This window comes from Anoplopoma fimbria, chromosome 16 (assembly GCF_027596085.1).
Source record: "Anoplopoma fimbria isolate UVic2021 breed Golden Eagle Sablefish chromosome 16, Afim_UVic_2022, whole genome shotgun sequence".
NCBI classification, from domain to species: domain Eukaryota; kingdom Metazoa; phylum Chordata; class Actinopteri; order Perciformes; family Anoplopomatidae; genus Anoplopoma; species Anoplopoma fimbria.
In genome coordinates this window covers 11,081,763-11,225,941 of record NC_072464.1, presented here as the reverse complement: position 1 = coordinate 11,225,941, position 144,179 = coordinate 11,081,763, and the positions used below count along the sequence as shown (strand labels likewise).

Here is a 144,179-nt window from a genome sequence, read left to right as displayed (position 1 = left end):
TATGACTATTTTTATGACTTTTTTCGACATGCTATAGTATGACTATTTTTATGACTTTTTTCGACATGCTATAGTATGACTTTTTTCGACATGCTATAGTATGACTTTATTCAACATGCTGTACTATAACTTTTTTCATGACTTTTTCGACATGCTATAGTATGACTTTCCTGACTTTTTTCGACATGCTATAGTATGACGTTTTTCATGACTTTTTTCGACATGCTATAGTATGACTTTTTTATGACTTTTTCGACATGCTATAGTATGACTTTTTTCGACATGCTATAGTATGACTTTTTTCGACATGCTATAGTATGACATGCTATAGTTTTTTTATGACTTTTTTCGACATGCTATAGTATGACTTTTTTCGACATGCTATAGTATGACTTTTTTCGACATGCTATAGTATGACTTTATTCAACATGCTATACTATAACTTTTTTCCTGACTTTTTCGACATGCTATAGTATGACTTTTTTCGACATGCTATAGTATGTCTTTTTTCCTGACTTTTTCGACATGATATGGTATGACTTTTTTCGACATGCCATAGTATGGCTTTTTTAATGACTTTTTTCGACATGCTATACTATGACTTTTTCCTGACACATTTCGACTATAGCTATGACTATGAATTTTTTCATGACTTTATTCAACATGCTTTTTCATTTCGTATGACTATTTTTTTCATGACTTTTTCGACATGCCATAGTATGACTTTTTGCCATAGTATGGCTTTTTTTAATGACTTTTTTCGACATGCTATAGTATGACTTCATTCAACATGCTATACTATAACTTTTTTCATGACTTTTTCGACATGCAATAGTATGACTTTTTTCGACATGCTATAGTATGTCTTTTTTCGACATGCTATAGTATGACTATTTTTATGACTTTTTTCGACATGCTATAGTATGACTTTTTTCGACATGCTATACTATGACTATTTTCCTGACACATTTCGACATGCTATACAATGACATTTTTCATGACTTTTTTCAACATGCTATAGGATGACTTCTTTCGACATGCTATAGTATGACTTTATTCAACATGCTATACTATAACTTTTTTTCATGACTTTTTCGACATGCAATAGTATGACTTTTTTCGACATGCTATAGTATGACTTTTTTCGACATGCTATAGTATGACTATTTTTATGACTTTTTTCGACATGCTATAGGATGACTTTTTTCGACATGATATACTATGACTTTTTTCATGACTTTTTTTGACATGCTATAGTATGACTTTTTCATGACTTTTTTCGACATGCTATAGTATGACTTTTTTCATTTCTCCTGATGCAGGTTCAAAAATAAACTACAGGAATGCACAACTGTTTTGTTTCTCATGTATTTCTTGTGTTGCAAATGAGTTACAACTGGATTTCCTTGTACAGCCGTTTGTTGCACAATGACAATAAAGTATCCTTCAATTCTTATATTCTTGAATGGCTGTTTTGTTTTTATATTTGATATTCTATACCATGACTTTTTGCAAAATGATTTATGAATTACAACACAATGACTTTTACGACACAATTTAATAATATGTATTTTATTACATTGTATTTATTTTTTACGATATACTTTACTATTACCTATTCATGACAGTATTTAAAACATACTATACAATCACTCATTTAATTAATTTTTCTTTTAGAAACTATTATGTCACTTTTTAGGATATATCATACCATGACATTTCTGAAATACTGTTCTATGACTTTTTTGACATGGTATACTTTGACTATTTTCCTGACTTCTTTCGACATGTTATACTATGACTTTTTTCATGACTTTTTTCGACATGCTATAGTATGAATTTTTTCATGACTTTTTCGACATGCTATAGTATGACTTTTTATTGATTTTTTTGATGCTATAGTATGACTATTTTTATGACTTTTTTCGACATGCTATAGTATGACTTTTTTCGACATGCTATAGTATGACTTTTTTCGACATGCTATAGTATGACTTTATTCAACATGCTATACTATAACTTTTTTCATGACTTTTTCGACATGCTATAGTATGACTTTTCATGTTTTTTCGACATGCTATAGTATGACTATTTTTATGACTTTTTTCGACATGCTATAGTATGACTATTTTTATGACTTTTTTCGACATGCTATAGTATGACTTTATTCAACATGCTATAGAGTGACTTTTTTCATGACTTATTTCTGCTATAGTATGACTTTTTTCGACATGCTATAGTATGACTTTTTCATGATTTTCTACAAAGTAAGCAGGCTCCAACAACGGCAGCCGCACATGTGACAGCAACCTGGCCAGTGAAGGATAGCGTTCATCCTGCCGGGCTCTAACCCAGCACATGAGTGCTTCAAAAACACACTCCTCGCACTTCACATCGAGGTCGTCCCTCTGAAGGATAGCCTCCAGCGAATCCGCCGGCAGCTCCAAAAAGTCCTGCTGCTCGACCACCTGGGAGAACTGAGTGGTGATGTAGTCTTGGGCCCCGGTCTTCAATGCCGGCAGTGCGTGGCTTTCAGCAAGAGTCAGGATCCCAATGCAGCTCTCTAGGTGCAGAGACTTGCTCAGAAAGCTAGCACATGCATCCACCACACGCAGGAACTACAAGAGACAAGGCCAGCACAGGCAGTGATGTCATGATGAGCACTGAGAAGGCAGTCGGATGTACACATACTGGATTTCTTAATATCGTACTTCATAAGCAGATAAGGTTACATGAAATTTGTCTGAGAAAAACAGAAGATGCCATCGGCCATACAAAGCTTCCTCGCCCTAACCCTTAACAATAACCAACATTACATGTTTTGTATGTTACTCGTTGTTTTACTGTTTTATTTTGTATTCCAATTATTTACTTTATATACTTTACTGGGTTTGTTTAAGCACTTTGTAATTCTAGTTAGTAAAGTGCTATATATCAAATCGTACCCTATATATTAATCTACAATTCTAATCTCAGTCCTAACACTAAACTAACCTGTTAAAGAAGTGAGTACAGACAAAAATGCTTTAACTTCTTTTTAATAATTAAAAAACAACTGCCTCCCCCCTTGTGTGGCACAGCTGTGTGGTTAATTTAAGCCTGTATGGAAAACTGATCCTAAGTGTAAACAACTGGGCAACTTTCACTTCCCTCTTTCAATCACAAGATACTCAGTACGTTGTTTGTTCCGCTGAACAGGGGAAAAGTTTCTCAAGTGAGAAGATCAGAAACAATTTGAAGTTTTTAATGCAGTTCTAAACTCCAGCAGGGTCACAGTGCTGACCTGTCTTTCTGAATGTATATAAAAATGCTTCTTGTACCATAGTGTCTCTTGCCATGTCTTTGATAAACCATGTGCCCCAAATGATTTAATGAGAATTAATTAAAATTATTAAAAAAAAAATTAAAAGGTAAGCTGTTGCAGTCGTATAGAACATCATGACTCTAATTCCGGTAGTTTATGTTTTAACTGCTACTGAAGAACCACATTTTCATGGATGTGTTCACACTGTAGACTGGGAAGGAGTATCTCATCTGATAAAACACTTTCACACCCAATTGGGTCAAGTAAAAAAAATGTGACAAGCTAAAAAAGAAAAACGTTTTTACATTTTGAGGATTTGTTTATGATCTTATAAAATGTTTTGGTTTTGATAAGGTTTTTGAATTCAACGACTCAACGTAAAAGGCATGTTGACATGAAGTCAAAAATATGCTTCTTTGACTTAACAGTTCCCTTTTTGTGGAACTCTTTGCTTTTACTGGCAATCACTTTGTCAAGCTAAATAATGTGATTGCTGCAGATAGGAATTAAGATAAGATAAGACAAGATAAGATAAAAGCTCAAGATTTAGATTGAACTCTCTGAATCAGAAGAAGAATCCAGTATCTTCTTTAATTTTTATTGTAAGTGATTGTCATTTTACCTGAAATTGACTGGCAGCCTCTAGTATTCTCTGTACATTTGAGTTTGTAACGAGGGCACGGCTGGTGTAGGTATACTCAAGGAGAGAGTGCATCGTCCCACTGTCCAACCCTTTTATTTCCACATGCTCCTCATGACTCTCCTTCAGACCACTGCAAAACATGGCCCTACACAGAAAATAAACAATATAATATCAAAAGAAATATATATAAATCAGGAAAACCGGCAGTGCAATTTAGGATTCATTTTACCTGAAGTACTGACTGGCAGCAGCGAGTATGGCTCTATGACAAGGGAAGTCATGTCCCTGAACACGCAGGACCACATCGGTCAGTTCTCTGTTCACTCGTAGGGTTTCCATCCCTCTCTGCAGCTCCACGGGTAGACCACCATCTTCCCAACGTAAGTCACTTGAGCCTGTCAGGCTGTTTCTCTCCTCGTCTTGGCTGGAGTCCTCTGCAAGAAGCAGCAATGGACAGTCTGTAGTCCTCTCCAGTGAGTCACTCATCTTTTACATCAGAAAAACTCGCAAGAACAGCACGCAGCTACTGTAGTTGCACCTGCACTAGTAAAAAGACCCCTGTGGTTTACGCTTGCAACAGTTGTGTCGCTTTGAAATGTGGATTTGTTTTTCGCCTGCACTCTTCATACTTCCTATTCCTGTTCTGTGAGGAGCATACGTATGTAGCAATGCTTGTTTCTAGCCACTTCCTCTTCTGGTGCTGAGTAAGTTTCCCCCTAAGTTACTCAATTTTCCACTTTTTCTGTGAAAGAAAAAAAACCAGTTCTCCTCCAACAGATGACACAAAATATATTTCTTCAAATAACACTCGGCATCTTATCTGCATGGGTTAAAGAGTTCATTTGAGTATAACATCTTGAATACATATCTGTATTTGTGTGTCTGTGCATTTGCTGTGAACATAAAACATATTTTTGTTTGATTGTCTTAATGACTGAGGTGCAACTGAGGAAGGCCCTTCATCCATGATACATTGGTTCTCAACCTTTCTGGCTTGTGACCCTTTAAAGTGGATTCTACTCGTTAACCCCTTGCAGAGTTGCATATGTCGATAGATTTTGAGCAATAGTTAGGTTCTCAGATCGTACTTTTTTAAGGCCTGAAGACTTAAAACTATCAAGCAATGATATGAGAAAAATAGGGAATAAAAATTGTGTAGATGTTGTAGATGTTTTAGATGTTTTTTCTTAGTTGCTATCTAAAACAACATTTATCAATAACTATTTCCATGATTGAAAGTAGTAGTTTAAGTAGTAGCAACATAATAACCCCTATATTGCATTTAATTACTTATACCACCATATAGTATTATTATGTTGTCATCGTATTTTCATTATATTATATGCTATATTATAGTATTATTTTCTATTTCCATGATTATTACATATTATTATACCGGGCCACCTGTCCAGCGCTTTGTTTGAAATAAAAATAAATGGTCTGAATTATTAAACCCAGCCATTACATGCAGACAGCACAACAGAGTAAATACAGTTTTTTGGAAAGTCAGTCGCAGTCAATGATTGTCGTGAAAATTCAGAATATATTATACAAAGGCCTGAGTGACATTATATGTATATGTGCTGTATTTCTTGATTCCTGCTGCACAAATATTTGCATAATTATCTTACAAAAAATAGGTCGGTATATAATGCAAAATGTGTTTAGGCCTAAAGATTTATTTATTTTTTACTTATTTCACATTTTATTTTATTTTTTATTTCATTCAAATAGTTCTCCATCTGTATTTCCCTTGAAGTCTCTCTGTGCTGGAAAAAAAAAATGTGATGTATTTTCCATGTGTTTACTCAAATCAAAGCAGTAACCAAGGCTAGAGGCTGAAATGTGAAATGTGAACAGAGACACAGCTGCAGCAGAAATGTATGCTTTCATCTTCTCCACTAAGTGGCACTATTGCCTCATTGGTCTACAATACCATTCAAACAAAATCGAAAAGATTTGTCCAATCTTATTTCCTCTTTAAATGTTGGCCGAAATCATGGGAAGAAATAGGTAAAGCTTGGACCCAAAGCTGTTTCCTGGCAACGGAATTCAATCGCAAACCAATTATGTCCCCTGCTCATGGATGTATGATCGGATCCGATTAGTATTATTATTATTATTATATTTGTGCTTTTGATAATCATGTAGCCTGAATGAATAAATGAATGAGAAGGCTAATCGAACCGGAAGTTACATATTCTTTGACTGTGGCATAAAGTTTAACAAGAGGCAACAACTTTAAAACGAGTAGCGTCGTTTTAAAGTCGACGATACCGACAGAATGCATCACCTGTCTGCAGCTCAGAGCATCGCCATTATTTATTTATCTTCACTTCCCATTATCTCAGGTATGGTTGACGTGAAATCAGCGCTCGTGGTCTTGTTTTCTGGGGTTTGTTAAAGCTGTAAATGTCCAAAGGGAAGTCTACACAAATACCGATGGAGTCAACGTTATCTTGAGGTTTTTGTTCCATAATTCCACCTGCACATGTACATGTTGAGGCTTATTGGTGACAACGACAATATATTTGCCAAAACAATGCTGCAACAGTGCGTGTCTGCAGGACATATTTCAGACTTCCTCTTGTTCATGTACAGGAAGCTTTAACCACATAAATGTCTGTGTTAGAGCACAGACTGATTCTAGCACAGTGACATGTACCCAGGGCTGTGGTGTAGCACACTGTGTGACTTCTGAGGCAGGTTCAGGATGAAGTGTTCCCTGCAAACTTGTTTGAGGGCCAATTTACTCTTTTGTCTGGGACTACTGCACTGCGGTAAGTAGCCTACATTGAATTGCTGCAGTTGGATTGTAGGACTTATTTTGTTAGAACAGGAAAGAAGTTTTACAGTAAGGAGGTATAGTGGAGTCAAGAAACTTGATGAGATACTTCTAATAAATAACAAGAAATAGTGATGACCACAAATACATGTGTATTTTTAAGACAAATGTATCCGTTAAATCTAAAATAATCTCAGTTTTTTTTTTATAATTTCATCAAATTGCAAAATTTGCAAACATTTCTTTGAATGAACTCAATTATTCCTAATTGATGCTTCATTTAAGAAAACAATTTAACTGATGTAAGCCAACAATTCACTGAAAAATTATTTTCATGAAGATGGAGAAGCAGCAATGACTCCTTTTTCTTCTTTCTTCTGAAGGAAAAAAATATCTTGTAGGAGACCTTTTTCACAGGTACTCGTTGGATACTTGTTATGAATAAATACACACACATATATATATATATATATATATATATATATATATATATATATATAGGAAGAAATATACATATTTCTTCCAATAAGCAAAGCATCTTGAAAACTACAGAGCTTTGTTTCACATATATATAATATTTTGAAAAAGATCTCAGCACACCTAGGTGCGTCCAAGGCAGGTGCAATCTTGAAAATAATGGTCTGTCTGACATAATCAAATAAATATTTCAGCAGCAAGTGTATTGCAGTTCTTCTCGTTGCTTTTCATGTCCATGCAAAACTTAAACAAAGGTTTGTTGACAGTTGATTGTAGCACTCTTATAAAAAAAATGGCTGAATCTTTAAGGCTCAGTATTCGACTAACTTCACCATCTGTTTTGACTTTACTTCACACAGGAGAAGCCATAGTGCACACCGAAGTACAGGCTGGACCTCTGTATCGCACGGTGGGCTCTCCGCTCTCCATCTCCTGCAACGTGAGTGGTTTTGCCAGTGACAGCACTAAAAAAGACATTGAATTCTGTGTTAAGAAACCTGCAAATCCAACCTTTAAGATCAACATCATCAGCACAAATGATGAAGACTTTGCCTACGCCATGTATACACAACGTGTGAGGAGCAAAGAAATCACTCTGACACATGTGACTCCAAACTCAGTCTTGTTTGAGATACAAAGCCTAAAGAAGGGTGATGAAGGAGAATATGACTGCTCTGTAATCAACAGAGAAACATTTTATGCTGGAACCTACAGCGCTACGACAACAGTGAAAGGTAAGCAGTCACTGTTCTACTTTTTGAATTTTAAGACTTTTCAATGTAACTGCATCGCTTCTTAAGAAGGCAAAAATGTATGACTTAATGTCTTTGTCTCTGTTTTGAATATGGTGCCGTAGTGATTGACAACTCCCTCAGTGTTTCTTCACCTGCCTCCACCTCACTGAGCTATAATGAGGGTGATGCTCTCACTTTAACATGCCAAGTCTCCAGCAACACCGTCCAGCACACCCATCTGTCTCTTGCGTGGTATCTCCATAAAGACGCTGAGGACAACGCACGCCCCATCATGTCTCTGGATAGAGATTTCACACTTAGCCCAGGCCCGGGGTTTGAAGGGCGTCACCAAGCTGGACTGATAAGGTTAGATAAAATAGGAGAGGCCACGTACAAGCTAAACATGGCTCAGCTGGAGCTTTCAGACCGAGGCGGGATCTACTGCCAGGCTCAGGAGTGGATCCAGGATCCTGACCGCTCTTGGTACACTATCGCACAAAAGGATGCAAAGGGAACTACCCTGAATGTTAAAGCCAGAGGTTAGAAACATCTATTGTCTAACTGATTGTATCTATTAAATAGCACATCTTAATATGAGTCACACATTCAACTTTGTTCTTCCTCTATGCAGCGGCTTCTTGACAGGATGTGCGTGTCTCTGTGTTTGTCTGACTGTGCTTTTTTTGTTGTTGCGGTGAGTAGAAGTGGTGCCAGACACGTCGTCTCTGGTGGTGAGAATTTCGGCACAGTCGGCAACTCTGCAGGAGAGGCAGGAGCTGTCGCTGTCTTGCAACATAGACTCGCAGAACCTGAAGGAAAGGTTCTTCTCTCTAGCCTGGTTCAGGGCAAATGTTGAGTTGGTCCGCATCGGCCCTACAGGCATTCTGTCTGTGGGGCCCGAATACAGTGGGCGATCGGAAGATGGAGAGCTCTGGGCAGCCCGGACTGGGGATAGAGACTACCGTCTGATATTGCAGCCTGTCAGAACCGAGGACCAAGGAGAGTATATCTGTAGAGCATGGCTTCAGGACAGAGGCCAGGACGGAGTCTTTACACAGCGAGCAGCCCAGGACTCCAGCTCCCAGCTGGTCAGCATCTCAGCCACAGGTCAGTCAGCCAATGTGCCCCTACTGACTGAGTCACACCAGCACACAGACATTTACTCAGGCTTTACTTTTCTTCCTGCATGATTCAGCCTTGGTTTTTTTCATTTTATCTTTTGAAATGTAGGCTATTATTGATAAGATAATATTATTTATAACAAAGTAACTATGTTTTCCATCTGTATGCTGCCATGTCTCATCACAGAAAGTGGGCTCTCGGTTGAAATGAATAACACTTCGGCTGTTAACGAAGGTGACCGGCTGGAGCTCACCTGTAAAGTGCAGGGGGTCACAGGTCAGCTCTCCGTCACCTGGCAACGCAAATCATCATCAACATCAGCAGCCACGTTCACCAGTGTCATCAGTCTAAGTCAGGAGGGTGTTATGGAGAAAGCGGGGGAGTTCATAAGTCGCAAAGTAAAGGCAACGCGCCCTGCGACTGACACCTTCACTCTAGAGCTCGATGAAGTCAAGCCTTCTGATTCAGGTGTCTACCAGTGTGCTGTGTCTGAATGGAAAACCAACAGCAAGACCAACAGCCAGTCACAGAGTGCCACTGTGACAGTGGCTGCTTCAGGTAAGATATGTTTCCGTCTGTCTGTGACGTACAAATGATTCAAGACAAATGAATGATGAAACATGCATATTGGGACAACTGGTTTCTTAATCTTAACCACCAGTCTGGTCTTTCTTGCAATTGCTTCACAATTTCCATTTGCATGCAAGCAATATCAAAAAACAATTGGAAGACTTTTGAACATCATGAGAAAAAATATTCTGGATTGCTATCAGCATGAACTTTGCACTTTTAGCCCGATTAAGAGAAAGTTGTGTGTAATAGATATTGCAGGGTTCACTTGTCAACATGTATTTGTTGAAATGTCACTAAAGCATATACTCTAGACCTCCTCACTGCATATTTTTGCACATAATAACAAAAAAATGATTTTCATTAAAAGGGTTAGAACCGCTTTAGGTTCTACTTTTTATGTTGCTGACATATAAATACTGGCATGGAAATATTCTAATTATATTTTGATGATTATGGGCTATCAACCTTTTCTTGTTTTAATGAAGGAAATTATTTAAAGAAATTATGTGCACGTGTGATAAAAACTAAGAGAAGAGACAGACAGTACTTTGGAAATGTAGTTTACTCACATCTCCTTTCCACTTTGAACACTCATGATCACCAGCTTCTGCTTTCTCACTGACCACCACTGGCTATTTTAAATTTGTCTCACAGATACGTTTGTGAAAGTCTCTCTGATAAGTCGCAACAACAGAATGACTGTAGGAGAAAGTGTGGAGTTGATGTGCCGGGTCAAAGGGCCACGCGTACCGATAACACTGACCTGGAGCCTGCAGCGTGATGCCTCTACCCTGGATAACATTCTGACATTGTACTCCAATGGTGCCATCAGCTGGTCTGGAGACCAGCAACGCTACCAGCTGAAAGTAGACAACAAACAGAATGAAGTCGTTCACTATCTGCTCATCAATGGTGCGAGTCATCGGGAGGCAGGAAGCTACCAGTGTAGCGTGTCAGTCTTCCTGGAGAACGTACACAAGAAGCTGCCTCCATCCAACCAGCTGGCTGTTTTGGTGCAGAACCCAGGTACCGTTGGCATTTTTTAAGGCTTCACTCCATCTTTGGAGCAATTTTGGATGAATGCTGCACTATGCATTCTATTTCTCATTACTTTCTCATATTTTTCTCCCTCTCCTAGAGAGCAAGCTCGTACTGACCACCACCCCTGCCTTGACAATAAATGTCAACACTGACATAGAAATAAAATGCTTGGTTATCTCAGAACCCTCTGCGTCATCTCGCTATGCTGTCACCTGGCTGCTCCAGCAACAGGCAGAGAATAAGACCATTGTGAGCTCAGACCAGGACGCCCTAGTGACGTTCGGACCCCAGGTACAGCAGAGACACAGACAGCGAATCAGCATGAAGCGCATTAAGGGCCCTAGCTTTGAGTTTAGTATTCGGCAAGCTCTGATCTCAGACAGTGGCTCATACATATGCGAGGTGGTGGAGTGGCTACAAGATCCTCATGGTGACTGGTATCAGCTCTCACCGGTGTCCAAAACTACACAGCTAACAGTCATCGAACCTGGTAAGTTTGTGTTAAACAACTCACTGAATACGTGACATAAGTCATTAGCAACATTTTGTCCATACCATTTTAAAGGCCCCCTGAAAACTTTTCGAAACAAGTTTCCTACTATATATGATGAGGCCTTGCATGAACACACAATGCTCTGCCAAAGTTCAAACAGTTTTGCTTATTTCAAGTGAGAGATTTCCATAATTATCAATTTCTCCTTTTCTATCTCACTGATTTTTATTGGCTGGGGCTCGGTTGGAAAATGTGATTTATTTGTACACACCAATTGAGAAACATTTGAATGTGTCTTGAGTGTGTTTTCAGCACTGTCAATCAAATGTGTTTAGTGCTTAAAGCCTTTTGGAATTACTCTTGGATCAAAAACGTTGGTTTGCTGAATATGGGCCTTGACAATTTACTTTGATTTTAGCTTGCTTCATCATGAATATATAGAAATGCTTTTTTAAGTTTTCAGGGGCTTTAACCAAAAATAATTTGACAAAGTACTAAATTCTTGATTGACTAAGTGTTCATTTCTCTGCCCACTCTCATTCTCCAGCCAACGACCTTAGTTTAGACCAGAATGAGCATCCATCACCAGCCAGAGAGGGAGACGAGGTGGAGCTAAAGTGTAACATCCTGTCAGGTGCATCCAGCCCTTCTTTATTCTACAAAGTTGCTTGGCTCTATACTGGACATGATTCTTCCATCACAAATGTCCTGGTGGAACTTGATCACACGGGCCTGCTGAGTTACCCAGAGAACCAGGAGCTCAGAGACTTGCAGGGGCGGCTTCGTCTCTCCAGGCCGACCCAGAGCAGCTTCCCTCTGGCCATTCAGAGGGCCCATGAGGGTGATAGTGGGACCTACCGGTGCGAGGTGGAGCAATACCAGCTGAATGAAGGTCGCTGGCAGCAAAAGGCCTCAGACAGCACAGGCCCCATTACGCTGACTGTAGATGTTACAGGTATGATCAAGTATTTTAGAGCACTCTGTAGGAAGCTTTCTAAAATGTTGCTGTGTGTTTGCATGGGTGTTTGTGTGGTTTGTGCTACTTAACCCCACATGTGATGCTCTATTTCTCAGCAAAATTACCACTTCGCCAAGGGTGCTGTCATATGTTTTGCTCTAGTGGTGTTGCTGGGTTTTTTTCTCTACTTTGTTATGTACATATGCCCTACTTGGTCTTCTCTTTATGGATTAGTTTTGTTGTGTTTATGTTTCTGCCCTTTGCAAAGCTTCCTAATCTCCCCTTTGTCTTCTCTCCCTGCTGAATTCGTCCCTGTCTGTTTGTATACTTGTGAAATTTTAATTTTAAGTCCCATTGATTTGTTTGCTTAGTGAAGATGAAGTTGAATAAAATTTGTCTCATTATCTGTGTGCTTTTTTTACAGAAAAAAACCTGTCCGTTTTAAAGGAAGAAAAGACATTGAACATAAGCACATTCAAGGACTTCTCTATCCCCTGTCATATTACCAACCAATCCAGCAGTGAATCAGAGTTCCAGGTCACATGGTTTTGGCAGAGAGAGAAAAAAACTGAACAACACCCCATATTCACAGCTTACCGCAACTCCACCCTACATGACAGGTTTGGGAAGGTCGTTCAGCTAACATTTGGTCACCCTTTGCCCAACCAATTTAGCCTTACAGTGTTGCGGCCAAGTCCTGAAGATAGTGGCCTGTATTCCTGTGAGGTAGAAGAGTGGCTCCCGTCTCTTTCTCATGGGTGGAGGAAGCTGCAGTGGAAAACTCAGGATATGTGACTGTTTATGTCTACGCAGAAGGTAAGCATATCCTAATGTGATTAACAGCACCTCACAGCAAAAAGCACTGCTTGAAAATCATGTTAAATGTAAATATGTGGACACCAGTGAAGCGTTTCTTTGTCTTCTTCTTTGCAGGAGGTGTAAAAGCCGTCTCAGAATGCAAGTTGGATATCTGGATGGGGATTTTTGTAGCTATCAGCATCTGCTTGCTGTTGGTCATAGTCCTACTGGTGCTGAAGATATGCAGGAGCAAAGCCTCAGGGAAAAATAAGACGGGTCAAGATCTGTGGGCAGCGGAGGTCCCACTGAAAACCAAACCCAGTGTTGATGATTGAACGTTATAGACCAGAAGAGGAGATGAGCGGAGAGGAGAGGGGAAAATGACCTTCTATTTTTTATGTGCAATTCAATATATATTTCAAAAAGTTGAACTGTACATATATTTTTATATTTTCTTATTAAAACAATTCTCATTTAATTCTCATTCATTCTCAATAAATCTGTTGATAATAAAGTAGTCTACATTTTTTACTGACTGTGCAGCTTGGAATCATTTTGACATTATGAATTAATGCAATTCATTAAACCTTTAAAATTAAACAGGAAATTTTAATTTCACAGCTAAAATGTATCACCAGCATAAACAGCAGCTTCTTACTGCCTGCAATGGACAGTTGAGCTTGGCAGGAGATTAACTTTGTGGCTTTACACCTACAAAGGAACATGTTCTAACTGACTAATTCCTTCCTTATGAAGCAACATACCAGGCAGCTTGATACTTTGTCTCTGATGGGGAGGAGTCAAAGCATAGCATGTCTAATGGAGTTGCTAAGCACAATGTGTGGTAAGATTTGAAACTTTTTACAGAAATCTTAAATCAACCAGGAAGTGTTCTGTGGTTCTTCAAAGGCACAGGATGACTGTGTGGTCTGCATATCTGCAGAGATGTGAGTGTTACAAGCATTTGGTCAGATTGCTGTCACAGTTTATACAATGGAGGTAGTAATCTGCCATTGCAAACATTTAATTTCAGTGTGATTCTTGATGTTTCACTAATAGATGAAACGCGGAAGTAGTATGCATATGAATGTGCTTCAAGGAGACTGCACTTAATAAATAGCTGTACAAAATATAGCGGTTAAACATTTTTCATAGTTTTGGCTGTACCCAATCAAATTGAAATTAAAAATTAACTATGAGATTAAATGTGCGTTAAACATTTATGTGTAAAAAAATCTAAAGTAAAGATTAAAGTCAGCACTTAAACTGAAAAAAAGTCTCACTGTCTAACACAGGCTGGACCGTACTTGTACACACATGAATGCATTCTGAATGGCTGCCATAATGCAGTTGCTGCATTTTAACAGATGTTCCTACTCAACAAAATTGGATGCTGGAAAGTAATCAAATCAAACATAAACGAGAAGAAAGTTGTCTCTCTCTCTCTCTCTCTCTCTCTCCCTGTCTCCCTGCATCAGCCTTATCAATGTTTAACACCCGCATCTGTGTGACAAGAATAGAATCCATTCCTTGCCTTCACTTTTGAGGAAACAGGCACAGACACCAGATTAAACCCATACAGAGAAAGGCTCTTGCCCGATGAGTGTAAACCAGCTATGTACAACGTAAGGTAAAACTAACAGCGGTTTTCTGAAAGGTGAGAGACTAAAAGTACGGACCTTTAAGGCAGGCTGTAGTCGTCCCTCACCCCTAGACAGATGTTGCACATGTAGCACTGTCTTCGGTCTTGAATTATACCAGCCCTTCACAGTCTGGTGGACTGGCTCCTTACAGCCTTCCTCTTAACTTTACTGTAATACCACTTTCTTGTGTTTCCATGGCAATGCCTGTCAGAGCAAAGAAAGAATCATTGAATTTGGGAGGCAAATCAATGCTTGTGTCTTTGCTGCAAAGACTAGATTTACAGGGACAAACTACAGCACACAATGGCAGCCATGCTGGAACTCCCCCATCATGCTATTTGCCTTAATACAGTCTGATCATTAGCATATTAATCAGTAATTTCATCAGTTCTTGTTCTGACACAGGATGCAGTGCAATTTACCATCCTTCTCATTCCAAATATCCCAAACTCATAGGCGTAAGAAGACATTTTGGTTTCCACTTTGCCAGCATGTAGCTGGATGCTTTGAGCCGGTTATCTCTATTGCTATGAACTTACTCCAGATCTGATTTGGCATCAGCTTTATCCGCTGTCCTTCATGAATGGACTAGATAAATGAAAACCATGTAGCTATTGTTCCATAACATCTTGAACTGCAGCTCTTTGAACTACAGGTACATGAACTTTATAAGTGCACACACTGATAACTGTTAATGAAACTAAAAGGAGGTTACTAATCTGAAAGCAAAAGCACCTTCAGTGTTGCATACCTGTTCACCTGCATGTCATTTAGGTATCCTAGCACCAGTACCATGGTATTGAGCATGCTGCCTATCTGGTTTATTGACACACATGAATTCCCCCTGGGCCATCATTAAAGTTAATACTTTCACCTGTGCATCTATAATATCCTACTATTCCTCTAGGGCCACAATTAAGTGTAAAGACATTTTTGGTTTTAGTAAAACGATTTCTATTGGCTGAATTGACATAACAACTGTTACAAGACATACATGGTGCTCAATGGATGAATGCTAATGACCTTTATGATCACCGGCCATGAACCACCATCAACTGTTTCCCTTATCAAGTGAAGTATCTCAGCATTTAATTTATGTATTGGCACAAGTCAATGTACAGACATTTGTGGTTCCCAGAACATGAATCCACCAACTTAGTTCAACTCTAGTGCCCCCATGAGGTCACAATCTTACAGAGTGAAAGTTTTCAACTATTGCATGATTTGCTATGATCTCTAGTACAAACATTCATGTTCCTCTCAGAATTAATTGCAATAGATTTGGTAATCCCTTGACTGTGTGGCTATTGCCATCATCTGGTCAAGATTGCAATTAGTCTGATATTATGGTTTGTAACCAAATACCTGCAAGAAAAGACATTTCCATCAGCGATGGATAGCAAATATTAGCATGCTTCTATATGCCAGACTATGATGGTGAATTAGGTAAATCTTATATCGGCTCAGCTTGTTAGCTTTGCCACTGAAAGCATGTTAGCAGCTGACTTTAGAATGTTTGTGCATGAGGAGTAAAACTGTCTAGTGAAGTGTCTCTGTGAGAAAGGTCTATTGTGGTCTACTGTGCTCTGTATGTGGTATTTGTGTGTATTTAATAGTGTCCTGTCAAAGCTATGTTTCACACATACACACACAAACACAAAAACACTCTTGCAGAGTGTGTGATCAAACGTAGTCCTCAACCCTCCTGAACAAGAGGATAATGTGTCCTGGCAGAGGTAGAGGCAACACGAGGGGGAGATGTACACTCAAACTTCCATCTGCACAAATTATGTAACGTCTCTTTTGAAATTGTGAAAGTCTTTTCTGAAGCCCTTTTGCTTCCTCTCACCTTAGTTCACTGAATCTCTTTACTTATATCCTCAAATCCTCTCTAGTCTCTCTTGACCCCATCTTGCCTTTGATATTCCCTTCTCCTACAAGGAGAGGACACAGGCCTGACAGAACCGCCTTCTGTTCCTTCCCTGAACCAAAAGCTACATGGTTTTACTCTCTCTTTGTCTCTCCACATCAGTCTTATAATCATCCAGCACTAGAGGGAGCAATTGTTAGCCAAAAGGACAGAGACGTAGTCGTCAACCGGTTAACACAGAAAAGGGTGAGAGTCAAATTGCAGGACCCAATCTGAGAATCTGAGATTTTGAAACTTCTTTCTTAGCCTTCACTTGTTTTTATGAGCCCTCTCAGGGCTTGGTTAGCAATTCTGTGTGAGAGAATAGAGGATAAAAAAACCTCAGCCAGCACATTGTCACCAAGATTAGCAGCGTTTGAGAATAGTCGAAGCAAACTGAGCATGAGTGACAGCCACGGTCTCTTGACGCAAACGCAGAGAGGGAATTACCTCATTTATCCGAGCCCACCCCAACACAAGTATATAGACACACAAGCTGTATACAACTCTTTAAACTGTTAAGAGCTGTCTGCCTTTTCTTGTTGAGGCCTGATTGTTATCCCCAGAGACAGCGTCGGCTGGTAGAAGGAGCTGGAGAGTCCAAAATAAAAACAGCTTAAATGGTGCAATATGAAGTAATAGCTGTTCTGCTCCCTGTCAAGGGAGCTCTCAACAAACTCAGAGCTCCCGTTTTTTTTTTTCACAGCCGTATTCTCACACACTGTAGCTGCACAGATGAACACCCCAGAGCTGCTTTATCTGTGCGCTTCCTGTTATGATAATGTAACTTACCAATACGTGTCTTTCATGTGTGTGTGCTACATATGCATGCATGCTGTCGCTGCTACCTTTAATCATATTTGCAATGTGCCGTGTGTCTCCTCTGACAGAAGATACACAAAACAAATGGAGAGGATGATGACAAGTTCATGTCTCAAAAAGGAAATCAATCCTGCCTTTTTGTTGGTTTGTCTTTGTGTCTTTGTTTTTTTTTACATAATATTGCGCCGGTGGGCACAAGAATAAAAAGATGAATCTTAACTGACTCTTGATTGAGCGTATTTCTCCTTTGTCATTCCCTCTCTCCTATCCTCCACAGACCACTCCATTTAACAAGACAGCAATAACATTGCCATCCCACTGACAAACAAGAAATAGATTTTTCGTTTTGGGATTACATTCAACATACTTTCCAGCACTGATAAAATGATAAAACAAACACAACATTGATGCTTTTTTATAGGACTGCAGGGGCTTTTACTGTGGGACTGCTCCTTTCCTGTGGTGCGAGCCTTGCAGCTACTCCTAGCTGTTATCATGTTATCATTCAGAAGACTTCTTTAATAAATCATTGGGTATTTATATCAAAGAGACAGTGACAGCAACAGGTGCCCATGTGAATAACTGATGACATATACAACTAGCACAGTGGGAGTTGCAATGCATCTATTTGGCTTGAAGATGACGTGCTGGCAAGGGCAATCTAAATCAGGCATCACCAAGGAGACAGAAGGAGCATGATGTCGCAGATGTCAGACTTTTCAATTTAGCACAACTGATTTCTGACTGAAGTTGTTGATGTGAACTTTCCTGCGTGAGAAAAAGGGAAAACAACAGTTAAGCTGGTTCTCAGTGTGTGTGTGTGTGTGTGTGTGTGTGTGTGTGTGTGTGTGTGTGTGTGTGTGTGTGTGTGTGTGTGTGTGTGTGTGTGTGTGTGTGTGTGTGTGTGCAGTTTGACGTTATCTGATTTTGATACAGACAGAGCTGCTGCAGTGAAGAGGCTTCTTAGCTGACGGATGAGAGTGGGGGAAAATGTCAGCTGCTTCCAAAACATTTGTTCAGTTTTTAGAGAGCGGTCAACCAATATAGCTGTGCAGCTATCAGGGAACTCTATCAGCAGAGGCCACGCAAGCCGCTAATCAGCCAATATCTCAGCCCATGGCAGTGAAAGGATTCTCTCACTCCCAGTGGCCAACGGGGTCTCGCATCCAAAATGTTTTCCTGGAGGGTAAAGGGGGAATAAAATGTCATGGTCGGTTTGGCTTTAACCACCTTGTTGTTACACAGTTTGTGAGAGGAAAGAGATTGCTCCCGCTGTTAGCTACTGGGAAAATCGTCCTCTACACTTAATTTGCAGGCTGTCTTCCTGACGTTGTTTTCATTTAATTGTATTCTTTGCCACTTATTATATCTTGCGTGTCTTTATTTAGCATATAGAACGTATTTTCCTTGGCCATGTATGTATTTTTGTCTTCCTTTATATGCACCTACCTGCCACTAATAAAACTCACATGTATGAAATGTATGTTTGTTTCCCAACACTATAGCCTTCAAATTGTCATGGTAACACCATAACTAAAATGAGAGTAACCTGGAAAGAAAATAAGTAAAAACTTTAAGCATCCTTTGGCTCTTTAAGCCAATATATTCCAGCCTTTGTGGATTACTGTATTTGCCTGCATGCATGCCCAAATAAAGCAGGCAAATACAGTAAGACAACTAAGCTGAAGTACAGCTCGAATCAGACAGATCCATCAAACAAACACAGTCAATCTGATTGTATTTGCTGTTTTCTTTAGTTAAGTTCTGCACATTTGACTAGCTATATGCAATGCCACAGGGACACCAGTATCCCTACTGGAGGGAGATAACTGTGTTCACTGGCACAAGTGTTTTTTTCTCTACACCGGCAAGTGTACATCTGATGATTCGTCTGCACGGTCTGAGCAATATCTTCACGCCATAATGCCAGTCTCGACAGCTAGTGAGCTGATGCCTTCATTAGCAGTGGTTTAGATGCTGTCATCCCCCCCCCAGCTCGTCTTCCTCAGTCACCAGCAACGATGCTGCTGCGCCCATCAGCTCCCATCAGCTTTTCTCTGCGTGTGAGGCGCTCCCCCAACTGCTGTCGCATTAACTCATGTTGCTAATTAGCTGACAAACACCGAACAGTTCAACCAAGGGCCTGGCTCATTTACAGCACTCATGTTTGTATACATCTGCAACCACACACACAAATATGCACCTCCTTATGATACATATGCACACTTCCATTCACATGGCCATACAAGATACAAATTGAATGTGTCATGTTAAATTTACAGTGCACACACATTAAATAATATACAATTCTATTATTAATTCTAGTATTAAAATACTGTAGAAATTCACAGTTATATACTATACAGTAGATAGATAGATAGATAGATAGATAGATAGATAGATAGATAGATAGATAGATAGATAGATAGATAGATAGATAGATAGATAGATAGATAGATAGATAGATAGATAGATAGATAGATAGATAGATAGATAGATAGATAGATATAGATACATTGACGCTTAATGTGTACTCATTATCATCCAACTAAAATAGAGGATCTGATTACCATCCCCCTTTCAGATCCCTGTGGCTACCATGGTAACCAACACCTTGAGATTATTAACAGTAAGTGGGAAAAAAAAGAATTGTGTTTTAACCAGTTATGACTGACATAAATCTCTGCTATATCTAATTGTTGATCCTTATTTGTGTATTTTCTGACACTTGGTATCGGTTCCATCATGATCAGAAATATAAAGCCACAGGACATTAAGTATAAATCTCTCAATGTGTCTTTCTCTTTTTCTTATGCAGCTTCTCTCTTTCTAAGCAGCTGGTTGATGTGACAGTGAGGCAGGCAGGCCTGTCACACATCATCAGGGTCTTACAGTGTGACATATTAGGTCTTCAGGGCACAGAAATGGTCTGGTCCATGTCTACGTGTAATCGCTATCATTTTTGTTCTAGTCCTAAGCAAGGCAGATTCAAAGTCATGATGGAGGTAATGAGAGGTCCCATGATACTTTTATGTGACGTTTTCTTTTATTCATCATCTGCCAGTCTCGGCCTAATTACTTAGAGTACAGATGCCTCCATCACAGAAGCTGCTCTTTTTATTTCATTTATGGTTTGCAACCTTGAATAAGGACATTAACCGCCATGCAGAAGCACAAAACTACTGCTGATGTAGTATTGATGGGGATGACTGTAATACTTTACTGCGAATACTATTGTAAACCAGTCTCTTCTCATTATCTTGCTTTCTAGTCAAAGAAACAAAACCGCACTGATTTGAAAAGGGCGGACAATTGCAGATGCAATGGAACTTTAAATCACTTTGAAGCCCAAGAGACTCTGCAATCAGAGATGTAAAAGCATGTGATTTTCTTTTCTGCAGCTGATTGAAAACATCACTGATTGGGGTGTGGCCAAGAGTGCGGCATGCTTGACAGTTTCCCCCATAGAGAGCATATAGCAGCAGTTTTCTACTTTGTGCTGATTTATCTTTTAAGATTTATTCTTTAGAGTACCAGATCATTGTCCTTAACAATTTCCTACAGTAAAATAAATGCTGTCATCTAAATTCTCTTTTTTTCTGACTAATGGGAGTTGAATATGGGGAATACACTGACCATGGAGGTATTGAGAGGTTACAACTTATAGGAGATGCTGCCAGGTCTTTTCTTTTCACACCCTAAAAACACAAATATTTTTCATCGCTTTTAATAAGCCGTTTACAGCAGAGATAGCCAAATCTGCTGCCGTCACAGCTAACATGAAAGGCAAACCTCTAGTGAACCTCAAGCAGGAGACAAGCGTGTAGCCCGCCAGCATGTTTGTCACGCTAAGCATCGCTTCTCTGTGTGAAAAACTTGTAGCTTACGTGCCTTTAGATCCTGGTTTACGGTCACTTAACAGCATATGCAGCCCTGTTAATGAACCATACACAGTATATTTAGCACGGTATGTGAGTTGAGCAAGATAAAATAAGCTATACAATGATACAGCTTTATCATAACCTTGTGTCGGCATTAGGTCCTAACCGCTGTGCTGGTAGCGGTCTAAAAACAAGCTGCTGAGAGCTGAGATACAGGTTTTACCGTAACAGAACTTACAAGTCTTTCATCCTGAGCGTCTCTTTGCCACAGCAGGCCCATTAGGCTTCATGATGCAGTGTGCAGTAATTGGTATTTTTGTTGGTAAGCAGCTTCTTATTCCCACAGCTCAGCCTCATGCTGTGCCTGTCGGATATCAGAGCTGCAGAGAGCACATGCCTGAACCTGTGCAGCGAGCGACATATCACTCAGATAAACACTTCAGAGGATGATCAAACTCCAATACTTTACCGGCGAATTTAAATCATACATTTTGTTGTGAGAGATTTGGTTTGGTTTTTGCTCCACATCCTGCTATGATGTACTCCCATTCAACCTCTCTGTATATGATAAGCACAAAGCTACAATCCCTCTCCCAAAGGATAATAGCTGTTGCATTTCCCAAGCATACTCCATAGTATGACCCTAACACAGCTAGAGGGAAATTCATAAATTAACTTTTTATTTAAAATGCTCTGTGTCATCAAAATTGGCAGTTAAGTTTACACAAATGGCAAGAGGGTGGTTGCCCCTTTGATGTGGTAATAAGCTGTTTGGATTTCTGTGTGTCAAGCATGTTTTACGGTGAGAGGCATTCCCAACAGCTACTACTTCAAAATCAATTAAAACTCTTTTGCTAACAGCCCTGCCTGGTTCGGAAAGAGGAAAACTAATCCCCCCTTCTCACTATCAAACGTACACACAGTCATTTGAAGAATGTGGTCCAAGAGGAGCGTAGATATGGAGCCTGAGGACATGAGAGCGGCAATCATATCTTTACTTCATGTGTGCTGCTCTTGCTTGCAGAAGGCTTTAAGCATGTATGGGACATGGGCCAGCTGGGCCAATACATTGTATGTTTTTTGTTTTTTTCAGACAAATTTATTTAACTTATTCATGAATGTATTGGCAATGCAATATTGAGAATTGATTGCATGAACAGTAAGTTTGCTGTTGTCAAAGCGTACGTATTTTCCTCTGACAAAAACTGAGTAAAAAAAGTGATTTGTGATAATATAAAAGCTTAATCCAGTTTTGATTGTTTTTAATTATAGTAATGCTCATCAGCCATGCCATCCAAGCCAAATCCATCAACAAATGATTTATTATATCCTGTAGCATTTACAAGTCCTTGAACTAATATCCTCTGTAACATTTAAAGTAGCCTCATAGGCTCTGCTTGAACTAATAAGACATGTGTTGATATGACTTGTTGCCTCCAAATGTCCTATTGATTTATAATTACATCTTTTGTTCTAATGAAAGTCAGATTACAGCAAAGCAACTTTACAAACAGCCTTCAGTGCTAAAGGGTGAACCCAAAAATCAATACAGACCACAAAAATTATTCCCAGCTTCTTAATTTAACATGAGAATGTCAAGACTTGCAAGATTCAGCATGTTATGATTTGTACTGTATCGAGGGTCCTCTATTACACAAGTGCTCACAGTAAGAAGGGCTTAGAGTTTCTTAAAACTGATCTGTGTCAAAGTTTGTTTGGGCAAGATCGGAGTGTGCATTCATGGCAATCTGTAGGTTCATGCATGTTGATATTTTGCAGCTTCTCTCCCTCTGCAGAATAATGTTTGTCCAGCAAGACAGTCAGTCAACAGGAGCAAAGATATAGCACTGTGTACCTCTGTTTATGAATGCTGAAGGACATTAAAAGCCCACATGAATGTTGTTGCGATGTAAAAAGGAGAACAGGCTTAAAGGCATGTTAGGGAAAGTGTTTTGCATGGTGCCGCTCGCATGAGATTGCATTTGCATCAGAGACTGATTTTCATTGCAAGTGTAGGCTATGTGTGTCCTACTGTTTGTGCACACGTGTCTGTGTCTGTGTGATTAATATGCAAGTGTGTTTGTTTAAGAAAGTGGAGTGCATGACTCAGCCCGAGGTAGGCAGAGGCTCATGTTTCTTGTTTGGCAGGCAGCAGAGATAAGACCGGACTGACCCAATCATTTAAGAGGTCCAGGGCTTTACCTACGCTAAACAACACACGAACACAACCGGCTCAGAAATCTCTATCTGTTACCTCTCATCTCCTATCTAAACAGTTTGATGAAGTATCAGTGCACACATCGCCTTGATCTAAATCAAAACAATGGAATATCATCTTATAATGTCATTTATTTTTCTGTGGTAGCGCTTAGGTTAAACAAGCAGGGTAGGTAGGGTATCTTGGTAAGAAAGTAGGTAGGTAGGTAGGCAGGTAGGTAGGTAGGTAGGTGGTAGGTAGGTAGGTAGGTAGGTAGGTAGGTAGGTAGGTAGGTAGGTAGGTAGGTAGGTAATCTAGGTAAGCAAGTAGGTAGTTAGGTAGATGGGTAGATGGGTAGGTAGGTAGAAAGGCAGGTAGGTAGGTAGGTAGGTAGGTAGGTAGGTGGGTAGATACGTAGGTGGGTAGGTAGGTAGGTAGGTAGGTAGGTAGGTAGGTAGGTGGATAGGTGGGTAGGTAGGTAGGTAGGTTGCCAATAAGCTCTAACATAAACAGGCCCTTATCTGAGTCACTTGCAATGTATTGTGGATCTTATTGTGTGTCGTAGCCATCAATACCTCAATGTGACCTTTAACTGGATTTAATACTCGTTTCCTGGAGACGGTGGCACTCTCAGTTGTCCAGTCTCAGATTTCACTGCCAGTGATGATGTCACATAGTTTTCTCAGCACTTTTGGAGAGACATGACCAAAAAAGGGTTGGGTTTGCAATATTGGTAATATTTCAGATTTTCATTGGTTTGGGAGCCTGCTCAAGGACAAATTTGCAGATTCGAGTATATTGCTCCTTGCTTGCCATAAGGTTACATATTGCATTGTGTTTGAATAGAATGTTCAAATAGTTTGACAATTTGGAAGGCACCATTATTTGCATTCTAACTGATAATTAGATGAAAGGATTGATACCACACTCCTCTCAGTTCGATAGGTAATGTATGAACCCCAGGGCATGTTGGGATGGGCTGCATCCCCTTCTTGTCACCTACAGGCATGAAGTGACACAAGGGGGATGAACTAAGCTGAATGCACACTGTATAAGACAGAACAGAAGCTACGTCCATGTCACTAATAACGAGACAGTTCTCTATGATATAATTGCTACTGAACGTCACTGCTGTCAGTTAACACATCCTTTCTCACTGCATACCACTTTCACACACTAACAGCATGTCTGACAGAGGGTTGACCCGTCAACTAATCAGACTGGTACTTCTGGGGGAATTACATCAGTCTAATGGCCACTGTTGTTTAATATACATCGCTTAAAATACAGACATATACCAGATCTAAATTTGCGGAACAGGATTGTAGACTTTCAGTTGATTAACGCTGGTCGTTCAACAACAACAGACACCATCAAACAGTGTCAGACCTGTGAACCCAGATTGGATACTAAATGTTGTGTTGTTGTGTTGTCACTGGGATACACCTGATATCTTCTGGTTGAAATCACTTCGCTGCTACTATTAAAGTCACAACTAACCTGTCATTTCTCCAGACTTCACTGCCACCTCAGTTTAATAAACCGTTACTGTACAACCAGCCACAGTAATGACATATTCCTCAGTATTACATGTATTATACTATACTAAGTATCAATTAGTTAAATTAATTATATTATGTGGTGAAAAAATGTAAAAGTAAACGACATGGCTCAACACTCAGCGTGGTACATACTATCATGTATCTATTAGGTTTAATAACATTTCACATGCTGCGCCCCTCTTTTGTTACCAGCTTGAATAATGGTGTGATTCAGTAATCTGGTGGTGTATTAACTGAGCCTCCAAAAGGCTTTTTTGCCCACATACTTCCTCTCCCGGCCATGAGTCACGTCAGTGTTACATGGGTGTGTGGTGAGAATTCAAGTTACCTTGTTCTGCATACACAAAGCAAAAGCTCCGGTAAGTGTGACCATGAAAAGCAAATTATGTTTCTTAGCCCGGAGTTGATAGATAGCATCTGCTTTGTTGTTGTTACCCAACAGCAAAAAAGGACAAGCCTGTACCTGAGAGGGGTGATGATGAAATGTGTGCGTGTTGTGTAATGTGGTTTGTGTTTTGGGGCGTAAAGTCGAACAATCCTCACAGCATGTCTGAGCTCACCTGGATGCCCTTGGCGTCATGAACTATTCCCTAAGAAAACAATGTTTGTGTGTGAATGTGTGTTTGTGTGTGTGTGTGTGTGTGTGTGTGTGTGTGTGTGTGTGTGTGTGTGTGTGTGTGTGTGTGTGTGTGTGTGTGTGTGTGTGTGTGTGTGTGTGTGCGTGCGTCACTTTGTCTAGTACATTGCTAATGAATAATGTATGACATTCAGCTGTGTTTGCACGTTGGGTAACACCCACATAATCAAGACAAGAAAGAAAGACAAAGACAGACGGACGGAGACAAGAGGAGAGATTAATGCAACATTAATGCCTGAACCTTACTAAAATTATTTTAAAATGAAGATGCCAGATAATTAGTTCTGCCTCATGCAATGACAGTGCAAGTGCACAAAGCTGCCCTTATTTATGGCACAGGAGAGTTTTATCCACAATGCTGCCAAGAACAAGTCAGAATTGTTTCTGACTGCTTCTGTTATTCAGTTTGGCCGTGTGGCTCTGCTGCTGACACTGTGTATATATTAACACCTGGAGAAACACAGTGTAACAATAGCCACAGTGAGCCTACCATGGCCTCAGTGAAAGAATATATTGTTTCCCAGATGTTCAACTGCTTGTTCCCTTCATTCGAAAGCCATGACTTGTCACATTTAGGTAGAATAATCATTTGTAATTAAATAAATATAGGATATTTATCTGAGACCCCCCGTCAGCTAATGATTACAACAATTAAATGTGGTGCTCGGTCCTTGTTGCAGTGTCAGCTCTGCTGTAATTTGAAAACAAAGGAGATTAAAATGAACATGTTATTGTTGTTACAACCACCTGCAGAGGTAGAAGGAAAAGAGTGGACACTTTCACTTGAGTGTACTAATTACTGCAAAACCTGTGTGTGGTTGAAATCTTTTGATCCCGCTAACATGCATGTAAACTAGGTGTCGACGGCAAAGTAACTCTTATACAATGATTTACAAAAGATTACAGTGCAAACACATGCATGCACTTACAGAAATGAAAACGCATTCAGACACACACATAAGTAACGGTACATATCATTTTATAGCAAACATGGCAATAAGAGCTTTCATGTGGAAAGAAAAAAAAAACATGAAGTCTAATAGCACGTAGCAAAGAAATGACAAAGAGAGGGAGAGATGGGCTTTCAGAGGTGATGGATGTAAGTAGACACTGACAGATAGAAGGCAAAAAAAGTAATTTCATATTAATACTCTACATTAAGAGCCCATATGATGAATAATTAATCAGCTGGAAAATGTAGCGATTTGTGCTCCTGGCAGGAAAATGTAATGCAAAAGAAAGCCCAGTGACTGTGGCTATGAATGTAAACAGCATACGTTTGGTGTAGCTTTTTAAAAAAAAAATAAGCTTGTTACACTTTGTTCATAACATCAAGGCAAAATTACATCTCTGACTGCACCAGCCTCAGCTGTATATAATCAAAGGTTATCTGACAATGCAGTGTGTAATCTTCCGAGCCGATGTGAAGTGTGGCGTGATAAATTGGAGTGTATTACTTTGACTGTGCAGTGACTTAGCTCACATTAAATCCTAGATAGAAAAGTGCTTCTCTTGAATCAGGTTGGTCCCAGCCAGAGTGTTGCCTTCTGTCTGGTGTCTGTCAGTCTGCTGACTGTCAAAACCAACAGTTTAATACAATATGTCAGGTTGGTACCTGTGACTTTACACTCTACATGCGCTCATGGCCCTCTTACAGGAGCATAGTAGCCTGCTACGGGTGTGTGGATAATGAGAATATTTAGGATTGTGAATGTGTCCATACTTGTTGATGGTTTGCTAAGTATGTTTGATCCTTGTTCCTCCCATAGTTGTTCTCCCAATAAGCAATGCCCACACCTTTTAACCTTATAACCCTACTTGTACTCATGTTTGATTCAGATGAACCACATATTGCAACCAAACTTTTGTTTGACGATGAAACGTTTCACTTTATCTGTCCTTTGTTCATCTGTAACAACATGGATTATTTCTCCACCCCGCTCTCTCCCTCTTAGAATAAATACAACCAGAAGGAATTCCAAATGTTCTTCTACTTCTTTTTGACTACATTAGCGCAAAGAGCTTTTGTTTACTTATTTATAATTGTTTTATTTGTTTCAGAGATCATTTGTGTAGTTTCAGGGCTCATTGTATCCTATGCGTGCCCAAGCCTGCAGTTGGGATTCATCAACAAAGTGGTTGCACATGCGATTCCATGTTTGTGTGGTTTCACATGTGCGTTTTAAATGTAGTTCCAATGACACCGGTATCTGTATGTGCATATTTGCATTTATTTAATGTGTATATATGCAATGTAGCATCTGAATATGTGCATGTGCATGTGTGTTGTATTCCTTTACACACTCCTCTGTGTATAACTGACATCCATGTGAGACTGGAGCAAAATGCACAGAGAAATCCAATAAATCATTCATGTACTTTTGGGACTTACTATGAAGATGTGTGTAATAAGTGAACAAATCTCTCTCTCTCCACATCAAGCCTCTGTCTGCTATCCTATGTAACCTCGCGGACACCAGCTCACTAGATACTGCTGTAAGGGTACTTAAATATTAAAATAAAATAAACACAAAACAAAAGTGGGCCTGAAATAGTGTGGAACGATCACAAAAGACACTGGTTAAAAAAAAAAATAAAAAAAATAAAAGAATGAGGCTGCAGCACTTTAGGTGATGGACCCTGTTATGAAGTGCACACAATGCAGACTCCTCTGTTTCCATGGAGACCTATTGTAATTCCCAGCACCCACTAGACTTGCAAACATTCATCTGAAGCTTTTTTCTCTCTAAGCAAACATACTTGTGGATAGTTGCCCAAACTGGCGTGTGAGGTCAAAGGTGAACTCATCTTCACTGCATCTTATGCTGGGCTCATAACTTTACTGCCTTTTAGCTGCTTGCCTGTGCAAACTGTGCCATCACTCGTACAAGCAATAAGGAGTCTGTGGAGAACTGAGCTAAATTTAGGTGCAGCAATATGTAGACCAGGTGTAATGCACATGGCCTACCTAGCCGGCTCTGTATTAATTCGGCTGCATTGGACCCGGATAGACCTCTGGAGAACCCCACATGCTTCATACCAGAGTCTAATCCTATTCTGGCTTGCTTTTTGCTGGCACCAATGTATCCTAAAGCCTTCGTTTTCTCTCTATAAAAACATGTAAAAAACTGTCTCATTTTTAGGTTAATATCATAACACAGTTTAAGACAGAGGGAAGCTTCTGCTTCCAAAAACTGGTATTCATGTTGAATTCAGGAAGTTTTCGAAACTTGCAATTCCCAGTTGACAAAAGAAAAAAACAGATGGGTCCATGGCAGTATACTTTTTGTATGCGTATGCAAGGGCTTGCTCATTTATTTATGTATTACAAAGAAGGGGGCTTTGGGTTCCACTAAGTTAGAGCTTTTTGTATTCAACATTTCTGCAAATTTCCCCGCTGCGGGACTAATAAAGGATTATCTTATCTTATCTTATCTTATCTTCTGTCCTTTCCAGAAAGAACACTCTTTTACAGCTTCCCACCAAAGCAGTATGTTCTCATTGTGCTACTTTCTGTTTCCCTGCAAACTCCCATTTATCCTGTCTATTTTGAGAACCTCCTAATATTGCAGCAGAGTCGTGCAAATCAATAAACCTCAGCATATGTCAATGTAATGCTTGGTTTAGCTACTTGTGAGATAAATCAAAGAGGGATTTTGTATATTGAGATCTCTGAAAGGTGAATTGTAACTGATATTTCCTTCAGTTCCCAGGCAGAGTGGCACCTCATTATGCTGATTGCCAGTCGTGTGCTTGGCGGAGTGTAGTAGGGGGTTGGTGTGAGTGCTATAATATTTCCTGTCGAAAACACACGGATTGCTGGGTAAATTATACATGAGAAAGTGACTTTTGTGATCAGCACAAGAGAAGAACCATAAATGAATAGTCTAGTATTATAACATTTATTTTATTTATTTTCCCTTTGACAGACCCTATCATTATGCATTTTAATATGCAGTATTGTGTCATTTCGTGGCATAATGATTCATGTCAGCCTCGAAAGGTGGTTAAAGTTTACCCTGCAAAATAAAAAAGGCTGAGGAAACTGGAAGCTTTAGAGGCTTAATTACTCTCCACTTCACTTAACCTATTCAAACCATCAACGCCCTGGCCTAGAATTGAGATTCAGAAATGCAAATGTGTCCTCTCCCACAGTGGACCCTGTCCCACCCGGCCTGGGCGTGGTCCTTGATAAGGGGTGGAGGGGTGGAGGCAGGCAGACAGACAGGCAGGCAGGCAGACAGACAGCACGCTGTTAAGTTTTCAAACTGCCTGGCGAACAAAAGTGATTTGCCAACCAGGAAGCAGGAAAATAACCTTGGAAGAAGAAACGCAGTGGACCGCTCCTGTCTGGGACTAGATCACAGCACTTGTGAAATAGATTGTAATTAAGCTGTAGTGTCTGAACTCATGAGTAAAGCCGCTTTTGCTTTTTTTTTTATTTTATTTTTTTTTTTTTGTGTTTGCCCGTTAAGCCTTTTTTTTTTTTTTTTTTTTTATCGTAGAAACATTTTAGTGTTATGAATTAGAGCACACTGGCTCAGGTGCATTGCACAATTGAGAACCCTAGTGTTTGAAGTTATTCATTGATTAATCAGATTTATTGTGTCAGAGCACAAAGCCTTGTCGGCTTCATCTAGAGCGCCCGCCCATTGGGGTTTTTTCTTTTTTTTTTTTTTTTTTTTTTTTTCCTGCGGAGCGATAGTGGGAGATTGATTATAGTCTCCGGGAGAGCCAGCCACAGCCTGCTCGGACTGCGATTTGCTCTCTCTCTCTCTCTCTTCAGCGAAGGTTGTTAAAGGAAAACAAAAAAATTAAATCAAGGACTTATTTCAGCCTGACTCCACACCGGCAGCACCCTCAGATGCCCCCCGCCCCCCTCCCTACACACATTTAGCCCTCTGTCTGTAAGCAGGTTTTAACCAGGGGGAAAAAACGCGCAAGTCACGCCGGACTTTTGTCTCACCGAGGAGGGCTGTGTGAGCGTGGATCGCCTCCGCAGTCTCGGATGCGTAGTACACGGGGAGTGGGTTGGGTCGCCTAGGCGCCTGGCACGCACACATCGTCAGCGAGAAAAAAGAAAAGAAAAAGGCAAGATAGGTGAGGGTTATTTATTTTATTTATTTTTTAAATCAGGGGGTGCACCGGAGAGGTGAGTCGGACACCGGAAACACCGCCGGACTCACCGGCTGTGGATTTGACTCTCGACACAAACCCCGGCTGTTTTTTTTTTTTTTTCTCGCCTGGGATTCGAAGATCATCTTTTTTTTTTTTTTTTTTTTTTTTTTTTTTTTTTTATATAAATATATACATCAGGACCAGCGGTTAACCACACTGTCAAAACCTAACCAAGACGCCCCCTCCTCATCTGAAGGGAATATAACAAGTGAATCTGCGGGGCAACACACAATGGCAACCGGTGCGCTCCTTCTTGCCTGTGCGCTGCTTGGTAAGTCATCTCTTAAGAAGCCTTCATCTGTGAATCCGTGGATCTCCCCCTCTCTGTTTAAGGGGTTAAAGAAGCACACTTGTAGGACACATGTGTGTGCCTACATCTTAGTTGGGAGAGCACTAGTCATCATGAGTCAGGTGGAAGTAGGCTACATCGATAATGACTGCAATAATGACATGACAGGTGTGTGTGTGTGTGTGTGTGTGTGTGTGTGTGTGTGTGTGTGTGTGTGTGTGTGTGTGTGTGTGTGTGTGTGTGTGTGTGTGTGTGTGTGTGTGTGTGTGTGTGTGTGTGTGTGTGTGTGTGTGTGTGTGTGCGCTGAACTGGGTTAATGTGATATTTGGACTTCTAGTCGGAGATTAACCCTACACAGTCTGACCTCAGATGAGCTGATCATATAGACAACCTGCTATTGTCTATAGTAAACCCAGACATACATGTATAGACACACACACACACACACACACACACACACACACACACACACACACACACACACACACACACAACAGTGCATGCATGCCCACACATCATGGGCACACCTGGATCACACATCATCAGCACCCAAGGCTATAAAGTCATCCAGTGGGTGTGAAGACACCCAGTGGGAGACCAACTAGCTTTGTTGTACAGTAAGTCATACCTTGGGGTAAAGCCGCTGTGTGTGTTTCTGTTCTCACACATTTGTAACTTATACGTGCAAATTATTGGATTTCACAGACAAACGCGAGCTCAAACATGTACGGCCGATGACACTGAGTGACGCATAGAAACACTAATACAGGCACGATTGCTGACACACTCATAGTGCATCCTGCCTGCGAACTGTCCCAAACAAACACCAGATGGCCTTTCTGTTCCTGGATGGGGCGGCCTGTCAGCGCTGCCGGGGGGACAGAAGAGGGGTGGGTGGGAGTGGAAGTCAGCCCGATGGAGGCCCCCACTTGGCCAAGAGGATTACCAGTCTGCGTCTTGCCTCACTTCCCCTATTTCTGTGCATCAGAAATCACTTTCACTGGGATTGGGTGGGCTGCAAATGACTTTTTTCCCAATGAAAAACGTGAAATGTGTTGGTCCGTGTACAGTAGAGAAGACTTCACACAGTCGGATGTAATCTACAGTGTAGGCTGGATAACGGAGGGTTTTCATATTACATAATCATGAATCATATGATTGGGTTGAACAGGAAGCTGTTTGAGGTGGTGACGAACATTTCAGGTGTTAGGAAATAGTTTATTTTGTGGAGTGTCTGTGAATCGCTGGCTCAAATCCCTAGAGGATACATTATAATGCTGCTGTGACATGTTGCCAGCATAATTGGTGATAATATTAAGCTGGTAATTTGCCTGTATGTGATATGCTGCAGATAAATCCCCCGGAGTTAAAAAAGAATGGTTGATTTACAAAAAATACATTTTAATAATCAAGTTGTCTTGGAAGCAAAAATGTTTTTGGTCTAGCTTCACAAATCAAATTCTTCATGATTGAAGTGCACTATATCTTTGGGGCTAGACTGTTGGATAGACAAAACAAGACATTTGAAGACCTCACGTTGGGCTCATGGACCTTGTGATGGGTGTAACACAAACAGCAACACCTACCAATGAGCCACCTTAACACATCAACTCCACCAAATCACCCCGGCAAAAAGGCTGATCTGAATTAGAAAGCAAAGCGGTTACAGGTTAAAAGTGTCTCACGGAAGCAGACAAGTAATGCAACATTGGTGCTGGCGTATAGATGTGTGTGTAATGCAATATATTTCCATATCAGTTTATCCCTCTCCTAGGGTGGCAACCTTGCTTTTGCCTCATGTGTCACCTGGCACATGTGTGTTTGCACTTGCATTGGTATGAAAGGGAGAATAAAATAAAGGTGGGTGACAGCTGTGTTAGCTGGAGCCTGAATCCGTCATTGTTAGGCCCAGAGGTGCCACTTACACAGTTCTTTGGAAGGAAAATCTTATATCAGGGTTATATCTGCTGCTGAGTTTGCAACCAGGTGTGAGTGTGCGCATGCTTCTTTGTGGCGCCAAGGGTATATGATATTAAGCATATAAAAAGAGTCGCCTGAAGCAACGACTGTTTATTAGATTTACAAACAGGATGTCTCTCCCCCCCTCCTCAGACAGTGAGAAAAGATCTCATGCGCTTTCTGTGGTGTGACATCGTGTGCTTTTTTTGGGGTGTGCTTCTGTTTGTGTAAGAGTGCCTTTGAAACAGGGAGCCAAGCATTAAGTACCCAAGACGTCCCGGTTTATGCAACTAAATTGAAACGTAATAAGTTGCGAGGCTGGCTGGTTTCACTGAGAAATGCCTGAGTGGTTTCCATTTACCGGGCTGACAGGAGAGCTGCTTCCAGTTGCCCAGGTTCAGATGAGCTGCCACTGGTCCTGTTTTCATAAGCTGGTCCCAGAGCAGCTTCACATTGCACAGAGGAAAATCCTAAAGCTTATGCCTGACAAGATCCACATTCTGCCACATGCAGTTATTCACGCATTTGTCACGATGCAGTGTTTTTATATAGCTTGGTTATCTGTGCCAACTCAGTGAAACAGGTGCTGTCCTCACCCCCGTTCACACAATATCTGAACTTGTTATGAATGCATTTGCACAAACCTCTGTCAGATGGTCTGTCGTAGGGTTAGGAAAAATGTGATAAATAATGCAGACAGGGTGGCTCAAAGTGGCATGTGGCAGTGGGTGTGGCCTCTTATTTGAAAGGAACAAACCTTAACCAATTTACCTACACAGTCACGGCTGACAGCTGCTTATTCATGTCATAATTGAGCTTATCATTTTCTCAACTCTGCCATAGCATTTCAGTTTCTTTATTGTTCCTTCCATCCATTGGTTTCTATAGGGTATGGAAATATATCGACACAATTCAAACTTGCATCATGTCTGCGTTCATTTTTTCAAACTTTTCAAATCAACCGTAGTAAAACACACAACAATCATGGAATTTCGTTGTGAAGCTGGATTGAAAAAAAAAGCTGGAGATTTACTGTGACAGATTGCACAACTCAAGAAAACAGTGACTACCTGCCTGGACATTTTCTGAGTGGTATGATCCTTTTCAAAGCATCTCGTTTCTCCCTCATCCTGTGTGAGGCAGATGTTTCCTTTCATTCATCCTTATCTTTTAGTGAGATTTGTGATGCTATTTCTGATCAGTGGTTTCAAGTCAGAAGAGACGCTGCGACATTAGCCTCTTATCCGAGCTCATTACAGTGCTATTGATTGAAAAGAGTAAAGTTTGAAGTTGTTGAAGCCACACCATCAAACTTTTGAGTATAAAGCTGGCTCTCCATAATTTGCCCAATCAAACAACATGAAAGTACTGAAGAGCTCATTTCCATTTTACTCATAACTGTTGTTATTTTTTTTTTCTTTGCAGTTGAAGAAGGGCAGCACTTATAGCCACTTAAGTATAGATTTGATTGTCAATGTGCTGGTATCACAATTGTCACACATCCTTGAAAGTGGTAAGAGATGGAATAATCGCACTTCTATTTCAGACATACTCATTAAAATGTGTGCATTAACAGTGAAAGTAAGCTTTTTAACTACTAAGAGGCAGAAAAGGGAACAAAAATGATGGGTCATAATTACTTCCGTGGCTTTTTTTTCTTTTTTACTTTTTATGGTCATGGAAATGTTGAGGTCAACTCACAGGCATTTCAAATTTTGTCAGGATTCAAAGTTTGCATTGCCACACCCTGATACCCCCCCCCCCCCCAAGCCTCTCCCCTGTCCCAAATAAGAATGACAGCTGGAAGCTCCCACCCCTACATTTTTTTGTTTGTGTGTGGTCAAGCCATGCGTCTTCTTGCTGGCCATTTTGGAGTCAGCTGTTACCAAACTGGGAATGCTTTCCATGTGTTAGTTAGCCTCAGCTGACACAACAGAGAGTGCAGTCTAGACAGATGTTTGCGTGGTTGCTGTAGCGCTATCTATATGCTGTATGGAAAAGTTTGCCGTGTGAGCATGTGATTGTCCCAAAGTTTTGTCACTCATTATTTCTGCCTCTTGTTACCACCAGAAACGGAGGACCTACGTCTCTCTGTAAGTGGGGAAATACGGGCCGGTGCAGCTGTCTGACTGTGGCGCCGTTCGCTCCCCTTGATATTTTCTGTGCCTGCGACGCTCTCTAGTTGCACGCACGCTTGTTTGCATCATAAGCACTGGAAACCATGTCTTTGTGTACACCCATGACAAAAGGGCCTTTTGTGCTGTCGTCTTTTTTATATCACATTGTTGACTAAACTGACAGAACACAAACAATACAAAAGAAACACGACTCGGCTATCATCCCCCAACTGTGTGGTAGGTGTCAGTAAATATTAATCGAAGGGATGGGTAATGGAGACGCGGGGCCATCCGTAGGTCGGTGTCAGGACTGATATGTCCCATTAGTCATGGATCAATAGAACTGGATGAAGCCTGGATGAATGTGTGGTTGTGCTCGAGGACTTTGTTGCATCAGGTGCACCAAAAGGCAAGTCAAATACTGGTTACTAGTGTCTTCTACCAACCAGCTAAGTAATTGCCTTGTCATACAGGCTTCACTGTCTCCTACAGAAAATCACACCCAACTACTACTGCAGTTTTACTACAACCCCACAGTCCTGTGTTATCGGGCTTCCTGCTCTCTGTCCGTGTCACAAGTCAGTGTGAAGAAAGAAAGCAACTCTTCCTTCTTTGGAGCTTTCAGAGGGGAGATCATGGAAAAACTTGAGATTGAAATGACTTTATTGCTAGCAGAGCAACAAAACCAAAAAATGAAGTTAGCTGTGAATAATTGCAGCTAATCTCTTACGAAGTATCTTTTTTTTAATTTTATTTTTATGATGATCCTCACCCGTGACCCAGATCTGAGCTGTAGTGTCTCTCCAATCCGCATGGGGAGATGACTGACTGTGTGAAGTGAAGTTAAGTTCTTGAGGGAGACTTCCTGCCTGCCACAGTGAATCAGGAAAGTGGCTGGAGCTTGAGCAGAGGCGGCGCCTGCTTTGTGTCAGATTTTTGACTCTTCAGCAGCACCTCTCTTCTGTCCCACATCACAAGTCCCTGCCAGGATCGCAGTGGCTCTGCCGTATGTCATGTTTTGTGATATCAACCCATCGACAACCCTTAAGCCTTCCACTTTATAAACCTTTAACTGTTCTTTCAGGATGATTTGCATGTATCTCTGCCTCTCCACACTCAAAAAGAAGCCTCCTCCTCGTCCTCCTCCTCCTCCTTCGGTGAATAGCCCCTGACCTCCCTCCCCCACTCTTTCCTAAACAATACCATGCCCAGCCCACCTCTTCTTCAAAGAGAACTAATTAGAAGTTGCCCTCAAGGGTGATCCAAACCAGATATTTCCATCGTCCTTACAGCGTCAAAGCAAGAATCTGTGTTTAACAGCCACATCTACCTTGGACTGGTTTACTAACACCTTCCTTACCCATTTAAAAGACAACGCCCCTTTCCTCTTGGGATTTGGTCTGCTTCTCCCACCCCCCACACTCTCTGCTGTTGTGTGCCGGCGAGAGGATTCCACTTTACTCCTCCTCCACAAGCACACAAGCACCCACGGCGCTCTGAGCTGCCGTCCTGCCGGGCAGCCACACTCCCCTGCTCCATGCTTGATCCTCCACCAGAGCAGATCCCACGCTGGTGGGATACACACCAGGCGGCGTAACTATGGCGACCGCTCCCCACCTGCACACCGCTGATCCATATTCGGCGGCACACGCTCAGCTCGGTGTGTACGTCCGAATGTGTGCGTGCAAATGAAAAAATACATGTTGAACCCCTTAACCCCTTTTTAAAAAATCCTCTTATGCAATAATGAAGAGCACATCACTCACTTTGCCATTATGTTCTGGCAATGTGCTTCTTTTCTACTTAACACCTTATACCAAAGAGATGCGTGTGTGTGTTTGTGGCTTAATTGCTTGTGCATAAATGCATGAATTTACAAGCGCATGTTTTTTGCTGCCTGAAAGGCAAAATGACTGACAATGGCAGAAAAAAAGTCTGTTTGAAGTAGACTAATTAATAGTTAATTAGTTTCCTTTCCAATCTGCAGCTTAATGCGCAAACGTGGGAACTGATAGCAAGCTGCCAGTCATACAAAAAAAACAAACCACTGTATATAAAGTAGATACAGCTGTCGGGCTTAATTGTGCACAAGCAGAAGATGGATAATGACCGAAGATAGCTGAGTGTTTTTTATAGCCTCACATTCTTTTACAACAATTAACGCAAACATTCAGTCGGCTCTGTTGACAGGATAGTATGAGTTGATCTTTTTATAATTTTTTGGCTTTTTTTTGTATAATCTGTGTCTAATTGAAAGTTCTGTTTGGGGTAGATTTGAGACCACAGAGCTTTGTCATGCAGACTGAGTGGTGTGTGCGTGTGCGTGTGCTAGAGGGTTGAGGTTTGTTAGGACTGGGGGTTGGGGAGATGAGGTTAGTGGGGTAGCAGGTGTCCTTATAGAGTTAATGGATTTGGCAACGGGAGTAGATGAGGCACTTAATGCACTGGAAGCGTGTGTGCATGTGCGTTCGCGTGTGTGTATATGTGTTATGGGCTGATATGAAACCACTTTGACAACTAGCCTCTGTCCCCTGTTGGGACCCCTTTGTCTTCCACACTGTTATAAACAGTAGATGGGATAATGGTGTAATTCTCTATGAAAGAATGATTGGCACTTTAAACTGCACACCTAAACACTTCCATGAGTCCCGACAGCCCTGCCACATCTTCTGCTTATTAAATAAAGACTGACTAACCATCTGGCACACTGAAAATGTTTACTCAATGACCCACAGAATTGTAGATTTGACAAGACAATATGCAAAACCATATCACTCGACCTTTTATCTCAATATTTTTAATATCTTCCAAGTCATGACCTGATATTTTCTAAATGTTAGTGAGAAGCATGGACTGCAATTTTGAGAATTGCACCTGCTGTGATGTGCCTTCAGTCAGTACTTATATTTAGAGATCTATGTCATAGAATTCATAAGAAAGTTGGCAGGGGCATTCGTGAGGAAAAATGATGGAAGCATGATTGAGTCCTGTATATAGTACTGACTGTATTTGTCTTGTATTCATGTATAGTGAACCTTATTTTGTGTGTGTGCGTGTGCGCATGCGCGTGTGTGTGCGCGTGACCTGACTTGACTGAGCCTGCCATTGTTCAGCCTTATGACTGTAGGCGTCAGACAGTCAGCTGAGTTGATCTCAAAATACTACAACAATACTTTTTACTGTAGCGTTTTGGACACAGGCAAATAAGTGGCAAGAGAGATATTGTTACCCAGCTGCAGTTTGTCATAGGTCTTTCTCGCTGCCCCTCTGTCTTTGAATTATTTATTCATAATTAGGTTGGTAAGGAACTGCCTTCAAGTGCGAACACTATTTTTTTAGGCTTTAATTGTATTTATATGTCAAGATGTCGCTGTAGCTGTGCCATATGTGACTATGGTGTAGTAACTGGGTTATAGCTCAGCACAGGCTTTCCCTGTGGACTGTTGCTGCACTGCTGCAAAGAGAACTAGCAAAGTCATGTAATCATTCTCCTATAAAGTTCCAAAGTAATCATGTTTACGTTCCGTCACCTTCATGTTGAGGGACGGAGAGATAAAGCTACATAGCATTTGATAACCAGCCGCTCTACCAGATGAGAAGGAATATGTTTAGTCTGGCGTCCCGAGAAATTTGTTGCAAATTGCTTTGCGAATGTTATTTAAAAGGTTCAGAGGAATCGCTGCATGCACGATTATCTGTTTCAAACAATCACTCAGCATGAAACAATAAAACTCAAATGCTGTTTTCCGTCGTGGTCAAACTGGAAGGCGAAGCAGCTGAGGGTGTAGGAGGGAGGATGAAGAGGCAGCTGTTCAACAGAGAAGGATGGATTATCATCTGCTCCTTGTTGTTGACACCATCGACAAATACTAGCAGCAACAGAAACGGATGGGAGAAAATATGAATCAGCCCACACGGAAAAATCTCATTTCTGTTTAGCAAGCATCGCCCCTACACTTACTTACATGAACAGTGAGGCCCACAGACACCAGCAGTGTATAGTTACGCATTAAAACAGACGTACGAATTAGCCTTAAACCCCCCCATTGCTTTTATGCTGGTCTCACCAGCTGCTATGAGCAACAGCGCAGGTGGGGTCATGACTGTTGTAGCCCAGGGGGTTCATAAATTAGGACTAGTTAGCATAGTGGGAGAGCAGAGGACAGCATGACCCAGGTGTGACACATAGCAGGAGTCCCAGATAAGAGCTAAAGACATTTGAGTCACAGAAATGGAGATTTGAGACTGCTGTGAGTTACAAGGACTTGGCTTCCTACTGCTGAGACTTGAAAGCAAAAAGACTAGTAGTGAAATAATGGTTTGCATGGTGAATATAAGGCTACAGCTGGCAGCCGGTTAGCTTAGCTTCGCTAGGCTGGCTCTGTGCAAAGGTGGCATACATCTTTTTGGCCGCTGGCACTTACTTACTGATATTTGTTGTCACTATAAGGGTTGCCAGGCAAGCGGTGGAGACTACTGCTCGCAGACAAGAAATAGTCCAGCACATAACCCTCCGTAAGATATATATGTTAATTAATGAGCTTTAAAGGCGCTTGAAGGCGGAATTTGTTACCTTTTGACAGCGCTAAGCTAGCCGTTTTCTCCCTCCCTCCAGTCTTTATGCAAAGCTAGGATAAGCAGCTGCTGGCTGTAGCTTCATATTTAGCACACACACACACACACACACACACACACACACACACACACACACACACACACACACACACACACACACACACACACACACACACACACACACACGGGAGTGTTGTCAGTCTTCTCATCTAACTCTCAGTATGTAAGTGAATAAGTCTATTTCCCAAAATGTCCAACTATGTAAAAAAAACTGTCCCAGTTTAGAAAGAGTGGGAGAAAAAAATAACTATGCAAGATACAGCATTTGCATGAAGACTTTTTGAAGCCCTGGCAGAGATAGTGGGAGGGAGAATAAATGTGCAGTACATTCATGTACTATACATGTACTGTATATCAATTTTTTATATTCCGTTCATTCTTTGCCCTCTGGCTATGTTTACTGCTTTACAAGGTTGTGAAACGTATGATGTAGACCCCTTATCATCACTGCTGTATTATGGCTCAAAAGCTCCCTCAGTGAATTTTTCCCTCCATGAAACCGTCCTCAGCTTGGAATCCCTGCATATATACCACTAACGTCATCTGGTGCTCTGTACTTGAGACGTACCATGATAAAATTATAACATACAGTATATCCCCTTCATCTCCCTGCTCTCTAAATGCTCCTTCACTCTCCCGTTGTTCTCTGATTAGAGCTTCATTGATTTAATTCGCAGTTGTTGTAACTGTTTGTTAGAGCAGCATGCTGGTCTGTTTAACTGGCCCTCTAATGGAAGTTAGAACACTTAGTCTCCCTTTTTGGCTGTATCTATCCATGTCTGACACTCACACGCAAGAGTGTCATTCCTGTTTCCCCAGCTGACAGGCTTCCGGCAGCTTGAATTTTTTTCCCCTTGAACACTGAAAATCATTTAGCTTTCTCTTCAGCACAGAAGGGAACATGCAGTCTCCCTGGTCTGTCTTTAAATCTCCCCAGTTAATAACTCAGCGGTTGAGATGGGATTTGTTGAATTTTTTTGAAGCTGGCAAAAGGGCCAGAGGTTGTTAACGACGGCCCCTGCTTCACCGATTTCTACATTCTGTAGCGGATGATGCTTATCAGCGCGGGAAGGACAAGGATGGGGGAAAAAGCTTGTGAGAAAGTGCTCCGAATTGTTATATTTGATCCTGCCTAGAGCACATCAATCAAAGATCCAAGAATCTGGGAAAGCTGTAGGGGAAGAAAGCGTGGGGATTCACATCACTCCATTACATGGTTTACATTAGGATGACATGCTTACCCGGTGCCATGTACAGTGAGCGAGCGGCTCACTTGCGTAAGGACAATGTGTTTTAACGTTGCATCAGCAGAGGCTCACATTCTTTCATGTCAAATTTGGATGAAGAAGAAGAAAAGGAGAGGGAATGAAAGAAACTACAATTATAATCTTGCAGGGTGAAATATAATGATCACATACAGGTTTATTTTTGTTACACGATTCGTATTGTACCATATCCTCTATGAATGGTAAGGTTTCCCTGACTGGAAATTGTTTCCCCTTTCCACCTCTTTCATCTTCCTCCCTCCAGTTTTTCCTCATCTTAGAATCTCTCTGTCTCCCTCGCACTCTTGCTCTCTCTGGTAATGATGTTAACAGGGTCAAATGCTTTCGGGGGCCTACAGGGAGAAAAACCGCTGAGTGATTTTGGAGAATGGTTAACCAGGGCTGAGAAGTGTGGAGAGGGATATACTCTTATGTTATTCATCTTTCTTCAGCGTTTAGTTCTCTCCATCACACATGTGTCTGCAGCACATAAGTCAGTGGTACGCTTGTATATTCACTTAGTTCTGTGCATTTGTGTGGTGTTCAGCACCCTGGAGGCAGCCGTCGTTTTCTCTTTGGCTTCCTCCTCGTTCCTCTCTTTCCTCTCTTCTCAACATGCGATTCTTTCCTTTGCTCATTGCTACCTCCCTGTCTGAGGATTTTCACAAGATTTCAGATCTGTGTGATGAGTCTGAACCTCCCCTGGGGAGATAGGACATTGACTAGGCCCTTTTTTTTTTTTTTTTCACGTCTACCAAGGAAGTTCATAATTAATTCATATTTCACTGGCTGGAGCTGTTCCAGTTCCCCAACTCTTCAACTTTCCCTGAAAGTTTTTGTAGAAACGTTCGAGGAGGAGGACTTTCTGTTCATACACACAAGGGGTGTCTCAAGCGCTGGTATAGTAACTTATGTTTTATTTTAATTTTTTAATATTTGTCTTTATCATTAAATATTACTTATAATGCAAAATGCTAAAACATTATAAATCACAACACATATAAGCAACACTGAAAGTAAAACATCAACATTATTAGTTAGTATTACTCTAGAGTTTAAAACTACATAACTCAACTAGTATACTTGTGCTAGTGAGTACACACAAGTACTGTGTTTGTTTGGCCTGGCAATGGCAACATAAGCAAACAAACCCAAAACTGCCGTCAGACTCTGATTAAACCAAATTCATGGAAATGGATGAGTCACCTTTTCACAAATTAGCTCTGCACACTGCAAACCAGTGAGAAGAAGCCAGACTGAAACACAAATACAGAAATCTCTCATGCAAAATAACCCAAAATGTTCTAACTTTAGCTAAAGCATTTGAAAAGAAGTCGGACCCAATCGCTCTTATGAAGAAGATGATTGCAAAACTACACTATCAGGGCCTTTTAAGAGAGACTTATCAACTATAACATAAGGCAGAGCACAGCAGTGTGTTGTGATTTATAATGTTAAAGCATACACTTCTGTATATGTTCATTCCCACCAAATAATTGACCATTTCTTTCTACTGTTCTCTTGATCACATACGTGTGAAATGACTCCAGGTGATGCTCCTCCTTCAGTCAGTGCTACTGTATGTTTGTCTTCAGTGAACTCATGAGGTGACCCCTGAAGGCATGCACAGAACAGCAGCAGGAATCAGTTGTTGCTAGCATTAGTAATCAAATACTTTTGGTAGTACTGATACTTGAGGTGAGGATACCTTATTGAGGCACCCTTTGCTGACAGGTCATGGGTGTCTTCTGTTTTTGTCTTAACATACATGTGTGCGTATTTTAAGTAGGAATCAAAGCAAAATGAGAAGATTGACAGCTCAAATCTCCCCATTAGCACATCTGCACAGCGCTGTGAATGTCCTCTATATTATTTACACCCTGCAGAGTTTTTATTATACACCTTTCTTGGTGTATAATTATCATGTGTTGTAGAAGAGTGATGGTGTGAGGAGGCATGAATGCTAGTGGCCGCCCTGCCGTTTCCACTGAGAATAAGACACTGGCCACAAATGATTGGATTAGTATTTAACCCCCCTTCCACTTAACATAATCCTCTTTGCAGCTTTGTGTGTGTGTGTGTGTGTGTGTGTGTGTGTGTGTGTGTGTGTGTGTGTGTGTGTGTGTGTGTGTGTGTGTGTGTGTGTGTGTGTGTGTGTGTGTGTGTGTGTGTGTGTGTGTGTGTGTGTGTGTGTGTGTGTGTGTGTGTGTGTGTGTGTGTTTTCTTGGAGTCATCTGCTCCCATTACTCTGAATGCTCCAGCCGACAAACGGCAAGGTCAGTTGGAGAACTTATCCGTGGTCATCCGGCATCATCTATGGGTTTCCTGTGTCCAGCCAACAAGCTGTGTGGGAAGTGATTGGCAGTAAAAGATGAGCGATGAGGACACGGAAGGGGTGGAAAGCCAGACAGGGTGAGGGCGGGGAGGAGGAGGAGGAGGGGGGTAGAAAGACATCCATGGAATGCGGAGATGGAGATGAGTGTTAATAATAGAAAAATCCGAGGCCTTGTTGAACAAATATGGGCACTCGGCTGCGTTTGAGGCAGCGCAGCCAGAGGTGAAGAGGAAGCGGGGAGGTTGCGGGCGCGGGATTATTGCGGAAGGGTGGAGGACTAGAGCGATCAGTTGAAGGTCTGCAGGGTTTGGTATGTCATTGTCAGCCTTTTTCTAAATAGCCCGCAGAGCGATGGGCACTTTGAAGTTTCACAGAGCTGCTTAAATCCTGTCTGAAAAGATGCAGAGAACCGCGAGTCACAAAGAGGAGACAGGAATATATAGAGAGAGTGGAGGGGCAGGGTGAAGGGGAGGATTGATGATGGGTGAAACACGCAGGAAAGGGAGTGAGAGCAATCACAAGTTAGGAGGCAGCTTGTTTCAGGAGGATGACAGGAGACAGGCGAGTGGAAGGAAAGCTCTTAGTGCACCAACAAAGTATGAGTAGTATATATATATATATATATATATATATATTTTTTTTTTTTTTTTTTTTTGGGTTGGGGGGTGTATGAGTAATCCGTTTCCAGCAGTTCTGGATGAGTAGCTGCAACATGAGAAGCAGTGATGCAGCCGTACAGCTCCGACCTGATCTGAGCTGGATGCGGGTAGACCGGGCGCCGCCAGATTAGCACACTCTCATCACAGTGAAGGAAAAGAATGAGGGAACCAAAGTCTGAGTCAGAATAGATGGCTGCCTCTTACCTAATGCATCCCATAATATGCTTCAGCGCAGTCAGCGCACACATAGACTTTCTGCCAATCTCCTTTTCTTAAATCCAGAGTGTTTGGTGTTTGTGGACGGACTGTGGAAGGATTTCCTATGCTAACTGACTCTTCTAATGCCAGTGGCTAAATGTTCTGCATATGGCTTCTATTTAATGTATGTGCTGTTTGCAAACAAAACTATTATGTTATTATGTTTTAGTATATTTTTGTTAAGAAAGCATTAAGATACGTCTTATATTATTCAGATATTTTTCAGCAGGACTGCATGAAGAATGTAAGCAGTGTGCATGTGGGAAATTATATTAAGAAGTACAGAATTATTTAAGAACACATTAGAAGCACTAGTTGACTGGGTTTATCATTTCAAGGCTCATATAGCATCTCTATAATATTCCTATAGGGACACATCTGTTAGGGTTCCGTAACATTACAGTGAGCTTAGTCTCTATGAACAGGTTTTATAGGCAATGGGAAAAGATCTTGGGATTGATCTGGTTTCGGTTTGTTAGTTGCAATGAACAATTAAAGTTTTGGCAAGCTTTGGTTGAATGCAGGTAATCAGTCCGTGTGGAGAGCAAAAAAGGCGTAACACATTGGCCGAAATGCACTCTGGGAACCCATCAGCTATCGTCTGACAATGATTTAGCTCTTTATTTGTTTGAAACTTGTGAACAATCATGTGTTCTGGTTTCCTCCAACTCCAGTCTCACATCATAAAAGTTGCTAATTGGACTGTGAACAATGAGCAGCACACAAAAAAGGAAGTATTGGCCCGGATATCCACTGGCTACTCCGGAAAACCCAGAAATACAGCCCCTATCCCCCAGAGGCTTATCTGTCGTCTGACAGTGAGCTAAACATACTTCACATTTGTTAATGATATTTCTACTGTCACTGTAATATTTCACAATGTTCCTGCTGTAGCTTAGTAGCAGCTGATTTGCAGATAACAAAATTAAACTTTTTTCTTTTTTTTTTAAAGAACAAGGTTAACGTGTGTACATTTTAAAGTTGAGGCATTTATGAGGAGAGTTTCATGATTTATAACCTGGTTATTTGTTGAGTACCCCTTTTAGAGAGAAATCAAGCCACAAGGAATGATAACTTTAATGAGTTTTCACTTCGGGAGGCCACTGGGAATTCAAATCCCATCCAATTGAGGCCACACACACCTAATGTACCGTATTACATCATATATTTGTGAAGATTCTAACAGTTTATGAGTGGAATTTGTTTTTAAAAAACCAAGCAGTCAGTAAACTAAAGACCTGAAGCTCCAAGCGCAGGAACAGAAAAAGGACAAATGATCCACAGACACACAGAGTCATGCATGCTCGTGCAAAGACACACACATACATGGGCGTAAATGGGTTTGCCATAATGACTATAAATGAAAAGTGGGGATGTAGTGGATGTGTAAGAAAAAGTAAAAAAAACTGTTCTATTGAATTATTAATACAAAGTTTTGTGCCGTAAGACACAGCATCTTACTTACTTACACACACGCAAACACACACACGCACACGCGCACACACACACGTGCACACACAAACGTGCACACACACATACACACACAAACACAGCTGCAATCCCCAGTTGCTTGTGCAGACAGGAAACAGCGTACTTGTCGCTCTGTCTGGATTTGGGGGTGTATGTGATAGTGCTCTGTTGTCTCCGGCTCCAATGAGAGGGATGTTTGTAGTTGTTCCCTGAATGGTGAATGCTGTGTGTGTGTGTGTGTGTGTGTGTGTGTGTGTGTGTGTGTGTCTGTGTCAGAGTGTGTTTGGTGTGTGTGTGTGTGTGTGTGTGCAAGGGGTATGACTGTGTGTGTGTCATGTGTTTGGTGTTCACCTAAATATAGGCTACAAAGCAACATACAGAAAAATAGTAATCAGTCTACACGAGGGGTTTAACGCTTAAGTCATTTCTCAGATGGTGACAAAGCTCAGTACATGGCTCACTTCGCTCATGAAACATTTTGTTTAAATCAGAGCAACACATTTCAATAGCAGATTTCTTATTTATTTATCCTATTTGTGTGTCTGTGTGTTAACTCTTTCAGGTTGCAGTTTTGAACTTTAGCAGTATGGCATTAATGTTTATGTAATAAAACTGCACCCACTGGCATTTCATTTTTTTGTAAAAAGAAATGGTGAAAACAACATGCATCCACTTGGACATATAAATGCGAGAAAACAAATATATGTAATTGATACAATTGGCATTTTTTCTCACCTCCAGTTCGATATAGCTCCAGTGTTGTCCGTGTGGTTGAGGGTTACCGTGTGTGTGTAATTGCAGTGAGCGTGACTGGATGACAGCTGTTAAAAAGAGTTACTGTGAATGTTTCAAGTAGTTAGTCGGTGTTCTAAAAATGTGTTTGTTTGTGCGAGTGGGTGTGTGTGTGGGTGTGTGTGTGTGTGTGTGTGTGTGTGTGTGTGTGTGTGTGTGTGTGTGTGTGTGTGTGTGTGTGTGTGTGTGTGTGTGTGTGTGTGTGTGTGTGTGTGTGTGTGTGTTTGTGCGCACCTCAACCTCAGTAAGCACTCTCCAGAACGCTTAGCTGCACATGTCACGCTATTTCTGTATTTCCTGGGAGATGTGAGGTGACTAAAACTCTGCCAATGCTAAATATTTAAACTGCAGTTTTGTAACCCATGTTCTCTCTTTCCTCTTCTCCTACCCTCACCCCATCTCCCTTTCCTTTTTTTTCTCTCTCCATCAATCTCACCCCACCTCCGCCTGTAGCCGGTGTTGCCGTGGCTCAGAGAGTCGTTATTGTGCAGAGTGGACCCCTGGTACGGACTGAGGGCTCTCATGTGACCATCCTGTGCAACGTGACGGGCTACAAAGAAGGACTGCAACAGGATTTTGAGTGGTCCATGTACCTGCCATCAGTCCCGGACAGGGAGATCCGCATCGTGAGCACAGCTGAGTCAAACTATGCCTACGCCGTGTACGCACAGAGGGTCACTAGTAAGGAGATCTACGTGGAGAGGCTGAGCGGCGACTCAGCGATGCTCCACATCACCAAAGTGCAGGCCAAGGACCAGGGTCTGTTTGAGTGTTACACGCCCAACACAGACGGTCAATACCTGGGGTCCTACAGCGCACGCACCAACCTCACTGGTGAGTCTCTAAGCACACACACACACACACACACACACACACACACACACACACACACACACACACACACACACACACACACACTGTTAATGTACAGATAAATCACCTGTTATCACATATGCTCGCTCGTCTGGTGACACTACACATGTGGCTGTGTTGTATCTGATCAAGGTGTTAAACACAAAGCCAACACTAGTCAAAGGTTGTTGTGTATATATGAATTAAACGGGTATTTACTGATCAGTTGTATACCGTAACACCTTTCAAACACAGAGGTAATTCAAAGCGCTAATGTAACGTGACCCACCTTTTGTAGCCGTGTAAATATATCAGTTCAGGGATTTAAGTTCAATTGGTCTTGTTTATTTTCAAGGCCAGATTAATTTGCATTGTGGTCCCTGGGCAAAGTTGACCTGTTGACCCTTCAAATGTCCTTCTGCCTTTAAGTAGCAATCAGGATGACAGTGCACATGGTAGACTAAACACGGCAGCTTCATTATATTTTGCAAAGAGCCCAAAAATAAAACAAGCAATTTTATTTTAGAATACTATCCTGCCCCAGGTTCGCGGAGTGTCACTTTGTTTGTGGAAATATGCTAAACATACATTTATTTCGGTTTATAAGAGGAGGAAAGAAAAGGTATCAAAAGTACATTTTGACACAGGGCCCCTACACAAAAAGGGCCCTTGTGGTAAAGGTGTAATATAAGGGATGGAGAGCATTATTATAGCAGCAAACAACCGTTATCTATGTAAAGATATAGTGGCGTGATGTCTACCTGAGCAGAAAATGAAGTCACTCTCCCTCTGTGTGAGTCATTGTCCGAGCTTCTCCTTGCTTTGTTGACTTAGCCGGACTGGCCGTGTGAGCTTGAATGTTTGTGCATGTAAGCGTGCCTCACTGTTTAGCTCATGGCCGCCGCCATGACTCATACGGCGGTAACAGCTGATAAGGTAATCCCAACCGACTGTCACAGAAGCATAGTACGTGCCCGTCCTCCAGTTCCCACTAACTCACACTGTTAGCCCTTCCAGCACTTTTGCCATTGTTTGCACTGTTAGCGCTGTTAGTACTGTTAGCTGCAAGACGCAACCTCACCCGACAATAGAAATGCTCCCAATCTCTTATTTCGCACCTTTTAAGTAAAAATACAGGGTCTGCCTTGAGTCATTTCGGTACATGTTGTGCATTAATGTTGCATATTCCAAACAAATTTACAATAACATTTTCAGCTCGGGGCCTTTGGAGTTCATGAAAGTCCGGGGCCTGAACTTGAATGCGGTGGGTGTCTTGTTAGGGTTGTGGAAAGTCAAAGTAAAATCAAAGCATTGGTTGTGTCAGATAAGTGACAGTAAAAAATAGGAATCAATAACCAGGACCCATCTGAAACCTAGCTGCAATCTCGTTGGAAGCAGTGTGATGAGAGGAAGTGTTTAACACAAAGTCCCACCTGTTCTGTTCTGCCCGGGGAAAACCAAGCGCTCTCTCCTATCTCTTATATCTCACTCACACACACATGCACACTCACACAAACTCGCATACCTCCTCCCCACACCTACTGAATTCTTCCCTTGCCCAGAGCTGTTTCAGTAACGCATCCGGTGTGTTGGCGTGATGTGTGACTGATTCAAGCAGCATTAGTTTCTGTCTTCTTCTCCTGCCCGAACTCTCTCTCTCTCTCCCTCTCTTTCTCCCAGAGACATATACAGATCTACCCAACAGGCCCGCCGTACTGAAGACACAGCTGTCATAGATAGAGATTCCATTCCTTTCATAACTTCATGCCTTCATCCCTGACGTAGCTGACCTTACTCTCCGGGTCAAAGTGCAAGCCAAATGCTTTTTTCCCTATTGATAAAATTCACTCCGTGAGTGCCACTTAAACTGAGAAATACCTATATTGGCATGCTTTCTTTTGGGTTCTGCGTCGGGTTGGGCCACAGTTGAAAAGTAACTGTGCGCTCAACAGATTGCTAGGCTCTGCTTTTCATTGAACAAATGTTATTATTATTATTATTATACCATTGCATTTTCTAGTATGAACAGTATGATCTGAATGTGGGGCAGGGCTCAGGCGCAGGGCATTGAAAAACAGCAGTGCTGATAGAACTCAGTATTTATAGAAATAGAAATGCGTGTGAGGGAGCTGTGTGTGAGCGGAGGTGTTGAGAGAGACTGTTATCTGAGCCTTTCTGTGTCTCTAACCTCTTAACCCAGTTCCGGAGGTCAGGGGCACGCTGCAGGGTCTCTCCCCTCTATTCTCTGCTCTTCAGTCCCTCCGTGATCCCCCCAGCAGCTGCACGCCTCCTTGGACCGCGGTGGGCAAACGCTGATACCTTGTCCTTCATCCCCTCCCCCCACCCATCCCTCTCCTCCTCCTCCTCCTCCTCCTCGTTCCACTGCCTTTCATTCTGTCATCTATGTGTCTGTCTCCATTTATCAGCCCTGGCCTCTTTCTCCAATTTGCTCTTCCTCTGTTGTGTATAAAAAAATAAAAAAAAAAAAACCCTCTGCTGATGCTGCCTTTGAGGGTGTGTGTTTCAAGGGTGATGTCAAAGGACAACCACAAGCAGGGGAGTATTGTGGGAGACATATGGGGGGGGCAGGATATTTTGATAGAAGGCCAGCCAGAAGTGTCTGTGTGAGTGTGAGTGTGAGCGTGTCGGGGGTGGTGGGTGGTTGGGTTAATTGTAGGAATAGAAGGCCACACAGTAATCTATGTCCTGAGTGCTACATTAAGGCTTACTCACAGGGATTTGTTTCTTTCGTCCATTGTCACCTCTCGGTGCAAAATAGCAGAGGAGGATTATTATTGTGGAACTTTAATAGCTGCTGCCTGAGGAGGAGGATAACCATTTCTCCAGTGCACCTGGACAACGATCCCCCTGATACTGTGACGCTGTGTTTTTATATGTTATGTTGTCTGCCTAGTGGAATTAGACACCTCTGAATGTGCATGTGGTTAATCGCCTGGAAAGCTGATCCCTGCTTCTCTTTGTATGAAAGATTTTTTTTTTTTTTTTTTTTTTTTTTTTAAGGGAATGAGCAGTGATACCAAACAATGAAAATGCAGCTATGCCCCTGAAGTGCCAATACTGCCTATAGGGCAGTGCTGAATGAATACACATGTGAGAAGAGTCATTGGCCATCATGGCAGAAATACTGGATTATGTTCACAAAACCAGGGTGTGACACAGAGATGTAGGGAAATGATTATTTCCTATGACAGAAATGGATGACATTTCCATTGTTGTTTTACTCCAAGATATTGAATGATGGGAAGGCAGAGTGGTTCACTGGCTAATAAGGATGCATGTAAATAATGTTGCCCTACGTACTTGAAGCATCTATAACCAATATTTTTAGATCCAGAATAAATCTGTGTGTAAGTAAAATCTGCTAGTGACAAAAACCCTTAGAGAATGATCACCCGTCTCTGCATTTCCCCTCAGCTACATAGCGCTTCATCACGTATTTCAGTTCACGCTTTCACAGCTCAGAGCTGAACTGTTTTGGTTCAGTCTCGCTGGTCTCATCAACCTTGTTTCCAGCAGCTGCAGGCAGCCTGCTCAGCACCAAACAGCAGTAAGGACAAAGTTGGCGGCTAGCTGGTGAACATAGTGGAGCATTTAATAGCTAAAGTGCCAGATTTTTGCCTAAGGAGTAGAAAATGAAAATGGGGTGAATTTTAGACTTACTGTATATTCATCAAGGGGCCGGACACACAACTTCATTTTTGCTTTTAGCACAAATTTCTCCAACAAAACATCTCGTCTGAGCAGTCCCACTTTGCCATTGTAATTTGGACCTCTAGAGCAGTGGTTCTCAACCTTTTTTCAGTGATGTACCCCCTGTGAAATATTTTTTCGGCCAAGTACCCCCTAACCAGCGCAAAGCATTTTAGGTTGAAAAAAAGATGTAATACTAAGCGCTCTGCCATCAGTGTCTGATTTATTAAACTGTCAACACTGAAGATTGCATCGTTGCATTGAATTCAGTTCATGAACTTACACTTACACTTACAATTTTTTGAATATTTATTAAATAACTCTTTTTAAAGGATTTTTGAATGGATGCTAATTTTAAATATATTTTTTAAAAATCTCACGTACCCCCTGGAGTACCTTCACGGGGTACCCCCATTTGAGAACCACTGCTCTAGAGAGTAGCTTCAGGTCAGGCGAAAAATCACCATACATACTGCAAGATTTCCTTCCACGCTTACAGTGCTTCACTAGATTGAGTAACTGAGAGGAGTAGACCAAACTTGAAGTGTTCATCTTGATGAAGGAAGGTCTCTCAAATGCCTCAGTGTGGCACTTTGTCTGTATCTGATGTGGTTTTGAATGGCAGTTCTAAAGCAGCAAGGCATGAGCTACAGTAAACTGTGGCTCCGGGAAACGGTTGGAAGAATTCCAAACACCTGTTTTTGTTTCTGACTTTTGATAATAGCGCTCCAAAGAGACAACACAGTGGCAGCATTGTCCTTTCACCTTTTACCAGCAGGAGTGACACCACAGTCTGGCTGACAGTGTGACCCCCGCAGAGAGAAGAGAGTCCCTCTTGGTAAATAAATATATAGTTCAAAGACACTGCTTTATTTCTACTTTTTCTAAGGGCATTATTTTTCACACTCACACTTACATTGTGTGTCTTTTTTACTGGAGAAGTTACATGCGGTTAAGTGTTGCACACGGCATGCGTTTAACCTGGAGTATTGGGAAGCTGTTTGAGGCCAAAGGTCGCTTGTTTCTCTGTGCACCGCTCCATACTCTGATCTTGGAGATTGACTAAGCACAATCTGTTGCATTTGAGTGGTTTTCTGTGTGCTTGTGTGCTCATGTATATGTGTGTGCGAGTGTATGACTTCCTCCTACACATCAGATTGCAGAAGAAAAGGACAACAGCCTGACATGGACATCATGGCTGTCCTTATCCTACGCACCAGCCTGTGTGTGAGCGAGTCAAACAGCTAGCAGAACAACAAGCCCTCGCTGAGACAAGTATCACCCTGCTCTTAGTTGTGAAGCTCACATATACCCTTACTGTCCTAGAAAGCACCAAAGGAGTCACCATGCTGGCAGATACACAAATTCTAGCCTCCGCATTTGGCAACAGTCATCCATTCTCAGTCCCGTAGTATTACAGTAATAGAGCTGGAGAGCTAAAGCCTTGGTGAATTGTCAAACTGAAGCGTTCTCTTTTATTTCTCTTATTCACTGTCATTGAACAAGTAAAAGTAAGAAAACATTTATCTTCAGATGTATGACACTGGAAAAAAAAAATTGGTTTGGCAGCGAGTGGTTTTGAAGTAAAGAAAAGGAGACGGATGGCGCGAAAAGGCAGAGATGAGGAAATTGAAAAAGAGAGGAATGGGGACAGAAGAGGCAGTATTGGAAATGGGTAGTGGGGCGATGCTGAATAGAGTGTGTGACCAATAAATGATGAGCTCTTCCTCTCGACTCCAATGTGATTGGTTACACCTCCCCGAGGCATTACCCACAATACAACCGCGCTATAGGGTTGCGTCTTAAACAGTGTCTGCCTGATGTGACTCCTAAGGTTAATGCAGTTACAAACCGCCATGCAAGTTCTAAATGCAATTAGCCAGCACAAATTGGAGCGACTGAAAAAAAGAAAGAGACAGAAGGAACATGCTAGAGATGAGACCTAGGAATTTCAATTAAGGAAGAAGGGAACCGTTTTGGCGAATCATTTTCAGAACAGACCGAGGCAAAATACCACATTCCTCCAGTCACACTTTTCATTCTCATTACATTTATGGCCTACATTTTATTTGCTACCATTTTAAGTGGGGGTGGGGGGGAATCCGTTCACCTGATGCGAACTGTGGCGCTGCTGTAAGCTGGAAGGCTGTGGAAACAATGCTTACCCAAGGTCAAAATGTAGTTTTAAGCGAATGTTTGCAGAGGGGGCAAAGAACAGGAGTGTTGATTTTTCTAAGCATAGCCGAACCCGTGCACTGCTAAACACACATACAGAGTAAAAGAGGCTGAATCATGTTTCTGCTGAGCTCAGCATTTGTGTGTGTGTGTGTGTGTGTGTGTGTGTCTCTGGTTTTCTGTCTCTCCCCTGCCTTTCTTTTCACAAGGGAGCCAGCTCTGCCAAGTTGCACTCTACTTCACTTAATGAGATAGACCGACTGTGGAGATGTCATCTCGCATTCCGTCTTTCACACTGGGTGACACCGGGATCCTCCTCCTGCCCCCCCTTCCTTCGTATCACTCTTCTCTGCTCTCTGTCATCATCTGAATCCTGCTCGCTCCATCAATCCAAAACCTCCACAGTCGATTCAGTCCGGTCCACCGCCTCGGCCCCCCAGCCGGCGGTGGTCATGCAGGTATATGGGTTTGTCAATACAGCCGCTCTTTGAGCTTCATCACAGGAGAAAGGCATGAGGGTGATTGAAGCACATGGCATCGGATTGAGGAGGGGAACCGGTGATTGAACAAAGACGGAGGGAGGAGGATGTGAAGGAAAATGGCGAGGACCTTTTTTTTTTCCTAAGAAGGCGAACACATGGGTGAAGCCTTGTGTTGACAAAGAAAGATATAGATTCAGATTTACTGAAGGAAAATGAGTGAGATAAATAATAGATGAATAGACGAGGGAAGTTGTATCTCTGTCTGTTGGTATTGATTGGGAGCAGAGGCCTATGTTTGACTGGAGCATTTTTTCTCCCTTGCTCCTCCTTGCAGTAACACTCCAGCCCTCTCTGCCCCCACTCCTCCCTTCTCTCTGGCCTTACCATCACCTCTCAGTTTCATTTACTATTACATTCCCTTCTCTGCCTTTTGTCTATGTGTGTGCGCGCGTGTGTGTAAGCACATACTGGCCCTAAGCTGCAGACCAGGCAGGACTCCAAATGGAAAGAGATTTTATCTCTATGTCTGGCTTGCCATTTCCTTGCACATCTCATCTACTTTAGCGGACAGGGCTTCGTGCTCAATAACATTACTGCCATTCCGACCCACCATACAGAGACACGTACGCGTTCACACACACACACACACACAGAGACACAAACACTGTCAGAGTCACACAGTGTAGCAAGCTGTCAGTCAGGACAGATGCCGCACATACAGTATAATTGAGTCTGAGAGAGACGGTGCTGTGGCGCTCCCATCAGAAGGCCCCCTTTCTACTGAACATAACTGAAGGGGGCCTTAAAAACCCAGCGGGTCACTGCAGACAATACAACTGCTGAATAGAACATGCAGTACTGTGAATAAAACAGCGCTGTTGAACAGGGCCAAGCAGGCACCTTGATACTTTTGGAGTCCTGTTGGGCAAGCTGTAGTCTAATATATGTACATGTGTAGTTTGGGGACAACCGTGGTTCGTTTGGGCTCTTCAATGTTGGGGAGAAAGAAAAATAAATGTATTCAAAGTTTGAAATTTTCATGCTAATTCTCTTAGGGCCTCACAAAGGCTGTACTCAAATTCTGGGCAGTTTTAACAGTATACATTGTCAAAGTCAAAGAGGACTGTGGTGATGAAGCTAAAGGTCTTCACAGGACCTGTGAGAAACCTACTAACCTACCTGACATCCCTAAGTACATTCTCAAAGAAGGGAGCAGAGAACAGTCAGACACACAGACCCTGCACTACCCAGTTAGACTGAATATAAATTTGACATGGCCCAGCTAGTTCCCACATCAGGCCTTTGATAGCCGAGTGGACCCATGAAGGCCTCTGGATGTGGCTTCATAGTGTCCCTGCCTCTTGCTCAGTGTGCGAAATGCCTGGTGGCAATAGGGGGTCCCCTCTGATCTAGTTTTTCTGAAGTCTCCAACAGTAAGGCCACTCACACAACTACACAACCACGCAATAACTACAGAATCTACACAGCCAATCACACCGCTCTCTCAAACCCGACAGACGCGCACTTGTGTGTTGCTGTACCTAACTTTTCACCTCATGCACAACAGGTATATCCCAATTCAGTCACAGCAAACATAAGCTACCGATAAAAATGAAAGGACCACAGAGGTCTGATGTCGAAGCAGAAAAGAATCCACTGCTTTTCAGGTTGTACAAGGTTTTCTAAACTGCACACCATTTGCATTGCGGACCAGTTGCACCAGCACCCCACATGGAAGAAGGCCTTACCAGAAGGGAGTTTCTGTTCTATGGCAATATAAGATGAAACAAACACCAAAACACTATTTTTCTGTATTTTATATTTGTGAGGTTTGCGGTTTTAAATATGAATACTGTTGGAAATCGTAGGATTCTAAAAGACATTTTATTGACAATTACAAGTGACAAATCTTTTCCATATTTTTCCAGAGACCTCACCCAATCTTGGAGTCTTAAGTGTCAATCAATTTGTCTCCGACCCCCCATGACCTCCTGTATTTCGCACACTACTTTTGCTCCAGTTTGGAAGCTGTTGTCATTAAGCATAAATCTAGATGCTCATGTAGCCTACAGACACACTTTCAAGCGCTGCCTTGCAGATTTTGGTGTTTACCCTTTTGAAAATCTAAATGATGTCAGAGATGCTCTGCATTTAGCTCATCGCCCACATTACTGAGCTAGGCTAATGAGAAAGGATTTAATGTGCTAACAAATACATGTGCGCGTGTGTGTTGGTGTGTATTGAGTGCATATGTTTATTAATGTTTATATTATGGACTAAAGATGTGCCACTGTTCCTCTAGTTGATTTGATTAGCTTAGCTAAGCGCTAACCCTCAGGGGCCTGCTGCCTCTTCTCTGTGAGATTAACAGAACACAGCCACAGTTTGAATATGAATTCAGCATGAATATGGATGTGAATGAATGTGCTGCTAACGAGCGTTTGTGTTCACGTCGTTAAAATGTGTGCTAGTAAAGAGTGGAGCTTGCTGTATAATGGCCTCCAGGACTCATGTGGTTGTGAGTGTGGTCTAGGACACTCGCGCTGCTGCATTGTTTGATGTTGGTGGCTGCTCTGAAGCCTTATCTGAGCACAAGGGGGGACTGAAGGTTTTGCCTGAATCAAGCGTTGCATCTGATAACCCCTTTTGACACGGACACAACTACACACACTACATGCATCGGAATCCATTTACTCATTCCCTCACTAGAGGGCTATTTAAGCACGTACAGACCCGTTACAGATGCTAAAATGCACATATGCACACTCTCTACCTTGTCCGTGGAGAGAACTGGCATTGGCATTGTTGATAGAATTGGCATTGGCATTGAGAAACTGCACCCAGGCAGATTTTTTTTTGCAATGCCAACTAGTGGTTTGGCATTGCACACATAAGCTGCATTCCATTCTGCTTTGTCAGGCAGCATATGAGGCAGCAGGTAGAATTCTAAATGTCTATCGGCAGCAAATCATGAAAATGCTGGAGTAAATTAAATATTGTCTCTTTACAGTTTGTTTTGATTAAGAAGGGACATTTCTTTTTGATGTGGATTTATGTGTACGATGTTTTTGATATTTGGTTTACCTACTACAAATGTTTTATGTGCCATATTAAAGTGTAATGGAAACCAAGGAGCCTTTTCATCTCAAACCAACACTGTGCAGGTGGGGTTTTGGAGCGCATCCATAGACCACACCCAGCTATGATCGTGGGTATGGTCAGAGGTTCAACAGCTAGACCTTTTATCCCACAGAGATCAGTTGTTGAGTGCAACAAAGCTTTTTCATACAAGATCCAGTGTGGAGTCATTCTTAAGAGAAGTCACCACCTCCTCGTCCTTTTCTTTGCATGGGCCCGTCAGTGAGGACCGCTGATACCAGTTTAAAGATTAGTATTGCACCCACCTCATTAGCATGCTAATCACAGCCTCATTATTTGCAATGGGAAACAGAGGTTTAGTTAAAACATCTGATTTAATGGATTTGAGTGTGGGCTGCGAAATCCAGCCGCAGGCTGTTTTCAAGTGTCTGTGTTGAAGTGAAAAGTAAAAGTGGAGAAGCATCGACAAGGCAAGCAGCTGATGACCCTCAAGCTCTATCTCAGGGACACACCTCTATCTCAAATCTGAAGTACAGAATCCACACTCATAAATATATAAACGCTTTAGCTTAGACTTTTGACTTTTTTCACTCACGGCAGACAGAACCGTGACCGGTCCTTTCCTCTCAGTTGACTGAGAGGCAGACAGCAGGATATGTTTCCACCTTTGCCCCAGTGCCAAGAGGGGGGAGGGGCACCTTGGGATGTAGGTAGAATGATGAGTGTGTGTGGGTGGGTTTGTGTGCGTGTGTGTGTGTGTATGAGGAGGGTGGGGTCAGGTTGGCATATGCCTAATTCCCCTCCGTGCTGGCAGCTCAGACAGACAGTTGCTCCCTCATCTGCTGCCCTGCTGGATGGCTGCCTGGTGATTGAGTGCTGCCCACCTCCCTTAGCTACACTCTGTTTGTTTTTTCAAAGACATTGTTTCTCATACACCAACACAACACACACACACCTGCTTATACTCTTCACCTCTGGCCAGCTTCCACACTCCAGCTGCACTCAACCCTAGCCTTGCTTTGTGCCCTTACGAAGTGGTACTCTAGAGCCTGTCATTGTGTGTTTATTCATAACACAAAGGGCTTTTATATATGACTGTGTTCCTGGACTGCCATTGTACCTTTTTTAGGGTAGAAGCCATGTGGAACTGGCCAGAAGACAAGTCTTTGTGTGCTGATTAAAACACAGTGATATGTTTTGTAAGGTTTATTTGGACACACGCACACACACGAACACACACAGAAATGGTCAGATGGCTGGGGCTATAACTGGTTCTATCCTCAGGGAAGTCTTTAATTGGTCACCATGCTTTACCATCTGGGGCTGTGGCGACGGATGGAGGGATGATGGGAGATGATGGGAGCTCCTGTACGGGGGTATGGAGAGGAAAAAAAAGAGGTGGAGAAATAGTAGGTGCAGCACAGGCATGGAGCTTATTAGTTTTAATACTTGCACCTCCAGTATTATTAGAAGGATAATATACTTGATAAATGACGTTGTGTGTGTGTGTGTGTGTGTGTGTGTGTGTGTGTGTGTGTGTGTGTGTGTGTGTGTGTGTGTGTGTGTGTGTGTGTGTGTGTGTGTGTGTGTGTGTGTGTGTGTGTGTGTGTGTGTGTGTGTGTGTGTGTGTGTGTGTGTGTGTGTGTGTGTGTGTGTGTGTGTGGATGCGAATCATTGCACATGGTGCGTTTTTTGTGCCTGTGTGTCTGAACAGTAGGTAGACGGGTTATTGCATGTGTGTGTGTGTGTGTGTGTGTGTGAAGTGGTAATGACTGTGGGGTGTGTTTGTGCTGATGCTGGCAGACGGAGAAAAAAACCCTGCACATGTGCTAACAACCTTCAGCACAGCAGCGATGTTGAAGACAAACACACACACACACAGGGGTGGCATCTGTATGTATTTCTCTCTTCATGAGCACCGAGTGTTTGCTGTAATTCACGCTCTTTGAATAGACGAGCAGACGGTAGGAAATGCTAAAGAAAGCGTGTGACAGATGCAACGATGGAGAAAAAGTGGGTCTGGAGCCGGTGAAGATGAGAAGAGGAATGTAGGAAAAGAAAGAGAGAGAGAGAGAGAGGAAGGGGTGGGGATGGCAGGAGTATTTCATGTGTTTAGGCATGATGAGTAAATCTTTGATGCTGTAAAGGATTTCAGTCAACGATAGCTTTGCACACAGCCCTTCTCAAACGCTCTTAGGAAGATTTGTCTTTCATACTCCCACCTCTCTTCAGACTACCCCTCCTCTCACGCCTTGCCTTATAATCTCCCGCTTACTCTCCATCTTCTCAACACTCTCACTCAGGCTCATTTCCTGGCTGGGCCTTAGTGAGAGGTTGTGTCATTCTGTGTGTGCGTTCATGCGCCCGTGTGGGTTTTTTTGCGTGCTTCTTAGTTAGTGTTAAATCCTCCTCTTCTGCCTTTGTGTAAACAGCGTCTCAATATTTGAAAGCTTCTTCTCACCACGGATCCCTCTCTTATCGCAACATTCAGCCTTTTAACTGCACGTCACCGTTCTCCTGCTACAATAACAAAGCCCACTCCTTCACTCGCTGCCCATCTTTCTTTCCTTTTCTTCTCCCACTTTCCCCTTTTGTTGTCATACATTTCCCTCTCTGCTGGTTATTACTATATAGTACTCATTTTTTCATTTATTATCTTATATTATACTGCTTTACTTTTATTATAACAAGTATTAATTGTCTAAATCATGCATTTTGCAGCTCAGCACTTATAGTAAAAACACATCCTGTGCCAGTAAGTTCTGTTATTAACCTGGTGTGTGTTCTTTCACAAGCATAATGTTAATAAGCAGCACACCCCTTAGGACTGTGTATGATTCAGTGACCCAGTACAGCTGAGTCTGGAGGAAATGTTTGGGGGAGCAGAGGGGAGTACCTCAGTCACTTATACTACTGTGTGTATGTCAGAGAGCAGCTGTCCCCTTAAGCTTGACTGTCTGTGTGTGTGTTTGTGTGCTTGGATGGGTGTGTGTGTGTGAGAGAGCGAGAGAGTGAGAGTGAGAGAGAGAGAGAGAGAGAGAGAGAGCCCGAGCCCGATTTTGATGTGCCTCTGCTTCTAACTTTAGGTATAATGAGCTGTAATAGCCACAGGGGCCTAGCTGAGTTTCTCTCTGCCTCTCATAAACGGAGCAGATGTTGCTCCCTGTACTAGTTTTTATGACCCCCTTGGATAAAAAAAAAAAACCAACAACTTGCAAGGGGGTCATTGTCTGACTGACATGTAGAGCACAAGCTGGTTGGAGTGTGATCGGCACTCGATAAAACGTGCCAGCCTGTGTTCTAAGACCGCCATGAAGGGGAAGAGCTGGAGGAAGAAAGGATGCTGAGAAAAACAGAATAAGTGATAATTGGGTGCTGACAAGCAACTTGTCTTAAGAAGAACATTACCACATAATGTGGTGGAAGGAGAGGGCCTGGGTGGTGTAGATTGAGGTGAAGTTTGCAAGGAGAAAAATGGGACAGAGCCTGAAGAATGGAAGGAGACAGGGAAGAATGCTTCAGAGACCCCTTTATTAAATGTAGAGGCCTTTTCCTTTCAGCCATTGTGACCTCTGTGTTAAAGCACAGGACACCCCCCCCCCCCCACACACACACACACACACACACACACACACACACACACACACACACACACACACACTCAGAGTGATGTTCCATTAGCAGGGGACCCCACAGCTCCTAACTGAAAATCTCATAACAGCATCTGTAGGATCTCTCATATCCTCTCACCCCTGCCCTATATCCCTCCCTTATTTCTGGGTTTATCTCACTTCACATCTTTAGAAGATTGGATGTGCTGTGTTATGATGGGACTGTGTGGAAGCCTCTTTGGTCAAATGGGATAGTGTGATACATCAAACTCATAGTGCCTTATTTAAAAAGCCAAATAAATTTGGTTTTAATTTCTGGTTTGCTTTACTCTGAATAAAGGAGTTTACGCTATGGGGTTATGTGATTGAGAATAAACCTCGAGCTAGTGGTTATTACATTAAAAAAGAGTTACATCACTTACATAGCTCTCATATTCACACATGTGCTTTTGACCTCCTTTTGTGTGTTTTTAACTCCATATGACAGTTGGCCGTCAACACAGAGAGAATATATGATGGCAGGAGGCCAAAATCCAAACTGCTTCGGCCCTCTTATGAACCCAAGATTCTGACCCTGCATGGCTGCATTCATCTCCTGAAAGAAAAATAACATTAGAGAGAAACCTGAAAAATATTTAATTAATATTAAATACAATAAAGACAAATTCTAACACTGTTGATGACCTCAAAATGTATTTTATCAATGTCCGACACTCTGCCAATACGCCAATTATGCAGTTGCTAAAAGTCTCGGATCCTTGGTTGCTTTTGTGACATAGATGAATGTAATGTGTTAATAAAACATTTACTCGTTATATCAAACAGCAATGTGAATATTATTTATTGACAGCTTTGCAAACTGAAAACTGTTAGCTAGTTCTAAATAATTGCAAGTGAGTCCACACTGCCATCAACATACAGACTAATGAATGTGGTGTTTCATCTCATTGTGCTTCCTCATTAAATGTGAGGTGTCCCATGGCCTTATCAACATAACACCTACTATCAAAACATTGCCGTATGAACTCAAATTAAAAGTGTCGAAATTACATTTACATTTTTTTCATGTAATAAATTGATACAAATCACTGAGATTATTAATACGTATTCAGAATATTATCAATGGATGAAAATCATATTAAAAATCACTAATACATAATTGGCAGTTGGCTTAACCCCTTCAAATCATAGCTTAGCAACCATCACCAGGCACGGCAGACCTGTCAAGCTTTGGATTTTCTCCACATGACACAGCGGTGTGCATGGGGCTCTAGTAAGAGTGATGCACAGCATTTAAAGAGTTTGAAAGGCTCTCGTCTTTCCAAAAACCAAAATCGTTAGAGCAACGTGCCTGCCAGAAATGAGAAGCATGCTTTAGTCTTTGTCTATCTGAAATAAAGGAGCACCTATTGTTTCGAAGAATTTTGTTAGGGAAAATCTGCCCAGTTCTCACTGTAAACCAAAAGTGGGACACTCAAGAATGAAAATCTTCGTTGCAAAAGTAACTAAGTGGGGTTGATGTTTAGCAAAAGGTTTTTCTATAGAGAATTGTCCAAGCTGTATCATCTCAGGACCTAGTTTATACTGAACTACAGTGACCAGAGCTTCCTTCAGAAAGGAACACAACAACGTTTGAGGAAAAATAAACTTTCTGTATACTGTACGTTGTTGAAAGAGAAGAAGATGCAAAAAAAAAAAAAAAGACCAAAACAAAAAAAATGACACTGTAGCAAAACTTGAATTCACAAGAGAATGTCATATGAACAAACATCATTTTGTCATCACAACTTAATAAACACATAATTGTTTCCCTGGGTCCGTACACTGCACAACAGACTTTATGCCTGTATTACATAAATATGCAAAAACACAGAAAGAGATGGATGAAAGGAGTGGTGCTCTCTCTCTGAGACTGAATAAGGTACCAGCCTCTGATCATGTGTGTGTGTTCTATTATGGATGTACCCCCTGCTGTGGACCTAGATCCCACATGGCAGACTTCAACTCAAGTCGTCTTCTCTTTTTCCACTCACCCCCTTCTTCTCTGTTTAAGAGGGCTCCCTCATGTCTCCTTTCTGGCTCCAAGGCATGATCCTTACTCTGCCCCTTTTTTCTAGTTTTACTCCGTATCCTATCCTTATTATTAGTTCAGCCTCTTGGGGATGGTTCGTAGACCTCAGTTCATCAGAGTTTGCTTTACTGGTAGCTCTTGGTGGTTTGTTTGAAGACCAGCTTGCTCGCCCTGTGTTGTTCGGTAGATTTTTGTGTGTGTGTGTGTGTGTTTGTGTTTACTGGAGCATTAATTTAGGGTATTGAAGTAAGAGTGACGAGTACACTCTTTAGATATAGGCTACAAACAGAATTATAATCTAGTTTAGGTAGTTTTTGCACTTCCTGCACAGGAATCATGAAGAATGAATGTGTTGGGTTGTTGGATACATCAAGAAAAGGAGCACCCTCTTTTTTGTTCTTCTTCTTTGCTCTTATAGCCCCTCTCCTCTTTGTCTTCATCCTCATCTTGTTCTCCTTCCTCCTACTTCACCCTCCTCTCTCCCAATTTCCCAGTTGAACCTCTTCATCCCTCATTCTGACTCATCAACAGCTCTCAGAGAGAAGAACAAAGGAGTGGAGGATGTGTATGGGCAAAATAATGGATAATAAGTATGAGGGAGACAGGTGTAGGCACAGTTTCTGTATTTGTCACTCGTCCTATTACTTCCTGACCCAATACACCCGCATGTGTTCCAGTCATCCTGGGTCAGTAAGTGACGTCTGCTTAGTGATGAGGCCGGACTCGCATGAAGCGGAGCTGAAGATCGCTCACTCTCTCTTTTCCTCTCAGCAGCTCTCTCCGTTTCACAGAGTAATTAACAATAATTACCCTGCTGGCTTTGCCAAATGGCCATTTGCTGAGGAGCAACAGAAACACAGACACTTATGGCCGTTACACACCAGAAAGCGTTAACCATGTCAGCTGTGGCTGAACATCTACAGCCCATTTGGATTGGGGCTTTTTTTTCCTGCTTTTGGTTTTTCCTCATCGTTTTAAGTATACAATGGTATTTCAGACAGGAATGTGCTTTTTGGAAACAGTTCAGAACATTACTGCTTAAACTTGACAATGCCCTCATGTACCCAACAAAACCCAAAGCTGCCTTGTTCAAGTTACCAGTGAGACAATTTCAAACAGAAAGTCCAGCTTCAGTAACACATTGATGTGTTTAAATGTTTTTTTCAGACATCAAAACAATGCAAGGGTCTATAATACTAAAAGACAAGGTTTTACAACTATGGAGAGTTGTCAGGATGGCAACTATTTTATCTTTCTTCCCGACAATCGCATGTTAAATTGTAGAAATGATCCACTCATGTTACAAAGTCGTCCATTAGCCATCCATTAGCTTTAATGTATGTTATTGGCCAATGCAGGGCTGTGCTGGTGATGTTGCATTGCTGAAGAAGTTGAGCCTAGTTCAACCTATTTTCTGGATCACCCTGCGTTGTTTGGGCAGAGATAAGTAGTCGCCCATGTATGCACCCAGTCCAACAGCTCAGCTAGGGCTGGGTACCTGGGCTCAGGTCTGTCTGAACGCAGCCCAAAAGGTTTCCAGGCCTTTTACTGGCCTGCACAGAGCCCTAACCTCAACCCCATGAAAGATCTTTGGGATGTAACACCAAACTGCAAGTCATGCTTTGTCCCCATACACCAATGCCCAACCTCACTATTGCTTTTGTTGCTGAATTGTTTGCAAATTCTTCCCGCCACTTTCCGGAATATTTTGGAACGCCTTCCCAGCCAAGCAAAGGATGGTTTGGCAGCAGATTAAAGCTGTGGAGTAATATTTATAACAAAGGAAGTCCACAATCCATATTGTGGATCTAGAAGGGTCAGCCCACCGGCTCTCAAAGGAGTCTCTATTTACTGCCTCACCCTACAGTTTGTTGCAGTATTTGCCAGCAGGCATTAACAAATTCAAATATATGTCAGAGGAAAGCTGCATCATAGATATTGTTACACACCTTTTGATATTGACTCCTTCATTCTGATTGGCCAGTGGCAAATATTTGACATTTCCAACTGAGGCTAAGCTACCACCAGACTCTCAGTAAAATAAACAACAGAGACAGAAACTTGCTTCCTTTACATTTGTGTTTCACACTTAGTCTTTCAAATAGGCTCACAAACATACACATGCACCAACACAATGAAATGCCATCTGTGTGGGTGCATACATGTGTTGTTTTTGTTGTCGAAAGGAGAGAGCGTGTGCTTAGTCGAGCCAGAACATTTACAGCGGTGGAAACATCCAGAGGGCAGTGTGAATATCTCCAGTTCCTCCTGTCATCATCTTCTCCCACGACAAGACCATAACAGAGAGCACAACGTGTCGTGTGGTTGGAGCTTCACTATCTGCTGTTTTTGTTCCATCTTTAAAAAAACACAAACACTTACATGTGAAACCGGTGGATGCAAAAACAATAATAATAATAATAATAATTAAGCCTTTATTAGTCCCACAATGGGGAAATTCGGTTCTCTGCATTTGACCCATCCCGGAGGAGCAGTGGGCTGCAATGAAGCGCCCGGGGAGCAATTTTGGGGTTAGGTGTCTCGCTCAAGGACACCTCGGCATGTTGCCTGTAGAGGGGTTCGAACCACCAACCTTATGGTTGTGGGTTAAGCGCTCTACCTCATGTGCCACAGCCGCCCCAGACACTGCTATATGACTTCCTGTTGTTCCTTTTGTTGTATAAGGAATATTTTTTTGCTTCTGCAACTTTAATAATCGCACACACGTCAGAGAGATGTTAAAGGTTTGGGAGCATGCAAAATGCTCTGATCAGGCTTCATAAATGATCATCCTTTTCCCCCCATGTCGTCTTTGCGAAATCTCTTTTCCTCCGTTTCTGTGTCCTCTCGTCCCCCACACATCTATCCCTGTGTGACTGGACTTAAAAGTCCAGCTAGAAGGATGACAACCGCCCGCTCACTTCAGAGGGCTGAGAGAGTAGGGGAAGATCAGGAATGAAGAGAGATGAAAGCAGAAATTGCAGATGAGGTAGAGCAGGAAGAGAGTATTTTTAAAGATTTATAAAGGATTGACAGCTTCTGTGTCACTCAAAAAAAGCGGAATAACACTGTTTTTTTTCACATCCACATACGACAGCCTCCATTTCAAAATGCAAAGCATTACCTGATTTATCAGTGAGAAACGTTTTAATCGCTAGTGCTGCTGATATTTCAGTCTCCACGAATGTGATACAAGTGAGGAAAATGACTATTTAACCCAAAGTCCCTAAATCAAATACATTTATTTATTTTATGGTAATAAAAACTGGCTCATTGATTATGTATTGCACACATTTACGTTTTTTGCAATGGTGAAATTATGTTAAAGAGGCATTCACATCAACCTCAACTGACTTTGTCAGGCAGTTCTGCTGGGTTAGTGAGGGGAATCAAATACACTTATTAAAATTATTAAAATTTATTAAAAAAATTTTTTAATGATGTCTAGCATTTGCTCCCAAAGTTATCTTAATCTCTAAATGACCAATTTTATTTACTCTTAGGTAACACTGATAACAGTTAGACAAGCTATACAGATGTTGCTGCTGCACAGCTTTTGGCTTTGCAAAAAGGCTGCATTTTCGCTTAACACAGAATAAACCCAAGTTTGTGTGTGTTTGTGCGTGTTTGCATTAATGACGCCGCAGTGTCGGGAACATTGTGGTGACTGACCCTCTGTGCTGAATATTTATTGCAGCAGAATGGTGTATGTGAGATTGACCCAGTTCATTTTTTGTTTTGGTCTTATTGTAGGATTTGTTTATTATAGGGAAACATAGAATATCCCCAGTCTTTTAAGGCTTTTGTAATAGTTTTTATTAGGCACACAGCAAATATGGCTAAGATAGAAGAAGGCAATACAATGTCCTCACAAGTGACAAAAGTGAGTCTCTGTGTGTTTGTGTGTGTGCCAGAGAATGCCATCTCATCTTGTTCTTAATCCTTCCCAGATTGAGGTCAGTGGGGCTATTGGAGGATCTCAGTGTGTTTACAACCTCAGCCCGACCCTCTGAAATGCCGAGATTGGCTGGTGCTCTCTCACTGGCTCTGTCTCGAGACATATCTGTATGTGGGGATCTGATTGGCCTAGAGGACTTGAGATGAAGTCAAGTCGTTTAATATCTTTTATAAGAAGCAGGCTGAGGGACATGAAGAATCTGCTTGTTGTTTTGACACTGTTCCCCAGGTGGGGGTGGGGGGGTTTGGGGGGCGTATATACCAACCCTCAGCATCATGTGGGAGGGTTGCCATGGCAATGGCAGGTTGTAGCGTAGGTGTGTTGTTGTGGTAACAGCATGTCTACGCAAGGCTGGCGTTCACTTAGTGTTGACTGGAGAGTCAGAATGAGAGGACTTGGCAACATCAGGTCCTTGAAGCGCATAATCAGACGTTGTTATGCTTATGTAATGAAAAGGATCTTTTACTTAGATTGCTTTTATAGTAAAAACACAGAATGGAATAAGAGAGTTGTAGGCATTTCAACAGAGGGCTTGGTGATATGGTTAAAATTGCCATCACAATAATTGAAAGGATATTTTCTGATATGGATATACATTATAACAGCGCATAATGCAAAATCACATATACACATGATAAACTGATTAATTACCTTGATTCCACTGACACACTAGACCATGAACTAGAAAAGTTGTCTTCAGTAGAGCCAGGTGTGTCTGCAATGACCACTGCTGTATTGTGTGACTGAATGAAAACATCCCACAATTGGCTAACCCCCAGTCTCTAATTGGCTGTAAGGCGTCTTAAAACTCCCTTCATTCAAAAATGAGAAGCAATGTATGCAGCAAATCGTCTCAAAGTACTTGTATAAGACACGTCTTCCAATATTGCTAAAAGCAAAATCAAACTCAACAAGCTATCCGCCACTTAGCAGCGTCTTGAGTTGCAGAGAGGTACAGCGGTGTGCGAACTGGTAGTTCTGTTAACTGTTAGCTGTTAACTGTTAGCTGTTAGCGGTTAGCTGGTAGTCCTGTTAGCCAAACACACCCTAAACTGTTACCCCCACCCCACCCCTCCTTCAGCATGCAGCCATTACTGGCCACCCAATTTATGGATTATATATTATTATTTATCATTTAGTTATTCATAATGCATTTGGCTGCAGCAGAGCATGTGAGATAAGCCTTGGACAGACACAGACGTGCTCACTTACGGATGCACGCACACACCCAATCGATTGCATGATTCTCCAGACGGAGATAACAAAACATCTTCATATCTGCAAAACTTCACCTCATTAACCAGTCGTGTTTATTTTTCATTACTCAGAACCGTTTATTTGGAAAATACATATTATTGAAACAATAACTTGAGATCATATCATCACAATATGATTCCACTGAATGTGAGTTAATGATAATATTGAGGGAATATCACCCAGCAGCTGCAGATATTAGCAGGGTCTGATTGTGAAGCCTAAAACTATAGGGTTCTGTATAGAAACACCAAGACAGACCTACTAAGACTCCCATGCTAGTCATTTCATTATACAACCAACAAACAAATATATCAGCAGAATAGCTTTATTACTGCCCCTGACTACCATTTGCCTCCCTTGCCTCTAGGCTGTTTATCAAACACTCAAGGTAATGAAGAAGTGGATTAGAGGGCGTATTCAGTCAGACCTTGTCGGTATATTCAAGATTGCTTCAAACTACTGCATGAAACTGTTTATTCTTGTGTGGACTTACTGTATGTACCACCACAATGCAGCATCTCATTAGAGTGCCACTGCGTCTGACCCACCTGATTACTCACTTTCTCTTCCTGCCACTTCTGTTTTAGTGTGGTTTCTTTCTTTGAGTGTCTTGTTAAACTCCAATAACCAGATGTCAAGCCTCTTCTCTCCGCCTCCTCTATCTTTTTTCTCTGATCTCTCTGCCTTTGTTTCCCCCCCCCACCCCCGTTTGTTTCATTAGCAGTGTCTGTTCCTCTGTTCTCCCAATCCCCATATCTCACTTTAACTCATGTTTTCAAACCCGGAAACAAGAGCACACACACATAGATGAATGTAGTATGTACCTTTTTTTTTTTTTTTTTCATTCATCCATTGATTGCTCGAATATAGCTTTTTTTTTTCTCTCCTGCTTATATGTTTAGTCATAGCAGGTGACTTTCAGAGAAGCACAGACCTCAAACATGCTGATTTGTAGTCTTCACAATGAGAATCCCTTAAGAGCCTGAATAGCCAAACGTCTTGACAAAGCACTCCACTAGCATAAACCCACACAAAGCACTTCCATTTTTCTGGCTTCTAAGAAGGGCTCACAGTCATCACCACATGGCAAAGCAATAAAGCTTCTCTTGGCATTATTCGCTCCATTCATTTTATCCCAGCCTAGCTTAAATGGTTGACTGCTGTCCATTGTAAACACTGAGGTATTGCATCTTCTCTGCTTCTAAGGTATTGTGTATATGTGCGCATACTGTTATTATGTTTACACCATCCATAAGCAAGCAATGCAGCCTCAACCAGAGATAAGCTAATAGGATAGCAGTCATGTGCAGCCAGCCACATACAGCCTAACACAGTTGATAATACACACAACATACTGAATCCCTTACAACCTTACTTTCTTTTGGTTTTTATGCATTAAGGAATCTTAGGTGTTATTTAGGTTATTTTCTAGGTGTTATTTCTTCCGCACAAACTCATTCACAGCGTGTGCCCTGGTACATATCCAAAAATAGTCCCTTAAATCCTTTTTTTTTAAAAAGTTATACGTGTTTATTTCCGTCGATGTGTGGAGTGTTTCCAGCCCGCTTTCTGAAATGATCACATCTTGATGTCTCTGTTGCCTCCCTGCGCCTCGCTGTCCCCCTCTCTCATCTCCACTGTTCTCAACCATCTGGCTTGAAGTCCGTCCTCTGTTCTTGGTCGTATTGTAGATGGAAGAGCTTGGATGAAATTTTATTACAGCAATTTTAACTTGCTGCTTGTATATTTAGTATGTGTGATCAAAAAAATGTTTGAAAAGTTTAATGAGAGGGAATGCAGCTTTAAGATGCCAGTGTACAGCTTTTATGTTTGCTATGGCCACAAAACCAAATGAGATATAATCAGTCCGAAAGAAGTGCCGGAGGGGTCTCTGGAGGCATCTGGCTGTGTGAGATAGTACCAGAGAAAATACCATCAATGCACAATGACACGTGAAAGTCATGTATGGATGAGGAAATAGGGGGCAGTCACCTAAAAAAACAAAACATTTTCCCACATTGGGGAGTAAGATTTTGAAAACACTTACAGTAGAATGCCTGTTTATTTTCTCTTCAATAATAATAGTAGGTGTGACCTGCTCTGTTAGAGCCAGTCCTCCAACAGCATTACATGGTATTTTCAATGTCTTATTGAGTGCTAGATAATTCATATGGTATTTAAGGGACCAAATAACACTTTTGTAAAATGAATAATTCTATCCTGCCCCTGATATCTCAAATAGCCTCCACTTGTCCTGACAGAATGCTAATTTTCTCTCCTCTTCCTTTTGCAGTCATCGCTGACTCGTTGACGGTAATTGCACCAGCCCAGACTCTGTCCAAGGTGGAGGGCGACACACTACAGCTTGCCTGCGAGGTGTCTCGGACCACGCTGCAGCACACTCACTTATCCGTGGGTTGGTACCTGCGGTCCCCAGAGGACGCGGCCGCTCCGCCTCAGGAGCTGGTCACCTTGTCAAGGGACTTTGTTCTGCGCTCGGGGGGACCGTACCGGCAGAGGATAGCGGCAGGGGACCTCAGGCTGGATAAGACCAGCGCTACGTCCTACAGGCTGACCATTCACAAGCTTCAGCCGGTGGACCAGGGCCTGCTCTACTGCCAGGCTGCCGAGTGGATTCAAGACACAGACGAAAGCTGGTTCGCCATGACCCGCAAGCAGAGCGACAAGACTCAGCTCCGCATTCAGCCCACTGGTGAGTTTAATGGAAGAGATTCTGTGAAAAAAAAAAAAAAAAGAACGGGAGGGGGAGAGAGGGTTAAGATGCTGCTTCACTCTTAGATCACCCCTGTCCTTTTGACAGACGCACACGCATGCATGTGGGCTGGCTTCCTCTGATTGCTGATCAGTATCTCACACTAAGCTCATTAGCTTACTAAAAAGGGCTTAACTAAACCTCCACAGACTCCCCACTTTTGTATTTCTGTCTGTTTGATGGGCAACATTACAAGCACATCCAAGAATAACTTAACCAGCTCCAAACAGCGTGGGTGTTTGACAGAGGGGGGGGGAGACCTATGACTTCCGCATATGTGATTTCCAGGGCAACAAGTGGCCCAGAGATCAGAAGCTAAAAATGTTTTTTTCAATCACACCTCGCCAACAATTACACCATTCTAGTCAGTGCATGAGCGCATTTGTGGGAAGATTCGTGCCGGTTTAGTGCGGTTGCCAACTCTGAAGGAGGAGATTGTCTAATGGTGGGAAGAGAGGGAGGAAGAGGAGGGGTGGCAGGCAGACATAGGGTTGAGTCAGTAACGAGGGTTATATGATGAAAGTATGAGGGAGAAAGAAAGGGTTTGTTGGGGTAATTGATTGAGGAGGAAGCCTCATATGATCATGATCTAATAAACTGTCAACCTCAAGACTTGATGGCCCAGAAACAAAGAGGACTTTATGACTCCTCTCATGTACTCATAACCTCCCACCCGACTTGACTCCATCACATCCACTGCTCTCTGTTCGGCATACATAAAGAGTCTCCTTGTATGCTTCCAAGAAAGGGCCACAGAGATGGGTGATAAACCGCTTTGACATTAGCTCAATTACCAAGGTAGCACGCAGTGGCGAGTGTGTCTCATGCCAGTAAACCACTTCAAAGTGGAATCATTTTGCCTTTCTCCATTAAGCATCAGATCCGCTCTGGACCAATACAAGTTGATGGTGCCCCAGATAGTGTCGGGTTGGATGAGAAGAAGAGTGGGAAAAGTCAGATGCAAAGCAGGTTTGTCAGATGAGTTTGTGCTACTTCAGGGAGGAGACAAAAGGCTCAAAGAGCTCCCCTCATGGCACCCTGCGTCACTCTCTGTCTTCTCTGTAATCTATAATGGATGGAGGTGTTGTTACGTGACAAAGAGAATATAGCAGAGTTGTGCTGCGGTGTAAAGCTGTGGTGTGAGCGCTCCAGCTTGTGTGTGGATCATTTTGATTTCTTCTCGTGTACTTACTTAATGTGTGATGCGGCCACTACATGCATACCTTTAGGCTGAACTTGTGTATCTGATGTCGCAATCTGTCCGTGTACATATTTGACAGACGGAGAGAGAAATTTAGGAGAAGGAGCAGCTCCTGCATTAGGCCCCTATTATAAAAGATGGAGTGGATCTCAAGACAGCCCCATCACTAACTAATAACCCAGAGCCAGCATCAGAGAGAGGAGCAACGGACAGAATCCTAATGTACCCTTCGCTCACGGTTTTTAACCAACTTTCTCTTTTCTCCCACTTCCTCCCTTGTTCCCCACTCTCCCTTCTTTCTCCCTCTCTCTCACATCACCTCTCATTTTCTGCTGTCATGTCTCATCACTGCATTTTTCTCCTCTCTCAGACTTTCTCCATCACCCACATCCTCCTTAGTCCTTCTGCTACTCGCACTTTAGTACTTTTTTTTTTCTAATTATCTCTAAACACTAACGCATGCATGACCTGTGGGTCTCCTTTTATTCCTCTATAAATCCACTAAGCTGAACTCTTCCTGTAAAAAATGGCCTAAATAGAGCTCCATGCTGAGCGGTGACCAATCCCTGTCAAATCAGGTCACAGCCCTTTTAGCGTTGCTGACCCTCTTTCACAATTAATTCAATAATACAATGTCTTGCTGCGCTTGTTGTAGGTGAAGCATACAATCAGCAGGCCTTTCTTTTAGCCCCATGTTCCATTATGTGAATGTATGTGTGCTCTTCTGCTGAAAGTACTCAATCAGTTAATCTAGGGATTATCAGTTCATCAGTTAAAAATCAATTTATTCTATTAACAGTGATAATCATTAAATAATAATAGCATAGTTAAATATAGATAGTAAATTTAGTAAAAAAATAGTAATACATTAATTATATTTGTTAATTGATAGATTATTATTATTCCTAACACCTACACTACTTTGATATGATGTTTGTCTCTTAAAACATTGCGCTCGGTATTCCACTACACAAGTCTGCATGTTACTATATGTGTGTGCATTCATACGTTTGTGTAAAAAAGATATCCCTCTCCTTCCCATCATTATATTCCTCTGCCTAACAAGCTCTATACCAACGGCAGGCTTTGAACTTTTCCACGTGAGTGTGTTTCTCAGGAAGTCTGTTTAAAGTCTTTGTAATTACAGCTCGGGGCAAACCAAATAACTGAGAGGCAAAGCGGCAGTCCCTATGATACATACTGTGCTTTCTGAAAATTAATACTGCAAATAAAGCTGAACTCAAACTCACACACACACACACACACACACACACACACACACACACACACACACACACACACACACACACGTGACAGCACTGCCGCACATGCGCAGACAACGTGCTTCATGTAGCCATGTGGAGGAGCTAGCACTAGCAGTGTTAGCTTGTCTAACCAGCTAGGTCTGTTTTACTGGAGTGATGCACTGTGTGACCTCAAGCTTCTCTAGTTTCTCTTTCTTTCTTCCTCTCTCTCTCTCTTTCTCTTTCTCTTTCTCAGTCTTGTCTTAAACATCAGAGAAAAGTTGTTTGGAAAACATAACCGATATCACCCTATTGAAGAGATCTTCCCCATAACTACACTCTTTTCATTCTGCTGCTTTATTTAAAATCAAGTATTGTGTTCAATGGCTTTGTGCATTTAGTGGTATTGGATAAAATTCTTATCTTACAAAGCCAGAATGATGTGCAACATCCAAAAGTGGATTTTCTTCTCTTTTTTTTTCATATGCCAGAGTTGTATCACAGAGTTTTTCCCACACATATAATAACTTTTTGGGGCCTGACCACATTTCTGATTGTTCTACTAAACACAACTTTAAACTTGATGGTTCCTTCTGTTTTCTCCTTTCTTTTTCGCTCAGATCGGGACTTCAGCATCCAGGTGAGCACGGAGCGACGGTCCTTCACGGCCGGTGAGCCGCTGGAGCTTCACTGCACCATTGAGGCCCAGAATGTCCCAGAGCGCTTCTTCTCGGTGTCGTGGGTCTTCAGCAGCTCATCGGTGGCCGTGGTGGGCCCCAGTGCCGTGCCTATCCTGGGCCCAGATTATGTCGCCCGCGAGGCAGCCGGACACATGACCGTGCGCAAAGAGAGCACCAACGTGCACTTGCTCAAGCTGCAGCACCTCCGCCCCGAAGATGCTGGGAAATACATCTGCCGCGTGACTGAGCGAGAGAAGACGCCCACGGGAGACTTCATCGACCGCAGCAAGAGGTCCCGCAATGTCCAGATCACAGTCCAGCCGCTCAGTGAGTAATAATCTGTTCATGAGGCCACTGGCTTAGTTGTCCTGTCCTTAGTTGTCAATTACACTAAGAACGATGAGCTTCTCCTAATAACCGTTTTATCTTCATGTAGGCCATTTGGAATGTCATGCTGTGCTCCTCTCCAGCCTTGCTCTCTATCTGTCTCCCTCTGTCTCCCCCTCGCTCTTTCTCCAAGGTGGCCCATAACAGATAGCTGCACAGTTTCTATTGTTAACTGAGAGTAAGAGGGGGGGTAAAGGATGATGCTACTCTTATTCCTGATGTGTTTTTCTGTTTGAGTGGATTGCTAAGGGATGGTAATGCAGCATTACGGTCCTTCCCATTTTCTTGGCTAAGCTGGGGGGGGGGGGTAACACTATAGTAGGATAATGGAGAGCAGAAGAGTCCGGACTCAAGGAGGCTGAGCTAACAGCCATGAAATTAATGCACGGAGAGAGAAAAGAAGCAGAGAAAGGCGCCTTGCTCTCCAGGGCCATCTAAGTGGTTCCCCGGGCTAAATGAATGCGTTCTGCTGGGGCAGACCTCTTCAGCTGGGTTAAGCAGGGCTGGCCGGTGGGGTTGATTCAGGCTTGCAGCGGATTGATGGAAAATTTACAGGCAAACGCTCAAAACCCTTCTCCCACAAAACCATTTATCTGTCACTGAGATTTTTCTTCATCTCAGTGGCGGCAGGAAAACGCCCCTCCACCAGTGTCTCTGTACCTACGTCTCATAGGACTGGAACAGTGTGTGGGGCCAGCAGCTCCCAGCATAATAAAACATAGTAAGCACAGAGAAGTATCTCCTCTCAAGCAGCCAGCGCTACCTTATCGTGACCGCTCTGCACCCCCTGCTAAATCAGCCCAAAACAATGGCCCCGAGCCCGCAGCACTCTCCAGGGAACCTCTCTGTATGGGAGGTTTTGTTTTTCCAACAAAAGGCCTTAATGCCCCATAAAGGATGTTTATAGGGTTTACACAGGATAATGGCCATGGTTATTGGAATAGAACTTCCATGATATACAGCAGGAGTGGTCAGGCAGGCATGTATTTGATGCACAAACCGCCCTCTCATGCCTGCTTTCTCACACTCGCACACACACAAACAATTTCAAGATGTGCTTCATCGCTCTAATTGGTAGAATTTCTGTGAGAGTTGGTAATAGGGTGCGACAGGGGTTAAAGTTGATGACTCAGAGGCAGGCAAAGGTGACAGCGAAGGAAAAGTGGAGGTAACTACTTCTGACAAATCAGTGTTGATGGATGAATTTACCTTTGCAATGAGAAAGGGAAAGAGAGCTTACATGCCACACTACATCTCTGTCATATAGATAGAAAGGAAAAGTGCAAGGGTAAGGAAATAGAGAGGATATACTGTTATAGAGAAGAAATGCATTCTTCAGTTCAAAAAAAATGTATAATAAAAGGAGCTGTTGAGGGGAAATGTGAAATTTATAAGAATAAACTTCAAAGAAAAGGAGAAGCAAAGATGTCCAGAAACCAGACAATTGTATAGGAAGGTGTACATATCTACTCGAATAACTGTCTAGCAATCCTCTCTTTACGTCTCAGTGTAAAAAAAATATGTGATAGAATACAATATGTTCTTAGCTGTGTAAAAAAAATTCAAGCTGTTTCAATGGAAGACAGGAAGAGAAAAAAGAATGAAGGCTTTTCCCTTTGTTCATTTGAGCGTGATAGAAGTAAGAAGCCCGTTTATTCCATATATTCACAGAGAGCTCATGCTTATTAGGAGGGCCAGCAAGCTGAGAGTGAAGCAGCAGAGCTTGGCCTGAGGGGAAAAAAAAAAAAGTGAGAAACCTAAAGCTACATCCCTTAGAGACAGCAGCACTGGCCCCCGCAGGGCTAAGAGTGCTTTTGGGTCAACCAGAGATTCATGATACATATGAAGTATGGACGCTGTAGTGATGAGTGTTGAGATGAAGCAGAAAAACAGAGGAGAGCCAGTAATGACTTTTATCCTCTTCTCAAGTGCCGCTGAGCCCTGTGATCTTTCCTGTGCCCATGTGGACTTGGTCAACAAGCCACACAGGGTTTAGAGAGAGAATCTTAACCCACACTAACTCACAGGGGCCTCCTCTCTGGCTGTCACTGTGATGCGCCCGAGGCCAGTTACAAAACCGCACTATGCTCCTCTCTGACGCGTATGATACTCTCCTCCCAGGAACAGCCTCAGCAATTCGTTTTTTATTGCCCCCCCAGTTGATGTTTTAACACAGAAAGTATGATTCTCGTCTCTGGGATTCCATGGGAAGCTGAGAGGAGCTGAGATTTTGAGGAACTTTTTATATCTCCTTTCATGTGTCCCATCTCCACTCACACTGACCTCCATGTCTCTCTCTCTCCTGTCTTCCCTCCTAGAGAGCAACATCACAGTGTCATTGGCAAGCAACTCTTCAGAGGTCCTCGAGGGCGATGTGATCCAGTTGACCTGCTCCGTCCAATCCACCACAGGCCCGCTGTCCGTCGCCTGGCAGTGGACGGACAAGCAGGCGACTGGACCGGCCCTGGAGGTGGCCTCCATCGATCGGGATGGCACCGTATGGCACAGTCCCTCCTACAGAGAGCGCTCCAGCTATGGGGAGATACGTGTGGAGAAGGTGCAGTCCGACACCTTCTCCCTGTCCCTGTATAATGCCTTACCTGGGGATGAGGGCCAGTACCACTGCAATGCAACTGAGTGGCTTCAGACTGGCACTGAACCAGAGATCAACTGGGAGAAGATAGGAGAGAAGTCGGCCACCAAGACAGTCACTGTCAAGACTGTTGGTAAGTTAGTGCAACCTTATCCAACCACAAGATTGTCTTTTTTACGATCCTTCCAAGTCACTAAGGCACATTGTGGGGCGGGGCTAGAGTGGAGGCTGCATCACCCCATGCTGGTCTGAGTGAAACACAGTGGAAATATAATATTTAACCTTTTTAAATAATTTAACTTTATCTCTTTCTATTCAAGTGCTTGTGGATGTATTTCTCTGTTGTGGTTCAGGAGTGAATAATGTGGTAAATTTGAAGGATAAACATATATATGGTTTTCAAATTATAATCCTGACTGACAGGATGCACATGACTGAATGCATTCACCTCAGTTAAGAATAAATAGTAGCTACTCATAGCTCTGCAGACGATTATATAAAATAGCATATCTATTCACTGTAGATTGTCCAAAACTAAATAAAGAAAATAGGCTATATGGATAAATCAGACAGAGTATCCAGTCATGATGTTGCTGCAAATGTTATCTGTAGATATCCAGGTCCACCGGTTCTCACGCTTCATAATCAAGTGGTAATCAGCCTGAACATGCTAAGCCTGTATTTTTAGGATGAGCAGCAGCTGGACTTGTTACAGGTGTATCTATTCTATATAATGTGGAACATACTTATTATCCAGCTATAGTATTATTCCCATGAAGGTTTAGATTTAACCTCAGAAAATGTACTGTCAGCTATTTATTTTCTACACATTAATATGCACATGCGAGTCAATTATTCAGCCCATCAACATATTCAGGGCAGCCACACTATTGCACTATTGAAAATATGTTCCTGCACGCCTGGTAAGGCATGTCAACCCTCTCACAAGAGGACACATCAAAAATCAAAAAGACGTGTGTGGTTTGTGATCTGCTAAAGACTGATGAACAGCCTCAGAACATGCAGTCCACATAGTTGAATACAGCATGGTTTATTCATGCACCTTCCAGCAGTCAGAGCTATTATGGCATAAACACACACACTCACACACACGCACACACACACACGCTCACACCACCTGCCACACATCAAGAGCAGTGATTCCGTGACAGCCATCATATATGCACACACACATATGGATTAGCCAGAATTATTAGAATGGAAATGCAGCGGCAATGTGTTTCACAGTCTGTGGGTCTCCTCTGTCGCTGCTGAGTTAAGCTGAACATCCTCGGTACAGGCTGAGGAAGTCACTGGAGCGGAGCAGTGAGAAGCTGGCAGACCAGGAGCACTGGGCTCAATACGCACACACACACACACACACACACACACACACACGCGCGCACACGCACACAAAACCAACGGATTAGCTTCCTGCAGCAGCACACAGCGGTGCTGCAGAGAAGAGATGTCGGTTTTTAAGTGGCCATTTGTTAAGTTCGGTCAACAACAGAAACATTAGTTTGAGGAGCAAGGGACGCATTATGCAAATCAGGGAAAAGAAGTCCGAAGCAGCTCGTCTCTCTTCAGTTAGACTCCTCGACATCTCCTCTCCCTCTCCTCCGTGCTTGTTGATCAAAGGATTTCTCAGTGTGCGCTGTTGTGTGACGGTCAATGTGTGTGTTTTACTTCGTCTGAGATTTTGGTACTTGTTTTTCTCACTTCAGCTTCCAACTAAATATTTTCCCGATGCAGATAACTTTTTTTATCCCTGTGTTTGGGCTCTCTTATCTCCTACTACTTTTGCCTTCCTTCTTTAGACCTTGCCCCCTTAATGATTAAAAAAAAATGAGGCTCCAGTATCCTTCTGAGCTTAGATTATGCTTCACACTGACTTGTCCTCTTGATTGTGCTGTTCTACAGGCCGGAGCTTAAGATAATATACAGTATATGGTCATTGTACCTTAATTTAGATCATATACTCTCCCTTTATGGACTCTTCGTGCTCCCTGACAAGACCTGGAGCTTATGGGAGAGGGATACCCTTTGGGAACCTTGTGTTTTTGTTGCCACGGTGAAGACAAAGATGCTTGGTAGAGAGTATTGTTTCCAGCTGATTGGCTTAAGGGGCCCTCAGGGTGTCTGGGGTGGGAAGCGTGTACAAGTGAGGATCATATATACACACATACACAAATCGATGTATAGTAATCTCCCACTCAACCTCGTTCAGTGGACGAAACAAACACATTCATAGTTATTCACACAAACAAAAAGACAAGAGTTGTGTGGGGTAAAACGGATCGGGAGGAAATCCTCTTTTTTTTTTGTCACAGAGACAGACAGACAGTGAGGGAAAGGGATGGATGGGGGCGCATGGAGATGAGAGGAGAGTTATTGTCTATTAGAGAATTATGTCCCCCGGCAGCTGTCCCAGCAGAAGCCAAGTCTGGACAGAAAGCCATTGATTAAACACCCTGAAGGACACCGGGGGTGATGGCTGTCAGAGGAGGAGAGAGGGTGAGGGACAGAGACAAAGCGACGTGGCTGATGACAAGAATATAATAGAGAAATCTGACTAAATCAATATCTCTCCCATCCTCCTACCTCTGTCTTTTGTTTTATCTGTGTAAAGCCATACTTCTCATATTGGAGCTCAATACATTCACATGTATTCTCTTTGGAATGCCCTGAAATAGACACAGCAGGGCCAGGTTGTTAAAGGGCCATGGAGTCTACCTCTCTCTCGGGGTCTAGGCAAAAACATACGGAGTTGGGTGAACGTTTTTAGTTTAATGAGGATAGTTTAGACTTGGCAAGGAGTCTAACGTAGATCGAACATCGGCGCTTAGAGGAAATCTCTCCCCTGGGTTGTCTTTGTTGCATCACCCATTCATTTTGAGGAGCTCATGCTGTCAAGAGCTCAAACCCATACTTGGACCCAGGCACAGGGTGGGACATGCATACACAAGCATGTACATAAGCTCAGTGTCGGTCTTTAGGTGCTTAATGATAGAGGAAAATGCTTGTATAGAGTCAGTGCGCTTTAAGTAAATACTGTCGGTATTTGTTCCAGCAGGCAGCTTTGTCCCTCTTGGTTGCCATGCTCAAAAGGAGAGTTCCTTCCTGGATACGATTATGAGTCCCCACATCATTTGCTGAGCTTTTAGCTTTAAAACTACAGACTCACTCACACACCCACACTGTGTTTTGCTATTCCGCGCAATCAGTGGTTCTCTATGTTTGAAGTGTTCATCATTAGACAAATGAAAATGCAATTTTTCACACTTCCTAACAGTCTTTCTCCACCTCTTCCACCATCTAGAGTCCTCCTTCATGGTGTCGGCCTCATCCCGGACGCCATCGGTTACCTTCGGAGACTCCTTCGACCTCCTGTGCCTGGTGAAGCCTCGTCACAACCCTCGCGTCCCCACCTCCGTCACCTGGCGCTTCATGCCGGCTGGCACAGAAGCTGGCGACGAGGATCAGGGAGAGTTCAAAGACCTGGTGACTTTCACCCGCGAGGGCACGCTGCAGTGGGGGGAGCAGCTGCTGGGGCTGGGCACCCGCACCACAGTGGACCGCTCCCACTCCAACACCAACTTCCGTTTGTCGGTGACCCGGGCAGGCCGCCGCGAGGCGGGCAAATACCAGTGCACCGCTGTCCTGTGGAGGAGGAACTACGACAACAGCTGGAGCAAAGTAGCCAACCGCACTTCCAACCTGCTTGGCATCAGTGTCCTACAGCCAGGTAAAGCTGCATGGCTGAATGCCAGGGAGACACACACCTAATTGGAACGGACACAGACCAGCACACAAACAGGGATAATCACAGATTCAGACACACACTCACACACATACACATGGAATGAATTCAGCAGAGCTTAGAGGATGTCTGCCTGCTCTAATTGCTCTTAGTCTCTGGTTTAGACACTAATTGGAGTGCGTGTGGAAGTGTGTGTGTGTGTGTGTGTGTGTGTGTGTGTGTGTGTGTGTTGTGTGTGTATGCAGGGCAGCGTGAAGTCTCCTAATGGAGCGCAGTGAATGGATTGCTAAATATCCCACAGGAAGAAAGAGAAAAGTGAGCGAAAAAGGTAGAAGAGAAGAAAGCAAAGGACGGAGAAAGTGAGAAAGTGTTACAAGCAGTGAGCGATCTGTCCTTGAACCTTTTTCCTCAGTGGAGGCATTAAACTGTCTGCACCACCCTTATTGGCCCTCTGTGCTTCACACATGCACAGAGAGGAAAAAACCCATTCAGACACAGGCCAATTAGTGGCTGAACACAAACAACAAACACACACAGGCCCCAATTTAGCCCAGTCTGGTGTATGATACTTCATTTATTCAGGTGAATCTCAAAAACTCATCCTGCTAATAAAAAAAATAAAAAATAGTCTGTGTTTCAAAGCAGTCCAGCAAAGCATCGTGGTGCCTGAAGTGCCAATAGAGTCCAGATTTAGTGGATTTGGTGGGAGGAATATGAGCAAGATGTGTGGGTGGAACGAGATGATTTTCAACTTCTGAAATGTGTTTTTGTTTTTTTCCTGTAACGTTAGATTTGTAACCATTCGCAATTCAGGGAATAACCTTTGCGTGCCTGCAAGTCTCTCCCATGTTCAGGTGAGGATAAGTAAGATGCCGTATTGACCTCAGAGGCAGACCGTAGTGATCAATAACACTTTAAAAGTGAGGCAGTGGAAAGCAGTCACAACTACAATACAGTCTCTTATTTCCTGCTGCTATCGATTCAGATGAATGCAAACCGATGTAAACACACACACACACATATTCATACAGAAGCACCTCCGTTCAGAGACAGTGCTTTTGCCTGCTTGACTGACTGTGCCCTGACCTTAACCATTTACTCAGAATACACAGTCCAGGGGCCCTTCAGGTCTTATTTGGAGATCAACTTATCATCCTGAATGCTCATTTACCTTCCCCACCCTTGTGCAGTTTACATTGTTTATCCTTAACCCGGAAAAGGACACACACACACACACATTTTGCAGGGGAATAAATACCAGGTCCTCCTCCCACACCCTTTCTTAGCAGAGTCTCCATGACAAAGTGATCAGTTACCTTGGAAATGCCATCAGTAACCGCGACGATGTGATCAGTTGCCGACTGAAAGCCAATCAGTAACCATAACAGTGCGATCACTCTGTGTGTAAGGGCGCTATCTCACAGGGGAGGGTGAGCGAGACGTTTCTTTATCTCACAGAGACCTGGCTCGGTCCCGGTCACGCTGTGTTTCGTCTCCTCCACCTCCTGTGTGTTTATTTTTCTTTTTTTGTTTTTTTTTAGTTGTGCAGTCAGACCTTCATTTAGACTGATGATTCATTTGTCGGCATGTAGGACGTCTCCCTCTGCATCACGCCTCTCCTCTCCTCCCCTTCTGCTTTTTTTTTTTTTCTCTGTTTTTCTAAATGTTAACCACTCCTGGCTAAATGAGCGACTGGCATTTTCAGCTCCTCTCTCAAATAAGTGGGATAAAGGGGAGTGAGTGTAATGAGGTGTGAGCAAACACAGCACCGGACCGGATTCATAATTGAGAGGCTTTAAGTCACGCTTCCAGAGGTGCCTGCTCAATATGTATGAGCTGCCTCACCAGCATTATGTGTGCAAGTACATATGTGTCCACGTCCATGTTCTTGCACGAATGCCACTGCAGCCGTGTTCCATGTGATGTCCCTCTGAGAGCCTCCATATGCGACCTATGCATAAACACAGAAGCTTACCTCACCCCGGATACCCAGCAACACAACAGTAGAACTGTTCCTCTCAGCTGCCTGACGATCCATTACACTGCCATCTTGCATTCAGAAGGAAGACACGTGCATGTGCCTAACATAAGAAGGTCCCGAAAATGCGGACTGACGCTCCTCATTAAATTATTGGAGAACTTCAAAAGCGGAGAGTGAAAACTAGCATCAGAAATGGCGCCCTTGATCCGACATCCGTGCATCTTAGATTAGCAGAAGGGAAGTTGTTGGATGTTAGATGTAGATAAAAGCAGGACCCCAACGCACACAAACGCAGTCAGCCGGTCAGTGCCACGTTCAGCCAAACTAGTGAAGTACCTCCAGCCCAGCCCAGTTCTACTTCCTGTTCCAGATTGCATTAGCAGCACACTGCCTGTTATCCAAGTCCCAGGGGTCATATTAGAGGAGTTCACCACCATGATCTGCACATATACACACACAGACAATATTTTTATATTCGTTGTGAGGGCAACCCGGGGCTTGAATTACCCACCATAGGCTTCATGCAGAGAACCACTGCACGCACTAACACCATCATGCTCATGTACACACAAACATGCAGTAGATACACACTGGTGGAGGGGGTTGGGGGTCTCCTCACAGAGCATATGTGTCTCATGGTAGAACACAATTCAATAGTAGGCCTAAGGGCAGAGAATCTCCTCAAGCTCATGCACAAAAAAACATAAACATGCAGTGTATACAGTTCCACATAACAGTAGCAGTAATATTAGATTCTACCTGATTGAGTTTTCTCTTCGTCTCTGTCTGGAATACAATAATGGCAAACACATGTTCGGCATGGCAGATCACCAGGGAAGCCTCAATCTCTACAACACAGTGTAATATCATCTAATCATAACTCAAACTACACACATACACACACACACACACAAAAACACACTCCGATACACACACACACACACACATTCAAAGAAAAACACGCAAAACTAATTATGCTGAATCTTCCCTAATGGAACCGGAGTTTAGATTAATGATGGTTTTGGGAGTTCAAGACATTTTTCTCATCATTTGAGTGTGTGCATGTGCACATTTTTTTTTGCGTGCGTGTATCTGGCATGAGGAGTGGGATATTAAGACTGTCTGGTTATTGGCTGAGCTAGAATGATTATGGTGATGATGGAGGGGAGAGGGGGGGTGTCCCACTTAGAATTTTTCCTCATCTCCCCTCACACACCTACGCCTCGCCTGGCTACCTTTCACTCACACGATCAGACATCACACATTTTTTCCTCGCTTATTCTCATCCCCCCCTTCTCTTGTTTTGCTCTCGTTCTCTCTCTATCTCTCTTTGAATTAGAGGATATATGCCTCCTACTTTCTCCAACTTGTCCTGCCTCATATGCTCTTTCTGTCTCTCTCTTTATCTCTCTCTCTCTCTCTCTCTCTCTCTCTCTCTCTCTCTCTCTCTCTCTCTGATAGTTCTTCAGGGTATCTTTCCATTTAATATGAGCTGGCACAGGCAGATGCCGCATGTTCTCTCCTTTCATGCCAGTGAAGTACTTGCCACCCAGCCATTATTGATAGCGTTGGCGTCACTTCACCGATCGGAGATTCCTGCTCATCAGGGCATGGCTGGGAGCTGCCTGTCTTCATTAAGACCCATCCTATCATCCTCATGCCGCTCCTGCTCCATCTCTTGTCTTTCTTTTTTTTTTTTTTTTTTTCTCACTCTCCCCACGAGTCTATTTTAATGTCTTCTTTCCCCTTCACTCTCACTTAGCTGCATGTTTCCCTCCGCGCACGCCCCCCCCCCACCCCCCACCCTAGCTTCTTTCTCACTCTTGTGATTTTTTTTAATATTTCATAATCTCCCCCCCCCCCCCCTGCTCCTCATAATTCTCTCCATTATGTTTAAATTTTTCTTCAAATAGCTTCTTCGCCATTGTCACTTTTTCATGAATAATAAGGATATGGATGCTGTGCTTGTTTGCACACAATAGCGGCGTTATCACAGTGTTGTTGTTCGTGTCGGGGTTGTAAATCTTCTCTGCGCTCAGTTTTTGGCTGCGGCTGATATAGTTTGAGTTTGCCCACAAGCTCACCTCAGGCGGCGCTCCATGTAGAGGCTGCCTGTATGTCTGCAACACACAACCTGCCTCTGTTCATGCATGCACAAATGATCAGAGTGCACTCGCTGTGTTTTTGTCTGTTGCATAAGCACATGACCTCACAGGGTCGTAATGGGTGATAAATGAGTAGCCTTTGAGGGGTGCACTGAAACAGAAAATAATTTCATAAAAGATTTTGGATTAATCACGGCTGTTCCCGACATTCAAGGTCAGGCTCCTTTTCCTGTGTCTTCTTCCTCTCAAGGGCGAACCCCCTAACAGTCTCTTTGTGATGCAAGAACACAGGCACATATTTCTGTCAAATCCAATCCAATCTGGGCCTCATTTCCTTGTTCAGCCCGAGCTGAAGACACAATGAGATTCTCTGTGTTGTCCCTCCATCTCTCTTAAGCACCTGTGAGTGTGTGTGTGCGTGCGTGCATGCATGTGTGCACACGCGCTCTTGTGTGTCCTGCTGCTGCTGTAATTGAAGTCGTAACTCAGAGCTAGCTACAGTGCTGCTGCTCGCCATGTAAATCAGGGGCTAATAGTAGGAGCAGTGAAGGAGAGGCTCAGCAGTGCTGCCTCCTGAATACATACACAGGCACACACACACACACACACACACACACACACACACACACACACACACACACACACACACACACACACACACACCAGACTCTAGCCTGCACTGCATGACCACTCTGAATGGCCACTGTTCTCTGTGGTTTAAAGAGCATAATGTGCTTTATGCTTATTAGCAGACCCCCTTTCAAACACACACACACACACACACACACACACACACACACACACACACACACACACACACACACACACACACACACACACACACACACACACACACACATACAGGCATGCACGCAGGCGCACGGCTCGATCTGACATGTCTTAATGCTCTCCCCACCATGCTACCTTCTTTTGGGCCATTAATCTCCCAGAACTCCCCTGTCCTGACCCCTCTGTCTCACCCTCTCTTGTGCATCCGTTTTCACGTCAGGCCAACCTGAGTTCAGCAATCACTCTCCCAGACAGACAGGCAGGAAGAGGGAAAGTGCAGTCAGTGCATCAGTGTGTTCGCACTGATGGTAGAGGAAAAGGAATATGGGTGGAGGTTGTGTGTGTGTGTGGCTCCGTCTTGGTGTGTTTAAGGCTGCTGTTGCGTGCACAGATCCCCATAATTATCCCGGTCTTAATGATATTGTAGAGGGAGTTGGAAAGGGGAGGAATGGGGAGTGGTAATATCCCTCTGACACAATGGGATCATAGATACATCGCAGTCATTAGCATAGAAATTAGGCTTCCAGTTTCGGCAGAGGAGCCACTTTTCAGTCAGGGGAACCCCATCTGTCAATGCCTCTGACTAGCCGCCCGCTCTGATTTATTCTGTTTAAGACAGTGGTCCAGATGGGCTGGGGTGTGTGCAGCATTTCGTGTGTGTGTGTGTGTGTGTGTGTGTGTGTGTGCGTTTTAGTTTTTGTATTTGAAGAGGTTCGCAAGGAGCTGCAAGCCCAAGTAAGCTGTTCTGCAGGGGATCAGGGCGTGTCTAAAGCCCTCAGTCCTGACATGCTGAGGTCCTGGCCGTGGATCAGCCCATGGCTGTGCTAATGCTAACGCTAAAGGCGGAGCAGGCAGCCATTAAGACTATAAGTCCTCTGGAGTGGAGCTGGAGCGACTGCCTGCTGCTTTCCGAAAATCCCCCCAGGCGCATGTTCTCACTTTCTGTCTTTTACATCTCTCTCATCTTTTCCAGGCTCTTTCTCTCCCTCTGCACACTCACTCTCACTCCTCAGCTCTCTGTTGGTAGGTGCTTGTGAATATCCATTTAGTTTGGTGATGTATCCCTTAACTCTTTTGCTTTCCTCCCATCATTTGTTCCCCCAAGAATCTCATCCCTCTCTCTGTGCTTACCTTTCTCCTTTTTATTCACCCCTTTCATCGCTGTACGTCTCTCTCTTGCCCACTCTGGCCTTATTTAACTAAGTGGAGGCATTACATCTGTGGCCCAGCGGATAGGATGTCAGCTCAGCGGTCATTAAGTACATATTAGACCATATTTTTTTTTTTAAAAAGCCAAAATGTAAGGCAGAGACCCCGCCAGCATCTCTAGTGTTCACACTTCATTTAGACCTCATACATATTCATGAACCCATAGGTGTGTCTGCTGAATATTCATGTCGGTGTCAGCCGATTAGACAGAATGTGATCAGGAGACACAAAGATAATGGTTACACAGAAGGGAGGAAAGGGTTGATCATTGGTCAAAACAAAGACTGTGATGCAGGGGAAATGAGAGGGGTGAAGTGGACATTTCAACCCTAGCGTTAAGAGCTTGTATTAAAAGACTTCACCTGAAGCAGCAGCATAAAACAGAGATGGAAAATTAATTGAATCCTCTCTAGACATAGAATAAAGGATAACGTCCTTTGATTTACAATCTCGGCCTGTATTCTCCTCCTTTGAACACTGGGCCGAGATGTTTACAAGCTCCTTTGAAGATTTTTTTTTTTCCAAGTGTGTGTGTGTGTGTGTGAGCGTGCGTGCATTCGTGAGCTGTGGTAAGTGTGTGCAGACAAGCCACAGGAGCATCCTAAAGTGTACACTCCTCTTCTCCCCGGGCTCAAACTTGTTTTCATCTGCTCTGCTTGGTGAACAACAGTTGTGTGGTGCTGGTTCAGCCTTTGGGGGTTTGGGGTGTACTTTGTTATCTGTCTTCCTTATCAAAACTGGGCTGCCTGTTTGTAGCCTTTTGTGTACTTACCTCCACTGGTTGATAAAAGGAATAAGGACAGTTTTGTCTCAACTTTGCAGTTCCTGTAGCTATTAAACCAGACAAATTGGGCAGGTATGGGGAAGGGGGTTAGACAAAGGTTCAATGAGCCAATTTGTAACTGTACTGTGTGGATCTGTGTGTTATTGTGTGTACTGTAATGGCACTACACGCCCAGCAAACTGCTGAAACACAAGTCCCTCCAGTTGAGCTGCGATACTTAAGGGGGAAAGGGGCACTCTGTATGGATACACCTCATATCATTGCTTATTATTATTGTTATTGTTTTTATCCCCTTTTTTTATTATTATTATGCAGACCAATAATGTGACTTAATAAAATTGTGTTTAATCATGCCTGGTGATGCAAACAAAAGGCTCTGGTTTTGTTTAATTGAGTCCTCCCTTTCTTACTAGAAAAAAAGGTTCTTAAACGACATATCTTAGCCAGGCCACGTTGTTCATGGAGACAAGGTTGCCAGGGAAACCACAGAGGCAGGTGACGTGTATGAGACGATGTCAACATTTATGCTCAAGGGTAACTTTGAAAGTATTATGAGTTTTTGTCTTCTGCTTGATTATACATGGGACAACATTTTTGCTCTTTTTCGCTGTGGAGAAACTAAAGTGACCAAAAACAATAAAGAGGTTTTTAAGCTTGCTTGCTTGTAAAATTGTCATGCACTTTCATTCTCACCAAAGCCAGTTTTGACTGTCACATGAACTAATACAAAGCAGTGTGAATACTGTTTCCAATTAGGGATTTGTCTTACTTTGTGGGTGCACCCTTGAGGCTCATTAAAAAGTACAATAGCAAAGAACATGCGATGACACTTAAAATAGGTACCGACAGCCAAAGAACAAAGTACTACTCTTGCTATTGAGGGAATTCACATACATGACGAACGGCCTTGTGAACGATGTATGATTGAACTGGCTTCCTACGCTGGGTCTCTTCCAACAATCTGCCCTAATCAAAGCCCCCTATTCAAAATGATATACATCTTCAATTATTTTTAGCTGTTTTTCTGCTGTTTGCATCAGAAAATGCATTGATATGACTGTGGGCGATGGCTGTGCTGTAGCTGAAGGAAGAAACCTCACTCTCAGAGGGAATGGACACGTGTCAGAGGACGTGACAGGCTGGTCTGTGAACTCGCTGTTCTCTTACTGAGACATTTCACAGCAAGAGGATTCAGGAGGGAGTGGAGGCTTTAGGTCGTTTTGGGACAAACGTATTTCTCCTCCTTTTATTTCTCCTCTGCCTTTCTGCCGATTGTGCTTCCGTTTTGTTTGTCCCACTTACTCTGCTTGAGTGAGTGCTTGGTTATGATAACTTGTAATAGCTCATGAAGCTACCTAATAGGGCTTGAATAATTAGCCTGTTTTCACTTTGAAAAAGCATTTCTGTAAACACTGATGTAAGGCAACAGGCTCTCAGCCCCCAGTTTGTCTCCTGGCTGCAGAATCAAACTTCAAATGGGAACGGCAGAGAATTGCTTTGTCCTGTGCCAATCCAATCCTGCATGGTTCCACTTCAGGAGGTTCGGAGGTAATTCTCCTGTATAAAAAAAAAAAAAAAAAAAAAAAAAAAAAAGAAGATGCCAGGATTCCGCAGGCTTGGCAGTAATTCCGGATGGGGGGATTGTGAGGCTTCCTACCGAGTCTCTAGTGGTTACCGAGGCAATGGTAATGACTAATTTCAGATGCTTGCTCAAACAGGGTGGTCTGGCGATGCCTTGCAGCCATGCATCTTTTAAATGCAACCAAATGTGTAAATACTGCATGTGTAGTGCAAATATGCAGAAACACAAAACCGCTATCATTTGAGCATGCACAGCAACCTGTGAGCGGGAGGTTTCCAGGACAGATGGCCGTGACCAAAGGCAGTCAATCAGTCAGTCAGTCATAGCAAAGCCCAGCGTGATCTAGGAGTGGACATAAAATTGGGAGATGAAGTGGTTGTTTTAGAATGCAGGAGAAGTGGAGAGATGAATTAGATATAGAGTTTTGTATGGAGTCAGATTTTTTGTTAATCATGTGTATATTCCTGATGAAGTCTAGATATCCTCCGAAACTTTGTTTCCCATTTTTCCAACAACCCCTTTTTTTCATTTCCCAAAAGAAGCCAAGATTGTCTAAACACAAGCAGTACAAGCAATTTCTTCAAAATTGAAAGCAAATCACCTCAAATTTAGAATGAGTCTGATTTAAGAATACATTACAGAGAGTATGAATGTGAGTATGCATTTGTTGAGAGCTTTTGGTACTTGAAATAACATAATTATGTTTGTTTTTACCGATTAAAATACAATGAATTATATCAAAGGCTGCATTCGATGGGCTTCTAGTGCAAATGTACAGAACATGGAAAAGGTGTCTTGTGTGTTTGTTGGATGTGTGTTTTGTTTAGACAATTCTGGCAGACATTGGGGCTCTCGCCCTAAAATAGGTATTCATCACTCATTTTTGCGGGACTGCTGCTGCGATCAATTAAGGGAATTTGTTTCCCCAAATTGACCTCAGCCAACAAACAACTCTTGGCTCGCTGCCAGTGTGCCAACACTAGAAAGTGCAACCAATCAAATCATTATTGCTTAGGTCAAAGATGGTTAAATTAGGAGATAGAGAGGCACACGTGTGATTGTTCTACATTTATTCAAGCTGTGGGATATTTGTTTGCACCAGAGACTTAAATGGTCTGAAACAAATCCTATCAATTCATGAAAACGTATATAAATCTCATGTTTGAGCATTGTATGATGTGAATAGTTTTTTGCTTCGTGATCCTGTGTTTTTATACATCTCATGTTAGGGCCGTGTCTTTGTATGTTCGTATGTTTGTGTGTGTGTGTTTACAACATTCTCTGTGCTGAACTAAACCCCCCCCCAAACATTTGACAGCGAGGCCCTGGCCGCGGTCACACCTGATGTACCTGCAGCTAATCCTATCCCAAAAACCGATGTCACTGTAACCAATCCTTTCACAGCACTCAGGGCAGCCTCAGCTTCTTCCTGACATCTCTGTCACACTTCTCTATCATCTCCTCCCTCTCCTATCTGCTCTTTTCCCATCCTCGCTTTACTTTATATAATTGTGTTCCTTCTATTTCCACCTGTTTTTTGGCAGACTATCAGACCTCCTGCACCGCTTTTCTTCTAGTATCTTACCTAATAATATCCACTCTACACTCCAGCCCCCCTCTTTACCCTTGTTTCCTCTACTGTTCTGCATGTTATCGTACATTTCTGCTTTGATACCCACAGACCTACATCCCCTCAGCTTTGATTTGCCTGACATCTCCTCCTCCTTTTCCTCATATTTCTTTCTTTCTCTTTGTCACCTGCCTCAACCACCCACGCACCACTATCTTCCCCTGCCCTGCTGCCACCAGAAATAAACCCAGCTACAGGTCGTCTGTCACAAAACAGAAATTGCATTGTGTACCTGTCACCGGTGCTCACATTCTCCTGCACCCAAAGGAATAACTGTCTACTCTTTTACCTTCCCTCATTCTTTGCAGAGAGCAAGCTGCGAGTGCAAAAGACCAACCAGTCTCAGGTGCACCTGGAGGACAGTCGCGTCAGGATCAATTGCTCCATCAGCTCCCAGACCAGCCAGGACTCCCAGCATGCTGTGCTGTGGTACGTGAGGCGCGCCACCGGGTCGGAAGCCGACGAGCTCCTGCTGAGGATTGAACGCTCGGGGACCTTTGAGTACGGCGCCTACGCGGACGAGGAGCGACTGCGGCGCCGGGTGCAGGCCGAGAGGCTGTCGGCCCGTCTCTATGTGCTGACGTTAAACAGGGCAGAGAACAGCGATTCTGGGACGTACTACTGCCTGGTGGAAGAGTGGCTGAGTGACCCAGATGGAGCCTGGTATCGACTCTCCCGGGAGTCCTCGGGATTCACGCAGGTTCTGGTCAGACAGCCAGGTGAGCAAGCATTCAGAACTGCTGTTTTATCAAAGAAATGCTTATTTATTCCCACTGCAGGGAAGCAGCAGCTGCCTCTTTGGCCCCACATGCTGTCTTGTTTTTGACCAGTTAGAGATTGTATGCACATTCCCCTCCACTAAATTCCTTCGCCCTCACCACTCCCACATGCTCTGCTCAAGGCCTCAAGGCCGTCTCGCTCTGAAGGCTTTACACCTGTCCTGGGCAGAGCTCAGGTGGCAAAAAATTGCTTGAAGTGATGCCAGTTGCCATGTGCCACGCCAGAGGGCAGAGCCTGGCTCAGACGGAGAACCTAATCCTCTTGTCCAGTACTCAAAAACTTTCAGAGCGCTCAAAGCCAGGATGTACCTATTGCCACCCAAACCCTGATGTCTGACCTCATTGCCGTAGTCTTAAGAACACTCTTTTTCTGTCCTGAGTTCCCCCATAGCCCATTTTCACATATTCGTAATTACAAATTCCTTCTCCTCATTTACAAGCAAATTATTTTATAACTATCCATGAGTACATCCACACACCAGCTGAAGGTGACTTAACACAGAAGTCTCTGAGAGCACTGTTCATCTGTTCCGGTGTCCACTTTATAATGCAGAGTGAAAGCCCTGTTATGGCATCTGTCCAACTAGAATGTGAGGATCAAAACATCTGGTCACAAGCCAGTAGAGCAACGGAAAAGGCTAATATTTTATGTATACGGTGACGCTCACACTGCTCAAACAATTAAGTGAGCTACAGCTCCCATACAAATGCAGAGATTTGGAAAAATGTGCACCTTTTTATATAAGACTTTTATTTGTGTAAGACACTGATTACTTTCATGCTTTAGTCTATTTGTTGTTTCACCTCAAAAGTTAACACATGGTTGTTGGGGGAAGCTCACCAGGGGTCTGGGTTAATATTTAATACTTAATGGATGGGAAGTATAGTATACACGAGCATTCAGGTTTTTACTTTTGATGATACATACATACATATGATAAATATCATGGATATTCATAAAGGTGCTAAAAAATGCATTCACCCAGGAAGCGATCCAGAAATCAGCCTGTCGGGAGAAGAGATGAGCAGAGATTTGTGCCAACGCTCGCCTTTTTTCTTTTTTCTGCCCTCCTGCTGTCCTTTCTGCACCTCGTTTTGCTTTAACAAGAAGACCATTCCAAACTGTGTGTGTGAGCAGCCTGAGCAAGCCAGGTCTTCACTGCCATCTTTTCTTTTTTAACTGCTGTGAAACTGGGGCATTGTACCACCCCTGAAGGGTTGTAGCATACCCGTACAGACAGAGAGACAGACACGCTGGCCTCAGGGTAGGATCTAACCTCGCTGGGAAGCTGAAAGACTGGCGATAGCTGCGGGCATCACTGTGGGATTTATTTATTATTGTCCTCTGTTTACACATTTCGAAAGTTCGGTGTCACTGTTTGCTGAACCATTTGCTGCGTTTGAAGTGGAAGTGCCTGCCGCAATTTCCCAGAGTCCCAGAAACCACTTGCTTAGTTTAATCAACAGTCCGAAAAACAGAGATGTTCAGATGTTTTTACAAAAAAAAAAAAAACAGGAAAACCTCACATTTGAGAAGTTCTAACTGTTAAATGTTTGGCATTTTTGGTCGAAATTACTCAATTGATAAATTGCTTATCGAAATAAATTCCAATTCATTTTTTTTACTGATCTATTAATCCATGAATCAACTAGCCATCTCAGCTCTTTTTCAAACAGATTCCATAAGAGTTGCAGTTAATGTAAATTTGACGAAAAACATTGTTATTTGGTGCTCTACTGCTACACTGTACATATCAAAACATTCCCACTTTTTTTCCGCCCCCATCTGTTTCTCTTTCTTATATTCTTGGACCTCTGCAGAGATTCGACTGCAGGTGGAGGAATTGGAGTCAAACGTCACAGTGGAAGAGTCTGCCTCTATCCGGCTGGGCTGCAGCATTCCCTCCCAGTCGTCCCGAGACTCCCGCTTCTCCGTGTCCTGGTATGTGGAGCGCTCCGAAGAAGAGGATGATGAGGAACAGCTAGGCGAGGGAGAGCGAGATTGTGTGTTCTCCATCGGCCATGATGCCGTGTTTGGAAATGGAAACTGCAGCCCCAGAGAGGAGCCGGGGCCAAACTCCCGCCTGCAGTTCGAGAGGATGACCTCAGACCAGTACAGCCTGACCATTCAAGAAGCACGGCCGACGGACACGGGCCGATACTACTGCCATGTAGAGGAGTGGCTACTCAACCCACGCAATGCATGGTACCGCCTGGCCACCAACAACTCTGGGTTCACCATCGTCAATGTAATGCAACAAGGTAAGTCTCTAATTATCTTAATCCTTAAAGCTTCTCTCAGTTCAGGTGAATATGAACACTGTGACAAAACTATACTTGTATCAATGGCTGTCTTCTAATTTCATACAGGCAATTTAAAACCGGGGAGCTTCCCACAGATAGCACGAGATGTAATTAACTGCTGCGTCTTTGGATGTTTCGTCTCACTATTGTCATATAGCCCAATCCTAATAGGTCCTCTGTGTAACAGTATACATAACTAGAGAATATTATGGGCCAATTAAGGAGCTCTCAGGTACTCTATATGTCATCCTTGGATGATCTGGCTTCCCCACTTGCAGCATTTATTTTAAAGATAGGATGAAGCTCAGTTAGAAGCGGAGCCAGAGATGACCACCCACCGTGAAGCATTAAAGCTGAGGGATTAATGGTGTCAATATTAGTACTCTGATCTAAAGATGTCAGACAGATTCATTCACCAGTTAACTGTAGGAGGTGCATTCCACGGGCTGAATGAGTAGTCAGGAAAACCTGAATAGACAAAACCATTTTTAGTGATTTTCTTTCTTCAAGACTTTACAAAGGACCTCTTTTGCTTCTTGGAAAAAGTAACCCTTGTGTGTTCTCTGTCAACAGTGTCCACCCTCCAGTCAGTGGTGTGCTCCAACGACTCCCTCTTCTACTTTGTCTTCTTTTACCCCTTCCCCATCTTCGGCATCCTCCTCATCGCCGTGCTGCTCGTGCGCTTTAAGAGCCGCAACAACAGCAAGAGCCAAGAAGGCAAGAACGGCGCCCCCCTCCTGTGGATTAAAGAACCTCACCTCAGTTACTCCCCCACCTGTCTGGACCCACCTGCGCTCAGCCTGCACCCGGGCTCCGTCGACTAAGCGTGGGTCTCCCCCCCCTCCCCCTGCTTCGTGCACATCGAGGGTCCAGGCAACACAATGTCAGGGAGCAGATCTGGACTCCACCTTCAGACCTTACTGTCGTTCACTGATGTGTTGAATTAGTCAGTTTTTCAAAATCCCTACCCTGGTGGCTGTCTGTTTTTAGGTTAATAACTGTGTGTGTGTGTGTGTGTGTGTGTGTGTGTGTGTGTGTGTGTGTGTGTGTGTGTGTGTGTGTGTGTGTGTGTGTGTGTGTGTGTGTGTGTGTGTGAGTCTGTGTGTGTGTGTGTGTGTGTGTGTGTGTGTGTGTGTGTGTGTGTGTGGACTAGAATGGGTGTGCCATGTTAGCACGATTAATTGTGTGAGTACGAATTGAAGTACAAGAGGGTATTAGGAGCCTATCTCGGTTTTTTTTTGGTTTTCTGTGAAACTCATAGCTGCATTTTGTTTTTTATTACTCTGAATATTTGTCTATTTTTCAAGAGAGATAAAAAAAAAACTGTGCGCTTGATATCATGGGCCAGTCCGGGAAAAAGAACATTTAAGAGAAGGGAACTGTATAATCGACTCCGGCACTGAGTGGAAGCACTGATCCAAGAGCAGCCACAGCCTGGCCCACTATGTTGGTTGCCATAGTGATTCTCTGCGCCCACTGACTCAGTCTGTAGCTGATGACTTGGTTGCCAGCCTGCATAGAGACAAAGGCAAGGACACACGAGTCTGTGTGTCCTAAGTGAGGATGTGTGTATGTGTGCTGGCCCACCTGCCTCCACAATGATTTTGCCTTGGCAGACAGAAACCGGTCCTCTTGCGCCACTTAAACACTGCCAGACACTCTGGCCTTAGTGAGAGACTGCTCCGCTCTTCTTCTCCACCCTCCTCCTCCTCTCCCAAAAGAGACAACAAGAGAAGGAGAGGGAGGGACGTCAGAAATGGCGGGGTGTAGATGAACAGCGCTCTCCTGCTGAGGATATATGTACTTTAACATAAGAGATTTTTTTTTCTTTTCAGTGCCAAGACCTGCTTTTTTCCACGCTGTTCTCTGCGGCTGATGTTAGAAGTTTTAAAGTGCATCAGAAAGATGATTGGTTTTTGAAGCAGATTGTAAATATGTCTGCGTACCTCCTGCTGTGTTTATGGACCTTGAGGGCAAAAGGGGCCATTTTTATTACTGATTTTTACTCATGTGAAATCAGTTGAATTGTCCTGCTTAGATTACACAGTTGGGGTTAATGACTAAAGTTGAGTTCCTGCACATTTCTTTAAATTGCCCAGTATGACCACACCGTCCAGTCTTTATCGATATTAGTAGATGCAAATTGAATTTAAAAATGACTTCTGATTTGTTAAGAGCCACACTGGATATTTCTATGTTTAGATGTGTAGTAAAACACTTAAAAATGTAATCTGCACACTATAAGAAAACAAAATGACTGCTGGGGGCAAATGTTTGACTTTTGTGTTTATTTTAAAGATTTTTCTATTTATTGTTTTTTTTACTACTTTGCATAGCTTTGAACATTTTTCTTTTTGCTTTGAAATTCTCTAAGAACTGTGCTGCTTGTGTTGCCAGGCAACTGCACCAAGCAGAGTATGTCAATAGCCTGTGTGTTGGCAATGTGATAGATGTAGAAATGCTAGATTTGTCCTGCGCATTGCAGTCTGTAGCATTTCATACCAGATTGTCAAGTTTGGTCAGTGTCAAAACACTGTATATCTATACCTATAATGAAAATGACTGTGGCTTTACATGTACAATAGTTGAACAGACAAGTCACAAAAATTAATTCACTTAATGCTTTTTGCTTGAGTCGCGTTTATTTAGTGAAATGTGATGTAACACAGAGATAGGACGTTTGTTCAAAGTTGGCTGAAACGGAACTGTTACAACGTCTCCTATTCATGGATTGTAGCTGAAGGCATCATCGTCAGCTCCCCTGATGCAAAGCAGAAGGGTTGAAAATCTGTGTCACCTTCACTGACATGCATCAACCAGGAGAGGTGTGAAGTCCTCTACCCAACCTGGGCCCAACCCTTTTCACTGCCAGACTGGACATGAAAACTCTTGAAAAACCTGTCTCGATCGTGTCAACATGTATATTGCATGACAATACTGCAGGAGGAATTTTGATGTTTTGTAAACTTTGAACTCTTTGAGCATTGTGTTTGTGTGACAAAGCAGTGCCCGACCCCCACCCCACCCCCACCGACTTCCTGAGCCAAGAGTCAACAAAAAGCCCCGTTCCCTCGTCATCTTCATTATTTGACCAGATGCCCATTGAAACCTGTGAAGTAATCTGTTTCAAGAATGGCTGTTGTGGAGATTGTGTTTAATATTATTGCTCATATTTGTCTTTTTAATGTTTGCTTTTATGCAGCACTTCATTAAACAGATTTATGTCAACAACAAAAAAAAGTACGTAGATGATACCGACACAAACCACCAAGTTACTGAGATTTCAACTTCCTTCACTGTTTTTCAAGGTAACCGGCCCATTTCAAGTAGGCCACGCACTACACCACGTTGAGTCAGGCTGGTACTATTTAGTCAGGGGAGTTAGAAATGTTATGCACGTGCAGCCAATTCAGCTACAACTACATGAATCAATGCCTCTAAAGGAAATGCCCATCAGTTAGCGGTCGTTCTACTCATTATTAACCATGTGTTTACAAGGGTTTCGAGGTGCAAGACAAAAGCGGCACACAATGGACAAAGACAAGTGTTACACACACTGCGTATTGCCTGCTCCCAAGCACTTAATGAGGCAACATTTCCATCATCAGAGTCTTTCTATGTCAAACATCCAGAGAAAAACATAAAGTGAAAACTCCAGCTACAATTACAATGCTTTAAAGAATTCCTTTAAGCCAAAAAGTGATCCACTATACATAACATCACATGCTAACTATGCTAAAGCTGGTTGGTAGACTATAGATTATATACTGTAAATAACACATTTTTGACGGAAATATGTACAATATTGTGATTGTGCCTGACAAAAAAAGAGTTTAGGATTCTGTTGTGAACTCCTCATTGGAGGTGGAGTTCTCATTTCCTGTGTACATATTGCCTGTTTTTCTAACATTAGGATGTTTGCCTAACAAAGACCTTCTAGGTTGAAATGTTGCCTCATTAAATTGCAATATTCAGTGTGTGGAATACCTGTCTTTTTCCATTATAAACAGTCTTTAGCCTCCTGTTGCTATTTGATGTGATGCTACTGCAAGTCAAAGTGTGTATATATATATATCAATCTACAGGGAAGCCTTTTCTGTGCATTTTCCGGGTTTCCGAGTATCACTAGGAATAATTGATGGAGCTGTTGGAAAAGCTCTTCTGTGATTTGAGAGTAATGGTTGCATATCTTATTATTTGCATTGGCAGTAAATACTAATAGGGAGCACATTTCAGTTATTTATAATCATAAAAGAACTACAGGGGCGTGTTTATTGGCTGAATGATTGCTTTTTATAAATCTTGAACATTCCCAGAGATGCAGGTTGTGAAATGGTGCCACTGAAGAACTGCTTCATCTTCATCTTCGTTTTTAAACCACATAATCCTACACACTTAAATCACGGAAATCATGTCACAGCGCTGCCGCAATCATTGGAGTTGAACAGTTGAACTCTGAATGGTGTTTGGGTTGTAAAAATAATAATACCATCCATAGCTGCCTCCCAAGATTCCTCCGAATGTGACAGTGTTGTAGCTGCGTTTTTAGGGCTGCATGTATTGGCTGTGTGCTGGCTCCAGATTTAGGTGTAACATAGTTTTTGGTGATGTTTTCAGTTCAGCCAGTGGTGCTTTATTTTCAGTGATGTATCTTTTATATGACCATGGTTTGTTCATTTTTTTCATTTGTTATTTTATCAAATAGTTGCCATCGTGGCCATTCAAAAGGCACTTTGCTATTGTCAGTTTATTGCAATAAAATACATTCAGTGCATCTTCCTGTTTTCCTTCCAACTATATGCACTTTGCATTTGTATTTGGAGATCAATTGGAGACCAACATGGAGATTGGTTGTTAAAACAACATATTGATCCAGTTTTCTCACAACAACCATGGTTTACTAAAACACTACCAGCACCCTACCCAATCATCTTGTTCTGCTTTAACCATAAACTCAAGGTCAATGCCCTGCAGGCTGCAGGGTGTTTTTGAGTCTATGTTGGATTTTGACCTCTGAGCCCTTAACTTGAGGGTTTATTTACTCAGCATGCTCAGTTAGGTCTGTGTGAGTGTGAGGGAGAGAAGGATTGGGTCAGCATGTCGGGATAAATAATGCTTAGAGGGCCTCCTGCAAGTTAACCAGGCACTTTTCTGACAACCTCAGCAAATCACATCTCGCCACTCATAACTCATCCAATGCAGATGGACTTGCTCACTCTTCCTCCCTCTCTCTTAAACACACACATACCCACATAACTCCACAGCATTAGGCTGCAGTCTTCCACCAGTCCACGGCATTCATAAACTGCTTTCTGACTCCTTCTCCCATGAATTCATATTAACTCATATTGATGCGCGCATACCAATGAAGGCAAGAACAATTGCTGCCAACCATTCTATAAATCATGATGCCACGAAGGGAAAACGGCATTCACTGGAAGAAAAATTCAGTTTGGTGTTTGCTTGTGGAGTTACTGGATTGTTTTTCTGGGTTGTGATGCATACAGGTTTCTACTGAAAGAACTTTTGGTTGATTCTTGACAAAACAATCTGTCCTGACTGAAAGAGCCCCTGCATTCAAAGATGTATTGATGCTGCTGGCGCTAATAGCAGGCCCACTGATACCGCCGATGTTATTGTCAGTCAGCTCCGTCACAACTTCACAGGATGCAAAAAAGAACTGAATTCTCAAGCTTTGAGCACTGTCCCACTTCCCCCCGATTTCTGTTCTCTGTCTCCATTTTTCTCAAGCGCACACCCTATGAGGAAAGATCTGTTTTGCATAAAAGTAAGCAACACTCACACTGCTATAGTCCTCGCTGATGCGGATGCAGATACCAGAGGGCACACATGGGCAGACAGTACTTAACGATCCAGAGCGGCAGGGCAGCAGTCAGGCAAATAGATTATGATTTATTACCAGTGAGGGAGGAAGCGCCGAAGACAATGCAAGGACAGGACATGTCGTCTCCTGCTTTCACTGTGGTGAGCTTGGATGCATCATATCAAGGACAGAGGGAAAAATCCATGAAGATTAGTACAGATGAACAGCATACAGGTGTGAATAGCGCTGGTGTACAAAAACAAGTCGCCTTTCAAACACACAATGATCAGCACCCACTATGTATCAGCAGGATATGTTCTGTTCTTGGAGGTGGAGAGATAAGGGAAAAAATTGTGACTAGTCTTTTGAGGCCTGAGCACAGCTTGCTGCACTCACCTCTGTATGATTCCACATTGCTTTGTGTGGTATGACTCACTGTGATGTAAGTGTGAGTCAATAAGAGCAGTGAGAAATATTGTTAATACACCAACTGTTACTTCACATCTCCAGTAGCGCACTGGTTTGCCTCTACGTGGTAAAGTAGAAACAGATGTACCACCTGGACTGATGAAAAAGGCACTGCAATCTGCTCTTGATGTATTAGCAGCAGTCGGTAGTCTCGAGGGCTGTGTGATCTGTGTAAAATATGCAGGGATAAAAAAGAATCAATAGTTGTATTATGGGTCTGTTAGTTAAGGCTGTTCATTGGAAAAAAAGTTTAAGATTTTGGTGTTGCTTATCACAGAAACTGAAGAACATGATTTGCGTGCAGCTAAGACACCTACTGACATAAAAACAACAAAAACATTGACGGTCCCACACATCATTTATTATGGATTAAAAACATGCACAAATGTAAAAAAAAAAACACAAACTGACACACACACTGGAATACTTTCACTTCATCCATAATTGATACACACAAAAGTTGTGTGTATACTTCCACTGGCTCTGCGTACGATGGAGTAAACTGATGCCAAGGTTGCTACTAAAGCAACGCTCCCCTGGGACCTGCATTTAGTCTCTCTATTCTCTGAAGCCCTGCAGAAGCCTGGAGATTCAGATGTAGAGTTAATTAACGGTTCCAGGCATTCATTGTTTTATTTGTTTTAGTGAGAATTTAAATGAACATTTAAATACCTGATAGGTGGGAGGACCTTGCTAAATTGTAAAATTTATTAGGGGATATTTGCCAAGGCCATTTTGTCCTGACCTTTCTCACTAAAGCTAATCAGGAGCTTGGTCAATGCATGTAGGACTTTTCACTATCTAATGGTGGTTTACCAGAGGGAGCTTCAGTGAACAGCAGAAGATGTGGGGAAGTTAAATATCCCTGGGGCATTTTTTTAACAAGCCTGAGGTTGGTGTGGTAACATTCTTATTTTTTGGAGTTATTTTTACTCAATTCACTAAATTTGTTTGTTTAGTTTTGCTAATTAACACCAAGCACAAAGTCCAGCTGAGGTTGACGGGACTGAGATTTAGTTTTGCAAATATTATAAATCAGACTATTGAATTAATCAAGATTTTGACCCGATGGTTGTGCTACATAAACAGTTAAGGGATTATCAAAGATTCAGGTCCTTGAATGTCTGTACAAAATATCATAGCATCAATCAAATAGTTGTTGACACATTTCACCCAAAACCACAACTGTCAACTTCATGGTGGGGCTAGAAGAGGAGTCAGAGAATCAACCATCAAAAAACATCTATGTTGTGGGGATCATTCATCTCTGCCTAGTTTTTTAAATATTTAAGTGGTGGACCGACCAACGTTTCCATCCCTAGAGCCACGTTGTTAAAAACCTGGCTTTGATATATAGTACATCTAAGAGGATGGAGTACTGACTTTGATTTCCTTGAACCCATAGATAGACCTGCTACCCAGAGTTGGGCTATATAGTTAGAGAGCCATACAAGCAAATGAATAATTACCATCTGTTCAACGCATTACGGTATATGCCTTGAGGCATTTTACACAGCAGTAAAGGGAACGATGCTGAATCACAGCTCAGTTATCCATCATAGGTACAGTATACTCTGTACAGTAGCCAACCTTGCTGCAGGGCAAAGCACAGAGATCTCCTGTAATATCATCATAAGCAAGTTGTTTTTTAATTGTTAATAAGACCATGCACACTCAATAGGATGAGGCACTTATGCATAAGTAAAGGTGGTAACAACAGCGAGCTAATCAGCGATGTGCATCTTGTTCTCCTGTGGGAAGCCGAGTAATTATGAATGAGCACGAGAGGGCAGGATGCCTTCACTAATGTGCCGTTAGTGCTGAAGATGAGGAGAGAAGTAGAAAGATATAATTCTACTATGTAATGATCCCAGAGAGGGGGAAGGGTGAGTCATGGAGGCAAAGACAATACAGACGGGAATACAGGGAACAAAATGAATGGCAGCAGAAGGGGCAAGAGAAGAAATAAGAAATGTAAAAACCATGTTCCTCTGGGGGAAAACAGCTACTTCAAACAGTATCTTTGAATATTTGACAGCTTGTTATATACAAGGGTTCCTCATTTAATGATTTAACTCTCATGATCGTGAATATTCTGGCATCAGAATGCGGATTTAAATGTATTGTTGTGGATTTTCCACTCTCTCAAACCAGACGTCGCTGTTCCCTGTAGTGGTTTGTGTTCCTGTGGGTGAGTAGAAGCTCCTGCTGTCCATCAAGACAGCCTTTGGAGCGACCTGCTGTTTGGTGATCTGACTAGCCTTCACTGTGTGGTTGTTCAACCTGTGCTTCTCTGTTGAAGTTTGCACACTCTGCCAGGCACTGAGACATTCCCTCACAGCACTGCTCTGAAGATCAAAAGCTCTACATGATGGCTGTCTGACTCACTTTTGGTGTAAAATCTTTTCTGGACTTCCAATAACTGCTCTCTCTTTCACTCTCTCTCTCTCTCTCCTCTGTGTGTGTGTGTGTGTGTGTGTGTGTGTGTGTGTGTGTGTGTGTGTGTGTGTGTGTGTGTGTGTGTGTGTGTGTGTGTGTGTGTGTGTGTGTGTGTGTGTGTGTGTGTGTGTGTGTGTGTGTGTGTGTGTGTGTGTGTGTGTGCATGCTGTGAAAGACGTAGGCGATTCACACATGTGATCAGGGGGAAAGGCCAGGTGTTGACCATTCTTCTCTCTGCCCGCCCCACCCCGCCCCCTCCCCCCATCCCCAAGCTATTACTGCTTTTATCTGCAAATGACAGTACCTGTGGATACGGTTGCCATGGCACTACAGCCTCATACGAGTGACTTTGATGTATAAGTTAGGGCCCAGCATGTGAGATATGTCTGTGCCTCTCACTGTATGAATGTCCTCTATACAATGAACTCTTTCATTGTCCCCATGCTGCTCATATTTCTCTCTCTCTTCATTTATGGTTTCATAATAAATCAACAAATGGCGTGTAAACAGTGCAAGTGAATCTGGATAGAGAAACTGTCAATTAACTGATGTTGAGACTGCGACATTGCTTAAGGAGTGTGGCGCATGTGTAGGTGCTGACTGCTCCCTCACATTGAATTGTGTCCCTGTCTTCGCGAGGCGGGTAGTGACACTGGCGTACAAAACGCCTGTCATCATCTATTAGAACACGAGTCTGTCACAGGACATTCCCTCATGATGCACAATCGCATGCATTATACACAAACGCTCTCGTCACATGCACAAGCCCTGTATGGACCTCTCTAACCCATGGTCTGATGAGCAAAAAACGATGACATTATCTGCCATTATATGTGACGTTGAAATGAAAATACAGATTTCGGGCATCAATATTTCAACTGGTCCGTGAATTGCCTCCAAGACATATGCTGCATTATTAAGAGCGAGCTGCTTGCAGTTGGAAGTATGTCATGGGTGATTCTCAATGACAGGAGGAATTCTTTCAGCTCACAAAGGGATGAGGAGGCTGCACACATGTCTTTTGTGATTCTGGGTGTCCTCAGAAAAAAGGGTTCTTTATCTCAGTCTGGCTCAAGAAATGCAATATAACATAATGATAACTGGAAACGCATCACGCTCACAAACTCACAAAAATGTCTTTCTATCCCAATTAAATGGTCGGTGGCACCGCTACTGCTCATCATTCACTTGACTAACAAAAACACAATTTATTAATGTTATAGTTTTAATTGACAGGGGGGTTGGAGATTCTGAAAAAAAGGGCAAAAGTTGAAACAGTTAGTATGCACATACTGTAGTTGGACAATACGCGTAAGTTTAAAATAATTTCAAAGGCACTCATTCTGTAGCCAGTTATCTGAAACGCTGCTAGTGCCGCTGTTCACACTAGATAATTAAATGCATTATAGATTACAACATTAAATTCCTAATCTAGAACTGTGTTTATTATAAATATTTGTCCATGCGTACAAATGAATAATATAAGCATACAATTTATTCAAATTATTTCTTACACTGACATGGAGTCCCTCAGGTGCTACAACTATACTTTTGTCAGACTCGCCATCTAGTGTATGAAAAGGGAGTAAAAGTCATATATATATATATATATATATATATATATATATATATATATATATATATATATATATATGTATGTATAAAGTTCAATCCAACATTAAAGTTTTAAGTAAAATCCTGAAGTATTTAGAGCATAATGTACTTATCATTAAAAGTTAAATAAATGTCCCAGGGGGTTATGTTATATTACAGATTTATATTATTGGAGTACTAATAATGTGTAAGTGCCCTTTTACTGATGTATTCATTTAATTTTCATGCTTTTTGGTGATTTATTCTACAACCATGTAAAGTTTTCTAAAAACTTGTTTTCTCTGTGAGATCTCAATCTGCTCTAGAAACTTTAGCTGTCAATTAAATGTAGTGGAGAACAAAGTACAATATTTGTCCCTCAAGTTCCAATACTTAAGTAAATGTATGTTGTTACATAGTTATTAAGTTTCACATCTATTGGATTTCTGTTCATCCTTGAAGAAGTAATCCTCTTCGGTTGATGTTGTGGCAGAAAGTCAATGAAGAGACGCAGATCTTGGAGTTTGCAACCAGCGGGGATATTTTATTGCAGACGAGCTTACAACAAAATTCAACACGTTCATCCTTTCATTATATCTTATATACTTTTGTGGTCATCCCACCAGACAATCACATCATGCCAAATGGCCCTTGACAAAACACATCTGGTCACCTTCTTACATCCTGTTCTTAAACGTCACGATAACCTTTTTGACAATACAGCTTATCCTTCCATCGGACATGTTATTCTTATTTCCAGGCACGACGCTATCTCTGTTATGGGATTTTGCAAAGAATAACAACTTGTTCTTGGCAAGTCAACTCATTTCCACAGACAATCTTAACAACCAGGTTACTGGGGTTCAACATAACAAGTTCTATATACGGCTATAAAGTTGTATACCAAATAGATTTTCCTCAACATATCCCCCCTCTGGGGCTCCCTTGACCCCAACACCGACTTCATACAACCTTTATCAGATAGATTTTCCTCAACATTGCTCTCTCTAAAGTTCCTTCCATCTTTTTCCCTGTTTAAGGTTTTCTGGGGGGAGTTTTTCCTTATTTACTGAGACGGTCCAAGGACAGAGAGTTGTATGTTGTACAGATTGTAAAGCCTCATTAGGCAAATTTGTGATACGTGGCTATATAAATTAAATTAAATCTTCTGGTTTCACTTCAGATTATGTCTTATTGATTGCTTTTGATCATGTAAAAATCATGCAGATTTGTTTTTCATTATTACATAATATTGTATACCTACTTTTCAAAAGACTTCATTACAAGGGATTTATTCTGAGGATTTTTCTTTACCTCAAAATAAGAAGACTGTACAGTAGGTGTACCACCACATCACTGAGAATGTGTAAGTGTGTACGGCGTTTGCCAAGTTATATTTAAAGCATCAGGGGGTTATTTAATTTAATTCAGTGCTTTAATAGGTCAGCAATTTTCAACTCAAATTGAAACTGATAAGAATTTCTACATCACTTCGTTAGTCTTTTTAATTTGCAAAACCAAATCTCATAGAATTTTCAAGTGAACATTATTCAAGCTCAGCAGTTTAGCAAAGAGACAGAATTTATGAAACATGATTTCATATGAAAGTCAGAAAATGACTTGCAAAACTGAAGATATACTAAACACAGTGCTCCTTGGACCATTTTTATTTCCATAATTAATATCAACTTAAAACAGTGTCAACCAATATTAAGGAATGTTTACATATGTAAAATAAGCACAACCTCAGCTCCGGTCTTGGAATGGTTGTCTTCATGCTGAGGTGAAACTCACTTTTGGTTAACTGTTCAGAGAGGCGATTGTGGTAAGACAGGATGAAATTCTAAATGTTTTGCAGAGGCACAGGTTAGCTTCTCTCACATTTAAGTGATTTGGCCATTAGCGCCCTGCTCTGACCCCTGACCTCAACCCCAGAAATGTTTGTGTTGAGTCTGTTCCACTGGCTGTTGTGTTGTGTTGCTGTGACGGGCAGGTAGGTTTTCACAAAGAGGACATCTCAGCGGTCCAGTGACCGTTTCTGGATTGCTTCGGCCACCACGGTACGCAGGAGAGCGATGACAGAACGGGGGTCGTCGCTGCCTACTACAGCGCTGCCTGCCACGATCATGTTGGCTCCTGCCTGCAGCCAAAGAAAATTGCATAAACTTACTTAAAAACACACAATACTGGATTTTAATTTTAGGTGAGTGATATGCGTTTGTATCCTTTACCTCTGCACACTTGTGAATGGTATCAGGGCCGACTCCTCCATCTACTTCAATGTCCAATGAAGGGAACTGACTCCTCAACCAACTCACCTGGACACATGCAGAGAAATAAAACAAAGAGCTTGTAACATGCATAACTCAATATTTACAACACAATTTTGCAGATACATTAGTAGGATGCCAAAAAGGAGACTGTGCTACAGGTGAAATCTGAAGCATCCTCTGGACTTAATTGAACGCCAGACAAAATGACTACACTTGGGTCAACTTTTATCTGGGCTGTGAACTGTTAAAGATTTTTTAAATGGCATCCGACCAGCTTCACAACTAGTGCAAAAAAGAGAAAGAGAGAAAGAAGAGAGCAGTGATGCTGAAACTCTCTTTACTGGTACTTGTGTAATATAATTGTGTGTACTTCTGTGGTTTAGGACACTTATGGATGGACCTTGGCCCACATATCACTTGTGTAATCGTTCTCCCTTCACTACAACAGTTAAAGATGCAGCTCAAAGAGAATTGGTCACTAGTTAATTCCTTTTTTTCCCTCAAAGGTCCACTTGTTTATGTCTTCTCTATAATGTGACAGCATGCTTCTTATGTTTACCAGTTTACATGGGTCATGTAAATGTTGCACAATAAGTAAACGGTCGTATTTTTGTCAATTCACAGTACATTTGGCATGTACCTTCTGTGGACAATGTTTTGCGATATGGCTCATATTAGGAAAAAGCTAAATATTGTCCTACTGGTGATTTCTCCAACTTTTCTAACAATCCCTGCTCTCTTGCTGCAGCAAAACATCAGTAGGCTGGCTTCATGTTCTCCACTTTGGCTCAGTATTTATATAATTATGTCTAAAAAGAATAACACCGTATCAAAAACATGCAGATTAATCATTTTTTTAGGTCTAGTTTATGTTGTTGCCGTTTGTGTGTGTATGGTTCCTGTCATTTTTCCCTCTACCTGTGGTTTGACCCTTACCTTGGGCATCATGTCCTCCATGAACTTCTGGCCTCCAAAGCCAGGTTCAACAGTCATGACCAGAGCCATGTCGATCTGGTTAGCCCAAGGTGCCAGCTCTTCAACAGTAGTACCAGGCTTTATGGCCAAACCCACCTACAACGAAGACATCGGAAATTGCCTCAGCACTTTTGTACGTAGCTGATCAAAGCCATTATTTCATATTTTTCCCACACAAAAGCAATGACGCTAATGCCTCAGTTTGCAGCATTATTTCCTCACCTTCATGCCACTCTCTTTAATCTCCTTGATGAGGTTACCGGGGTTGGTGGTGGACTCTATGTGGAATGTATACTGGTTGGCTCCTGCTGCAGCCATGGGCTTCACCCACTGCTCTGGCCGGGACACCATCATGTGCATGTCTGCAAAATGATCACTGTCACAGTACTGCGCAGACATATCAGATTCATTCAGGATTCAGTTCAATGGGATAATTAGGTTAAGGTAAGTCTTGCAAATGTGTTGGGATGCCTCTCTCTCTCTCTCTCTCACCAAAGAAAGGGTCTTGGCCTACTGACTTCCTTAGGCACTCTACCATGGGATGTCCAAATGTGAGGTTGGGGACAAAGTGCCTTAAAAGGGAAACAAAAACAGACATTTAGCTTCAAACTGTGATGAAATTCTCTCGTCTTGCATAAACAGTTGCAAACAAAGTGCCTTGCAGAAGAGCAGAGGAAGGTAAACACTGACTAACAGAGGCAGAAGGAGGAAGTCTGCTGTTAAGACTTGAGAGACATTATAATGTTTGACAACCTGCGGTTTGGAAAGCCTCATTATTTACATACTTAAGCTATTTACATCCAGTTACATAAATACTGGCTTCCCCCGCTTAACTTCTGGCAAGCTGGTTTGGCTTGTTGGTGTTAGCCGAGTTTAGCTCTCACGCACTGAACTTCCAGTCGGCTTGCTAGTTAGCATGCTAGCTGGTCTTAAATAACGATGGCTAGCTGAGAGACTGACCCGTCCATGACATCGAGGTGCAGGTAATCTGCCCCGCAGCCCATCATCCGCACGCACTCGCTGCCCAGACAGGACAGGTCGCTGCTCAGGATGGACGGACCGATCTTCGCACTGTATGCCATGCTGCTGCTGCTGTTACAGTCTGCATGCAGCCAGCCAGCTCAACACCAGTCAACCACAACATGAAGCACCACTTCCGCTGACAGCCTTCAAAATAAAATAAAATAATCCTTTATTAGTCCCGCAGCGGGGGAATTTACAGGATTACAGCAGCATAGGTTATAGTGCAAACAAGAGACAGAGTAAAAGAAAAACAAGATACAATAAAAGAAAAAATAAGTATTATAAATAAGCAATAAAAAACAGTAAAGGATCCACAATAACTGAATTATTATATGTACAGACAGAAAAACTATTATAACTATAATTGCACAGTGTATTGTATTGCAAATAAGGATAAAGGCTAAATGGAAATAGGAGAAAGTAATTAATTCCAGATTTCAGGTCAAACAAGTAATTTATTTTCCTATTTGTTGATAATTATTCTGAAAGCAATTTAATATATTTTTTTTCCAGTCTCAAATTGTTTCTTTTAGTACAAAATACCCCCACTTCCGGTTTTACCCTAGTGTTAGTTGTTAACTTGATGCAACTGTGGTCTCAAACTTCCGCCTTCAAAATAGACGTGTCCCACTTCTTGACTCTAGATGGCGCTAAACTCATATAGGCAAGGAACTGTAAGCTCAGCTATTCACAGAAGATTTAATTAGACTGGCTGGGAATTGATGTAGAAAAAGATTATAGCAATAAAATCTTGTCATTGGATTATAATAATAGGGTACCAGAACGATTTTCTTTCTCCTTATTAGCTACAGCATATTCCTGGAAAACTGCAATTATTGTACTGTTTCTCTAGTATGCTATATATGAAGAAGAAGAATGGCAGAGAAATCCTAACAAGAAAGTCTGTCAACACAACCTAAAAACCAGACAGGGTTCTTTGTTGGGTAATATGGGACACAGTTTTGTAATCACCAGTTTATTGTGTTATCTAGGCCAAATTACAAAGCCTTATGTGGGACACATTGTTACTAAATGGTGTAAAAGGCATAAATTGCAAAACCTTTTGAATCCCTTCTTAAACTGATCCAGCATACTCGTTGCTTCTATTTTCTGTCTGTTTCTGGCCACTGGTTTCATAATTTAACATCGCTCTGAAATTTCACAGACATTTTGTCTGCCATTAATTTGTCTCTGTCATTCTGCTGTCCCATTGCTGAAAATATAACGTACATGTCAGTATGAACAGATAGATAGTTTGATGGCCCCATTGTAGAAACCTTTGTTCCACACTTGGTGCTGCAAAGGCATTCAATTATATAAAGTTGTCTGGGCTTTAGAAAAATGTTTTTTATTGATTCAAGCAGTTGGCTGTATGGGGAGCAGGTTAGCCTGCAAGGTTACTATTGTCTGCGAAATACCTGTAATGAAGAAAGAAAACCTTTAGCAATAATATAAAAAAAAGATCAGTAGCACTCTTTGAAAGGCCTTCATTCTGCCCTGTTACCTGAAACGAACTTATAAATGAACAAACGATAAAACTGAGAAAACTGTTTCCATTTAAAGAAAATCTTAATAGCAGGTGTATAAAATGCTTGTAAACAAAACAGTCCTGAATAATTCAATTTATTGAAACATTTATTATTTCTCCAGGCATTGCTCACCTATACATCCCACTCAATGATGTCAACTGTGATATCATACTAATTTGATTATATAGAAGGCCCGCCGAGCCTTGGAATCAAAGCCGGGCCTCTTACTATGAGGCAACAGTGCCAGCCACCACACCACTGTGCAGCCCATATATATATATATATATATATTCTTCTTTATTTGATTTGTTTGTCATCTTCATCATCTTGCCACTGAAATGGTATGATTATTTTCAGATGATATGTGTAAATTGTTGTGATTTATAAGAAGCAGATGGCTGATGTTTTAAAAAGCCTCTGCAGCACTCTGCTCAGCCACCAAAGAGCCACACTCATATACCTAGTCTGTCTAAACAGAATCTGACATTTACGAGTTTTACCCACGTTTTGCATTTACTGCAGCAGTGATTGAAACACTGGTGGCAAAGTGTACTCTGGTAGACAGGAAGATGATATATGTGATTTTTGAGTGGGGCTGATGTAGGATAAGTTGGCTTTACAAAGAGCTCGGGCCATTCAGAGTCTCTGAGGAAGGTAGTAAAAAAGCTCATTTTGTGGACCAGTGCCATGTCTGCAAGGAATATTTATCCCATAAGTCTGTCCATACAAAAGTCCTTCATGGTGTCTTGAGAGCAGAGTTGATTTGGGTGCCCAAGGAAGATTCACTGCAGCTCATGAAGCGACAATTATCTTGTTAACTAAGAAAGGTGAAACAATATTTTGAGCAAACTGAAATTTTTCAAGTGGTTAAAGAGTCTCTTTTAACAGAGGTCACACACAAGGGTTGATTTATGGCACTTAACTGGTTGATGCATTTATGTTTTGTCCTCAAGAGGATTCATTTTTTTCTCTTGCAGCTGACACCAAGACACATTCTTCACCTCTACTGTAAACAGCTCTAACACCTAGCACATAATTTCAGTGAACCATAGGCCTCTGCTTACTGGAGGTCCCCATTAAAGGCACCTTTTTTGGTTAAGTGCAGCTCAGGAATTTGACTTGCACTCATTTTCAGGATCCTGTCAAGCTGTTCTCTATTGCTCATTATTGACTCATACTATATATTAACACTCCAGAATAACAAGTAATACCAGTACTGTACTCCATTACTGGTTTAAAGATGATTCACAGCCTTAAGTTGTGGATTGAGCTTTTTAAGTCTTGCTTTTCTGTAATACCATCTCATCTTACAAGGCCTAGAGTGGGCCCCTCGACATTTAATGGACTAAACTTACAGAATTTATTCAGATGATAAAAATGCACTGTACATATTCTTCTTCTTTGTGGCGTGTATAGTCTGCAGTCCTCTTTACATGTATTCCTGCATCTCAGTTGTCCCTGAAGAAAAATGTATTTTGTTGAAAAGTTGAAGACTAATCAATTTCATTCCCTGCCATTTACTGGTTCTTAAAATTGATGTATTTTTTTCAGTCAGAGTATTCTTTAAATTAATATTTGTTTTTTAGAGTGTTCCCACAGGGTATTACTTTTTCCCTAAGGTGGCATATGGCTTCATCAGCACTTCCAAATGTTCCCCTGCAGGTTTAGATTTAGTCGTTGCAGGTAGCTAATTAACAGCCACACAGCAGCGTGTATTAAGCATGTTTGAACTTGTTTTACGCTCTTTTGAAGTGCATCATTTACCGACTAAGAATTAATTATCTGGTAAACCAACGGCGAGCTCTGTTCCAAAGAAAGACCTACTGAAAATCAGCCTCTTATATTACAATCGCTAATCTGCAGGGGAAATGGTATGTTAATTCCATGTAGGAGAAAATTCCTGTGTGTATGCTTTAAATGGACTTCAAGATGGGTACTACTTGGAACAATATATGAGCTGTAACCTTTAATAAATTGGGTTTACGTATGTGACCTTGAACCTTTGTTATAAAAGGCAGGAACAGGAAGTGAGACAGTTTTTTTTAACTTCTTTTTCCTCTGCAGTGGTTGACCATCAAGGACTTGGTACAACTCCAAAATTTCATGTATTATCTTGATTGAAACCGTCCTCCCGCTTCCTGCCAGCAGTTGACTCTAGACTCCTGGGCAAACAGATAGCGCTAAACTAGTTTCTTGTGATGGTCGGAAGGAGAGTGTGGAACATGTGTCCCTGCAGCCTCTCCCTTCCTGGGCTTTATGTTGCTGTGGTCGGGGTCCATAACTGTAAAGGGAAGGGTGGGTTGGGTGCTTCCTCCCTTCTCTAAGGTTAATGCTCCCAATCAAGTTTGTTTTCCTACCAGAAAAGGGGTGCTCTTTGGATGTTGTAGAAGGGCTTTTCATTATGACGATGCACTCACAGGGAACGCAGTAGCTGCAAAGACTCACTGTGGGCCCCAGACCTGTAATCATTAACCACGTTGAGCTGAGACTTTGAAAACAGGGAAAACAAAATCTTTATTTGTGCTGCTTGGCCTGTGATTGCAGGGTTTTTCTTTTAGTGTATGTTGTTCATCACGTTCCACCGTTAGAAATACATGAAAAAAAATGTGAATCAATTGAGTGGTCCTTCAACATTCACGTGCTTAGATGTTGTCTTGCTACATGTCCAAATCTGTTAGTGTCATCAAAATAATTGGCTTTGTCCATTATCTAAATAGCATTTAATCAATATATGTCATGGTGCATTGTCTCTGACATGACCTCAACTGTATGTACCCTTACCGACAGAACACTTCAGAGCAGAAGTGGCCAGCATATAACAGCAATTGCCTGTGAAAACCTGCTCTAGGGAGAAATGGACCCTTCCAAAAGTCATAATTTAGTGGTTTATGGTGGACCATAGTGTCACAAGGGCAAAAAAAATGTGAACACAGTGGCACCGGTGACATTTCAAAATGACAACATGAGCTTTGGAAAAATAAAATAAAGGTTATTCTGTATAGTTTTTTTATGATTTAATAGCAGTAGCCCAGTAGATTTATGTGAGCGAAGCTTTCCTCCCGACTTCATAAAAGATCTAATCCACCTGATTTAATTTTTAATATTTGAAGATTGTGGATGTAAGGGGGCTGCTGAAAAACACAGCAGGGTTTAATATTTTCTCACAACATGATCTCTCAGAGTCCTGGAGTTTGGTTTATGAAAACAGAAAATCCAGTTCTAATGAAATTGCTTCATGAGATCACACAGAGATATTTGTATTGATCTTATATTTATATAGTTATTCCTTTTTTTCTTCAAACTGATGTAATCCATAATTGCAAACTGTGTTTTTTAGATAGCTAGTATCAACCAACCTAAATCTAAAATATTTCTGATGCTTTTTTTGCATTAATATATTCAGAAACACGTATATACATGATCTAGATATACAGTCTTAAATTCTTACAAAGCTAAAGCTAACCATGAAACAAATAAGAATATTTGTCCTGCCTGGTCGATATCCATGTGCAGGCTGAACTGTGAATCATGAGGATTCTCTCATCTACTGGAAAAGAGTTAACACGCTGTCAGTGCTAAGAATACAACACAAACATCAGCTGCATAGCATTACTCAGCTGTGGAAAGACATGTAGCAAACTATTTGGCACTGAGCATTGATTGAGGTTAGAGGAAAAAACTTTATTGTGAAAACAAGTGAGTAATATCACTATCACTTTCACATGTTCCAAGTGGGAATATGTAATCCTGACCTCATCTGGTATTTCTAACAGCTGTTGGACACATCTTTGAGAGTGCTTAAGAATCCAGCAGTATCCAGAAATTCTCCAAAATCCTTCTCTTCAGTGAAGAGGCGTTCAGGGATTTCAACTCCAGGACACTGGTATCTGGGAAGCACACATATGCAGTTCTTTACATAAAAGTGAACACACAAACTGACTCCATGTGAGATTCTGTCTTCCTGTCTTTGAGGTAAAACAGTCCTCTGGATTTGACCAGAATGACTCTCAAGGGAAGAGAGAAGTCAGTGAACCACAATGACTGGTTCACTGACATTTAGAGGTTGAGAATAATTTCATACCAAAATAACTAAAAGTTAACTATCAAAGCAGCTGCTATCAAAATCACACAATTTTACAGTACTTGAAGATCAAATAAATAGTTACACAGGGTTTGTCATTACTGATGATTAACACATAATCAATCATTTGTCAACTGTACTGATGTGTGTCTGTGTGTAATAATTTATCACCACAATGTTCTGCATGTTGGATTAGCATCTGCATCTGTGAGTGAGTGAGTTAAGATGTATTGGTAGTGCAGCTGAAATGTGGGTGTATAAGGAAATCTACAGTAAAAAACCCTGCAGGTCCCCCAAAAATCAGCTATTAGAAAGAGTAAGGCTGATAACAAGCCTTACTCTTTCTAATCTTGTTGTTTGGTGGTGCATTCTCTGAGATGGCAGATGACTCATACGAGGATAATGGGGTATTTCTGATGCTGCTAATGCTCAGGCACTACAGTCTTTTACACTAAATATCAGGCTTTCAAAATAAAAGGGCAGTGGCTTTCTCTCCAGAATCACCTTTATTTATTATAACCTTTATTTAATCAGATAATCTCTTTAAGATCAAGATCTCTTTTGCAAGAGAAGCCATGGTATAACAACCACACAAGATGAAATTCAACAAAGAAAATCCACATCATTACAAAGACACTCAAGGCTTAATATTTTGTAATGCAATGAAGCCACAGCTTGCATGCGACCGATGTATGGTGTACTCCCTCTGTTTATGAAGCAAAAAAAAAGACCTACGTATATCACTCTCTGTACTTTCAGCACAGAATGACAGTGTCAGAAAATAGCTTTTCAAATGCAGGGAAAAATAACTAAATAGTGTCTGTCACTGAGCGAGAATCATAGCTTGGATTTATGTTAACTTTATACTCCATCTGAGTCTTCAGTCCTGGCAGTGAAACATGTTAGCGCCTTAATCAGGGGAAATAGCTTGTTCCATGAATAAACAGACCCATGTGAATGACTGTGAAGACTTACACACACATCCTGACAAAGTGTCCCACCGTCCAATTAACCTCACACAGAGAATGGACGGAAGTGAGAGCAGGAGTGTGATGGGTTATTGCCCTCTGGAGACACACAGACCTACGAGAGCACTTCACCAGACTCTATGTTATTGTGGCAGCCCACCGTTCCTACCATCTGAGAATTCTCATTCAGCCTTTAGATTTCCTTTGAGGTATTTTGGCTTCTGGTATTCTGCTTTTCCTGCTGCTTAGTTACTTTCAAGGCTAATATTGACTTTAGTGATGTGTTTTTGTTTGGCATGGGAACGCTTCAGGCTTTTGGCTGGCGCTGGCCTCTTTGAGTGGCTTTTTTAGAGGGTCCTGGCAGATAGCCAGCATGAAAAGCATCTAGTAATGGACTCTGCTATACAGCACTGCTCTGCTCATCGGATGAGAGATGATGGAGTGGAAGAAACAGCTATATTGGTATAAGGCACTGTAATTTGGGTTAGTGTACTTTTTATGCTATGCATTAAATGTGACAAAGTTATGGTGTTATCCACAGTGATATCCATCAACGGCAAAGAAAATAATTGAACAGATTTTAGAGATTAATAAAGCATTTAACCTGGCCCCTGATAGTTTCCTGAAGCCTGAGCAGCTCCAAAGAGGAAGGTACTCAGGTTTTATCGTCTTTGCCAGGAACACCCCACGGCATTGTGAGAGAAGAAGAGAATACAGAAAATATGGATCACAATTGAGGAGCAAGGATCAATAGGCCCTCTGCCAACCGATTTCACGAGCTCCTCCATCAACAGGAATGGAGACACTACAGGGAGTTTTGCAGCTCAAAAGTAAACCACAAATCCACACCAGCCTTGACAAATCTTTCTCTCACTAATTCAGAAACTATTTGAAAGATAAATGGAAACGCTTGGCAGTATTGGAGGGGATCCACCCAGCAATAAAGTACAGCAATGTAACAAATCAATGTTGTTTTTCAGGCTGTGACAGGGTTTTCCTTCACTGTGTTGTGTAAGATCTAGCACTGGGAAACCGAAAAACAGTTACATTGCTTTATTGTCTATTGTACTCTGAATGGGACCATCGTTTTCTAAATGAACATGCTGTATCGAAGAAGACTTAAAACTAGTGATTTAGACCATAAACTCATGTTTACAATTTTTATAAAGGAAATAACTCAAGTGAAAAGTAAGGTTACTTTCTCAAAGAAACTTCTTTTTGCAACCAGAATAGTCGCCCGCTGATGGCCTCAGACAGAATGCAAGTTTAAGGCACTTACACATTAATTGGCTTCACTTGTCAGACCCAGAGGTTGCCACCATCCGGCAAGCTGGCTGGTTAGCTTAGCTTAGCTTGAAGACTGGAAAAATGGGGAAAACAGCAAGCCTGCTTCTCTTTACAGATGTAACAAATTTTGCCACCCAGCACCTCTAAAGCTCACTAATTAGCTCACATTATGTTCTGTTTGTTTCTAGCTAACTCTGTAACTCTCAGAAAGAAAGTACATTTCCCACAATGTACCAAAACTATGATCTTAATAATATTTATTCAAGGTGCCAGATTTGCAATACAGTATGCAGCACTATTATAACCTGTATTCTTGTTTGAACTTAAATTACTGGAATATTCCTTATGGAATAAAGTTTGTTCTTAGAAATATGTTTTGGGAAGATGCTTTTTTGCTGTCGTAAGATACATTAAACGATAATAATTGTATATATACATTTATATTTATATATATAATATATATATATTGTATAATATTTTAATTTTGTTTTGATATTTCTACATATGTCAACATAATGCAAGTCTTGTTAAGAGATCACACATATTCTGTGATGATTCCGTAAAAGCTTGATTGCTTTAAACAAACAACATTTATAAGTTTAAGTTTTCATCTAACAATGTGATGAAGCTGAAAACAAACACAATGTGCTGATGTGTCTGAAACTCTTAGTAACCAATTTAAGAACCAATAGTAACAGCAACAATAACAACCAGCTTGAGATGACCCAGGTTTATCTCTCTGCGTATCTGTGGTTGTCATGACAGTCATGTATATTTCACTTGTGCATTCCTGTGGTATTAAGACACTAGTGTATCCCTGGCAGGAATTTCCCCTGGCCCACTCTCTGTTTTTTCTGCTGTGTCCCTGCCTTGCTTCTGGAGGTGAGGGAAAGTTCAACTATACCAAATCGGGAATCTGAAAGAGCAACTTTATCTTTATTTTGGCTGTTTCTCTGCACTATTTAAGGAAAAAAAATCCACCCACTATGAGATTCAAAGACTTTAATTCTTAAGACTTTTTGGAAGGATCCTGAATTCATTATGAAAGTTTAAATAATATGTGTGTGTTTTTGTGTGTGCCTGCATGTTTGGGTCTGTTTCACAGTGTACTCAGATCCATATCAAATCCTTTGTGTAATACAAAGGCAGAATAACCTATAATGTTCAACAAACCCATGAATACATAAAGGAATAGTTTGATTGTTGCCATGATTATGATAGTAACCGGTGGGAGAATCACATTACTTGCAGACAAAGCATAAGAGACACCCATGAATAGCATTTCAAAATAATACCAAAAAAAGAAGAAGTGATTCATGTCATTGCCTTGGCAACAGTGTTCTGTGTAGGAAGTTTTTTTTCAGCAGCAGCTTGATGCCATCAGGGGTCAATTTTCATCTTTTTGTCCAGAGCTGTCTCCAAGCTGTGTTCCCAGAGTGATTTATGGGTAAATGTACACTATAATCAATATCACCTTCACTGTATAAGGTTGGGTGAATTTTTTCATAAGGGTTTGACATGTTCAGTGATGGCAAAGATCAGGAGAACAGAGACATGGGTTGCAAGGGTGGGACTCTTGGTTTTCCTTCTGCGTCATTCCTGGGCAGTGGCGAGATATCATGTCCAGATGTTTTTTGTAGGCTATAGTGGACACTGGGATAATTCCCCTCTTTGCTCAACTGAAATTTATTTATTTTATAACAAAATATTTACTCTTCAAAGCTGCTATTAAGGATATTATTTCAAATACCAAATAATAAAACGACTTTGTGATCTGTGAATATGTACTGTGAAAGGGGTCACTTGTGACAAACCCACCGAGATATAGAAACCCGACTGGAATTCTCCTCAGCACTACAGAGTGTTTCAGTGCCTTTTCCGGCATGCAACTTTACTTTTATGGTTCATCTCACTGTGTGAATATTGGGCTTACATTCTGCAGGTGTCCATAAAATGTCAATGATCTGTTAACAGCTTGTTTCTTCTGATCCCAAGTGGCCAAAAAATTGGTTATTGAGGGATTTAACCATGTCACGACAGCTGTCCTGGTATTGTCAGATGTCACAAATCAAGGTTTATAAATTTCCCATGTGAAATCCTCTGTGAGCCCTGCATGTGTGTGAGCAATGTGATGGCTCTCCTTGGACTGAATTGGTGTCCTTTTACTTACATTGGTTTTACTTTATCCTGCGCTAGAGGCTGATTTAGGTTATTTCCACACTTCTGCTTCTATTTTATTTTAAATCTTTTCAGAACTGTGTCCCAGCAGAATGACCAACCACAGTACCACACTTATCTGACACCTCTTCCATCACCACAGCAACTGCACTTCCTGACTTGTCTCTGACTCATGCTGGAAAACTACACTGTAACTAAATCACAAAACATGATGTAACCAGGCATAAATGTACACATCATCGAAAGTGGCATTAATGTGATAACTTTGTATTTGGACAAATCATGATACTCATGTATTACTGCTTAGAGTGAGTTTTCTTCAAGCATCATATGGCACAACCTGGCTGACTGCCTGACTGTGTATGCAATGAGGTTATACTGAAAATCCCTCTTACCACAATGGTGCCTTATTCCTGAACCCAATATATTTCATAATATATACCTATATCACCTCCACCATGCTGACAACGAAACAGGGAAACACTTAGATACAAGATCAGACACATATCAATAATTCATCTATCCATTTTCTTTGTGCTTATCGGGCCGGGTTACAGGTATTCTAGATGTCGCTCTCCACAGCAACGCTTTCCAGCTGTTTCTGGGTGAACCCCAAAGCATTCCCAGGCCATGACAGATTTTATTTTCGCCATTGTGGGTCAGCCCAGGGATGTTTTACCAGTTGGACATGCTCTTAAGGGAGGCTTCCAGGAGGGATCCTGATCAGATTTCCAAACCACCTCAGCTGGCCCCTTTCGATGCGAAGGAGCAGCAGCTCTACGCTGCCTCCAGATGTCTGAGCTCCTCGCCCTATCTCTATGACTAAAAACAGCCACACTGCCAAGGAAGCTCCTTACAGCTTCCTTGGTAGCGCTTGTATCCACAATCTCATTCTTTTGCTGACTATCCAAAGCCCATGACCATAGGTGAGGGTCTGAATGTAGATGGACTGGTAAATCAAGAGCTTTGCCTTCAAGTCATCTCTCTCTTCACCACAACGGTCCAGTAAAAGACCTGCATTCACTGCTGTCGCCCAGCAAACCGTCTGTACATCTCATGCTCCATTTGACCATCTTGGAACAAGACCCCTAGATACATGAATCCCTTGCTTAGAGCAGTGACTCACATACAACCTCCTAAAGCTCAATCCAGCATTTTCTGGCTGAGAACCTAAGACTAAGAGGTATTGACTCTCATCCGGACCGCTTCACATTTGGCTGCAAACCACCCCATGAGTGCTTAAGAATACAGTCTGAGGGAGCCAACAGAACCACATCCTCTGCGAATAGCAAAGATGCACCTCTGTGGTCCCAAAACTGGACACTCTATTCGCCATGGCTGCTCCCTGAGATCTGGTCTATGAAAATCCCAAATAGGATCAGCAACAAGGGACAACCCTGGCAGAGGGAAATATGAGCATCAGGGTTTCTGCTTATGTCATCAATACGGTTCACAGTACGTTTGCTGATTCTCCAACGTCAGTACAAACAAATGTGTAAAACTTAATGGAAGTCTTTGAATGGAAAGCAGTTGGAGGTTAAAGTGATAGTTTTAGCGTGAACAGCTTCCTGTTTCACAAACCCACCTCACTCCACTTCTCAAGCCGATGAAGCAAAGAGAAAATCAATAGAAAAGTATATAAACTAAAAACATTTTGTTTATACAAACCTTATCTAGTAGCCACACTAGACTGACCCTCAAGTTTGTCTTTCACATCAAATCTAATCTTTAAAATAAAAACTTTTAGTCAGTATTAAGAGAAACTCAAGCTGTTTTCTCAGCAAGATAAGACCATGTATTTTGCCATTTGAGAAGAACCAGGTCATGGGAATAGGATAAGGAGAGAGGGACCAAATGTACACTAAAGTACACTAAGCATCTCATGACTGATGCTAATGGAACAGCAGAGCTGATAATGTTTCTCAAGACTTTATGCCATGAACACCTTTACGTCTGTACTGAGTTACATTCTCATTTATTTCAGTCATTACACCTCAGCTTGTGAATGAAACAGGCTAAAGATGTTGCATGGAAGCATACATCTGCAAGTTCATTGAGCTTTTTGTTTCAACATCTTTAAGCCTACCTGAAGCCTTTTTCTGAGCCTGCCCTTGTGAGCAGGAGTAAACTGTGCTGCTACATTTTCTCACCCGCTGGCATGACATGCACTCAAACATTTCCAGACAGGCATGCACGGGTGCACACTGCACATTTGCAGCCGCACATATGAAGAAAGCAACCGACACATGTGCTTTTGAAACATCTGTTAAACACAAGTCTTGATTAATGTGTTTAGAATTTGAAAGAAGGGGACTGAACCTTTGATATCTGTATATCTGTGTTTCCATTACAAGGCCACCTACTCAGTACTATTTATACACCGTACTGCAAACATAATCCACATAAGAGGGGGAGAGCTTGGTGAGACTAGGTGGAAAGTAGCGAGTAAAGGAGGAGAATGTTGATTAAGGACTGAAAATAATTACTCAGTGTAATCACAGAGAGTGAGGTGGAGGTAAAGTGTTTTTAGAGCTTGAAGCGATGTAAAAGGGCACCTGTGAGCGCTTGTAGATGACCTGTGTTTTATGTGTGTTTGTATTTGTCCATCCCAAGAGGAAGGTCTGTGTGTGACCAGTCTGTGGCCTGGTGTGGATCAGGTTTGCTGCCTGTGTGTGTCCCTGCCATGGACCCCCTCTGGTGGGCTGAGGTGATGGATGATGCCTGGAAGCTCTGGAGCTGCAGAGTGTTCATATGAGTGCCTGTCGGAGCAGCTACCTGACATTTATGGATGATAGATGCTTTTGAGTTTGTGTGCATGTGTGGATAAATTTGGGTGTGAATGAGTGACAGGTTACGGATGGCTGTTGTGTTCCGGGTGTTATTCTAGCATTATTGATTACAAGGTGACAGGTATGTGAAGGAAAGCTATTTAATACTGTAGCAGAGAGCGGTGAAACACACACCTACGCACACCTCCTCCCTAAAACTTGTGTTTGTTCAAACCCCCCACTTCTCCTATAGAATTACAACCCATATACCAAGTGTAAGGCCACGATGGAAAGCCCAGTTTGGGTTGCAGCCTTTACTTGTGACATATTGACCTCAATGAAAATGTTCATCCATCAATCTACAACGCAATCTGGAGTTTACAGACCAGACTAAAAACTCAAAGAACTTATTACTTTTCATCTGCTGAAATGTATGATGTGTGGAAGGTGATTTGTCTGTTTATTTATTGAGAATACTTCTGCTTAAAGCTGAACAATGAGCCTTTGTTTTACAGAGCTAAGTGTTGCAACATGCATCTTGACCATTGTTTTATTGATATTCCTCCCCTTATTCTGTGAAGCCTTCTCTTGTTAAAGAGTATTTGTTCACTTTTCAGAAGTATTAAGCTGTAAACCCATCTGAGAGCAGTTATTAAACAAGCCTTAAAGTCTACACCCAATCTAGTGGCTCTGTGAGGGTGTGCTCTCACGCACAGATGTCCTTGAACCTAAATGCTAAACATCAGAATGCTAACCTGTATACAATGCTAACATTGTGATGCTAAGCAATTTAGCAGCCAATTTGGCTTATATATTGCAACAACAACCTCCACTGTCGGTTTAGCATGCTAAGGTCAGTGTATGATCCGGAGCAACAATGTGTGACACACTTTATGACATCATTGATGTGTGTCACCATAACAACTAATAACAATCGCTGTTCTCTTTCTGTTTCTATATTAACAATAGCTAAGGGATGGACATGGTTAATTGTCTTCTTTTGCACATGTTTGGACATCTGGATTTTTTAATGTTTATTAGAATTTTTGTCCAGTGTGTAAGATTGGCGTGCCTGTTGATAATGTTAAGACCTCAAATTGAAAGTGCACTATAATAAATAATGTTCCTAAGAATTTTTCATTCCTTTCATGTTTTTTGTCTTTTATCAAGGGGAGTAATTCTAATTGAGGGAGTTCCCACTTAAATTCGAAAATCTGGCACAGAGGACCTACATTCCATCTTTTGCTCACTCCCTCTACCTCTTCTATCATCTTTCTGGCATTATTTGGCCCCAAGCCGAACATTATGGTCCTTTGATGATCCAGGTTTCTATGGTAATTTAATTGGACAGTGCTGCAAATGATCTGGATGAACCTTTTAGTTTCATGAGACAAGATGCTGCAAAAGAATCTCCCTTGCATGGTCGTTTTTCCAAGTCTTCATGTTGAGTAAATCTCTTTCCGGTACACTGCTGCTGATGTTTATGATTTAATTCCTTATTTTTTTTTGCAAAAAGGTTGCTTGAATTTGTTAATCCACTGCACCTCAGTTCTGGACAACTACCAGATTAAACGTACATAGTGAAAAAAGAGGAAGTCTAAAATTGGTAGTAATTGATACACGAGGGCGACTCAAAACCACTGCACAGATGAAAAGGGGACAAGGGAGGACAAACCATGAGTTCAGCCTCGGAAAATCTTCTATTCATAACTGAAGGCCAGAGGGGAAACACAATCCGTGACATGTTTTCATTTTGTCAATTGGGAGGTTGAATGTTGAGATTTGGTGTCACACACACAGACATTGGGTGTGTCAGCTCTCAGCTTCCCCACCCAAACCACCCTCACCCGGAAACTACAACTTCCTCCCCCATTCATCTCACTGCTATTTTGTTTTATTTCTCAGGAGCCGTTTTACAAACTCATTTGTCAAGCCACACAAAAGTTTATTGAGCTCCCTGAAACCAAGCTTAGGAAAACAGTGGCAAGGACACTCTCCATTGTATACACAGAGAAGGATTTCAGAAACCTCAATCAGTATGGTTTTGGGGTTATTGTATCGAGGCCAAATGCAGCAAACCTCATCCACAATGAGATACAGCAGTTTGAGTTTCAGGATCAAAGTTGATTTATATTGGAAACAGTCAAATGTAATCCATCTTGTTTGTGTGGGTGTGTTTATGCGCGGTCATTATGAATTCCTTCTTATCGCAGCAGGATGCATGACGTCCATCAGGGTTAGAGTGAACCGGCAACCAAGACAACATGATGGAAGAAGAGTTGAGTGAGTTCCAGGGAAGCAGTTGAAGTTTCACGCCTGCGGGGGGAGTAAGTGGGGTGTTATGGAGGATGACGAGTCCCTCTAGTTAAAACCAAGACGCTCCTAGGTGGTTGCTGAATGACATACAGACATTCGTTTTCACCTCCGGGTGTGAATTGTGTGTGTGTGTGTCATGGTGAGAAAAACTCCCTGGAAACTGATACCATGCAGACATATATATGTCCCACTATCCAGAAAAGAAGAAAAATAAAGCAGAGGAGAGGGAGAGATGCTTTCTTTTCAGTGACAGACAGACATAAACACTGAGTATTAAAGTGTCTGTGATGGACAATGTGAATTGCCCATGGGTAATGATGGAGAAATGCGATGTAACTCCAGATAAGTCTAAAAACGAAAAAGGTTTTGGTGTTTTAATAACAACATATTCATTTTTTTCCACCATAATATCTGCTCTTTCAATACAATACTAATTTGTAGAAAAGCATGAAACAATCTTTTTATGGTTATCTTTAGGAACTCAAAGCTCTTGTTTAAGGTTAGGGGAAGATCATCTTAGATATCAAAATAGTCAAAAGCAACTTGAATGACAAGAAATTACGTGTTTAGCCTTCTTCACTAACCACAATCTTTTCCTCACCTTAAAGTTGCAAATATGAAATTCAGAGCATTAATATAGCAGAAAAAAACAACTATTACCAATGTAAGGATATAATGGCGTAATGGCTAACAGAGCAGAGAATGAGGTCGCACTCCCTCACTGTGTGTAGATTCTCTTTGCTTTGTTTACATAGCCGGGCTGACCGGTTGTGCATTACAGTGCATGTGAGTCTCTCTGATGTTCCCTGCTGGATAGTTAATGGCCGCCACTCTGCACTGCGCTCATGCGGCGGTTACTGGTAATAACAGCGTCCCGATCCACGTCGTCGTCCCGGAAGCAACGCCTATACTCCCGTCCCCCCCAAGTTAAACACTGTTAGCACTGTTAGCACCTTTAGCTGCTAGCTGCCAGCTGCCAGAACAGACGCCTCCATGTTGAGAGCAGTGTGGAGGCAATAAATATGCTTTTAATTCTGTGTAGAGAAGCTTTAACAAAAGTGCTTCTGTTAGGTATCATTAGGTGCCTGTCACACTGGAAGCGCACAGTGCTGTGTTCTGCACACATTGCTGTGTTCTGCACACATTGCTGTGCCCAGAGTTCTTTCAGGTTGAGCGCTTGGTTAAGCGTGCTGCACCCTTGCTTTGCTAACCACAACAAAAAGCTGTTGTGATACCGCGAAAGCCATTGAAAATGGGTGTCAAAGCACAGTGGTGCCGTTGTGGCCTTTTGTGTAAAAGGCCGTTAAGGCTTCCTACAATCGGAAAACAAAATGACCAGAGAACATAGCCCACACCTAAATTATGTCTCCTTGCAAAAGTAAATTGAGAAAACAAATTCATAGGCAATATAAATGTATTGTTATTTCTAGGGCACCGTTGGCAGCAGAGACTAGGTTTTCATTCTGGATCTTTGTTCTTTTTGTGTGAACTGAAGAGCACTTTCACAAAACATTGTATAAGAATAGTGTATGCTCACCCCCATGACCCTGTAATGGAGTCAGCAGGTATAGAGAATGAGCATATACATTCAAATTACAATCATTAATTCAGGCCATGTCTTTTTCTTTGTTTAACTCGTGATTTTGTCGGGAGCATACTGACTTGGGGATATTGCTTTACATGGAGTAATTCTTTTCAGAATACACATGTTCCAATGACATTTAATAATTTCCGGGCAAAACCCAAATAAGATGAATTACATCTTTGGCAGCATGCAGTATGCTCTCTGTAATTTTGAATTCTGTGGGGAACAAGAAGGTTTTGGCATGTGTTCAAGTTGTGCGTAAGAAACATTCAGTGATAGTAATGAGAATATCAGAATGCAGGAAAACAGAATTGCTATTGTGTGTGCTGCATCATTTATGAAAGTAAAGGCAGCTAGCTCAAGTTTAGGGGATTTCCATTTTTTAATCTTCGGTGTAGAGTTTCGTGCTGCAGTGTTGAACAAAACCTATTTTTCAGGACACATCTTGTGAATGTGGCATGTGTTGCAAAGAATAAAGACGGAGGAGGCCACTGCAAGTTTATAAAGCTTATTAAACTGGGTGCTGGGGCAGTGAAGTCATGTTGACTTGAGAGGGACGCCCTGCTTCTGTTTGAATAAACAGGCTTGTTTTTCCAGCCGAATGCCAGAGTCTGACCCCAGACAGGAACCAAAGGAGGACATTGGTCTGCTCAAACACCATCACAGACAAAACATCACACGCAGCCAAAAGTTGTTTTTCTGTCACTTCAGAGGAGCACATAAATCCTACTTTTTAGACTTTAGCTGTCACTGTTAAGGCACTCTGTTGAGATTAAAGTGTGTCAACAGCTTCATTCTATCATTCTCTCCCAGGAGCCAAAATAAGCTATCATTACCTGCAGCCGGTCTCAAAGGGCTCTGTGGAAGTCATTCATTATCCATCTGGTGAAAAGGAGTGATTTGACAGAGTGATACACTATGATACACACAACAAGACTGTGTACTGAAGCAAGATTTGTGAGCTTAGCATATTATAGCTCTTTGGGTGAGGCATAGGTTATTTGTGTAATGATGTAATGTCTTATAATCCATTCTCATTATCCACACACTAGGAAAATAAAATACCTAATATGAAAAGATAAGAAGACCGATTAGTTGAATAAACAATGGCTGAATATAAGTAAAGTTATAATCAACCTCCTCCTGACTCCAAACACATTACTGGTTGCTTATAAAATGTATGGCAGATAATTGAATAATATCTCAGGCAAATGGTCTATATGGATTTGTGTGCTTCCATTCACCGTAAAGCAGCTGCATTCTCTTCTATGACACGTCTCTGAAGTTTCATCAGTGGCTCTGACACGAGCGTGCTGCTGAGCTGATGGAGTGCAGGGTGAACTTAAAGTTGCACATCAGGCTGAGCTCTCAAAGCTGACGGGTTGGTGGATGAATTAGGTGATGTCTAAACACCGGATCCTTAGCTCGGGCACGCAGTGCGTTATAAATCAGGCCCCCTAAATATCAAGCCTTCACAACCATATGTGTCCAGCCTATACAGTTACATTTGAGGATCTGGAAGAGATTAGAGCTTTCGCACTAACAACATGCGTAGGATGGTTTATGAAGGGCTGACACATATCAGGCATGTGGTGGTAGGTAACTGGAGTGAACATCACGTCCCATTATTCATTGTACATGTGAAGCTTATTTTGGAACACTCTGTGTCTAATCTGTGTTTGGACTTTAAATAAGAGGAAGAGGTCCAGTCCACAGGCGACCAGCTATTTTATTTTTTATTGTTTTTAGTCAAACAAAGTTATGTTTTTTAAATTAATTGCTCAGGTATACCTTTTAGGATCATTGTACAAAAGGCATACTATCTTTAAAGCTGCACTAATCAATATGTTTGTAATATCTATTGAAAAAATGACTGTATAATGTGCAAGTGATGAACCCACAGAGACTTATTGCCAAACTCAGCCCGCAAGTGTCTTAGTGTCAATCAGCTCATTGCTTGGTGTTACAGCCCACAACTTAACTTTTTTGGTTAAGTCTCAGTGCTATCATGAACCTGTCTAAAAGCCTACTGTACACTTTCTTTTCAGAACCAAACAGCAAACAGTCAAAGTAAGGGACTAAATTTAGCAGCTACAGAGCCAGACATTTCCTTCAGCAGTAGGCGGAGACCAAAAACCGAGCTAAAAAAGAGAGTGAATATTGGTCATATTTTCCAAATGAATGCTAACGTTGCTCCGTGTCTTCTGCATGAGTAAAAAGGCAAAGGTTTGTCATATCAACTTCATTAAGTGCTACTATATCAGTGTTGTGTTTATATCTTAATACACTGAATTACTGCAGGTTTAAGAATATTATTTATGGTGATTATTTGTGCTAAAGAATGCTCCCTTCAATATATCCTCCTAATAACTATATCCAGTAATAAACGGTTAGCCATGAAAAGTGTTTTGATTTTCTTTGCCCTTTATGGGATCCTACCTCCATACAAAAACAAAAATTGCAAGAGGAATTTTGTGTTTGGTGCTAACCCTCATGCTCAGGTATGTCAGAGACAGATAACTCAAAACCTGGATAAATAAAAAGAAAACTCTGTATGGCAAGCCAGCAATAAAAGTAAGTGAAGAAATATGTTTCTTTTAAACCCCCCTTCTTTTTTGCTCTGTTTCCCCTTGTGTGGATGGTTGATTTGCACTCAAAGACCCTTACCGTATCATCATTAGTCGTGAACACAGCGGCATCTCAGTTTCTTTTGATGTATTCCAGTGCACAAAACAAATCTGCCCTCAATTTAATATTATCAGGCCTGAGATTGGAAGGTTAAATATCCCGTGACTTTGTAAACTGACGAGTGGCATCAGTGTTGTCTGATCCAAACACATAATGGTCTTTTAACTGAAAATGTTCCTTTCCCTTTTGATTGAACATCTGTCCAACATCTGGCCGTAGCACTTGTCCTCCTCTCCAGACAGGAGTGGAGTCATGGAGTGCTAAACTAACCCTATCCTCTGACTTTTTCATATTCACACCAAAAACTCCCTGTGAGCAGAAGCAGCTGCTGCCTTCCTCTTCTACTTCATTTATACTTCAAGACCCTTTATTCGCCATGCATGAGTCCTCATGTGGAATTCCTGCCAATCCGAGCGAAACAAGTACAGACTTGATTGGGAGTCGATCTTATTCTAAATGCTTGGAAATGGGCCAGAAATAATGTTAGTTACTTTTACAACCGCACATGCATGCATAGTATGTGTAAATATGGTCTGAAATGTGAGAGTGCTTAGAATCTTTTTTAAAGCGTGCTCCTCAAGTAGATCACATAAATAAGTCCAGTTGCTCTAAATTACTCTCCACAAACCCCTCCCTGATTCATAATTAATTAATGTTACCTCTACTCAGCATAAGGTAGAGATTATCATCATGCTGTAAAACAACACTGCCTAATTGACTTCATCTCTGGCCCATTTCCTATGCTTTTTGAATTTGAACTTAAACAGCCCCATATAGAATGTACTGTAAATCATACACCAGCCATAAAACAATGTGAGGACTGAGAATCAGATGATTTTAGCATCCAGTTTTCTACAACTGAGATTTTCTGAATCTCACAAAGTCTTGTACACTTCTGGCGGGCTTCCAGATAGTGACAACAGAAAACTTCGAACAGTGAGACTGGGAACCTTTCAGAGTTCACGCCTGTGTAGCCAGTTTTAGATTTTACACACAATAGAGTGTTTGGGTTTGAGTGGAAGATTGGCTCCTAAGTGTATTTGACACATTGTGCATAAGCAACTTAGAATGGGAACAGAGGGTAATCATGAGTGGCAAACTGTAAAAGGAAGCGAAGCACTTTACAGCATATGTGCATGCCAAGTAAAACACAGGCGTTCAGTCATGGAGCAGCAGATGTCTGTGTTCACCCTACTGTATGGGTGGAATAGTTTAAAAATAATGGTCTGATCTCAAGTTATAATTAAAACTGCTATTGAATTCCATCTCAACCTGCATCCTCACTGTGTGTGTGTATGTATGTAGCCTATAAAACCACCGCTTTAGGGTGTTTTTATTCTTGTAGCATGAAGAATTAAACAAGCGCTGTCTGAGGCTGGATAACCAACTGGAAGCGGGCAAACTGCTCCAAGGACTCTCAAGGGCCCCAAAGCCCTCAGGATGGCTATTATTGTGTGGTACCTTGATCTATTGGTTACTATAAACTGGAATGGGATGGGTATAAGAGGGGAACTCAATTGATTTTACAAGTCTGTTTACACATCCTAGGGAGTGCTACTGCATATTTGAGAACATTTGTATGAAGCCTTTTGTGTCTCCAGGGAGCTGTTCAAACACTGATATTGGAGTTTTCAGTCATGGCTAAAGCATACAGGTTAGAAAATGAGGTGGAGGTGTCAAGTTAATGAGAAGTGAGTTTAGCAGACATTTGTAGGCCTTTCCTCATCTCTGGTTGAGGTCAGCTGCTCAAGGTACATTAGCATAACATGCCTGAATCTGTGCTGGAAATGTGGGCAGTTGTCGGATTTGTGTTGTCCATAAAGTAGGCATCATGTTTTGACAAGGAAGAAGAAAGTGTGTAGTAAAAAGTAGCAATATCTCTGGTTGTTGTGAATTGATGATAAGGTGATTGCTGCTTATGTCTTATAGAATGGCTGTATCATTTAATAAGAACACTATTAAAATTATGCATACATGGTTCATATTCTTAAATATCCGTACATTTTTATCAATCTAAAACATAAGTTTGGGAACAAGGAGTAGGCTTAACAGGGGCTTGGCTCAGTTTTTACTTTGAGCCTCCTTGTGAGTTAATCCTGCCATCACTTTGTCAAACCCAAAACAATCTGCATTCCACTGACTACAAAGCTGTTTAATTTCGCATGTCATCTTGTTTAGTGAGTTAGCTGGTGGAAGTTCCATGACCTGGAGCAAGCCATCAGCAGGCGGCAACATCAGGAAGAGATTGACGAGTTTCAGGTCAGACGAGAAGGTCTTGTGAGGGGAAAAACATTCAAATTATAAAGGAAAGGAAGAGACTGGTTGTGGCAGAGATGACCACCACACACCAGGATTGTTGTGAGATCAAGGCAGTTTCACAGGGGAGGAGGAAGGTATCACCAGCAGATACTTCACTTGGTTTGACCTTTGTGAATCCCAGCACAGCTTCCTCATCAGATTAACCAATGACGCTCCTGGCCTGCCTGCACCAGTGGTTGAGCAAAGGGGAGGGCTGAGCTGCCCTCTCCTGCCAATGCTAACCTCCAAAACATCCTGTCAACAAGACATTCTGTCTCAAGAGCTGGTGACGTCAGCAGATACTAAAATAGTAGGCCAAAAACACTGGAAATATGAAGGTGAAAGGTGAAAAACTAGGAGAAGCGTTATAGTAAACAAGAAAAATTGATATGTGTCACTGAGGGAATCAATGTAATTGAATGATAGTTGACCTTGGTCAGGGAAATCTCCCAGGGAGTTCACCACATCCCTCCGCCTACACATAGTGGCGTGGTCCTTGGCCATCAAGATGGTCATTCTGATTGAGCTCATCCTCCCATAGAAGGAGACGGAAGAGGCTGCCTGAAGAAGCTTACAAATGGCAGTTGATTGCAAAGAGGCACTGTGGAGTGCTGTCACTTATAGTGAGGATAACAGTGGCCGGGTGGTGTCCATCCCACAGGATAGTAGGTCAAGCACTGGGGTTAAAGGAGCAAACGCTGATGAGTTGACGTATTATCATGCACCTGTATATCCTTCTGCATTGTTAGGGACATATTGGCACTTGTGATGGAGCTAAAGTGTTTCATTCACTAAATGTACAAAATCATTTACAGAATGCAAGAGAACAAACTCAATTAAATTGTATCCTCTGACCCTGATGGTAAAAAAGAAAAATTCATACTGTGCCTTTAAGTTGGCAGGAGTAATATTTCTTTCTTCTTTTGCAGGCTGAAAGAAAGTTGGTATGATGATAACTGAAAAACCTAAATACTCTGTCAAACTAAAGCCTTGATGAACCATGACTTGCATGGAGTACAGAGCATAAATCACATGACAGTTGGAACAAACCACACAAAGTGATATTATGTTTCAGTTGGATGAGATTGTTTGTTTGTCATGTAGGAATTCAGTGCCTCAAATGGTATGGCAGTCAAAAAATGGCAGTAACAGCATTTCCCAAACCCATGTCATTGGAGCTTCTCAGTTGAAACACATTATTTTAGGAATCTCGGGCATGGTAGACATTAAGTTGTAAGCATAATTTGACAGGAGCCAAAGAAACTGAGACACTGTGGCAAAACATTTTTCTCTGTGTTTAATACATAACAAAACACATGTTACACATTACAATACCAAAGGAATGCCTCTGTTCTTGTCGACACATGTTGGTGACCCCCAGTCTTTTCTGATTGCAACATGAAATCTTCTCAGTGTAAAAGCATACATGTGTAACCAATCACATGACACAATGTGCTCTATGTCAGCGCATCAAAAGGATATGTTGCTTCCTACAACAGACAGTGAGTAAACTGTATAACTCAATACTCAGCAAAACGTCACTTCTGGGAGTCAAGCTGTGGCACTCAAACACACACACACACACACACACACGACTCTAAACTAAAGATGTTCTTTTGTTATTTGGTCCCTAATAAACACTTGGTTGTAACATACCACAGCTGCTGCTTACAAACAGGTAGTTAGGCTATTCTTTTAAGTTATTTGGTCATAAAGGTTTAAGTCATCTGTGGCCTGTGGGCTGATGCAGCAGGAATATTACCACATGGATGTGCATGTGCACATGTGCATCCTTTCCACTATTAGCACTGATGCAAAATATGACGACCATACAGTATTTAACATAAAACTGTACTTTAAGAAGATACAGGAGCAACATCTATCTGCTCTTTAAGCTCAGTAGTCCTAGTTGAAGCCTCCAGACACTGCAAATATTTAGAACCAAAAGAAAACAAAAGGCAATGATTTGCCGAGTGTATCATATGCAAGCACAACACCTCAGCTTTCTACTTTAGTAAAATGTGCTTATTTGCTTTCTTGCAGGTAGTTACATTAGATGAGCGGGTCAATACAGTGCCACTCTAATGTCTGAATGCTAAATATGAATCTAAAGCCAGCATGTGATTGTCTTAGTTCAGCAGGGTACAAAGACTGACAGACGACAGAGAGTTACTGACTCCAGCAAATAAATAGTCCAGCACATAATCCTCCCCACAGTGTGGTTTTTATTACGAATGAAACAAACAAATATAACATGTTAATTCAACTTGACTTTGCAGGTGCTGGTAAACAGATTTTTAAAAAATGTTTTGTCTTCGGACAGAGCCAGACGTGCTGTTTCCAATGTTTCTAGTTTTATTCTAAGCTAAGTGTAACAGCAGCTGGCTTTAGCTTCATATTTAGAGCACGGACATCCCCATTTCCTGCTAGTTAAACTATTCCTCTAACTATATAACCCAGATCACACACTTTGTAGAACATTAACAAACCTTAGTCAAAGGAAAAATAAATTAATTTTTTTGTGTCTGAAGGATTCAACTGATGTGACATGAGGTTATGGTTAACAGAGACAGCAGGACTAAAACACTGAGCCACTCAGTAGCTCGACTAAAATGATGAAGTAGCATTGTATGAAGTGAAGCACTGAGCAGACATCAGTGTGTGAAGACTCTGATTTACATGAGGGAAGCAAAACATTTAAAATATACAGTATATAAATACAAATTGATTTAAAAAAAGACAAAAGACACAAAATTACTCTACAGATACTATCGATATTCAATGCCTGTCAGATTATACTCACCACTCACACAAACACTCACACGCACAGTACAATCCTACATCAACAGTACAAGCAAATATTTTACACATATATTGCCACTGTATTGGCTTTACAAATGAGTGACAATGATTGAAATATATGTTTTCAGTATCAGCTGTTATAATAAAACGGCTTTGTAAGTGCTTTTATAATTGATCCATCAACGTTGATATTAGCCTGTCTTCAATCTTTTCTACATGACTCAAGCAGATTTCTGTACAAATGATGCTGCCTGTTGACAGATTCTGATAAGAACAAAGTTGTAACATACGTTTATATTGCATTTGGAGTAATTTAGATTTACAAGCTGTCTCAGATTTGTGGTGGGTTTTCTACAGCTACAGCAGAGTACTCAGTCTCAGACATGTTGGAAGCGTCGATGAGGCGTGCCAAACCCGTCCTCGTGGAGTATTTAAAGATGAAGGCCTTCATGAGGTCATAGCGGTAGTTTCTGTTGATGAAGTTGTAGAGGATGGGGTTGAAACAGCAGTGGAGCAAGGACAGGCACTGGGTTAGGTGCAAGGCCACGTAGATCACATTCTCCAGGCCACAGGTCAGAGGCACCAGGCCCAGCTGAGACAGGGCATCAACCAGGAGGACAAAATGGTAGGGTCCCCAGCAGCCCAGAAACACCACGATGTATGCCAGGATCACCCTGTGGCTCACACGACGCTCTTGCTCCACTGTGGAAGACGATGAAGAAGAAGAAGAAGAAGAAGAAGAGAGAGGAGGAGCGAGTAAAAGCTCTGGCTAGCAGGGCGTAAAACACAGCAATGACAGGGAAGGGGAGAACAAAGCCCAGCAGGATGAAGCTCAGCTGCACACCAACCATCCACTCCCTGGGGTTTCCCTCTGGGTACACAGGCCGGCACAGCATGGTGTCCCCATGTGTTGACTTCACAGTACGCAGGAAGTAGGTGTCTGGTAGGGAGGCGACCAGAGCCAGAAACCACACCCCTACACACACTCCACTGCGGATCAGCTTCCTGCGTGTGCCTCTCTCGTTGTCTCCGTGCTTCGCCACGCTCAGGTAGCGGTCCACGCTCATGCAGGCCAGGAAGAAGATGCTGCCGAAGAGGTTGACGGAGAAAAGCAGGTGTGTAAGTTTACACGCCACCTCACCAAAGGGCCAGTGGCCATGTTGGGCCAGCGAGCTCACCCACACAGGCAGGGTGGCGCACACACATAGGTCTGCGATGGCCAGGTGGGCAATGTACATGTGTGTTTCATGGCGAGGGTTGGAATCCCTTTGGGCACGGATGTTTACCCAGAGGACCAGAGCGTTAGCAGCCAAACCGACGATGAAGATAAATGTGTAGAGGACACACATGGAGTAGAGCAGAGCTTTGCGGTTGAAAGCCGTCGCACACACCATTGTGTCCACACTTGTTATGTTGCTAAAGGCTTCGGAGAAGTTGAGGTCCCCCAACGACTCCCACAGGTCCTCCAGCTCACTGGTGCTCAGACTCATTTTTCAGCACTGGGAGAGGACCACAGACCACTGGGAGGTAATAAACACCACGTCTGACTGGGATAGATCCTGTAAAAAAACAAGACATCATCTTATCATTTCTTGCAGCATACTGTTCATTTAGCTGGGTAAAGATCCCAAAACTAAATGCTACCTTCTGTTATCATACTTGAGAAGCAATTTTCTGTTCATCTTATTCATCTTACCGTTGTGGACCCAAAGTGTATGAGCTAATAAAACATAAAGCCACGTGTGGTATGCCACCAGATCCTGAAGAATCTTAATGCGGTTAACTTGTTAAAACACTACTCTCTTGAATTAATAGAAGCTCTCTGTTGCCGTGTCACAAACATATAAGTTCTCTGTGGTTGATGTGCAGTCAGGGGGCAGTACTATAAATGTTTACATTAGCTCCACTAGCACAGAGTGCAGATTAGACATAAGGAAGTGGGTTCGAGAAATCCAAACACGGTGTATTTCCGGAGAGTTCCAAGCATTCCAAGATAAAGCATTGGTCAGGGTGGGAAACCCGATGCCATGTTTTCCTTTAACATGCTTGTTATAGTAAGTAAAAAATCTGATGTTTCTCTTCTACTCTTGAAGGAGAGGGTGAAAGAGGAGCTGTCACCACCCAGATGATCAAAGAAAAGGCTGGTCATAACCCCGAATACGTCATTTTACAACATCTGAGTCTCATAACTTGGGAACACATGCACACAATTTCAAATACAGGATACATTAAATCTATGAGTAAGGTGTCTGAAGCAATATGCAAGTTCACAGAGTCGTCTGGAGCAGCTTGGCATGCTAATAACCTGGCGTGATTCGTTTGAGCCTGAAATACCACTGAAACCCTGCATGGCCTACACTCCCAATGTTCTGCTGTAATGTCTTTCTTAGCTCCCCTAACTGGCAGCCTGCCACAGTGTGAAAGATCAGAGGTGAAAGGTAATAGATCAAAACCAGAACACGAGAGGTTTAACCCCGCTGCTGCCCCTGACTGACTTGTACGCCCACGGAGTGAATTGTGTGCAGAAGTCTGCGGGAGTCTTGACGCCTGCAAAATGCTCCGTCCGAGGTTAAAACGAGGGTCACCGACCACTGGGTGACACAGCATGCCGGAAAACAGTGAAATGTGACCGCTTCACACATCTGTCTGTGCAGGAGATTTGTGCTGTACACAGGATAATTGGCACAAAGTCACAGAGGATGATGAAAGAAAAAGGTAAAGTGAAAATGTATACAAGGACACCTGGAACTTATTAAGATGTGCAGCTGTCTGGAATGAGTTATGTCTCATTTTGTTATCTGTTATCACTTAACTTTTGTATTTCCATTTTATGCTACTTTATACTTCTACTCCACATTTCAGGGGCAAATATCCTTTTTAAACCACAAAATATGTTCGACAGCTACATTTACCAGTTACTTTGCAGCTTAGAAAATGTTATACATACAAAACATATGATCATATTGTAAAATATGATAACATTCCACATATTAAAATTTCCCAAAAGTATAGTATATGCAAAGTTTTGAAAATGTACTCTACAGCTGCAACTTCAAGATGCTTTTTACTGAGCTGGACTGCTTAAAGGAAATATTAGATTTGTATGATTTTTGCTTCAATGTTATTGTTGCAGGTATTTAATTCACTTTATTAGCCAAAAACAGACATGCCCATCTGTATTTGTATCTATTAAAATGAAACTGAAATATAAATAACATATATGTGATCGAAGGTTTTGTACTTATCACCCACGTCTAACATTGGCCGATGGAATTTCTTTATTTAAATACAGCCATTTGATAAACACTGCTGTACTAAATTTTGAATGCAGTACTCTTGTCTGTAACGGATTATTTAGCTAATAATGCTAATTTTTCCCATAACTAAATAATCAATGGTACCTATACTTTGTAACGGATCTCCTAAGGCAGTTTCAAGAAATGTAAGAAACATGACATTTAATTCTACTTCCAATTATTTTGAGACACTGGAAAGTGCTATTCATTCTAATAGAGGGATTTTGCTGAGATAATCCCTCACAATGGCCTCTGTCTAATTCCCTTATATTATATGGAAAATACCTGGAGGTGCCAGGTAGCCCCACAGGCTTCAAGCTAATTAACCTCTAACACCCACACCATCAGATAACAGAGAGGACCCATGTAGCCCATCTCCTCTCTCCCTCACTCTCACTCTCTCTCTATCTCTATCTCTCCTGTCATTCTCTCTCTCTCTCTCACTCTCAGTTTCTCCTCTTTTCAGCTCGAGAGCATCCAGTTACAAATGAGCTGAAAACGTCTTTTGTTACTCAATACACAGCAAATAAAAGCGATTGAAGGCGATTTTCATGTGCTAATGCTGCCGACATGAATGGTGCAGGTGCAGCTTGTTTGTCAGAAGTTTTCCCTGTAAGTACTGGCTTTAGTTTGAAGGGGGATCAAATATTTGCCTTTTAACACAGGACTTCAGGTTTTTCGCGTAGATAACCAGTAAAAGAGTTCCCTTGTGCGTTATTACGCACCGCCGAGTCCAGCGAAAAACCCAAGATTGCTGTTGCCGGCGAACACATACAATGTCATTGTTGCCATTGTTGATTTATATCAGGCTGGAAACAAACTTCTCTTATCAGATGTCCGCTTGGTATACAGTAGCCTCATTTCGTGGTTGAGCGTCGAGGCAAATAAACAGCCCAGAGGCACGCTAGGAAGATGGAGAACTACAAAAATGACACTTAAATGTGATAAATGATGGTATATTATTATAGGAACTTCCTGCTTTATTTCATTAACAAAAATGAGCTTATATTTTGATCCCAGTTTTCATCTGCAATAATAGGAGTTAATAAAGTTGTTGGATGGAAACTAATTAAGTATATTTTTCATCTATGCAGTACGCAGTGATTCTCGCAGGTATCGAGCATCTCTGTTTTTTAAGTGTTAGAAAGCCGAGAAACTACCTGTACACTGACAATCTTATCTTGTCCCCAAATCATCCCACATAGGCAGCTTACCTGTTTTGATTCCTGATCCCTCGCTGAAGTCTTCTCTTTAGTAAGAACAGATTTGTTTTGGTTTTGCTTTGGTGCTGAGGGAAAACGTCAACTCCACTGTGGTAATCGTGTGTGCGCTACCCTCCGCGTCCTTCAATGAATCTGAGCCTGTTCCTTGTTCTGCACTTGCCAAAACTCAGAGGAGAAACGCCTCCAAGGCTGGTCCTAACAACTATGCGTATTGGCATGGCATCACCTCAGGCGTTCAATAAACGGCAAGCAGTCCGTTGAGTTTCGGCCAAGGAGGAAATAAAAAAAAGAACACGTGGAATTTCCTGTTTACCACTCTCCATAAATAAAACTAAATACAACATTGTTGAACATGTGTTTCTTACATCATTGCACATTTTATGGAATGCAAGTCTGTACGTGTCTATACTATGGCATGCAGTGTGGCTCATTCATTACCAGTGTATCATAGAAAAGGGTGTAATGTTTTTAAGGAACAATGCAATAACCTGATATTATGCAAATTTAGGAAAGACAATCACAAAGCCTTTTAAATGACACTCTCACCTGTTAAGATGCTGCAAACATGTTCTGCAACTGTGGTCTTTTAAAATCATTTGTATTATGATCAGGCCAATAAATATATATTCACAATAAAATATTTAAATAATTGTATTATGCATTAAACTGTTTGTTGCCACAAGATTTAACCTGGAATGCAGAGGTCTATAAGTTATTATTCCTTTTAAAGTATTCTTTCTATGGCATAATATTTTATATTATTATTATCATGATGACATTTTTAGTAAATTGGAATCATGTACCATAATACAATGATATATTATAGTACATGCAAACTTCAGAAACTGTATATTTTGAAAATACCTATTTAGTGACTGCTTTGTACAGGCAAATAATACATAATAAATGATGATACATAATAATAACAATAATTTCAACCTAAAAAAATCACAATATATAGAATAAATGCATAATAAATATGATGCACAATACACATTAACCACATTAAACCATATTACAAGGGCAACTCCTTGTGCCCTGCCCCAGTTACCTTAATATGAAACCAGAGTTGCAGACAGTCAGTAAACCACATCTGATTTCTGCTTCCACCCAAAACCACCAGACGGGTTAAACCCAACACCAAGCCCCACTGATGTAACGGAAAATAGCCTCTGAACAACGAACTACCCCAAAAACTACCTATTTAGTGACTGCTTTGTACAGGCAAATAATACATAATAAATGATGATACATAATAATAAATTCATACAACATTCTAAATTTCACTGTATATTTCCATATTCCAGTTATTTTTATATTGCATGCAGGTCTATGTCTATAACCATATATACATATATGTCTCAATCATATAATTTATGTAAAGCATGAAATCAGTAGAAAAGGGGGCTGTAATCATGTTAATAAAAACATCACAGTTATATGATGTATTGAGACTGTAAATATTTCCTCAAATATTATAGCTTCATAAATTGCATAGGATGATCTAGCAACTGCTATACAATAATTTCAACCTAAAAAAATCACAATATATAGAATAAATGCATAATAAATATGATGCACAATACACATTAACCACATTAAACCATATTACAAGGTGCCCTGCCCCAGTTACCTTAATATGAAACCAGAGTTGCAGACAGTCAGTAAACCACATCTGATTTCTGCTTCCACCCAAAACCACCAGACGGGTTAAACCCAACACCAAGCCCCACTGATGTAACGGAAAATAGCCTCTGAACAACGAACTACCCCAAAAACTATACTCATGATTGAGTCTATATTTTAATCCAATTTTGACCAAATTGAGGAGTAAATGGGATAATAATTTTACTTCTTTTATTGATGCAATGCTTGTCTTGGAACTATGAACAACATCAGCTGCTGAAGCCTTTTTGTTTCATTGTTGTTTGAGCCTTATTCAGTCTCATTTCAGGCACATCCTCTGGAAGCAGCACAAAGCATTGTGGGAGGCTCATGTTTTTACTGAAAGCCGTTGAAACTCACCTGCAATGCTGGTGGCCTCACAGCTGCTCCCACCAGGGCAATTAACCCCAAGTTCAATACAAAGACAGAGTCACAAAAGAACGCACTGTGGAATTTATAAAAAACATACACATTCTTTATGTTTGATTTGTTGATAATATACTTTATAGAGCTCATAAGTGAAAGTATTCTCCTGAAGTCATGTCCAATGATTGAAGTATTGACTTCAGGTGCAGTATGTCCAGTATGTTTTTCTTAGGAAAAATATATTGTTGACTTGTTCAGGTCACACCACTGAAGTTTATTATGACTGCATGCCCTGTATTCAGTGATGAAATGCAGCCAGCAGGCCATACTCTGACCTCATTAAAGAGCAGAGTATGAAGTCAGTTTCAATGAGGCTTAAAAGAGAGCTCCCACTACGCACGCATACCCATTGTCCTCCATATCAGGAGCATCAGGGGGGATTTGTAAGCCTTTCTGATAAGCATCCGTAGCCCTGCAGACTGCTGCAAACCTCTGTTCTGAAGCCCTCATTCACAGGGAGGCCGGACTGGGAACAGCAGGGGTGTGTGTGTGTGTGTGTGTGTGTGTGTGTGTGTGTGTGTGTGTGTGTGTGTGTGTGTGTGTGTGTGTGTGTGTGTGTGTGTGTGTGTGTGTGTGTGTGTGTGTGTGTGTGTTGTGTATGTGTGTGTTGTTTGAGAAAAGGCCATCCGGTCACCATATACCGTCTGCTAGTATATCTTCTTTGTAAGAAATCTAATAAGAATCGGATGAAACCGGATAACTTAGAACTTTTTGAATTAAGCAAGGGTTACGATAAAAAAATGAACATACAACAATTAGGAAACATCAAATAATGTTTAAACACCAAACACTTTCACACTTCTGCCTGAATCTGTTCAAAGTAAACTTTCATTATAAATTGAATGCTACATACTTTTTTTCTTGATTATTCTTATCGGTTAAATGTTTTGGTTTTATGGCATTTTTACAGGTTCATTCTCATCATTCTATCAGAGTTGTTTTCAAAAGCAGCAGGCAGCTGTTTACAGCTGAAAAGCTCTAATAAACCCATGCTACTTGCAGCTCTAAGCAGCAGTCAAATTTAGAGCCTAAGGTGCCAGATATTTTCCTCAGTTGGTGGAGAATTAAAACAGAGCTAAAAGAGAGTTAATGTTAAACACAATCATCAGTTGGCCAGGAACACGACTCCAAATTAATAATGATGTCGCTTTGTGTCTGCTGGGTATGTAAATAGGCAACTGTTTGCTAAAAAGTTTTTCCGTATCAACTTAAAAGGTCAAAGGTCAATGTTGATTTGCTAGATTGTTTCTGAAAAAAAAAACTATTAATGCAGGTTCAATCATTTCAATAACATTTTTCAAAGCTGTAATTCTACTACTTGTATCAAAACTATACATAGGACACCAGTTTTGCTCTACATGTGTTCCTGATCAAAACAACATCCAGAGGTTTATTTGTCCACTGTTCAAACATTAGTGAGGGACCTTCATTTTTTGGAGAGTGCATTCAAACAATATGACCCCTTTCAACTTTTCCTGCTGGATTTAAGTCAAGGCCAAGTTCGTAATACATATTTTCACACAGAGTTAAGGAGATGGCAAAGGGTTGGCAACTGAAAGACTGAAACAAGGTGGCGATGACGTAAAATAATGATTAGGGGGATGGGGGAGGGGGAGAAAATTTGAGGAAGACAGAGGAAGAAACATTGAGAGTCATTCTTATGGCTGCCATTTCTATTGTAGTCTAGCCCTGCATCACGGTGGGGGGTCTGACAGACACAATCTATTTTGGTGCAAATCTCCATTCAGAGGGTCCTTCCCAAACTCATTCTCAACCACATCTTTACTATCTTTACTGTCGCCCTCCCTCCTGCTCTGAGGCTCCCTCTTGAATTTCTCTACTCCCTCACATTCCTCCTTATCCCTTGCTCTTCTAACCTCAGTCATCTTACCCTAAATTACTTATTCATTTACAATTATCTTTCAGGTGGATGAGGGCCTGTGTGAGTGAGGCTGAAAGCAGTGCTCACAAAGAGAGGTTGGAGCCTGAGATGGAGTGTGTGAACACCAGGAAGTAACATAAATTCAAAGGACAAAAGATTGGCAGCCATTTGTTCCGTTGGGCTTTGTCTTGGGGTTTTTGAGCCAGGGTTTGTCACTGCAGGTTTTCTGCGAGCTTGTGATGAGGTGATCTTTTGTTTCTCAGGGATATGTTCATGCAGGTGTGTGTTTGGCATAAAGAGCGCGTCCCTGTCGGGGAATGTAGCAACCAAGGCATTCCTCACATTGACAGAGCATCCCTCACACTAGCCCCTCCAATGTCACTGAAACCTGAGAACTGCTCAAATGTCAAACATACAAAAAAGTGAGAAGATACTAAGAAGCTTTGTGTTAAACAGGAATGTTAAACTAACAATTTCTTAAACCAGTTGTTTTGGCCACTTGTGGGCAACAGAAACAAGGTGTACTGACATATCACCATTTTTTAAGTTGATATGATGAACTATGGTGAAGCAAATGTAAGTCCAATATTCGCTCTCCTTTAAGATCTGCATTGTTTGTTCTAAATCTTCTAAATGGAAATATCAGACTCTGCTAAATGATGCATGTTCATCAGCTAGTTGCTGTCGTGTCTGTCTGCCATTTGGTGCTGTGCAGGTAGAGTGGTTGGCCTTTTAGATATTTGCAAGACCTTTATAATCATTTGATGATAACCAAAAGAGTCTACAGCCACGATAAGAGCTCTGTGAGGCTGTACTGGAGCTGAATGCTAATATCAACATGCTGGCATGCTCACAAGACGGGATCCCATGATTGCCACCGGGTATTTTGCACACTAGAGGCACGAGATGAAAAGACAGGGAATCCAAATTTCTGTTCAGAAAATATCTAAAGTTCACCTCACGATGGGGCTAGAGGAAATTTCAGAGGATCACCAAAGTCAGGATACATTGCAGTGTTTCCATTCAATTGTCAGTTTTAACTTTTGAAATGTCATAACAAAAGTAATGCATGTTTCCATCAACTGGCTTGGCATGTGTAAACTCAGCTACAGCATAGTTTGGTCAGAAGTTGGCAGTATAGGCTACACATGGCTGTAATCTGCCTGTTAACAGAGCAGAAGAAGTAGAGGTTAAGAACCAGAAATAGAAGAAGTTCCCTTGGCCATCTTACCCATCTATGGGAGAAAAATGTCAAGAGGTCTTCATGAATTTCTTTCAATTAGGCACATTTTAATTGTTCTTTTATGTATGCAAGTTATGCTAATATCCAGGAAGACACAGTCAGCAGAAATGGCACATCAATGATATGAGTTAAATGTTGTAGGTCAGAATTTATTTGGCAAAGGCATTTCCATAATCCATTGAACGCATCATCTACTTTTTGCCATCCAAAAAAGACTGATAATAGAAGCCTTAAAATGTTTTGCCTTTTACAAATTCATTCTTTCACTGCCTTGCAGAGCTCTCTCTCTCTCTCTCTCTCTTTGCTTGTTTCTTTTGTCCTTGTCTTTCTTTGACCTCACTGAATCTGTCAGTGAATTCATGCTAAGATGTTGACCATGACCGGCTGTGACTCATACAGTCCATTACCTTTGTCCATCATCTCTGCTCGCAGCAGTAACTCAAACACGCAGGTTCTGTTTCCCCCAAGCCTTACAGGTTTCTGTTCCCCCCCCCATTCAGCACTCTTACACACAAACACACACCATGTTCATTAACGTGAGCCAGCTGACAGGTCATTGGGATCAAATAAGATGGGTAAAATATGAGGTAACGTCTTGCTCCAAGGGACAGTGAGTGTCCACTATGGATTAGTGAATGACATAATCTGTCCACAGGCTGCACGAGAAGGTGTCTGTCTTGCTGTGTTCCCTTGGGGCTGTAGCTCTAATCTAGTAATCCTATCCTGACCATCCTGATGTATGCTTCACAACACGCTGCCTTTCCATGCTACTGACATGGAGGTCACAGATAAGGTGGCTAACTTTCCCCCCTATTGTTCTGTCACACTAAATGAAAAATGGACCATCAGCACTTCAGGAATGTGCTTGTGTTTTGGAGAAGCCTGCAGCAATAGCTTCACAGGCTACACTCCCTTTAGGTGTTGCCTTGCTAGCCCATGGCTACGCAAGAAAACCTCACTGGAATCAAGTTCATGGTTTAACTTGAGTTTGAAACTTTGCATCAATGGTAAACAGGTCGATTTAACATACACAAGCTTCGTTCCATTTGCAAGCACTCGGGGAAAGCTAAACAATGCAGGCTTTATTGGATATAAACATGACTCTACAGCACTCAAACAAGATGATAAAATAAAAAATGTAGATAAACAGCAGAATGAAGCCTGTCTCGCTTTAATGGGAAAAGATCTAAATGGCGATACACTGTAAATATCATGTCCTTTAGAACTGACCCTGCGGCACGAAATGATCAAAATCACCAGAGCAACGTGTGATGGAAAATTACCTCAAGCCATTTTTCTCTGTCCCGTGTGGTTCCCATTCACGGTCCCCCCACCGATCACATACACACAAGCGAATGTGACATTGCAGGGGGATTATGGCCAGGATGTGGCAACCAAGGCAGCATCTGGAGTTGAGCCCTGTGTGCCTGGAGCTTCTCGTGAGGGGCACTCGCACTCCCATTCATCTAGGCTTTTGTCAGACTCTCTTCTGTAACCCTGAGCTTCAGCTACATCTATTAATTAAAGACAAAAACATGTGAGGCCATTTGTAGTCTTTCATTGTTCATACCAATGTGTGACAGTGGGAGAAATATGAAAAAAAAAGCCAGAAAGAAGATTGGATCAGAGATAGAGAGAGAAGAGGAATCAACGTGGGAGCAAGGGATCAAACAGAAGTGAGGGACAGGATGTACTGTGTTCACCATGTGTCTGTTTCTCCCATCTCTACAAAGGCTGTAGAGATAGCGGAGATCTGCTTCTTATTACAATATAGAAAAGGATTTAGAGAGGAG

The 144,179-nt window shown here is 41.9% G+C and overlaps 5 protein-coding genes across 5 annotated transcripts in view; 2 read left to right on the top strand and 3 right to left on the bottom strand.

Annotated features, from left to right (window-relative positions):
- LOC129104737 (kelch-like protein 6) overlaps window positions 1-4,574 on the bottom strand; it is a 10,389-nt gene extending 5,815 nt beyond the window's left edge. Inside the window, 4 exon segments of the mRNA XM_054615557.1 lie at window positions 1,423-1,444; window positions 2,247-2,618; window positions 3,927-4,092; window positions 4,177-4,574. Of these exon segments, the coding sequence (XP_054471532.1) occupies window positions 1,423-1,444; window positions 2,247-2,618; window positions 3,927-4,092; window positions 4,177-4,433 (817 nt within the window). The 5' untranslated portion in view covers window positions 4,434-4,574.
- Window positions 4,575-6,637: 2,063 nt separating this feature from the next.
- Window positions 6,638-13,442, top strand: LOC129104758 (immunoglobulin superfamily member 3-like). The gene is given in 11 exon segments (XM_054615586.1): window positions 6,638-6,727; window positions 7,569-7,943; window positions 8,066-8,482; window positions 8,646-9,050; window positions 9,252-9,623; window positions 10,293-10,664; window positions 10,777-11,169; window positions 11,720-12,127; window positions 12,555-12,896; window positions 12,899-12,946; window positions 13,064-13,442. Coding segments are annotated over 11 exon segments (3,399 nt in total). The 5' UTR covers window positions 6,638-6,660; the 3' UTR covers window positions 13,264-13,442.
- Window positions 13,443-30,365: 16,923 nt separating this feature from the next.
- igsf3 (immunoglobulin superfamily, member 3) lies at window positions 30,366-94,563 on the top strand. The gene is made up of 10 exons (XM_054615169.1): window positions 30,366-30,679; window positions 30,896-31,028; window positions 46,990-47,370; window positions 70,046-70,465; window positions 73,591-73,977; window positions 76,356-76,763; window positions 79,953-80,378; window positions 90,782-91,192; window positions 93,074-93,514; window positions 94,130-94,563. The coding sequence occupies exons 2-10, from the start codon at window positions 30,989-30,991 to the stop codon at window positions 94,378-94,380; spliced, it is 3,165 nt and encodes a 1,054-aa protein (XP_054471144.1). The 5' UTR covers window positions 30,366-30,679; window positions 30,896-30,988; the 3' UTR covers window positions 94,381-94,563.
- A 10,796-nt stretch (window positions 94,564-105,359) lies between these two features.
- Window positions 105,360-108,281, bottom strand: rpe (ribulose-5-phosphate-3-epimerase). The gene is made up of 6 exons (XM_054615368.1): window positions 108,089-108,281; window positions 107,621-107,700; window positions 107,351-107,490; window positions 107,090-107,224; window positions 106,112-106,198; window positions 105,360-106,020 (listed from the first exon to the last, which is right to left on the bottom strand). The coding sequence occupies exons 1-6, from the start codon at window positions 108,208-108,210 to the stop codon at window positions 105,898-105,900; spliced, it is 687 nt and encodes a 228-aa protein (XP_054471343.1). The 5' UTR covers window positions 108,211-108,281; the 3' UTR covers window positions 105,360-105,897.
- A 22,863-nt stretch (window positions 108,282-131,144) lies between these two features.
- Window positions 131,145-137,286, bottom strand: LOC129104616 (atypical chemokine receptor 3-like). Its single transcript, XM_054615390.1, is given in 3 exon segments — window positions 131,145-133,417; window positions 133,419-134,210; window positions 137,162-137,286. Coding segments are annotated over 2 exon segments (1,158 nt in total). The 5' UTR covers window positions 134,142-134,210; window positions 137,162-137,286; the 3' UTR covers window positions 131,145-132,982.
- Window positions 137,287-144,179: the final 6,893 nt, after the last annotated feature.

What these genes read in the sequence shown, in the direction of transcription:
- igsf3 (XM_054615169.1), top strand. Translation starts at nt 30,989, where the DNA reads ATGGCAACCGGTGCGCTCCTTCTTGCCTGTGCGCTGCTTG. An exon ending in GATCACAGTCCAGCCGCTCA is followed by an intron (nt 73,978 to 76,355) that starts GTGAGTAATAAT and finishes CTTCCCTCCTAG; the next exon opens with AGAGCAACATCACAGTGTCA. An exon ending in AGTCACTGTCAAGACTGTTG is followed by an intron (nt 76,764 to 79,952) that starts GTAAGTTAGTGC and finishes TCCACCATCTAG; the next exon opens with AGTCCTCCTTCATGGTGTCG.
- rpe (XM_054615368.1), bottom strand. Translation starts at nt 108,210, where the DNA reads ATGGCATACAGTGCGAAGATCGGTCCGTCCATCCTGAGCAGCGACCTG. An exon ending in TGGAGGACATGATGCCCAAG is followed by an intron (nt 106,199 to 107,089) that starts GTAAGGGTCAAA and finishes GCATGTGTCCAG; the next exon opens with GTGAGTTGGTTGAGGAGTCA. An exon ending in CCATTCACAAGTGTGCAGAG is followed by an intron (nt 106,021 to 106,111) that starts GTAAAGGATACA and finishes CTTTGGCTGCAG; the next exon opens with GCAGGAGCCAACATGATCGT.